At 46.8% G+C, this 144,179-nt stretch overlaps 1 protein-coding gene and 1 pseudogene across 1 annotated transcript; both read left to right on the top strand.

Annotated features, from left to right (window-relative positions):
* The first annotated feature begins 56,081 nt into the window (after positions 1 to 56,081).
* LOC123409513 (pyrophosphate-energized vacuolar membrane proton pump-like) lies at positions 56,082 to 58,736 on the top strand. Its single transcript, XM_045102388.1, has 6 exons — positions 56,082 to 56,322; positions 56,914 to 56,978; positions 57,280 to 57,567; positions 57,701 to 58,080; positions 58,159 to 58,245; positions 58,331 to 58,736. The coding sequence occupies exons 1-6, from the start codon at positions 56,082 to 56,084 to the stop codon at positions 58,734 to 58,736; spliced, it is 1,467 nt and encodes a 488-aa protein (XP_044958323.1).
* A 30,917-nt stretch (positions 58,737 to 89,653) lies between these two features.
* LOC123409512 lies at positions 89,654 to 135,063 on the top strand (annotated as a pseudogene).
* Positions 135,064 to 144,179: the final 9,116 nt, after the last annotated feature.

Below are 144,179 nucleotides of genomic sequence, written 5' to 3'. Positions count from 1 at the left end.
GGAAGATATTGAGAACTCTTGGTCATTGCGTTGACAATGAAAGCATGCCACCCAAAATTATTATCTTTGTTTTCAAAGCTTGAGCTCTGGCACCTCTGCAAATCAATGATTCCCTCTGTGAAGGGCCTGTCTATTTATTTTCCTGTTGAGTCATCCTCTTCTTTCACAAGCACCAATTAGAGAGCACCTCTGTCATTTTTATGCTTTGATTTTGATTGATATTGAGTATGACTATGACTGGATCTTCGTTGCTATGAATTACAATGTTTAGTCAGCCCTTGATCTTTGAAAGTGCTATGCATTTATGTTTTGCGGTCTCAGAAAGAGCTAGCGAGATACCACCTATTCATATTGCTTCATGCTTGTTTTGATTGAAGTGTTGGTATTTGAAACTCATTATTATTTGCTCGTTACCTGATTATGCCATTGTGTAGTGCCCCAAGTGTAAACCTTCCCTATTTTGAACCTGTTGCAAGTGGGTCCACCTTGTCAGGGATATGATGATATCATTTGTGCCATGACTTCATGTGATGTCCCTTATTACTTCCTTCCCTTGCATGCATGCATAACATATTATTTCATGCCCATGTCTTGTGTTGTTGCAATTAGGTCATAGCATTTCATGTGGTGGTTGTGATCTTGTGGATTATGTACCTTGTGATTCCATGTGATCTTTTGTGGTGATGTGAGATATGATCTTGTGTGAAGTATGCCTTGTGCTAGTGTAGGTTTTAAAACCTTTCCTTTCTCTTTTATTCATAGCTCCAGAAAACTCTTCTTCCTTTTCTGTTTTAAAAATGCCTATGTATTAGGTTGATTTGAGTTGGGTGCAGTGAAGTGAAGTCTCTGTTTTAACTTAGCTTTGACAGGTGCAAGATAATTACAAAACAGTCCACTTATTGCTGTTTTGTAAAATATTCGATTGCCCTAATATTCATTCTTACATTTTATTCAAATATGTTAGATTTTTCCAAGCTCAGGGTCATTTTTGTTCTATTTTTCTCCCCAGTAGATTTTCCTGAGCATTTATTTCTTCCAAGTATTTATTCTGTAAATAGAGAGTCCAGGGAGTGTTTTGTTTTCCCTTTTGAATGGCGCCACCTGTGGCTCCCTCCCACAGGCCGGCCCATCTCCACTCCCTCTCGTGAGTGCAGGAGCCCACGCGTGACACCTTTCTTCTTCTTCTAACGCCATTTCCTCCCCGCACATGCTGACCGTCAGGAAGCAGAGATAGTGCGCATTGCCGCCGTGAGGGCACCAACGTCGAGGGCCCCCCCTTATAACCTGGGCGTCCGTGCCTCCCCTCGCCTAGGGTTCCTCTTCCCCTCAGCCGTCGCCGCCACCTCTCCCCATCCCCATCTCCATCTCTTCTTTTCTTCCCTGGTAAGATCTATAGGCTAGCAGCAGAGAGAGAGGGAGGAGCTCGCCGCGTCTACCCCGCCTACTTCGCCGTCCGGCGAGTCCGCCATGTCCGGGAGCTCGGGGTGGTTTCCCGCGATCCATTCCCAGCGCTAGGAGCCCCGGGGATCGACCACACCGACGGCCCCGAGCTCGTCAAGGGCGCGCCCGCAGTGTTCCTGCTCCTTCCCCTGCTTCAGTTCTGCAGATCCCTCGTCGTCGTTCTTATTCCCCTCCGGCGCTTCTTCCTCCACAAATCGGCCTCCTACTTCCTTCTCTAGGTGAGGACGTCGTCCCCCTTCCTTCTTCCTCCCTGGTTCTCCCTAGATCCGAGGTAGAGCCATCGTGTTCCTCTCGGGTGCTGTTCGTCAGAGCCCAGCAAGTTTGTGTGCGTGCATCTTCTCGGTCAGGGTGGTGTGTAGTGATCTACCAGTAGCAGGGGAGCTCTCCCCTTCGTGTTGCAACATCGTGGTGCAGGGGTGTCACGCCCAAGATGCGACCCTATCCTCAATTTGGCACGAGGGCCTCGTCAGGGATAGAAGCGCATCTCGTCGTGTCGCAAGAATGGATATCGTTACAAGTACATGTACTGAAAAGAAGAGATATATATATAGAATTGGCTTACACTCGCCACAAGCTACATCAGAGTTACATCAGTACATTACATAATCATCAAGAGTAAGAGCAGGGTCCGACTACGGACGAAAAGAAACAAAAAAATAAGAACGACGCCCATCCTTGCTATCCCAGGCTGCCGGCGTGGAACCCATCCTAGATCTATGAAGAAGAAGAAGAAGCAACTCCAAATGAACAATCAACGCGCTCGCGTGAAGTAACCTTTACCTGCACCTGCAACTCGTGTTGTAGTAATCTGTGAGCCACAGGGGACTCAGTAATCTCATTTCCAAAGGTATCAAGACTAGCAAAGCTTAATGGGTGAGGCATGGTTAAGTGGTGAGGTTGCAGCAGCGGCTAAGCATATATTTGGTGGCTAAACTTACGAGTACAAGGAATAAGAGGGGGAAGATCTATGCATAGCGGACGTGAACTACTGATGATCAAATGAATGATCCTGAACACCTACCTACGTCAGACGTAACCCCACCGTGTCCTCGATCGGAGAAGGAACTCACGAAAGAGACAGTCACGGTTACGCACTCAGTTGGCATATTTTAATTAATTAACTTCAAGTTATCTAGAACCAGTGTTAAACAAAGCTTCCACGTTGCCACATAATCGCGGGCACGGCTTTCCGATAGATTTAACCCTACACGGGTGCTCCAACTAGTCCATCACAAATTACCACAAGCCGCATAGAAATCCTCAATCACGAAGCTCGCGATCTCGTCGGATTCCCTAGTGGAAAACCTCAACTCTGAGATTACCCAAAGCATAACCGGAATCCCGATGCACAAGATATTCCGTCAAAGGTAAAACTAATCCAGCAAGATCCCGAGAGGAGTCGCGTACCTCGTTCTCAGGACACGACGGATGAGCTAGACGTCGGGATCGCTAAACCTCCGGGTGACCAGAGGGGCGCCGGACATCGCTCGGGTGGGGCCAACACTCATGAGGAGCACTGGCCCGGGGGTTGATTAAATTTCCTCGTGTTAATTACTCCCTATGCAGTTCATTAGTTATTAGGCAAATGTAGTACCAAAGTTGGGCCTTGCCAGACCAGCTTTAAACTAAAACGAATTATCAAGGGGTTCCCCATAACAACCCCGATCGTGTTAGGAGCGCTCATTTATGGAACATAACACCGGTAGCCGAAACTAAGGGGGCAAAGGTGGAACAAAACACCAGGCTAGAAAGGCCGAGCCTTCCACCTTTTACCAAGTATATAGGTGCATTAAATTAAATAGCATTTAAATATGGTGATATGACAAGGAACCCATGTTATCACATGGAAGCATCTGCACGTGCAACTAGCAACGCTAACAACATGGATAAGCAAGCGGTAATATAGCCAATCAGTGGTTTGCTAGGTCGAACAGGTTCAAGGTTATCATGGCATTGTTGAGAGGCTAATATTTAACATGTGGTAGGAAACGAGACATAAACGATAGAAGCGATAAAACTAGCATGGCAATGATAGTAATAGTATTTGGGGAAATGGTCATCTTGCCTGAGATCCCGCTTGGAAGAAGAACGACTCCGTGAAGTCGGTGAACCAACGTAGTCGAACGTTCCTCACATCCGACACGCTTGCGGAACTCTATCGAGACGGAGGAAACCGGAAACAAGCATCAACACACGATATACACCACATGATGCAAGACACCCATGATGCATGAACGGTCTAATGCAAGGCATGACAACCACAACAATCAAACAGTACACATTAAGTGAAACTCGATATGCAACGGGTTGCATATCGACGAAACTCCACATTTAATTGTTTAGTTCACCCCCGTTAATTTACACGACAATATTTAAAATGCTGTTAACATGGCAAGGGGTGAAGCACAAATTAAACTACCTATCTAGGCATTTTAAATGAGACCGGAAACGACATATAACATCTCCGAAATGACCCCACGCGTTAAGTTCTAATTCTATCCAGATTTGTCCTAATCACATTTTTTATGTTTGTTAAACGGAAAAACAAAGTGGTTCACGTGTTTCTACTCATCGTTCTGGTCCATTTACATATATGGCTCATCTCCAACGGAGCTACGGTTAAAACATACGTGCGACACAAGATATTATGCCATGAATGGAAGATGCATGCAATCATGAAAACGCTGGCAAGAAGGATATGAAGCAGGTGTCGCCATGGCGAACGGAAGAGAACCATGGCGGCAAAGCGGAAACAATGCCACGGCGACGTTTCGGTCCCGATAACTCAATGATGTATCGATGCCAACGAATTGAGAGCGTGTGCGTGTCATGCCAAGAATGATGGGGTGATCTCGGTTACCGAGTTCCCATGTGTCAGGCACGGGAAAAAAGGGACAATGTGCAACTATCATGGCATCTAAGAAAAGAACAACTCACAAGACATACAACAAAGCATGCCTCGAAAAAAAATCACAACAGGGAAAAAATGACATGAAAATGCATGGGCTGAGTTGCAACATAGTGAAGCGCCTAGAATTAAATCAAACCCGAGGGGTTGAGTGTGTGTATGTGCCTAACAAAAGGAAAACAACAAAATGACACACAAATTGGGTATAGCCTAGGAATCAAACCCACAACCTCTAGGTGGTAAGCAAGCAAACAGACCAGTTGGGCTACCACATGTGTTACTGACAATATAAACCAGTCAGTTTACAAGAACTAGCTAAGAGACGTAGTGCAGATGTGAAAGCAAAATAAAAAGACAACAGTGAAACAAAATGTGTTGTGCACGTGTGATTCGAACCAGAGACCTAGCTCACTCGGTTAACCAACTGGGCTAGGTGGGGCGCTGGTGATACAACTAGGTTCCTTTGCTATACACACACGCTGAACCTGAAACTGGGCTAGACATGGCTGTGCAAAAATTAGTAAAGGGAATTCTGTGATTCGAACCCGAGAGTGTAGATGTGAAAGCAAAATAAAAAGACAACAGTGAAACAAAATGTGTTGTGCACGTGTGATTCGAACCAGAGACCTAGCTCACTCGGTTAACCAACTGGGCTAGGTGGGGCACTGATGATACAACTAGGTTCCTTCGCTATACACACACGCTGAACCTGAAACGGGGCTAGACATGGCTGTGCAAAAATTAGTAAAGGGAATTCTGTGATTCGAACCCGAGAGTGTAGATGTGAAAGAAAAATAAAAAGACAACAGTGAAACAAAATGTGTTGTGCACGTGTGATTAGAACTAGAGACCCAGCTCACTCGGTTAACCAACGGGGCTAGGTGGGGTGCTGGTGATACAACTAGGTTCCTTCGCTGTACACACACGCTGAACCTGAAACGGGGCTAGACACGGTTGTGCAAAAATTAGTAAAGGGAATTCTGTGATTCGAACCCGAGACCCCTTGGATGCAAAGCAGAGGCGCTAGCCACCATGGTACAGAGGTGTTTGTGTCCTACTTAGGACGCTGTACAGTTGAACTAATACAAGGTCGAGGCTTAGTGTCGCACAAAAGCACAGGGATCTTACCATGAGAGGCAGCAGACAGACATGGCGACGAGGATCACACCGAAGAGCCGAGCCGCGGGAACGATGGGGTACGACGCTAGGGTCCGAATCCGGTGAAGAACGACGGCGAGCTTCGGTCGGACCTCCCGATCCAAGGCACTGGAGGGCCGGCCATGGCAGGTCCTCTGCGGCTGCAAGCTCTGTTGTTCCTGACAGAGAATGGAAAAAAACAAAAGAGAGAGAGAAAGGTATTCAGACAGTTGTAAGGAGAGGGAAGGAGCAGAAGGAAGGTAATGGAAGATGGGGAGGGAGGACGACGTGCTAGGCACTGGTGAAACGGGGCTCCGGAGAAGACACGGCCTGGCCTGGCCATGCCCCGTTGCACTCCTGTAGCTACAAAAATCAGAGAGAGAGAGAGAGAGCTCTGAGAGGGGACAACAGGGGGAGAGGGAAACAAGGTGAAGGGGACCGGAGGTACCCGGGGTCCTGGCCAGCTGGTTCGGTTGCCGGCGGCGGCCGGTCCTATACTAGGAGAGCGAGAGGGCTCGAGCGTGAGGCCTCAGCTGCCGTTGCCACGGCATGGAGGAGCTCCGGCAAGGTTCGCCGTGCTGGCCGGACAGCGACGAGGAAGACCAGGGAGCCAAGCTTCGCGACAGATGGCTGCGTGCGCTTGGGCACAAGCGATGGGATGGATCAGGAGGTCTCTCTTCGTTGGGTTGTGGATCTGGTAGGGGATTGGGCAGGGGATCCGGGAGGATCCCGAGGGAGGTAGACAACGGGTGGCGGCGGCGAGGGGATGGATGGACAAGGTCCTCGATTTTAGGGTTGGGTGCTATATATATATATCACGTGGGAGAGGTTAGGGGTGGACCTCCGATCTCGATCGGACGATCGAGAATACTATGTTAGGGGGTCCAATGGACAAAGCGATGACAGTTTGCGGTAAAACGGGGTTGACCCGGATCCAACGGTCACGACCTCCCGCTCGGGTCCGGGGGGAGTTTCGGGCTAGGCTGCGTGTAGGGTCGGTGCACTGTGCAGAGGGGCTAGGCGGAGACGAGAGGGAAAATGGGCTACCCGGCATCATGTTATAAAATACCGAAAACGCTTGCGATTAGACCGGCTATATTGCCGCTATATATTTAATGGTACGGGTACCAAACGAACTCTGATTGCGACGAAATTTGACAGGCGGCCTAGCTATATTAAAATAAGACCGCACGTCAAATCTCAACCCGATCGGAGAAAGTTTTACGCACACTTTTGAAAACAAGGTTTGACGATGCCACGGGCGCGTGCGAGTACGGTCGGGCTCAGAACGGACAACGACGAGAACCGGCAACTAACAACGGATGCAAGTTTGAAAACTGGCGGCAACAGAGATGCCGATGCAATGCAGATGATGCGAATGATGCCATGATGATGCGACAAAAGAAAATAGACACACGACGAAAACGGAATAAAGGGGGAATCTTCTGGAACGTCTGTCTCGGGCTGTCACAAGGGGCTCTCCTCGGGTAGCGCAGCGCAACACCAACCCCGGCGGAACACCCCAGCGATCTCCCTGTCGCTGGTGTTTCTCTGTAGGTAGAGAGGGTTTCCTGCTAGCTTACTCGTTTCAGTCCCCTGATCTGTCAATTATTATATCGTAGAGCAGTGGTGCAACAGGTGTTTGTCTTCGAGAGGGTGTGGGTTCGTATCCCAGCTTGCCCCCCTTTTTTTTAATTCCTGTTTCTCGACATAGTAGCATGCAATAGGTGCAGTTGCTCTATAACCTGTTCTTTTCCCTTGTTGCTGTTGACCTAGAGGCTGCAGTAGAGTGGTGATGCTGTTGGGTGTGATTGCAGGGTGTTGGGGATATTACCTATTGATAACCCGCCCTGGTTGGGCTGGGTCACCAAATCAGACGATTCATCTAAGCGTGGTTCGGGCCTTGGCCTGGCAAGACCAAAGGTTGTATGGCGGTTTACAACTTCCGGAAGGTTTCCAAGCGTTGGAAGATGGACTTAGAGATCGTAAGGGTCACGGTTTGTAGAAAGGAAAGTACCCTTGTGAACCCTAGGGACTCGACCTGTATATAAAGGCGAGTCCCAGGGAAGAAGAGGGCAGGTTAGAAATCATCGATTGCTAGGTCTGGCGAGTTACCGCCTCCTTGTAATCGAAACTCCATCAATACAACTCAAAGCAGGACGTAGGCCTTTACCTCCTCACGAGGGGCCGAACCTGGGTAAATCGCCGTCTCTCTCCCGTTCAACCCCTTTGAGTCGCCACCAAAGTGCGATGGCTCTAGTACTAAGTCCTTTCACGAGGACATCTGCCGTGAGAAAACCACGACAGTTGGCGCCCACCGTGGGGCCTGCGCACGGTGGAGTTGAGTTCTCAAAGGGAGCCCTACCAGGGTTTGGGAGCTACGCGACGGGGCTCATGACCCAGAGCTGCCGTGGGAAGTTCTACATCAACAACCTGCAATGGGGGCCCAAGGCAGATTCGATCGAATCTGGTTACAGGGTCCCCTTCGGCAAGATCAACGTCTTCGTCGGCATGATTGGATCATCTGTGCCTGAGCTGGACATCTCCATCGACATCGTCGAGCCGGCCAGGTACGTCCGCCCGCTAACGACGTTAAATCTGACTCGCCCGATCTTTGTTGGATTCACGCAGGGATCTGAGGAGCCAGAACACTCAGCGACCGAGGAAACCACACCCGTCAACACTGATGACGAATCATCCATGGGCGATTCAGATTCAATCCGGTCTCTACATGGGGATTGTCTCGGGGGCTTGTCGTTGGCCATGGACCCCGAGGTACTTGACCGAACCCGCCGCCAGATCGCTATTTACATGGCTGGGGCGACTCAACCCTTGCCAAACCTGGCAGGCGGGGATGGGCCTGGTGAGACATCTAGAAGCCCGGCCACTGTCTTGGTGGAATTAGCAGCAGAAATTACAAGGCTTATGGCGACTCCCATCACACCGGAAAACCAGGAGGCAGTAAACACGGAATTGGTGAAGCTGAGAGAAGCAGTGGCAAAAGCTCATCGGGATGCCGAGGTGGAGTCTGCCAGAATCGAGACCCGACAGGCTCAAATTACCGCCGAGAGAATTCGCCTAAATACTGACAACCGGCGGCTCGAAAGACACCAACGCGCACCTGACGACTTCCATCAGCGGAGGCACCAGGGTCGCCTACCCCCTGATCTCAACACGACCCGCCTGTTCGATACTCCGCGAACTCCCGGGGCGGGAGCCGCCCCAGGGGGAGGACCGAGACAACCACCTAACCCGCCGGTTCAACCAATTGAGGATCACGTTCCCCGATTCCGGACACCTCAGGGTCACTTTTCCAACCCAGTGGACAACGTCCTTGCCGCAACTCGCCATTTGGAATCTCTTCCGATTCACGGCAATATTCCTGCCGAGATAGAAGCAAGGAACACCATTGAGATGTTGAAGACGGCGGTGGTTCAAAACGCCCAGTTCTCACATAGCCTAGATAGGCTGCATTCCACTCCTCAGGCGAGTCACACCAGGAGTCGGCCAGAGGACCAGCCCGCTGTACACAGTGGACGACGACTCATCCCCCAGGACAACCCGCGTGACCATCAAAACCCGCCGGGCCGGGATCTCCCGAACATCCAAGTCGCCCCAGTCCCTCTCGTCGGGAGCGGTGGACGAGTGGGAGTGCCGTGCTTGGCCCCCGCCCTCCATGACGAACGAATGCAAAAGGATTTTAAAGGACCAAGAAAGGTGCCTAATTACACCTCGGACCTTGAGCCGGCATCGTGGGTCGAGAGTAATGAAATCGCCATGGACATGCTCGACGTAAACGAAGCAGTTTGCGCTAGATACTTCACGATGATGCTCGAAGGATCAGCACGTACTTGGTTAAAAAACTTACCCCCCAACTCCATCCAGACCTGGGCTGAATTGAAAGAGCGCTTCATCAAAAACTTCCGAGGAACCTGCAAACGTCCAATGACGATTGTCGATCTGCAGCACTACGTTCATCGCCCCGATGAGTCGGCCCACCATTGGTCACGGCGGGTCGCAGAAATTATCCATTCATCAGACGGTATTACGGCGGCTCAGGCTGTGTTGATCCTCGAGCAGAATTGCCACTATGAACCCCTGTTGCAGAAGTTGGGGCGACTCAAGCGAAATGTCCAAGACATGGGGGAGCTAATGGATACTCTCACTAGATACGCTGAAGCGGACGACACCAAAGATCCTGGTGAGGACGGTAAAGCTAACTCGCCAAAGAAGGGCGAGTCATCCAAAAATCATACCCGGTTCCAGGGACGTAACCGCCACAATCAGGGAGCCAATGGCAAAAAAAGGCAGCAAGAGGAATCTTCGGATTTAGTCGCCAATACCAACACCAACAATGGCAACCAACGCCAGAAGAAAAACAGGGGTTACAGTGGTAAGTAGCCACGTAACTATGAAGAGTTACTCAAGGGCCCTTGCCCGCACCATTCCATGGCAGACGGACCGGCGAATCATTCCTGGGGGAACTGTTTCGTGATGCGGGAGTTTCGAGCGGAGGCGATCAAGAAAATCCAAAATGGTGAACCGGACCAACGGCAGGAGCAGTTTGCTGCACCCAACCAACGTCAGAACCCCTTTGGCGGTTTTCCCGAGCCGGGGGCTCAAGGGGCCCGCAGCCAAGCAGTGGCCCGTACCTAGTGCATCACCAGCGGCGGTATAACCCGCCCGGAGCTTTTCAGCAACCACCCCCATAGGGAGCTTCGCAGGGTCAGGATGACAACGGCGGCTTTCGCAACAACCCCAAACAGTTAAGCAATGGGCAATACCACGTTTTCACCACCATTGTTTGCAGGCGTGATAGGAAGGTGAGTCACCGGGCGTACAGTGTGTCTAAGCCGGCACTTCCTAGGTACCTCCACTGGTCCGAGCAGACCATATCATGGAGTAGGGAGGACCACCCGCCAAGAATTGACAATCCTGGCGACTTAGCGTTGGTCGTAGCTCCCCAAGTTGGGGGGGTACACCCTCTCAAAGGTACTAATGGACGGAGGTAACATCATTAATATCTTATATTTTGACACTTTCCAAAGGATGAATCTATTGGAGAAGGATTTGATGCCTTCGACCACGGTATTCCACGGAATCGTCCTGGGCAAGTCGGCGTACCCCATAGGCCGAGTCAGGCTCACAGTCGCATTTGGAACAGCATATAACTACAGGAGTGAATCGCTGATGTTTGAGGTGGTCAAATTGAAAAGCCCCTACCATGCGCTATTTGGGCGGCCGGCTTATGCCCGGTTCATGGCTCGCCCATGCTATGTTTACCTTAAACTCAAGATGCCTGGTCCTAAGGGACCCATCACGGTGGACGGTGATAGAAGAATTGCAAAGGAGTGTGAAGAGGGGGACGCAGCTTATGCAGAAGTCGCCTGCGCTGCAGAAGAGCTCAATTATCATCGGGCTAATGTTGATCCTTCTGACATGTCACCCTTAAAGAAGCCAATGACAGATGCTGAGCCGCCCCTCAAGTTCAAACCAACGGATGACACTAAAACGGTTGATTTCGTTCCTGGCGATTCATCCAAGCAGTTCACCATTGGGACGGGTCTGGATCCCAAATAGGAAAGCACGCTCATCGAATTCATCCGTGAGAATCGGGACATCTTCGCGTGGAAACCTTCTGACATGCCTGGTGTGCCAATTCGCCGAGCACCATCTCAATGTTGACCCAAAAGCAAAACCTATCCAGCAAAATCTTCGCAGGTTTAACGAGGAACGGCGCAAGGCAATCGGGGAAGAGGTTGCCCGTCTCTTAGCCGCCGGATTCATCGTGGATGTTTTCCACCCCAAGTGGTTGGCTAACCCGGTCTTGGTACTAAAAAAGAATGGTACTTTCCGTATGTGCATTGATTACACGAACCTTAACAGAGCTTGTCCCAAAGATCCTTTCGCTCTTCCCCGCATCGACCAGATTATTGACTCGGTGGCGGGATGCGAACGTTTGTGCTTTTTGGACGCCTACTCTGGATATCACCAAATCAAGATGGCCATGGAGGATCAAGAGAAAACAACTTTTATAACCCCCTTTGGGGCTTTTTGCTATGTATCCATGCCATTTGGGCTCAAGAGTGCAGGGGCGACTTATCAACGCTGCATCCAGAATTGCCTCCGCAGCAAAATCGGACGCAACGTCCACGCCTATGTCGATGACATTGTGATTAAGACCCGTCAGGGGAGATGCTACTGGAGGATCTCAAGGAAAATTTCGATAATCTGCGGGTGTATCAGATGAAGCTAAATCCCACCAAGTGTGTTTTTGGTGTTCCTGCAGGGAAATTGTTGGGCTTCCTGGTCTCTGAGCGTGGCATTGAATCTAACCCGGACAAAATCGAAGTAGTCACGTCCCTTGGGAGACTGGCAAATGTTAACCAAGTCCAACGGATGGTGGGTCGCATCGCGGCTTTAAGTCGCTTCGTAAGCCGCCTGGGAGAAAAGGCGATTCCCCTTTATCAATTACTAAAGAAATCTGACCATTTTGTTTGGACAAATGAGGCAGATGAGGCTTTCGAAGCCTTAAAATGGCAACTGGTCAACCCGCCAGTCTTGGCCGCCCCGACTGAGAAAGAACCCATGCTTTTGTATATTGCGGCAAACTCTAAAGCAGTAAGTGTGGCGGTGGTCGTTGAAAGGAAGGAGGAAGGGAAGGAATACCCGATGCAGCGCCCGGTGTATTTTGTCAGCGAAGTGCTAACTCTTTCCAAGCAATGGCACCCACATTGGCAGATGTTAGTGTATGGGGTGTTCATGGCGAGTTGGAAGCTTAAGCATTATTTTCAAGAGCACCCCATCACGGTGGTTAGTTCCGCCCCCCTCGGGGACATCATCCAGAATCGGGGAGCGACAGGGCGGATTGCCAAGTGGGTGATTGAACTTGGGCCGCATCACGTGCGATATACCCCTCGCACAGCCATTAAATCTCAAGCTTTAGTTGATTTCGTCAATGATTGGACGGAGTTGCAGGCCCCGAAAGACAGGCCTGATCTTACATACTAGACTATTTATTTTGATGGATCTAGACAGCTGGAAGGCTCGGGGGCTCGTGTGGTACTGGTGTCCCCTCAAGGGGATAAATTCTGTTATGTCCTCTGACTCATGTTTCCGTGCACTAACAATGCTGCGGAATACGAAGCTTTGCTTCACGACTTGCGACTCGCCAAGGAGATGGGATTCTCGAGACCCCGTGATGGCGGCTTACATGCGGGTCATTTCCATGGCTATCAGGTTGATCACATTGACCGGCGCCTTAACGAGGCAGCTGACGCCCTTTCACGTCTTGGTTCCCAGCGAAAGCCGGTTCCCCCAACGTTTTTCTGGATATTTTGCATAATCCCTCCGTAAGTGTGCCGTCAGAGGAGGAGTTGGCGATACCAGATCCTAAGTCTCAGTTCGTGGCGGCTCTCCATGTGACGCCGGATTGGGTTCTTCCTTATCTGGCCTATCTCACCCGGGGCGAGTTACCAACAGACGAAGTTTTGGCCCGCCAAATTGTTCGGCGAAGCAAATCCATGGTGATCATAAATGGCGAATTATATAAGCGGAGTGCCTCTGGGGTTTTTCAATGATGTGTTTCCTCCGAAGAAGGATGCATAATCCTAAATGACATTCATTCCGGTGATTGTGGTCATCACGCCAGGTCACGCTCTTTGGGTTCAATGGCATTCCGTCATGGTTTCTTTTGGTTGACGGCTCATGCAGATGCAGAAGAGATAGTTCGTAGATGCGAGGGATGCCAGCGCCATGGACGACAGGCTCATGTGCCGGCTCAAGAACTAAGAATGATTCCCATCACTTGGCCTTTTGCGGTCTCGGGGTTAGACATGGTTGGCCCCTTTAAGATGTCATCCAACAAGAAAACCCATTTGCTGGTGGCGGTTGATAAGTTCACCAAGTGGGTCGAGGTAGAGCCTGTTGGAGCTTGCGATGCGGAGACGACGGTCAAATTCTTGAAAAAGTTGATCTTCCGGTTCGGATATCCACACAGTATCATTACTGATAATGGCACTAATTTATCTCAAGGGGCGATGCAGGAGTTTTGCCGTCGAGAGCATATCTGGCTTGACGTGTCTGCGGTTGCTCACCCGCAGTCTAATGGGTGTTGGAAATATGCCCTAGAGGCAATAATAAAATGGTTATTATCATATTTCCTTGTTCATGATAATCGTCTATTGTTCATGCTATAATTGTATTAACAGGAAATAGTAATACATGTGTGAATAAATAGATCACAATGTGTCCTTAGCAAGCCTCTAGTTGGCTAGCTCGTTAGTCAATAGATGATCATGGTTTCCTGATCATGGGCATTAGATGTCATTGATAACGGGATCACATCATTGGGAGAATGATGTGATGGACAAGACCCAATCCTAAGCCTAGCACTAGATCGTATTGTTCGTATGCTAATGCTTTTCTAATGTCAAGTATCTTTTCCTTCGACCGTGAGATTGTGCAACTCCCGGATACCGTAGGAGTGCTTTGGGTGTATCAAACGTCACAACGTAACTGGGTGACTATAAAGGTGCACTACGGGTACCTCCGAAAGTGTCTGTTGGGTTGGTACAAATCGAGATCGGGATTTGTCACTCCGTGTGACGGAGAGGTATCTCTGGGCCCACTCGGTAGAACATCATCATGAGCTCAATGTGACTAAGGAGTTAGTCACACGATGACGTGCTACCGAACGAGTAAAGAGACTTACCGGTAACGAGATTTAACAAGGTATAGGTATACCGACGATCGAATCTCGGGCAAGTTCTATACCGACAGACAAAGGAATCGTATACGGGATTGATTGAATCCTTGACATCGTGGTTCATCCGATAAGATCATCATGGAGCAAGTGGGAGCCACCATGGGTATCCAGACCCCGCTGATGGTTATTGGCCAGAGAGGTGTCTCGGTCATGTCTGCCTGTCTCCCGAACCCGTAGGGTCTACACACTTAAGGTTCGATGACGCTAGGGTTATAGGGAATTGTTATACGAGGTTACCGAAAGTTGTTAGGAGGCCCGGATGAGATCCCGGACATCACGAGGAGCTCCGGAATGGTCCGGAGGTAAAGATTGATATATAGGACGGGTGGTTTCGGATACCGGAAGTGTTTCGGGCATCACCGGTAACGTACCAGGACCACCGGAGGTGGCCCCGGGGGACAACCGAAGGGGGGCAACGACCCCGGGAGGTAAGGTGGGCCAAGTGGGGGTGGGAACCAGCTCCTAGGTGGGCTGGTGCGCCTCCCCACTCAGCCCATTGCGCAAGGGAGAGAAAAGGGGGGGGGGCAAACCCTAAGCCAGGTGGGCCTAAGGCCCACCAGTTGGTGCGCCACCCCCTCCTCCCCCTCTGGCCGCCGCACCACCCATCTGGGAGGGCTGCCGCACCCCCTAGGGTGGGAACCCTAGGGGTGGCACCCCCTCTCCCCTTCCCCTATATATAGTGGGCACTTTTGGCCATTGGGAATCAGACTTTTCGATCTCCCTCGGCGCAGCCCTGCTCTTCTTCCTCGTCCTCTCTGCCGGTGCTTGGAGAAGCCCTGCCGGGAGACCTCGTCTCTCCATCGACACCACGCCGTCGTGCTGCTGGAGTTCTTCCCCAACCTCTCCCTCCTCCTTGCTGGATCAAGGCGCGGGAGACGTCACCGGGCTGCATGTGTGTTGAACGCGGAGGTGCCGTGGTTCGGCACTAGATCGGAATCGCTGCGAGTACGACTCCATCAACCGCGTTCTAGCAACGCTTCCGCTTAGCAATCTTCGAAGGTATGAAGATGCTCTCACCCCTCTCTCGTTGCTGGTCTCTTCATTGGAAGATCTGAATATGCGTAGGAAAATTTTGAATTTATGCTACGTTACCCAACAGTGGTATCAGAGCCAGGTTTTCTATGCGTAGATTCTATGCATGAGTAGAACACAAAAGTTGTGGGCGATGATTTGTCAATTTGCTTAACGCTACTAGTCTTATTATTTTCCGGCGGTATTGTGGGATGAAGCGGCCCGGACCGACTTTACACGTACGCTTACGTGAGACTGGTTCCACCGACAGACATGCACACCGTGCATAAAGGTGGCTAGCGGGTGTCTGTCTCTCCTACTCTAGTCGGATTGGATTTGATGAAAAGGGTCCTTATGAAGGGTAAATAGGTTTGGCATATCATCATTTTGGCTGTCATGTAGGTAAGAAGGCGTTCTTGCTAGAAACCCAAATCAGCCACGTAAAACTTGCAACAACAATTAGAGGACGTCTAACTTGTTTTTGCAAGGTTTGACATGTGATGTGATATGGCCAAAAGTTGTGATGTTGCATGTATGATGTATGAGATGGTCATGTTATTGTAATAGGTTTCACGACTTGCATGTCGATGAGTATGACAACCGGCAGGAGCCATAGGAGTTGTCTTAATTTATTGTATGAGATGCGACGCCATGTGCTTACTACTTTTACTTCATTGCTAACGGTTAGCTATAGTAGTAGTGATAGTAGTAGTTGGCGTGACGACTTCACGGAGACACGATGATGGAGATCATGATGATGGAGATCATGGTGTCACGCCAGTGACGATGATGATCATGCGATGCCTGAAGATGGAGATCGAAAGAGCAAAGATGATAATGGCCATATCATGTCACTATATGATTGCATTGTGATGTTTATCATGTTTTACATCTTATTGCTTAGAACGACGGTAGCATAATAATATGATCCCTCTTAAAATTTCGAGAATGTATTCCCCTAAGTGTGCACCGTTGCGAAGGTTCGTTGTCTCGAAGCACCACATGATGATCGGGTGTGATAGATTGTATCGTTCGCATACAACGGGTGTAAGCCAGATTTACACACACGAAACACCTAGGTTGACTCGACGAGCTTAGCATGTACAGACATGACCTCGAATACAAGAGACCGAAAGGTCGAACATGAGTCGTATGGTTGAATACGATCAGCATGAAGTTGCTCACCATGGTGACTAGTCCGTCTCACGTGATGATCGGACACGGATTAGTCAACATGGATCATGTATCACTTAGATGACTAGAGGGATGTCGATTTAAGTGGGAGTTCATACTTAATTTGATTAAATGAACTTAATTGTCATGAACTTAGTCTAAAAGTTGTCTTTATAAATATTGTAGATGTCCAACGTCAACCTCAATTTCAACGCATTCCTAGAGAAAAACAAGCTGAAAGATGATGGTAGCAACTATGCGGACTGGGTTCGCAACTTGAAGCTCATCCTTGAAGCAGCTAAAAAGGCTTATGTCCTTGATGCGCCGCTAGGTGACCCTCCCGCTCCTGCAGCAGCCCAGGACATTCTGAACGTCTGGCAAACGCGGAGTGATGACTACTCTCTGGTTAGGTGTGGCATGTTATACAGTTTAGAAACGGGGCTCCAAAGGCGTTTTGAGCAACACGGAGCATATGAGATGTTCCAGGAGCTGAAGCTAGTTTTTCAAGCTCATGCCAGTGTCGAGAGATATGAAGTCTCCGACAAGTTCTTTAGCTGTAAGATGGAGGAGAACAGTTCTGTCAGTGAGCACATACTCAAAATGTGTGGGTTACACGGTCGTCTGACTTCACTTGGAGTCAAACTTCCGAATGATGCTATAATTGACAGAATTCTCCAGTCTCTCCCACCAAGCGACAAAGGCTTTGTGCTTAACTACAACATGCAAGGGATGGAGAAGACCATTCCCGAGTTGTACTCGATGCTCAAGTCTGCAGAAGTAGAAATCAAGAAAGAGCATCAAGTGTTGATGGTCAACAAGACCACTAGTTTCAAGAAAGGCAAGGGTAACAAGAACTTCAAGAAAGACGGCAAAGCTGTTGCCGCGCCCGGTAAGCTAGATGCCGGGAAGAAGAAAAAGAACGGACCCAAGCCTGAGACTGAGTGCTTCTATTGCAAGGGAAAGGGTCACTGGATGCGGAACTGCCCCAAATACTTAGCGGACCAGAAGGCCGGCAACGTTAAAGGTATATGTGATATACATGTTATTGATGTGTACCTTACCAACGCTCATAGTAGCTCCTGGGTATTTGATACCGGTGTTGTTGCTCACATTTGCAACTCAAAGCAGGAACTGCGGAATAAGCGGAGACTAGCCAAGGACGAGGTGACGATGCGCGTCGGGAATGGTTCAAAGGTCGATGTGATCGCCGTCGGCACGCTACCTCTACATCTACCATCGGGATTAGTTTTAAACCTTAATAATTGTTATTTAGTACCAGCTTTAAGCATGAACATTGTATCAGGGTCTTGCTTAATGCGAGACGGCTACTCATTTAAGTCAGAGAATAATGGTTGTTCTATTTATATGAGTGATATGTTTTATGGTCATGCTCCGCTGGTGAATGGTTTATTCTTGATGAATCTCGATCGTGATGTTACACATATTCATAGTGTGAGTACCAAAAGATGCAAAGTTGATAATGATAGTCCAACATACTTGTGGCACTACCGCCTTGGTCATATCAGTGTTAAGCGCATGAAGAAGCTCAATACTGATGGACTATTAGAGTCTCTTGACTTTGAATCATTTGACACATGCGAACCGTGCCTCATGGGCAAGATGACTAAGACTCCATTCTCAGGAATAATGGAGAGAGCAACCGACTTATTGGAAATAATACATACTGATGTGTGTGGTCCAATGAACGTTGAAGCTCGTGGTGGTTATCGTTATGTTCTCACTCTCACCGATGATTTGAGTAGGTATGGGTATATCTACTTAATGAAGCACAAATCTGAGACGTTTGAAAAGTTCAAGGAATTTCAGAGTGAGGTTGAGAATCAACGTGACAGAAAAATTAAATGTCTACGATCTGATCGTGGAGGAGAATATTTGAGTCACGAGTTTGGCACACACCTAAGGAAGTGTGGAATCGTTTCACAACTGACGCCGCCTGGCACACCGCAGCGCAACGGAGTGTCTGAACGTCGTAATCGCACTTTATTAGATATGATACGATCTATGATGTCTCTCACCGACTTACCGCTGTCATTTTGGGGATACGCATTAGAAACTGCAGCATTCACTTTAAATAGGGCACCGTCTAAATCCGTTGAGACGACACCGTATGAACTATGGTTTGGCAAGAAACCTAAGTTGTCGTTTCTTAAAGTTTGGGGCTGCGATGCTTATGTGAAGAAACTTCAACCAGAAAAGCTCGAACCCAAAGCGGAGAAATGCGTATTCATAGGATACCCTAAGGAAACTATTGGGTATACCTTCTATCTTAGATCCGAAGGTAAAACCTTTGTTGCCAAGAACGGATCCTTTCTAGAGAAAGAGTTTCTCTCGAAAGAAGTAAGTGGGAGGAAGGTAGAACTTGATGAGGTAATTGCACCCCCTCTCGAACAGGATAGTAGCGCAGCGCGGGAAGTTGTTCCTGTGGCACCTACACCGACTGAAGAGGAAGTTAATGATGATGATCATGAAGCTTCGGATCAAGTTACTACTGAACCGCGAAGGTCCACAAGGGCACGCTCCGCACCAGAGTGGTACGGCAACCGTGTGATGGAAATCATGTTGTTAGCAACGGTGAACCTTCGAACTATGAAGAAGCAATGGCGGGCCCGGATTCCAACAAATGGCTTGAGGCTATGAAATCCGAGATAGGATCCATGTATGAGAACAAAGTATGAACTTCGGTGGACTTGCCCGATGACCGGCGAGCCATAAAAAATAAATGGATCTTCAAGAAGAAGACTGATGCAAACGGTAATGTAACCGTTTACAAAGCTCGACTTGTCGCAAAGGGTTTTCGGCAAATTCAAGGAGTTGACTACGAAGAGACTTTCTCTCTCGTAGCGAAGCTGAAATCAGTCCGAATCATGTTAGCAATTGCCGCCTTTTATGATTATGAAATTTGGCAAATGGACGTCAAAACAGTGTTCCTTAACGGGAACCTTAAGGAAGAGTTGTATATGATGCAACCAGAAGGTTTTTCGACCCTAAGGGTGCTAACAAAGTATGCAAGCTCCAGCGCTCCATCTATGGGCTGGTGCAAGCATCTCGGAGTTGGAACATTCGCTTTAATGAGGTGATTAAAGCGTTTGGGTTCAAACAAGTTTACGGAGAAGCCTGTCTGTACAAGAAAGTCAGTGGGAGCTCTGTAGCTTTCCTCATACTATATGTGGATGACATATTATTGATGGGGAATAATATAGAGATGTTAGAGAGCATAAAGGCCTATTTGAACAAGAGTTTTTCAATGAAGGACCTTGGAGAAGCTGCATACATATTAGGCATCAAGATCTATAGAGATAGATCAAGACGCCTCATAGGTCTTTCGCAAAGTACATACCTTGACAAGATATTGAAGAAGTTCAATATGGAAAACTCAAAGAAAGGGTTCTTGCCAGTTTTGCAAGGTATGAGATTAAGTTAAACTCAGTCGCCGACCACGGCAGCAGATAGAGAGAAGATGAGTTCTGTCCCCTACGCTTCAACTGTGGGCTCTCTAATGTATGCCATGCTGTGTACCAGACCTGATATAAACCTTGCCATAAGTTTGGTAGGGAGGTACCAAAGTGATCCCGGTATGGAACACTGGACAGCGGTCAAGAATATCCTTAAGTACCTGAAAAGGACTAAGGAAATGTTTCTCGTTTATGGAGGTGACGAAGAGCTCGTCGTAAAGGGTTACGTCGATGCTAGGTTCGACACAGATCCGGATGACTCTAAGTCACAGACCGGATACGTATATGTGTTGAATGGTGGGGCAGTGAGCTGGTGCAGCAGCAAGCATGAAGTCGTGGCAGCATCTACATGTGAAGCGGAGTACATAGCTGCTTCAGAAGCGGCTCATGAAGGAATTTGGATGAAGGAGCTCATCACCGATTTTGGGGTGGTTCCAAGCGCGTCGGGTCCAATGACACTCTTCTGTGATAACACTGGAGCCATTGCCATAGCCAAGGAGCCCAGGTTTCACCGGAAGACGAAGCACATTAAACGCCGCTACAACTCCATCCAGGACCATGTCCAGAGTGGAGTGATAGATATTTGTAAAGTACACAAGGATCTGAATATTGCAGACCCGTTGACTAAACCTCTTCCACGAGCAAAACATGATCAACACCATAATGCTATGGGTGTTCGATACATCACAATGTAACTAGATTATTGACTCTAGTGCAAGTGGGAGACTGTTGGAAATATGCCCTAGAGGCAATAATAAAATGGTTATTATCATATTTCCTTGTTCATGATAATCGTCTATTGTTCATGCTATAATTGTATTAACAGGAAACAGTAATACATGTGTGAATAACTAGATCACAATGTGTCCCTAGCAAGCCTCTAGTTGGCTAGCTCGTTAGTCAATAGATGATTATGGTTTCATGATCATGGGCATTAGATGTCATTGATAACGGGATCACATCATTGGGAGAATGATGTAATGGACAAGACCCAATCCTAAGCCTTGCACTAGATCGTATTGTTCGTATGCTAATGCTTTTCTAATGTCAAGTATCTTTTCCTTCGACCGTGAGATTGTGCAACTCCCGGATACTGTAGGAGTGCTTTGGGTGTATCAAACGTCACAACATAACTGGGTGACTATAAAGGTGCACTACGGGTACCTCCGAAAGTGTCTGTTGGGTTGGTACAAATCGAGATTGGGATTTGTCACTCTGTGTGACGGAGAGGTATCTCTGGGCCCACTCGGTAGAACATCATCATGAGCTCAATGTGACTAAGGAGTTAGTCACACGATGACGTGCTACGGAACGAGTAAAGAGACTTACCGGTAACGAGATTGAACAAGGTATAGGTATACCGACGATCGAATCTCGGGCAAGTTCTATACCGACAGACAAAGGGAATCGTATACGAGATTGATTGAATCCTTGACATCGTGGTTCATCCGATGAGATCATCGTGGAGCAAGTGGGAGCCACCATGGGTATCCAGATCCCGCTGATGGTTATTGGCCAGAGAGGTGTCTCGGTCATGTCTGCCTGTCTCCCGAACCCGTAGGGTCTACACACTTAAGGTTCGATGACACTAGGGTTATATGGAATTGTTATACGAGGTTACCGAAAGTTGTTCGGAGTCCCGGAGGAGATCCTGGACGTCACGAGGAGCTCCGGAATGGTCTGGAGGTAACGATTGATATATAGGACGGGTGGTTTCGGATACCGGAAGTGTTTCGGGCATCACCGGTAACGTATCGGGACCACCGGGACCACCGGAGGTGGCCCTGGGGGACCACCGAAGGGGGGCAACGACCCCGGGAGGTAATGTGGGCCAAGTGGGGGTGGGAACCAGCCCCTAGATGGGCTGGTGCGCCTCCCCACTCAGCCCATTGCGCAAGGGAGAGAAAAGGGGGGGCAAACCCTAAGCCAGGTGGGCCTAAGGCCCACCAGTTGGTGCGCCACCCCCTCCTCCCCCCTCTGGCCACCACACCACCCATCTGGGAGGGCTGCCGCACCCCCTAGGGTGGGAACCCTAGGGGTGGAACCCCCTCTCCCCTTACCCTATATATAGTGGGCATTTTGGCCATTGGGAATCAGACTTTTCCATCTCCCTCGGCGCAGCCCTGCTCTTCTTCCTCCTCCTCTCTGCCGGTGCTTGGCGAAGCCCTGCCGGGAGACCTCGTCTCTGCATCGACAGCACGCCGTCGTGCTGCTGGAGTTCTTCCCCAACCTCTTCCTCCTCCTTGCTGGATAAAGGCGCGGGAGACGTCACCGGGTTGCACGTGTGTTGAACACGGAGGTGCCGTGGTTCGGCACTAGATCGGTATCGCTGCGAGTACGACTCCATCAACCGCGTTCTAGCAACGCTTCGGCTTAGCGATCTTCAAAGGTATGAAGATGCTCTCACCCCTCTCTCGTTGCTGGTCTCTTCATAGGAAGATCTGAATATGCGTAGGAAAATTTTGAATTTATGCTACGTTACCCAACAATGGGCAGGCGGAACAGGCGAATCAAGAAGTTTTACGGGAAATCAAGCCCCGGCTCATGGTTCCTTTGGAAAAAACCCCGGGATGTTGGGTTGAGGAGTTGCCTTCAGTGTTATGGAGCATCCGGACCACCCCGAACTGGTCCACGGGTTTTACCCCTTTCTTTCTGGTCTATGGAGCAGAAGCTGTTCTTCCCATTGACATGAGGCATGACTCGCCCAGAGTCGCCGCTTACGTGGAACAGGACAACGAACTGGCGCGTCAAGACTCTTTGGACGCCTTAGAGGAGGCGCGTGACTTGGCTGCGGCCCGATCGGCCATTTATCAGCAGGATTTACGGCGTTATCACAACCGCCGGGTCAAGAGCCGAACCTTTCAGGAAGGCGACTTAGTGCTTCGGCTGATACATGATCGTGCTGGCATGCATAAGTTATCACCACCATGGGAAAGACCGTTCATCGTTAGGAAAAATCTTCACAACGGCTCTTACTATCTGGTGGCTCTCCGGCCTGACCGGCCAACCATGGAGGCTGAGTCGACTCGCCCCTGGAATATTGCCCACTTGCGGCCTTACTACACTTGAGCTTTTAAGCTCTGCATTTTGTAAGTTTTTTAGTCCTTATTATAAAGCAATAAAATTAAAACGCCTCCCGACTTGGGGGCTTCCTCTTATTGAGATCAGCTTTATTACCATTTTGGTCTATGAAATTATTATGTTGGGTGGCGCTTGAGCTTTCTGACTCGCCCTATCCTGTCGCGACCTTATGAGCCGACGAAATCATTCTTGGGTGGCGCTTGAGCTTTCTGACTCGCCCTATCCTGTCGCGACCTTATGAGCCGAGCAAATCATTCTTGGGTGGTGCTTGAGCTCTCTGACTTGCCCGATCCTGTCGTGACCTTATGAGCCGACGAAATCATTATCTTGGGCGGCGCTTGAGCTTTCTGACTCGCCCGATCCTGTCGCGACCTTATGAGCCGACGAAATCATTATCTTGGGCGGCGCTTGAGCTTTCTGACTCGCCCGATCCTGTCGCGACCTTATGAGCCGACGAAATCATTATCTTGGGTGGTGCTTGAGCTTTCTGACTCGCCCTATCCTGTCGCGACCTTATGAGCCGACGAAACTGCTATCTTGGGGGGTGATTGAGCTTTTTGACTCTCCCTATCCTGTCGCGACCTTATGAGCCGACGAAACTGCTACCTTGGGTGGCGCTTGAGTTTTTTTGACTCGCCCTATCCTGTCGCCGCCTTATGAGCCGACGAAAGTACTATTTCTTACCTTCCTAGCACTGCCACAAGGTTTTTCGGACTTTTTTTTTCTGATTCTCCTCAAAATATTTTGGGGCGACTGCTATTTGTTATCACTTATTATTCAGTGAGATGGTTTCACATATGTTTTTCAATGCTTAGAACAGGTTGATGATCGAGACCACTCTATCCATGGCGGATTAAGCATCATAAAAAAGCCTCAAACGGCGGATCAAGTATTTCAAATCGCCTTAAGGGCGACATAAGGATTTTTTAAAGGTATCACAAAGGCAATATCGATTCCTAAAGGAGAACTATTACATGGCTCTCATGACCAGTTCAATGAAAATTTATTCTGCTGACGCCCTTGGATCAGCCTGTTGCGAGCTTTGGCCAACCTCAATCTGCAAGTCGCCCAGTACCCAGTTACACTTGGACAGAGCGGCAAATTCATCTTCATCAGTCAGGATTGATGAAAGATCCGCGTCCAAGTCAAAAGGATTCTTGGGTCGCCGCGGAGTTAAGCTGGTCATCACAAAGGTTGGTGGGTTGACCTTCTTGTTGTTGCTATCATAGGCGGCCTGGTACTTTGATAAGTCCAGGCTTCCAGCAAGCTGAGTCGCCGCCAGACGGGAGTCCTTGACAACACGCTGGTGGTCCTCTTCGGCGAATTCTGACCCATCATCCTTGAGTTGAGGAAAGCCCGCGGCTACCTCTTCTGGGTTGATTTCTGGAGCATATGCTAAGGAGCAACTCAGTGTAGTCAGCACTCCCTTCCGGGCGGCTGACCGAGTTAACTCGCCAATCTTGGGAGGAAGTGTGGATAGGCAGCCAAGCATCTTCTTTATGGAGGTTATAGGCTCCTTGGCACCCATCACTGCTTTCGCAGTCAGTACACTGCCGGTAAATAGCTGCTCTGTCAGCGTGTAAATCGCCTTCAGCATCAGAACGCAATCATCCTGAAGGTTGGCGGCTCTCGGACCTGTACAGGGGGTAATGATAATCAGCGACTCAGATAAGAGTTATTTGTTTAAAAAGGTCAAGAGTTAGTATTTCACCAAAGACGGCTTGCGCCATGTTTGAGATATGACGGTTTGAACCGGACAACTCTTGTTGCACAGTAGCCAGCCTGGCTTCAGCCTTCTCTGCTCGCTTTGTTGAAGCATCTTGGTCAGCTTGAGCCCTTTTTAAATCGGCTTTTAGTTTTTCCATCTCAGCTAAGACTAGTTGATACTTCTCCTCCGATTTGGCTCGGGTATCCTGCTGATCAGATAAGCTTTTCTTCTAGTTGCCAAGTGTTGATTCAGTCTGGATAAGAGATTCCTGTTGAAGCATATGATTAAGGGGCAAGTCTCAGAACTATTGCAAGCAATATCCCTGACACTTGGGGGCTAATGTATAATTTTTCAGACAAAATTATACAGCATCAAGACCCGGCTCATCTTTTTTACTGATGACCCGGCCCTTGGGGGTTACTGGTCGAAAGTTTTTCTAGTCATCAAGACCCGGCTCATCTTTTTACTGATGACCCGGCCCTTGGGGGTTACTGGTCGAAAGGTTTTCTAGTCATCAAGACTCGGCTCATCTTTTTACTGATGACCCGACCCTTGGGGGTTACTGGTCGAAAGTTTTTCTAGTCATCAAGACCCGGCTCATCTTTTTACTTATGACCCGGCCCTTGGGGGTTAATGAAGATAATATGGTATACAACAAAACTTACCTCATGTTTGTTTTTCAGCATCCGAAGCAGGCTTTTCTCCATCTCATAACTCGCCTCTAGGCGACTTGCAAAACCAGAGCAAAGTTCTTTGAACTGCAAATGTTCATATTGGGAGAGCTTAGCCTTGGAGAGTTCATATTCAGGAACAGTTTGAGATGATGACGACACATGCTTCGATAAAACCGCTGTGGCCGGTTTACAGAAGCTGGTACCAGTGATAATTACAGCGTCCGGGTCTTCTGCTGTTGTCAATGGACTTGGCGGCTTGGGGGCATCCATTGTTTCCTTGGGAGAACTAGGGAGATCCACTTTATCCTCAGGTTTGTCTTGGTCCGGGTTATCTTGGATCGGTGTCGGCTCTTTGATAGGCTCTAAGATTATGATGGGAGTTGACCCGCCAGTTTTCCTTTTCTTCGCATGTGCCCTGAAAGAGGAAAGAGGCGCGTTTAAGGACTGAGAATTTATCACCATCAGATTCAAAGTAAAAATTATCAAAAGACTTACCCAGGGACACGGATCATTGGCGGAAGTGCCGACATTACTGAGTCGCCAGATGTAGGAGGAGAATTCTGCAAGAGTTGCACGTCGAAGATATAAGCAGGTTACAAATGCGATCCAAAGAGACATGAAGAAGTGTTGTTAAAGGATACCTCATTTGGCCTTTTCTTGCTCCCTGTGGGTAAACTGGAGACCAGATCACCGGAATGACTTTGGGTCTTCCGATTCGAAGTGTATTGTGCTTTCTTCACAAGAAAATTTGGGTCCAAACAAGCATTTGGATGTGAGAAGGGAACTTTCCCACAAATTCGCCTGACCGGCTTAGGTGGAGAAGGAGATGAATCGGAGGAAACAAAAATTACCTCTACAGAATCCTCCTGGCTTTCATTGTCTTCATTCTATTCCAGAGATGCAGAGGTATAAATACAAAGTTAACAGTAATGGATAGCGAGTTAAGAGAACATAGGTTTTTACCTCCGAAGGTGCGTCGCCGATTTGGGATTCATCGGCCTCGGATGGTTCAGTCACAGCAGCTTTGCCCTTGCCCTTGGTTTTCTTCTTTGGCGGCGGCCTAGCATGCTTCATGGCTGGCCTTTTGGGCTTCTTGGACCCAAATTTATCACCTTTCTAAAATGGCATATGTTATAAGAGGCCATAATTCGAATGAGACATAAGAAGTAAAAGACAAAAGGCGGGTTAAAGTTGCTTACCTTGGGTGCCGGGTTAATCTTGCAGAAGGGTTTGAGACCTACTTGGCTGCATTTTCCCGCAGGCTCGGCGGTCAGCTTCTTGATGATGGTGACAATATCGCTTTCCGTTAGAGCCGTGCGGAAGTAACATTGAGGATGGTCTAGACTGCCGTCAAATTCACAATTAACCCGTCCCGGCGACTTAGAGGGAGGATGCTCCATTCGACCCAGCAGCGGATCAAGTCAACCCCAGTAAGGCCGTTGTTTGTCAAAGATCTTAACTCGAACAAAACTAGGATAAAATCTGATTCTTCTTCTTCGGTGAGCTTTTCCGGGAGCTTGAAATTCGTTGGGAGGCGATCTTCCCTATAACCTAGAAGCTTGTTTTCACCTACAGGCGAGGTCTCTTGACAATAGAACCGAGATTCGCCCCAGCCTTTGGGGTGGCTTGGCATGGCGAGTGACGGAAATGGGCTATCCCTGCGGCGCTAAACATTTACACCGCCGAGCTCCAGGCTGGGACCGTTGTGAAATTCAGTTTGGCGATTTAAGTGTGGAAGAAATACCAGAATAAGGGAACTGAGGGTTCCATCCGCAGGTAAGCCTCACAAAACACGTGGAACTGGCATAGGTTGCTTATCGAATTGGGCCCTAGATCCTGGAGGCGGACATTCATGAAAGCCATGGCATCTCTAAGGAACTCCGATCCGGGCGGCTTAAAACCCCGCTCAAGGTGTTCAACGAAAACAACTATTTCCCCTTCTTTGGGATTGGGGATTTCCTCTCCGAACCCGGTACGCCAACCGATAACATCCCGAGGGTCCAAATTTCCCGTTTTCACATAATCCTCTAGTATGGCATCATTGACCTTGGTAGGGAGCCAGTCACTTTTGAAAACGGCGCCCATGCTACAAAGGAATAAAGTGCGGGTGAATTGACACGCCAAAACATCTACTGTAAGAGGTGAAACAATTTCATTAGACTCGCCAAGTAATTTGTCCGCGGGCTAAGGAAAAATCTTGATCCGCCGAACGAAGTCCCGAGTCAGGTTGCTATGGCGACTTACAAAGTTTGGATACTTAAAGGAGTTGTGTCTCAAGGTGTCAGAGGCATTTATCCAAAAATGGTGAAGTATGAAGACTACAAACAGTTTTCACATAACGAGCGGTAGATTATGGATCTACTGGTGTGACAGCCTGATGCCGACGTTCCAGAAGCTTCCCCTTTTCTTTCCGTTTTCGTAGTGTGTCTATTTTCTTCTGTCGCATCATCATCGCATCATGCGCATCATCAGCATTGCATCGACATCTCCGTTGCCGCTAGTTTTAAAAACTTGCATCCGTTGTTAGTTGCCGGTTCGCGTCGTCGTCCGTTCTAAGCCCGACCGCACTCGCACGCGCCCGCGGCATCGTCGAAACCCTGTTTTAAAAGTGCGTTTAAAACTTTCTCTGATCGACGTGAAACTTGGCATGCGGTCGTGATTCGCTATAGCTAGGCCGCCTGTCGATTTTCGTCGCGATCGGAGTTCATCTGGTACCCGAATGGTCGTCCGTAGCGGCACCGTCTTCGGTCTACCGTCGGACGTCTGTCGATGTTTTTAAATCATTTCTGCGCCGCCCGTTCTCCCTCTCGTCTCCGGATATCCCCTCTACACGGCCGCGTACCCATTACCTCGCGCGGAATCGTCCGAATCCAAACCCGCGGTTGGATCCGGATCGCGATTCCGGTTAAACGAGCCCCCCGTTTGTCCATATATAGCCCCCATGCCAATAATTAGACAACCTCTCCCTAATTCCTCCTTGTTTTCCGCGCCACCCCACCAAACCCTAGCCTCCCTGTCTCCCTCCTCCAGCCGCCGGGCCCGTCGAGCCCGCAACCGGCTCACCGAGCCCGTCGCGCCGCCGCCTCTCTCTCTCTGCCCGAGCAGCCGCCGCGCCCTCTCCCCGAGCTAACTCCCGAGAGCCCGCAGCTCGCGAGCTGCCCCGCGCGTGCCCCGCTCCTCCCCTCGGTCGTCGGAGCCTCCGACGCCGGGAACCGCCACCGGAACCCCGCCTCTGCCGGCCGGAGTCGTCGCCCTCGCGCCGTTCCCCGCAGGTCGCCGCGCCATGGCCTGAGTTCGTCGAAGCTTCCCCAAGGCCGGCCGCCGCAGGGGATGGGACCCCTACGACCAGATCCGGTCAGCTCTCGCCGCTCGCCGGCCTCCGCCGCCAGATCTCGCCCCCCCCCCCCCACGCCGGTGTGGCGCCCCAGGCCGCCTACAGAGCCAGCGCCGTCGCCCCCGTAGCGCTCGGGATCGAGCAGGCAACGGGAGGCCGTCCTGGGCCTTCCCCAGCGACGCGGCCCACCTCGGCCTCTACAGCTCCCCCGCAGCGGGCCCTGCAACAGCTCCCCCTTCGGCCCAGGCGCCTAGGCCGCCTCCTCCCCTTCAGCCGGCCTTTCGGCCCAAGGTGGGAATTCCCCCAGCCCCTCTAAATAACGCCTAGGCGTGTCTTAATTATTTAGCGCTGCCCCAGATTCAGCCCATTTAGATTCCGGGGTTCTTTTATAAGTTTCTGTGATTTTAGAATTTCAGGAATTTATTAGGTATTGTAACCTCCGTAGATTTCAAACCGTAAATCGGATGGAGGCGTATTATATATGGTTTTGGGGTAGTTTTGCGAGTAGAACACGTTTACGCAACTTGCATTTTTATTTGACATCGTTTAGCGTGCTGTTTGCCTAGATAAGCATGCTGTCCTAATAGGTTTCGACCCGTATTTATTTTTCGTGCAAGACCGGGTTGCCCGTGTGCCTTAGATAAAATGCCTATGTTTTAGGGACCATTTTGCCATGTATTTTAGAGCGGTCACTCGTATTTTTGCGTGTAGGGTTTGCCACTAGTTAATTTTCCCGTATATAGGTTATTTTCCCGCATTAATGTGTGGCATTATTTTGTGTTGCAAACCCCACGTATTTTATATCTTTCCGGGGTAGAAAAATCCCAAGGATTTTTCTGTGTAATTAGTTTTAGCTTTCGAGTAAGTTAGTTTGTGAGATTTTTTGCTAAGTTGCCCTTTTGTTTAATTCGTAGGATTTATTCCGTGCCTCGTTAGAATTAGTTGTCAACTAGAGAGTTGATCTTGGATGTTTTGTTTAGCCCCTGGTATTTTTGGTTGCAATAGAAATGCATGTTTAGGTGTTGTTTGCTTGCCCTCAAGTTGCTAGAAATAGTGCTGTTTTAGACGTGCTGAAATATTTCTAAGTCTGGAATCTGTTATATTTTGTTACTGTCTTTTCTTGCTTCTATCTTTGGATCTTTAGCTCTTTTGAGGTTGGTCCAATGGAGTTAGTTGTACCACTTGGGTTTCTTTAGCATGCTGTAAAGTTTCATGCCATTTGGAGTCCTGAAGCTATAGGTTTTGCTGCTGTCAATATTGCTTCAGATCGAAAACTGCACTTTCATGAGGTGTAATTTTCACTAAGTCTGAAATAGTGTGTGAGATGCCATTTTGTGTCTTGTTTTCCTAGTGCTCCTTGCGGCCATGCTAGTTGTTGTTAGCTGTTCGTAGTAGTGCTTCTTGCCCTCTTCCGTGCAATGCCTTGCTTGAGCTTATCGGAGTTGTGTAGCCGAAGTTGTGAGGCGTATAAACTGCCATGTGGCTGTTTTTGGCAGATTGTGAAGATTTCTTGTTTTGCTCGTAGTTGTTGAACCGTAGCTCCGATTTGATCGTGTCCTACATGAAACTTGCTTAGAATCTCGCGTAGTTACATTTTCTCTTGCTGGTTGAATATTTTGAAGTGCTCGTGACCGCCGGTGCACACATTTTGCTTTCATGCCATCATATCTTGCGGTGCTTGTATCTTTATATCCGTAGCTCCGTTGGAGATGTTCTCTATGTGTAGTTTGCTTGTCTTGACGCGTAGAATCACGTGAACCTATTTGTTTTTCTGTATAACAACCAATTAAATGTGTTAATTCAGATCTGGACAGAATTGTAAATTAACATGTGAGGTCGTTTAGGAGATGCTATATGTCATTTCCTTCCTCATTTAAAATGTCTAGATAGGTAGTTTAATTTCCTCTTCACCTCTTGCATGTTAACAACATTAATATTGCCGGGTAACTAACCGGGAGTGAACTAAATAATTAACGTGGAGTTTCGTCAATATGCAACTCGTTGCATATTGAACTTCACTTAATGTGTAGTGTTTGATTGTGTGATTTGTCATGCCGTGACTTGCATGTATTCAGCTGTTCATGCATCATTTGTGTTGTGCATCGTGTGGTGAATTCCGTGTGTTGATTTGTGTTTCCGGTTTGCTTCGTCTCGATAGAGTTCCGCAAGCGTGTCGGATGTGAGGACCCGTTCGACTACATCGGTTCGTGTGCTTCCCGGACTCGTTCTTCTTCCAAGCGGGATCTCAGGAAAGATGATCATTTCCCCAGATACCATTACTATCATTGCCATGCTAGTTTTACCGTTTCTATCATTATGTCTCATTGCCTACCACATGTTAAATATCAGCCTCTCAACAATGCCATGAAACCTTCAACCTGTTCGACCTAGCAAACCATTGATTGGCTATGTTACTGCTTGCTTAACCCTGTTGTTAGCATTGCTAGTTGCAGGTGCATTGCTTCCATGTGGAAACATGGGTTCCTTGTAATATCACCATATTTAACTGCTATTTAATTTAATGCACCTATATACTTGGTAAAAGGTGGAAGGCTCGGCCTTTCTAGCCTGGTGTTTTGTTCCACCTTTGCCCCCTTAGTTTCCGGCTACCGGTGTTATGTTCCATAAATGAGCGCTCCTAACACGATCGGGGTGGTTATGGGGACCACCTTGATAATTCGTTTTAGATAAAAGCTGGTCTGGCAAGGCCCAACTTTGGTACTACATTTGCCTAATCACCTAATAAAATTGCATAGGGACTTCCCGGGCCCCGAGGATAATTTAATCAACCCCCGGGCCAGTGCTCCTCATGAGTGTTCGTCCAAAACAGAGCACTGTGCGGGGCCACCGCGAGGAAACTCAAGGATTGGCACTTGTACGCGTCGCTTATCCGTCGTGTCCTGTTGATCAGATAAGCTTTTCTTCAAGTCGCCAAGTGTTGATTCAGTCTGGATAAGAGATTCCTGTTGAAGCATATGATTAAGGGGCAAGTCTCAGAACTATTGCAAGCAATATCCCTAACACTTGGGGGCTAATGTATAATTTTTCAAACAAAATTATACAGCATCAAGACCCGGCTCATCTTTTTTACTGATGACCCGGCCCTTGGGGGTTACTGGTCGAAAGTTTTTCTAGTCATCAAGACCCGGCTCATCTTTTTACTGATGACCCGGCCCTTGGGGGTTACTGGTCGAAAGTTTTTCTAGTCATCAAGACTCGGCTCATCTTTTTACTGATGACCCGGCCCTTGGGGGTTACTGGTCGAAAGTTTTTCTAGTCATCAAGACCCGGCTCATCTTTTTACTTATGACCCGGCCCTTGGGGGTTAATGAAGATAATATGGTATACAACAAAACTTACCTCATGTTTGTTTTTCAGCATCCGAAGCAGGCTTTTCTCCATCTCATAACTCGCCTCTAGGCGACTTGCAAAACCAGAGCAAAGTTCTTTGAACTGCAAATGTTCATATTGGGAGAGCTTAGCCTCGGAGAGTTCATATTCAGGAACAGTTTGAGATGATGATGACACATGCTTCGATTAAACCGCTGTGGCCGGTTTAGAGAAGCTGGTACCAGTGATAATTACAGCGTCCGGGTCTTCTGCTGTTGTCAATGGACTTGGCGGCTTGGGGGCATCCATTGTTTCCTTGGGAGAACTAGGGAGATCCACTTTATCCTCAGGTTTGTCTTGGTCCGGGTTATCTTAGATCGGCGCCGGCTCTTTGATAGGCTCTAAAATTATGATGGGAGTTGACCCGCCAGTTTTCCTTTTCTTCGCCTGTGCCCTGAAAGAGGAAAGAGGCGCGTTTAAGGACTGAGAATTTATCACCATCAGATTCAAAGTAAAAATTATCAAAAGACTTACCCAGGGAAACGGATCATTAGCGGAAGTGCCGACATTACTGAGTCGCCAGATGTAGGAGGAGAATTCTGCAAGAGTTGCACGTCGAAGATATAAGCGGGTTACAAATGCGATCCAAAGAGACATGAAGAAGTGTTGTTAAAGGATACCTCATTTGGCCTTTTCTTGCTCCCTGTGGGTAAACTGGACACCAGATCACCGGAATGACTTCGGGTCTTCCGATTCGAAGTGTATTGTGCTTTCTGCACAAGAAAATTTGGGTCCAAACAAGCATTTGGATGTGAGAAGGGAACTTTCCCACAAATTCGGCTGACCGGCTTAGGTGGAGAAGGAGATGAATCGGAGGAAACAGAAATTACCTCTACAGAATCCTCCTGGCTTTCGTTGTCTTCATTCTATTTCAGAGATGCAGAGGTATAAATACAAAGTTAACAGTAATGGATGGCGAGTTAAGAGAAGATAGGTTTTTACCTCCGAAGGTGCGTCGCCGATTTGGGATTCATCGGCCTCGGATGGTTCAGTCACATCAGCTTTGCCCTTGCCCTTGGTTTTCTTCTTTGGCGGCGGCCTAGCTTGCTTCATGGCTGGCTTTTTGGGCTTCTTGGACCAAAATTTATCACCTTTCTGAAATGGCATATGTTATAAGAGGCCATAATTCGAATGAGACATAAGAAGTAAAAGACAAAAGGCGGGTTAAAGTTGCTTACCTGGGGTGCCGGGTTAATCTTGCAGAAGGGTTTGAGACCTACTTGGCTGCATTTTCCCGCAGGCTCGGCGGTCAGCTTCTTGATGATGGTGACAATATCGCTTTCCGTTAGAGCCGTGCGGAAGTAACATTGAGGATGGTCTAGACTGCCGTCAAATTCACAATTAACCCGTCCCGGCGACTTAGAGGGAGGATGCGCCATTCGACCCAACAGCGGATCAAGTCAACCCCAGTAAGGCCGTTGTTTGTCAAAGATCTTAACTCGGACAAAACTGGGATAAAATCTGATTCTTCTTCTTCGGTGAGCTTTTCCGGGAGCTTGAAATTCGTTGGGAGGCGATCTTCCCTATAACCCAGAAGCTTGTTTTCACCTACACGCGAGGTCTCTTGACAATAGAACCAAGATTCGCCCCAGCCTTTGGGGTGGCTTGGCATGGCGAGTGACGGAAATGGGCTATCCCTGCGGCGCTGAACATTTACACCGCCGAGCTCCAGGCTGGGACCGTTGTGAAATTCTGTTTGGCGATTTAAGTGTGGAAGAAATACCAGAATAAGGGAACTGAGGGTTCCATCCGCAGGTAAGCCTCACAAAACACGTGGAACTGGCATAGGTTGCTTATCGAATTGGGCCCTAGATCCTGGAGGCGAACATTCATGAAAACCATGGCATCTCTAAGGAACTCTGATCCGGGCGGCTTAAAACCCCGCTCAAGGTGTTCAACGAAAACAACTATTTCCCCTTCTTTGGGATTGGGGATTTCCTCTCCGAACCCGGTACGCCAACCGATAACATCCCGAGGGTCCAAATTTCCCGTTTTCACATAATCCTCTAGTATGGCATCATTGACCTTGGTAGGGAGCCAGTCACTTTTGAAAACGGCGCCCATGCTACAAAGGAATAAAGTGCGGGTGAATTGACACGCCAAAACATCTACTGTAAGAGGTGAAACAATTTCATTTGACTCGCCAGGTAATTTGTCCGCGGGCTAAGGAAAAATCTTGATCCGCCGAACGAAGTCCCGAGTCAGGTTGCTATGGCGACTTACGAAGTTTGGCTACTTAAAGGAGTTGTGTCTCAAGGTGTCAGAGGCATTTATCCAAAAATGGTGAAGTATGAAGACTACAAACAGTTTTCACATAACGAGCGGTAGATTATGGATCTACTGATGTGACAGCCCGATGCCGACATTCCAGAAGCTTCCCCTTTTATTTCCGTTTTCGTCGTGTGTCTATTTTCTTCTGTCGCATCATCATCGCATCATGCGCATCATCAGCATTGCATCGCCATCTCCGTTGCCGCCAGTTTTAAAAACTTGCATCCGTTGTTAGTTGCCGGTTCGCGTCGTGCACGCGCCCGCGGCATCGTCGAAACCCTGTTTTAAAATTGCGTTTAAAACATTCTCTGATCGAGGTGAAACTTGGCACGCGGTCGTGATTAGTTATAGCTAGGTCGCATGTCGATTTTCGTCGCGATCGGAGTTCGTCTGGTACCCGAACGGTCGTCCGTAGCGGCACCGTCTTCGGTCTACCGTCGGACGTTTGTCGATGTTTTTAAATCATTGCCGCGCCGCCCGTTCTCCCTCTCGTCTCCGGATATCCCCTCTACACGGCCGCGTACCCATTCCCTCGTGCGGAATCGTCCAAATCCGACCGCGCGGTTGGATCCGGATCACGATTCCGGTTAACCGAGCCCCCCGTTTGTCTATATATAGCCCCCACGCCATTAATTAGACAACCTCTCCCTAATTCCTCCTCGTTTTCCGCGCCACCCCACCAAACCCTAGCGTCTCTGTCTCCCTCCTCCAGCCGCCGGGCCCGCCGAGCCCGTCGCGCCACCGCCTCTCTCTCTCTGCCCGAGCAGCCGCCGCGCCCTCTCCCCGAGCTAGCTCCCGGGAGCCCGCAGCTCGCGAGCTGCCCCGCCCCGCTCCTCCCCTCGATCGTCGTAGCCTCCGACGTCGGGAACCGCCACCGGAGCCCCGCCTTTGCCGGCCGGAGTCGTCGCCCTCGCGCCGTTCCCCGCAGGTCGCCGCGCCATGGCCTGAGTTCGTCGAAGCTTCCCCAAGGCCGGCCAGTGCCGGGGATGGGACCCCTACGACCAGATCCGGTCAGCTCTCGCCGCTCGCCGGCCTCCGTCGCCAGATCTCGCCCCCCCCCCCCCCCGCGCCAGTGTGGCGCCCTAGACCGCCTACAGAGCCAGCGTGGTCGCCCCGTAGCGCTCGGGATCGAGCAGGCAACGGGAGGACGACGAGGGCCTCGCTCCAGGCCGCAGTGCCGTCCTGGGCCTTCCCCAGCGACGCGGCCCACCTCAGCCTCCACAGCTCCCCCGCAGCGGGCCCAGCAGCAGCTCCCCCTTCGGCCCAGGCGCCCAGGCCGCCTCCTCCCCTTCAGCCGGCCTTTCGGCCCAAGGTGAGAATTCCCCCAGCCCCTCTAAATAACGCCTAGGCGGGTCTTAATTATTTAGCGCTGCCCCAGATTCAGCCCATTTAGATTCCAGGGTTCTTTTATTAGGTATTGTAACCTCCTTAGATTTCAAACCGTAAATCGGATGGAGGCGTATTATATATGGTTTTGGGGTAGTTTTGCGAGTAGAACACGTTTTCGCAACTTGCATTTTTATTGGACATCGTTTAGCATGCTGTTGGCCTAGATAAGCGTGCTGTCCTAATAGGTTTTGACCCGTATTTATTTTTCGTGCAAGACCGGGTTGCCCGTGTGCCTTAGATAAAATGCCTATGTTTTAGGGACCATTTTTCCATGTATTTTCGAGCGGTCACTCATATTTTTGCGTGTAGGGTTTGCCTCTAGTTTATTTTCCCGTATATAGGTTATTTTCCCGCATTAATGTGTGGCATTATTTTGTGTTGCAAACCCCACATATTTTATATGTTTCCGGGGTAGAAAAATCCCATGGATTTTTCTGTGCATTTAGTTTTAGCTTTCTAGTAATTTAGTTTGCGATATTTTTTGCTAAGTTGCCCTTTTGTTTAATTGTAGGATTTATTCCGTGCCTCGTTAGAATTAGTTGTCAACTAGAGAGTTGATGTTGGATGTTTTGTTTAGCACCTGGTATTTTTGGTTGCAATAGAAATGCATGTTTAGGTGTTGTTTGCTTGCCCTCAAGTTGCTAGAAATAGTGCTGTTTTAGACGTGCTGAAATATTTCTAAGTCTGGAATCTGTTATATTTTTGTTGCTGTCTTTTCTTGCTTCTATCTTTGGATCTTTAGCTCTTTTGAGGTTGGTCCAATGGAGTTAGTTGTACCCCTTGGGTTTCTTTAGCATGCTGTAAAGTTTCATGCCATTTGGAGTCCTGAAGCTATAGGTTTTGCTGCTGTCAATATTGCTTCAGATCGAAAACTGCACTTTCATGAGGTGTAATTTTCACTAAGTCTGAAATAGTGTGTGAGATGCCATTTTGTGTCTTGTTTTCCTAGTGCTCCTTGCGGCCATGCTAGTTGTTGTTAGCTGTTCGTAGTAGTGCTTCTTGCCCTATTCCGTGCAATGCCTTGCTTGAGCTTATCGGAGTTGTGTAGCCGAAGTTGTGAGGCGTATAAACTGACATGTGGCTGTTTTTGGCAGATTGTGAAGGTTTCTTGTTTTGCTCGTAGTTGTTGAACCGTAGCTCCGATTTGATCGTGTCCTACATGAAACTTGCTTAGAATCTCGCGTAGTTACATTTTCTCTTGCTGGTTGATTATTTTGAAGTGCTCGTGACCGCCGTTGCACACATTTTGCTTTCATGCCATCATATCTTGCGGTGCTTGTATCTTTTGATCCGTAGCTCCGTTGGAGATGTTCTCTATGTGTAGTTTGCTTGTCTTGACGCGTAGAATCACGTGAACCTATTTGTTTTCTGTATAACAACCAATTAAATGTGTTAATTCAGATCTGGACAGAATTGTAAATTAACATCTTAGGTCGTTTCGGAGATGCTATATGTCATTTCCGACCTCATTTAAAATGTCTAGATAGGTAGTTTAATTTCCGCTTCACCTCTTGCATGTTAACAACATTTATATTGCCGGGTAACTAACCGGGAGTGAACTAAATAATTAACGGGGAGTTTCGTCAATATGCAACTCGTTGCATATTGAACTTCACTTAATGTGTAGTGTTTGATTGTGTGATTTGTCATGCCGTGACTTGCATGTATTCAACTGTTCATGCATCATTTGTGTTGTGCATCGTGTGGTGAATTCCGTGTGTTGATTTGTGTTTCCGGTTTGCTTCGTCTCGATATAGTTCCACAAGCGTGTCAGATGTGAGGACCCGTTCGACTACATCGGTTCGTCTGCTTCCCGGACTCGTTCTTCTTCCAAGCGGGATCTCAGGCAAGATGATCATTTCCCCAGATACCATTACTATCATTGCCATGCTAGTTTTACCGTTTCTATCATTATGTCTCATTGCCTACCACATGTTAAATATCAGCCTCTCAACAATGCCATGAAACCTTCAACCTGTTCGACCTAGCAAACCATTGATTGGCTATGTTACTGCTTGCTTAACCCTGTTGCTAGCATTGCTAGTTGCAGGTGCATTGCTTCCATGTGGAAACATGGGTTCCTTGTAATATCACCATATTTAACTGCTATTTAATTTAATGCACCTATATACTTGGTAAAAGGTGGAAGGCTCGGCCTTTCTAGCCTGGTGTTTTCTTCCACCTTTGCCCCCTTAGTTTCCGGCTATCGGTGTTATGTTCCATAAATGAGCGCTCCTAACACGATCGGGGTTATTATGGGGACCCCCTTGATAATTCGTTTTAGATAAAAGCTGGTCTGGCAAGGCCCAACTTTGGTACTACATTTGCCTAATCACCTAATAAAATTGCATAGGGACTTCCGGGGCTCCGAGGATAATTTAATCAACCCCCGGGCTAGTGCTCCTCATGAGTGTTCGTCCAAAACAGAGCACTGTGCGGGCCACCGCAAGGAAACTCAAGGATTGGCACTTGTACGCGTCGCTTATCCGTCGTGTCCCGAGAACGAGGTACGCGACTCCTATCGGGATCGTCGACACGTCGGGCGGCCTTGCTAGATTAGTTTTACCTTTGACGAGATATCTTGTGCATCGGGATTCCGGTGATGCTTTGGGTAATCTCGGAGTTGAGGTTTTCCACTAGGGAATCCGACGAGATCGCGGGCTTCGTGATTGAGGATTTCCATGCGGCTTGTGGTAATTTGTGATGGACTAGTTGGAGCACCCCTGCAGGGTTAAATCTTTTTGGAAAGCCGTGCCCGCGGTTATGTGGCAACGTGGAAACTTTATTTAACACTGGTTCTAGATAACTTGAAGTTAACTTAATTAAAATATGCCAACTGTGTGCGTAACCGTGACTGTCTCTTTCGTGAGTTCCTTCTCCGATCGAGGACACGGTGGGGTTATGTCTGATGTAGGTAGGTGTTCAGGATCATTCTTTTGATCATCTGTAGTTCACGTCCGCTATGCATAGATCTTCCCCCTATTATTTCTGGTACTCGTAAGTTTAGCCACCAAATATATGCTTAGCCGCTGCTGCAACCTCACCACTTAACCATACCTCACCCATTAAGCTTTGCTAGTCTTGATACCTTTGGAAATGAGATTGCTGAGTCCCCTGTGGATCACGGATTACTACAACACTAGTTGCAGGTACAGGTAAAGGTTACGTGACGCGAGCGCGTTGATTGTTCATTTGGAGTTGCTTCTTCTTCTTCTTCTTCTTCATCGATCTAGGAGGGGTTCCAGGCCGGCAGCCTGGGATAGCAAGGATGGACGTCGTTCTTCTTTTGTTGTTTGTTTTCTTCTGTAGACGGACCCTGCTCTTACTCTTGATGATTATGTAATGTACTGATGTGACTCTGATGTAGCTTGTGGCGAATGTAAGCCAACTCTTCATATATCTCTTCTTTTCAGTACATGTACTTGTAACGATATCCATTCTTGCGACACGACGAGATGCGCTTCTATCCATGACGAAGCCCTCGTGCCAAATTGAGGATAGCGTCGCATCTTGGGCGTGACAAGTTGGTATCAGAGCAAGGACTGACCTAGGAGCCCCCTTGATTGATCGAACTTGGCCGAGTCGAGTCTAGTGAAAAAAATACTTTGAGTCTAGTTATATATCGGAGAGTAGGATTCTTTTTTCTCCTCTTCTATGCTCTGGTGAGGAATCTTGACGTAATAATTTAATTCTACTCCTCTTCTCACTCAAAAAATTTTTAGGATCACGCGGATATTTTTGAGATCTATATGATGCCGATGTGACGGAGTTCTGTCTTGGTGCCTCCTATCTGCTCTAAGTCTCCGGGGAGTTGAGCTCCAGGGGATTCTTGAGCACATCGTTATCATTCAGATTTCTTAGTATCTCAGAACGAAGAATGTTCGTAATTGCTTCAATACTAGTAGTTGCAAGATAACCCCGATGTCCCCAGTACTGGTGCACAATGTTCGGGAGTACTGCCATACTTTGTATCGTTGTGATCACGAGGGTCTGTTGTAGATGAAGGTCCGAGATTCTGGTCGTGTGTTGACGGATGTGATACAAGTGACGGGTTAGTATAGGAGTTGTGTGATAATTACTCCTTGTATCCGTGTACCAGATTGCATGACCAGATATTTCGGGGATTCATAGGTGGGAATTCAAGTAGTTGCTTATAGGACAATCTTCCAACAAATGCATGATGTTAGGTTGGGGTTCGACATCTAGTGGATTCGTTTGTTCACGGTCGACTTACAGCGGTACACGTTGTGTCTTAAAGAGTCCTTGTAGCTTGCTACAACTCAGAGACACTTCGTATGTCGGGTGCACTGCCTTGCACTTGATGGCTACTGTAAAATCGAGCCCGTGCGATCCTGTCCACGAAAATATCGGACGAAATCTTTCTCATGAGTTTGTTCTGGCTAATTGCAAGCCGCATCCTTGTTTTGTTGAATATGGTAATTCAAGTTGCTTCGATGTCAAGTGATGATTTCAGAACTTTCCTAATCTGTGTTCTCATATTTTTATGGGAATGCAAATTCTTTGCTCAATCAGATCGTCGTATCAATTCCATTCAACCGGTGTGTTTCTCTCCAAGTGGATTCAATCCTCCCCAATTCTTGCAGATCAGTCTCTCATTTCATCCGGAGTTCGTCTCTTCTGTCCCAAGTCGTCTTTGTTTTTCCCCGCCCTCCCGCCCTTTTTCTTCGGTGATTGGATTTCATCCAAGCGCATTCATTTCGTTGTGCTTCCTCTATCTCTTCTTCCTTTCGTAGCCGGTGATTCATTGTGAAGATTCTTAGGAGCTTCGTGTTCCTCTTTGTTCATTCTTGTCATCCTTACCGGTGAATTCAATTCAGTTGTCCGAGTTCATCATATCCTTTTCATCCTTGTAATTATTTCCTATGTTGGAAATTTTTATGAGTCTATTTTCTTGTTGTTATTTCTCTCTATTCTATCCGAAGCGTTGAAGTTATCTCAGAATTCTTGTTCTCAATTCTTTAATTATTTTGAGGTGCTAACCTCATCTAATTCTCTTCATACCGGTGCAATATCAATCTTTCTAGCAATCTTTTCTAACGGTGGTTTCTTTGAGTGGGCCCATAACCCACAGGTCCTTTCCTAGGATCTTTCCTGACTCTTTTAATCCTTGCCCGGAGATCATTAATTCTTTTCAACTATGACGTAAGTATGAATTTCATCAGTCATATTATTTCTTCAAGATCTATTTGAATTAATTCTCATATTGGTTCAACCTTTCGTTCTTCTTTATTCCGGAGTGTCTCATTAATTCTGGGTGGTGTTCTTCTCGTCATTTTCAGCTTAGAAGACCGAAGGAGTGTTTCTCTCAAATCTTGCTCCATTCTTGTGAAGATTGTCATCTCAGCTTCGTTTTTTCCCTCTCAATTGTTTCTGTCATGAGTATCCCTTTCTTCCTAGCTGGTGCATTTCTGAGTTGTTTTCATTCTCGATCCTCCGAAGGCCATCATTTCAGAAGATTCTTCGTTGTCAACTTTCAACTTTCATCCTCAAATCTTCTCAATTGTTGCCTCTTCGTTCGTCTCTTGATTATTCCGGTGCCTTATTCAAGTTTTCTCTCACGTGGTTTATGATCTCGTCATTCTCATGTATCTCCATTAACTCGTGGTGTTCCCATTCAATTGTGAATTCTTACCGGTGCTTTCTTCAATTATGCTTCAAGTCGTGCTTATCTCTCTCTCTTCAAGATTCTTTCAAGAGGAATAAGCTGTATGCTAAATCCGTTGCTTGTCATCAGTTTAACTTGATGAAGGATGAGCATAACATAATTCTTATTCTTGTTCTTCCTTCTTCAAATGATTTAAATTCTTCTTCCGGAGTGGCTCATGATGTGATTCATTCTCTAGTGTTCTTCATCATTCATGTTGGAGTACCTCAAGCATTCTTTCCCTTGCATTTCAGTGCAATTGTTCTTCCTTATCCTTTGAGGTGGTATTATAGCATTCTTGTTAGTGTAGGATCCTCGAAGAGTTTTCCTCTCAAGAATGAGATAATTAAACCCACCAATTCTATGGTCATGAGATATTTCAACCCATGATTTCTTCATTGAGCTATCTTGGTTTGGATTTCACCTAAAGCTTTTCCTATGGATTGTTCCTATCATGGTGCTTGTCATTAATCCAAGTTCTCAATGTATCCTCTTGGTGTAAGAGTGCTCATTTCTTGTTGCTCCCAAGCTATCCTTGTTTCTCTTAGTGGTTGGTTGTCACCTCATAGTTGTTGAGATGATTTTCATAAGCCCACTACTATCTTGTTCTTTTCGTGTTGGTTTTTCCAGTTGCTATGTCAATTCTCTGTCTGGAGGCTCTTCAATTCTATTGTGATGATAGTTGTCATTCTTTCTTCATTCTGTTCTTCCATATGAGCTAGTTCATATTCAATTGTTCTGGAGGCATTGTGATATTGCTCTTTTGGGTCAATCTTGTTGTTCTATCAAGATCATGGTGTTCCCTTGCTCTATTTACTTGTTTGTTGTGAATATTGTCTATTTCTTCCACCTTTCGGTTTTTTTGTGTCCCATTTTCCTACCGAAGTGCTGCCGAAATTTTCCGTGAATTCTTGATTGTTTCTCATATGATTCCTCATCTCCTTGCAACCTTCAAGGATCGTTGGTTTCACTCGTTTGTCAAAGAAGCGACTAAGTTTTACCTCTTGCTTTCTCATCCTCTCCCCCTTACATTCTTGGATCTCGGGGTGAGATCCTCTTGTAGTGTAGGAGAGTTGTGACAGCCCGATGCCGACGTTCCAGAAGCTTCCCCTTTTCTTTCCGTTTTCGTCGTGTGTCTATTTTCTTCTGTCGCATCATCATCGCATCATGCGCATCATCAGCATTGCATCAACATCTCCGTTGCCGCCAGTTTTAAAAACTGGCATCCATTGTTAGTTGCCGGTTCGCGTCGTCGTCCGTTCTGAGTCCGACCGCACTCGCACGCGCCCGCGGCACCGTCGAAACCCTGTTTTAAAAGTGCGTTTAAAACATTCTCTGATCGAGGTGAAACTTGGCACGCGGTCGTGATTAGTTATAGCTAGGTCGCATGTCGATTTTCGTCGCGATCGGAGTTCGTCTGGTACCCGAACGGTCGTCCGTAGCGGCACCGTCTTCGGTCTACCGTCGGACGTTTGTCGATGTTTTTAAATCATTGCCGCGCCGCCCGTTCTCCCTCTCGTCTCCGGATATCCCCTCTACACGGCCGCGTACCCATTCCCTCGTGCGGAATCGTCCAAATCCGACCGCGCGGTTGGATCCGGATCGCGATTCCGGTTAACCGAGCCCCCCGTTTGTCTATATATAGCCCCCACGCCATTAATTAGACAACCTCTCCCTAATTCCTCCTCGTTTTCCGCGCCACCCCACCAAACCCTAGCGTCCCTGTCTCCCTCCTCCAGCCGCCGGGCCCGCCGAGCCCGTCGCGCCACCGCCTCTCTCTCTCTGCCCGAGCAGCCGCCGCGCCCTCTCCCCGAGCTAGCTCCCGGGAGCCCGCAGCTCGCGAGCTGCCCCGCTCCGCTCCTCCCCTCGATCGTCGGAGCCTCCGACGTCGGGAACCGCCACCGGAGCCCCTCCTTTGCCGGCCGGAGTCGTCGCCCTCGCGCCGTTCCCCGCAGGTCGCCGCGCTATGGCCTGAGTTCGTCGAAGCTTCCCCAAGGCCGGCCAGTGCCGGGGATGGGACCCCTACGACCAGATCCGGTCAGCTCTCGCCGCTCGCCGGCCTCCGTCGCCAGATCTCGCCCCCCCCCCCCCCCCGCGCCAGTGTGGCGCCCTAGACCGCCTACAGAGCCAGCGTGGTCGCCCCGTAGCGCTCGGGATCGAGCAGGCAACGGGAGGACGACGAGGGCCTCGCTCCAGGCCGCAGTGCCGTCCTGGGCCTTCCCCAGCGACGCGGCCCACCTCAGCCTCCACAGCTCCCCCGCAGCGGGCCCAGCAGGAGCTCCCCCTTCGGTCCAGGCGCCCAGGCCGCCTCCTCCCCTTCAGCCGGCCTTTCGGCCCAAGGTGAGAATTCTCCCAGCCCCTCTAAATAACGCCTAGGCGGGTCTTAATTATTTAGCGCTGCCCCAGATTCAGCCCATTTAGATTCCAGGGTTCTTTTATTAGGTATTGTAACCTCCGTAGATTTCAAACCGTAAATCGGATGGAGGCGTATTATATATGGTTTTGGGGTAGTTTTGCGAGTACAACACGTTTTCACAACTTGCATTTTTATTGGACATCGTTTAGCATGCTGTTTGCCTAGATAAGCGTGCTGTCCTAATAGGTTTTGACCCGTATTTATTTTTCGTGCAAGACCGGGTTGCCCGTGTGCCTTAGATAAAATGCCTATGTTTTAGGGACCATTTTTCCATGTATTTTAGAGCGGTCACTCGTATTTTTGCGTGTAGGGTTTGCCTCTAGTTTATTTTCCCGTATATAGGTTATTTTCCCGCATTAATGTGTGGCATTATTTTGTGTTGCAAACCCCACATATTTTATATGTTTCCGGGGTAGAAAAATCCCATGGATTTTTCTGTGCATTTAGTTTTAGCTTTCTAGTAATTTAGTTCGCGATATTTTTTGCTAAGTTGCCCTTTTTTTTAATTCGTATGATTTATTCCGTGCCTCGTTAGAATTAGTTGTCAACTAGAGAGTTGATGTTGGATGTTTTGTTTAGCCCCTGGTATTTTTGGTTGTAATAGAAATGCATGTTTAGGTGTTGTTTGCTTGCCCTCAAGTTGCTAGAAATAGTGCTGTTTTAGACGTGCTGAAATATTTCTAAGTCTGGAATCTGTTATATTTTTGTTGCTGTCTTTTCTTGCTTCTATCTTTGGATCTTTAGCTCTTTTGAGGTTGGTCCAATGGAGTTAGTTGTACCCCTTGGGTTTCTTTAGCATGCTGTAAAGTTTCATGCCATTTGGAGTCCTGAAGCAATAAGTTTTGCTGCTGTCAATATTGCTTCAGATCGAAAACTGCACTTTCATGAGGTGTAATTTTCACTAAGTCTGAAATAGTGTGTGAGATGCCATTTTGTGTCTTGTTTTCCTAGTGCTCCTTGCGGCCATGCTAGTTGTTGTTAGCTGTTCGTAGTAGTGCTTCTTGCCCTATTCCGTGCAATGCCTTGCTTGAGCTTATCGGAGTTGTGTAGCCGAAGTTGTGAGGCGTATAAACTGCCATGTGGCTGTTTTTGGCAGATTGTGAAGATTTCTTGTTTTGCTCGTAGTTGTTGAACCGTAGCTCCGATTTGATCGTGTCCTACATGAAACTTGCTTAGAATCTCGCGTAGTTACATTTTCTCTTGCTGGTTGATTATTTTGAAGTGCTCGTGACCGCCGTTGCACACATTTTGCTTTCATGCCATCATATCTTGCGCTGCTTGTATCTTTTGATCCGTAGCTCCATTGGAGATGTTCTCTATGTGTAGTTTGCTTGTCTTGACGCGTAGAATCACGTGAACCTATTTGTTTTTCTGTATAACAACCAATTAAATTTGTTAATTCAGATCTGGACAGAATTGTAAATTAACATCTGAGGTCGTTTCGGAGATGCTATATGTCATTTCCGACCTCACTTAAAATGTCTAGATAGGTAGTTTAATTTCCGCTTCACCTCTTGCATGTTAACAACATTAATATTGCCGGGTAACTAACCGGGAGTGAACTAAATAATTAACGGGGAGTTTCGTCAATATGCAACTCGTTGCATATTGAACTTCACTTAATGTGTAGTGTTTGATTGTGTGATTTGTCATGCCGTGACTTGCATGTATTCAGCCGTTCATGCATCATTTGTGTTGTGCATCGTGTGGTGAATTCCGTGTGTTGATTTGTGTTTCCGGTTTGCTTCGTCTCGATAGAGTTCCGCAAGCGTGTCAGATGTGAGGACCCGTTCGACTACATCGGTTCGTCTGCTTCCCGGACTCGTTCTTCTTCCAAGCGGGATCTCAGGCAAGATGATCATTTCCCCAGATACCATTACTATCATTGCCATGCTAGTTTTACCGTTTCTATCATTATGTCTCATTGCCTACCACATGTTAAATATCAGCCTCTCAACAATGCCATGAAACCTTCAACCTGTTCGACCTAGCAAACCATTGATTGGCTATGTTACTGCTTGCTTAACCCTGTTGCTAGCATTGCTAGTTGCAGGTGCATTGCTTCCATGTGGAAACATGGGTTCCTTGTAATATCACCATATTTAACTGCTATTTAATTTAATGCACCTATATACTTGGTAAAAGGTGGAAGGCTCGGCCTTTCTAGCCTGGTGTTTTGTTCCACCTTTGCCCCCTTAGTTTCCGGCTACCGGTGTTATGTTCCATAAATGAGCGCTCCTAACACGATCGGGGTTATTATGGGGACCCCCTTGATAATTCGTTTTAGATAAAAGCTGGTCTGGCAAGGCCCAACTTTGGTACTACATTTGCCTAATCACCTAATAAAATTGCATAGGGACTTCCGGGGCTCCGAGGATAATTTAATCAACCCCCGGGCTAGTGCTCCTCATGAGTGTTCGTCCAAAACAGAGCACTGTGCGGGCCACCGCGAGGAAACTCAAGCATTGGCACTTGTACGCGTCGCTTATCCGTCGTGTCCTGAGAACGAGGTACGCGACTCCTATCGGGATCGTCGACACGTCGGGCGGCCTTGCTAGATTAGTTTTACCTTTGACGAGATATCTTGTGCATCGGGATTCCGGTGATGCTTTGGGTAATCTCGGAGTTGAGGTTTTCCACTAGGGAATCCGACGAGATCGCGGGCTTCGTGATTGAGGATTTCCATGCGGCTTGTGGTAATTTGTGATGGACTAGTTGGAGCACCCCTGCAGGGTTAAATCTTTTTGGAAAGCCGTGCCCGCGGTTATGTGGCAACGTGGAAACTTTATTTAACACTGGTTCTAGATAACTTGAAGTTAACTTAATTAAAATATGCCAACTGTGTGCGTAACCGTGACTGTCTCTTTCGTGAGTTCCTTCTCCGATCGAGGACACGGTGGGGTTATGTCTGATGTAGGTAGGTGTTCAGGATCATTCTTTTGATCATCTGTAGTTCACGTCCGCTATGCATAGATCTTCCCCCTATTATTTCTGGTACTCGTAAGTTTAGCCACCAAATATATGCTTAGCCGCTGCTGCAACCTCACCACTTAACCATACCTCACCCATTAAGCTTTGCTAGTCTTGATACCTTTGGAAATGAGATTGCTGAGTCCCCTGTGGATCACGGATTACTACAACACCAGTTGCAGGTACAGGTAAAGGTTACGTGACGCGAGCGCGTTGATTGTTCATTTGGAGTTGCTTCTTCTTCTTCTTCTTCTTCATCGATCTAGGAGGGGTTCCAAGCCGGCAGCCTGGGATAACAAGGATGGACGTCGTTCTTCTTTTGTCGTTTGTTTTCGTCTGTAGACGGACCCTGCTCTTACTCTTGATGATTATGTAATGTACTGATGTGACTCTGATGTAGCTTGTGGCGAATGTAAGCCAACTCTTTATATATCTCCTCTTTTCAGTACATGTACTTGTAACGATATCCATTCTTGCGACACGACGAGATGCGCTTCTATCCCTGACGAGGCCCTCGTGCCAAATTGAGGATAGGGTCGCATCTTGGGCGTGACAACTGGACAACTGGAAATAAATGCGGCAAATGACCGGATGCGGCAACCTACGACAAAGATGGGACACTCCTGTTGGTTTGTTGAAATGCTACTCTAAATGTGCAAATCAAGGGTGGACAAATAAAGGTATTATAGACATTGGTTTTCTCGTCTTCATCGATATAAACAAATCAAGAACAAGTAACAACTATTCGGGGAGGCATCAAGAACATGGCAGTGATGAACTTCGAAAAAGAATAGGGATCTGCTCTTGAGTAAACGGAGACCTAACCTGGTGGGTTCGGCCGGAGATGGTCGACAGCGACGAAGGCTTCTGGAGGGGCGTGGAAACGTCGGACAGGCGCGGAAACCTCGGGCGGCGTCGAAGTATTCGGCGGCGACGAAGTGTTCGGCGATGACGGGGTGTTCAACGACTGCGAGACGGACGGTGATGGCGACTTTTCGGCCGCGACGAAGTGCTTGACGGCGACAAGGTCCTTGGGCGGCACCAAAGCTTTCGGGCGACGGTAGGAACTACGGTTGGTGGCGGCGCTCGCGGAACACAATGAGGGTTTTCTTCGCTGCAGCAATGGGGAGAAAAGGCGATAAGACTGGTGGGTGGAATGCGCACAGTCTTGTCCCCCCACCTATTTAACAGGGCAGGCGCTGGAATCGAGGCACCACGAGCGGGAACCGCCAAAGGATAAAGATTCGCCATGATGGCGCTCCGAAAATCTTGGGATAACGATACCAAGGGATCCGTTGGGATTACGTCATTATCTTTTCCGGAATTCAAGGGATAAGAAGATACCAACGAGAAATGGTTTGGCGATTTAAGTTTTTCCACAACAGATGGCGGGTCAAGTTCATGGCGTATGGAGGAGGATGAAAAATGAATCGCCCTTAACTGAGCAAAAATATAGGCGTGAAGAGAATTCAAGTCAATCTGGGGCCTAATGTTGGGGATATTACCTATTGATAACCCGCCCTGGTTGGGCCGGATCACCAAATCAGGCGATTCATCTAAGCGTGGTTCGGGCCTTGGCCTGGCAAGACCATAGGTTGTATGGCGGTTTACAACTTCCGGAAGGTTTCCAAGCTTTGGAAGATGGCGACTTAGAGATCGTAAGGGTCACGGTTTGTAGAAAGGAAAGTACCCTTGTGAACCCTAGGGACTCGACCTGTATATAAAGGCAAGTCACAGGGAAGAAGAGGGCAGGTTAGAAATCATCGATTGCTAGGTCTGGCGAGTTATGCCGGCCCTCCTTGTAATCGAAACTCCGTCAATACAACTCAAAGCAGGACGTAGGCCTTTACCTCCTCACGAGGGACCGAACCTGGGTAAATTGTCGTCTCTCTCCCGTTCAACCCCTTTGAGTCGCCACCAAAGTGCGATGGCTCCACTACTAAGTCCTTTCACGAGGACATCTGCCGTGAGAAAACCACGACACAGGGGATCCAGGGTTCGAATCCCTCCCCTTTCCTTTTTATTTTTGTTGCAATTTAGATCTGTTTGCTATGTTTGGCTTGCAAAGTTGCTGCACATGCTTAGTCTCTTGTGGGTAGTTTTATTCACTCACTTCATCTTGTGTAGCCTAGTATATTTGGGTGATGGTCATATATGTAGTGTGTGTGTGGTGCTTCCCATGTAGAGAAGAATGTGTAGGTGGCTTGATATATACTTGCTTATGAGGCTAGATGTATGGCAGATTGTGTGTGTGTGTGTGGCACACCATGTGGTGGTGCTAGTGTATGTATGAATATGTGTGTAAGTGTCATTTGCATGTGTTAGCATTCTTTTGTGTTCCTAGCATGTGTAGGTGGTGTGGTTTCTACTAGATGACATGCATATGAGTACATGTGAGTGTGTGGCAAACAGCCCTATTTGCAACTTGTGCACCTCCTCATGTTTAATATGAGAGAGGGCATGATGTTTGTGTGCATGGGTGACATAGTGAGAGAAGTATTTGTGTTGATGTTGTGCTTGACACCAACATGGGGTCCAAACCCTCATGTCCATATTGTCTTTGTGCACATGAGCATAGATATGTGATATTTGGACTAGTGGGAGTTGCATGAAATGTTGCACTATTCACTATGTATGATTTCTTGTAGTTTCTTCCTTCCTAGTTTGTGGTCACTTGCTCCAAGCAAATGCATATGTTATATTTATATTTTAGGGGTAGAAAGATCCCAGGAATCCATTGGTGAAATCATTTTTACCATTGGAAAATTTTCTGGAAAAGTCATATTTGCATTTTCTTCTAAGTTTAGAGCTTGGTTCCATGAATTGTGATGTGCTCTTGTATTTGTTTCTTTGTAGTGGTAGTAGAGGGTGACCCCCTCTACCACATGTTTGTTTCAACTCATGATTTGGAATCCATGTGAGCAACTAGTGGTCACACCATTCCGATAAAGAGGCGACTTGGGAACGCGAGGATCACCTCCGTTCCGAATTTCCCGATTTCTTTCAGTCTTAGATCTCGAGGGCGAGATCTTCTTTGTAGTGTGGGAGAGTTTGTAGTGCCCCAAGTGTAAACCTTCCCTATTTGGAACCTATTGCAAGTGGGTCCACCTTGTCAGGGATATGATGATACCATTTGTGCCATGACTTCATGTGATATCCCTTATTAGTTCCTTCCCTTGCATGAATGCATAACATATTATTTCATGCCCATGTCTTGTGTTGTTGCAATTTGGTGATAGCATTTCATGTGGTGGTTGTGATCTTGTGGATTATGTACCTTGTGATTTCATGTGATCTTTTGTGGTGATGTGAGATATGATTTTGTGTGAAGTATGCCTTGTGCTAGTAGGAGCAACCTTGGGATGGCATAGGTTTTAAAACCTTTCCTTTGTCTTTTATTCATAGCTCCAGAAAACTCTTCTTCCTTTTCTGTTTTAAAAATGCCTATGTATTAGGTTGATTTGAGTTGGGTGTGGTGAAGTGAAGTCTTTGTTTTAACTTAGCTTTGACAGGTGCAAGATAATTACAAAACAGCCCACATATTGCTGTTTTGTAAAATATTCAATTTGCCCTAATATTCATTCTTACATTTTATTCAAATAGGTTAGATTTTTCCAAGCTCTGGGTCATTTTTGTTCTATTTTTCTCCCCAGTAGATTTTCCTGAGCATTTATTTCCTCCAAGTATTTATTCTATAAATAGAGAGTCCGTGGAGTGTTTTGTTTTCCCTTTTGAATGGCGCCACCTGTGGGCTCACTCCCACATGTCGGCCCATCTCCACTCCCTCTCGTGAGTGCAGGAGCCCATGCGCGGCACCTTTCTTCTTCTTCTAACACCGTTTCCTCCCCGTTCGTGCCGACCGTCAGGAAGCAGAGATAGTGCGTGTTGCCGCTGTGAGGGCACCAACGTCGAGGCCCCCCCTTATAACCTGGGCGTCCGTACCTCCCCTCGCCTAGGGTTCCTCTTCCCCTCAGCCGCCTCTACCACCTCTCCCCATCCCCATCTCCATCTCTTCTTTTCTTCCCTGGTAAGATCTGTAGGCTAGCAGCAGAGAGAGAGAGGGAGGAGCTCACCGCGTCTACCCCGCCTACTTCACCGTCCGGCGAGTCCGCCATGTCTGGGAGCTCGGGGTGGTTTCCCGTGATCCATTCCCGGCGCTAGGAGCCCCGGGGATCGACCACACCGACGGCCCCGAGCTCGTCAAGGGTGCGCCCGCGGTGTTCCTGCTCCTTCCCCTACTTCGGTTGTGTAGATCCCTCGTCGTCGTTCTTCTTCCATTCTGGCGCTTCTTCCTCCATAGACCGGCCTCCTACTTCCTTCTCTAGGTGAGGACGTTGTCCCCCTTCCTTCTTTCTCCCTGGTTCGCCCTAGATCCGAGGTAGAGTCATCGTGTTCCACTCGGGTGCTGTTCGTCAGAGCCCAGCAAGTTTGTGTGCGTGCATCTTGTCAGTCAGGGTGGTATGTAGTGATGTAGCAGTAGCAGGGGAGCTCTCCCCTTCGTGTTGCAACGTCGTAGTGCAGGGGCTCTCCTCCGGTAGTGCGGCGCATCAACAACCCCGGCGAAACACCCCAGCGATCTCCTTGTCGCTGGTGTTTCTTTGTAGGCAGAGAGGGTTTCCTGCTAGCTTCCCTGTTTCAGTCCCCTGATCTATCAATTATCATATCGTAGCGCAGTGGTACAGCAGGTGTTTGTCTTCTAGAGGGTGTGGGTTCGAATCCCAGCTTGCCCCTTTTTTTAATTCCTGTTTCTCGGCATAGTAGCATGCAATAGCTGCACTTGCTTTATAACTTGTTCTTTTCCCTTGTTGCTGTCGACCAAGAGGCTGCAGTAGAGTGGTGATGCTATTGGGTGTGATTGCAGGGGATCCAGGGTTCGAATCCCTCCATTGTCCTTTTTATTTTTGTTGGAATTCTGATCTGTTTGCTATGTTTGGCTTGCAAAGTTGCTGCACATGCTTGGTCTCTTGTGGGTATTTTTATTCACTCACTTCAGCTTGTATAGCCTAGTATGTTTTGGTGATGATCATATATGTAGTGTGTGCGTGGTGCTTCCCTTGTAGAGAAGTATGTGTCGGTGGCTCAATATATACTTGCTTATGAGGCTAGATGTATGGCAGATTGTGTGTGTGTGTGTGTGTGTTGCACACCATGTGGTGGTGCTAGTGTATGTATGCATGTGTGTATAAGTGTCATTTGCATGTGTTAGCATTCTTTCGTGTTGCTAGCATGTGTAGGTGGTGTGGTTTCTACTAGATGACATGCATATGAGTAGATGTGAGTGTGTGGGAAACAGCCCCATTTGCAACTTGTGCACCTCCTCATGTTTAATATGAGAGAGGGCATGATGTTTGTGTGCGTGGGTGACATAGTGAGACAAGTATTTGTGTTGATGATGTTCTTGACACCAACATGGGGTCCAAACCCTCATCTTCATATTGTCTTTGTGCACATGAGCATAGATATGTGATATTTGGACTAGTGGGAGTTGCATGAAATGTTGCACTATTCACTATGTATGATTTCTTGTAGTTTCTTCCTTCCTAGTTTGTGGTCACTTGCTCCAAGCAAATGCATATGTTTTATATATGTTTTTGGGGTAGAAAGATCCCAGGAATCCATTGGTGAAATCATTTTTGCCATTGGAACATTTTCTGGAAAAGTCATATTTGCATTTTCTTCTAAGTTTAGAGCTTGGTTCCATGAATTGTGATGTGCTCTTGTATTTGTTTCTTGGTAACGGTAGTAGAGGGTGACCCCCTCTACCACATGTTGGTTTCAATTCATGATTTGGAATCCATGTATGCAAGTTGTGCCCATCCATAGTTGGCTAGTGGCTGAAATTCCAGATTAGTAAAAATCTGAGATTTTCACTATGTCTGAGAATCTGGTTATATTTTCTTCTCCCGTAGATGAGGTTGTGCTGGTCATTGTGTTGTGATATAGCCCTAGCTTTCAACTAGAAAGTTAGACCTGATATGTTTGTATAGCTCCCTATAAAATTTCATGTCATTTGGAGCCCTGTAGGTATTGTTTTGGCTGCTGTCAAAAAGCTTCAGAGCAATGACAGAAAGTTAGGTGCAGGAATTTTCACTAAGTCCCTGTGATCTGTTGGTTTTGGGAAAGTTTGCAGCCTTGTATCTTCTTGTGTTTAATTCCTTTTTGTGTGATTCTTGCTTGTTCTGGTAGTATTCTTGGCTAGCTACAGCCACATATATTATTTGTCATAGTTGGGTGGCTGTAGGTGCTTTGCATGTAACTCACAAAGTGCTATGATGCAGTTTATGGCACATTATGTAGTTTTGTCATTTTTGAAGTTTGTGAGTGCTTAGTTGATGTTGTGGTGTTCTTCTTTGCTCCACCCCATACATGATGGGTTATTTTATGTCTTGGCAACCTGGGAATACCATATTTGTGCCATTTGAGCGTGTGGTGATGATTTTGACACGTAGGGCTTCATATCTTGTTTCGTTGATTCCCGTTGATCTGTAGCTCCGATTGTAATGTTCTTTATATGGTTTTGCATCGTTTTCACGAGACGCATCTGATCATGTCATTCTCATGCATGTAAAAATAGGTTAGCATGTAGTACTGTCCAGGAACTTGTTTTAGCTCCTTAAGCTTGTGTTAGTGATAGAAATAGTGATGCATGCTCATTCTTCATCTCATGCATCATGTGCTTGTTGCATCTTGAGGTGCTGTTGTTCATTGGATATTATTCTTATGTCGGGTAGCACCGGGATCGTAGAACGAGTACGTGGATTCGGGAGAGTACGTGCAGGACGATCAAGAACCATTCCAAGCTGAGGATATCACAGGCAAGATGAAATGACCTTGATTCCATCTCTAGACTTGTTCGCTGCCTACCACTGAATTAAATTGCCTCCTGACATGCCATGAAACCAAAGTCCATCCCTACCTAGCAAAACTTGAATGGCTAAGTAGGCTTTGCTCAGCTACTAATGTTAGCGTTGCTAGATGCAGGTGCTTTGTCTCATGTGACAACATGAGCTTGATATCATTATCTAAATTATGTTATTTAATTAATCCACCTATATACTTGGTAAATAACGGAAGGCCTAGCCTTTGGCCGGGTGCTTTGTTCCGTTATTGCCGCCATAGTTACCGGCTACCGGTGTTTGATTCCATAATGATCGCTCCTAACACGTTCGGGGTTGTTATGGGGACCCCCTTGATAAATCGCGTAGTGCTAAGGCTTGTCCGGCAGGACCCAACATTGGTGTTAATTTGCTAATCACTTAATAATAATCTACATAGGGAATAGCTACCCCAAGGAATTTAATCAACAACCCGGGCCAGTGCTCCTCATGAGTGTTGGCCCCACCTGAGCGATGTCCGGGGCCCCACTGGTCACCCAGAGGTTTAGCCATCCCGACGTCTAGCTCATCCGTCGTGTCCTGAGACTGAGATACGCGGCTCTTATTAGGGTCGTTGACACGACGGGGGGTCCTACTAGCCTTGCTTTACCTTAGCGATATATCTTGTGTATAGGAATCCCAGTGAAGCTTTGGTTTCCCCCAGAGTTGAGGTTTTCCTCTAAGGAATCCGACGAGATCACGAGATTCGTGATAGAGGATTACTTTGCGGCCTGTGTACGTTTGTGATGGACTAGTTGGAGCACCCCTGCAGGGTTTAATCTTTGGGAAAGCCGTGCCCGCGGTTATGTGGCAACTTAGAATATTTTGTTAACATCCGGTATTAGATAACTTAAACAAAAGCTAATAAAATTTCCAACTGTGTGCGTAACCGTGACTGTCCCCTCGAAGATCTCTCTTCGATCGGGAACACGGTGGGGTTATGAATGACGTAGGTAGGTGTTCAGGATCACTTAGTGATCAAGTATTCACGACCGCTAGTATAGACCACCTTCCTAAATGTTCTACGTAAGTTAGCCACCAAATCAAGCTTAGGATGCTGCAACCTTAACCACTTTACCTTATCCTTCCTAATAACTTGACTAGTTCTGGCACCAAGGTCTTAGATTGCTGAGTCCCCGTGGCTCACGGATTCCTCCACAATACCAACAGGTTCAGGTACCCCAGAGACAGGTGATCCCGACGGCACACAGCTGGCGTGGGAGTATGATGAGGAGACAGACCACCTGTACATGAACTATCCAGAAGATTGAGGCGTGGTTGTGATCGTGGGCCTGCAGGCAGGGTAGCATAGCCTTTCTATGTTTTGTAGTCCGTAGCGGAATTACTTTGGTTGTATGTGTGGTGTACTCTGATATATTTATGAGAAGGCAATTGAACCCCTGATTGTCTATCTTTATTATTATGTATGTGCTGTGTTACCTGTTTGCGAGACGCTTAGATGCGCTCCTTTCCAATTCGGGGCCTCTATCCCCAGATCGGAAAGGACCGCATCTTGGTCGTTACACATTTATATTAGTTTACCGTAAGACCTTTGTGTCACTTGCTTATGTGGTTAACTTGTGTTCTTTGCTGAAATTCTGGTTATAAGTTAGGCATAGTTGCAACAACAAGATCAAACAGAGTTTGTGAAAGTTTTTCTTTCTCTCTCAGTTTGTCAACTGAGTTGGTTGAGGACAAGCAAGGTTTTAAGCTTGGGAGTTGATACGTCACTACTAGGAAAAGGGCTATAGATGATATAGATACTAATGGCGCACCAGACAAGTAGTGCGCCACTACTATATAGCAGTGGCGCACCATGTGTAGGTGTGCCACTAGTGTGATGGACACTAATGGCGCACCACACACTCGGTGCGCCACTACTATATTTTTTTTTTTGCAAAAGTACTAATGGCGCACCGGAGCAGAGTGCGCCATTACTAGTTTAACTAGTTATGTCGCACCACTCACCCAGTGCGCCACTACTATATATTTGTTTTTTGCAAAACTACTAATGGCGCACCACCAGCTGATGCGCCATTAGTAACCAGGGTTACTAATGGCGCACCCCCTGGGGATGCGCCATTGCTATCACCCCCGCTAAAATCACATGCCAGTCCCCGCGCTCTGTGGAGGGGACCTGGCCACCACTCTCCTCTTCCTCTAGCCTCGTCTCCCTCCAAACCCTAGCCTTGCACGCCGCCGGCCGCGCTGCTCCGCCTCCTCCTGTCCTCCACTTCTCTCCTCCCTTCCTCCCACGATCTGTTTCCTCTCCTTGCCCGCACCGCCTCCTCCCGCACGGATAAGACCCGTCTGTCCCCCCCATCCCACCCCGCCCGCTGCGCCCGGTCCATCATTAGGGTTTCGTTGGCCAGCCAGCCATGGCGATCCTCGGGGAGCTCGGGACGGAGATCCTCATCCCTGTCTGCGGGGTCATCGGCATCGTCTTTGTCGTCGCGCAGTGGTTCATCGTCTCCAAGGTCAAGGTCACCCCCAGCACCGCCTCCGCCGCCGCCGGCGCCAAGAACGGCTACGGCGACTACCTCATCGAGGAGGAGGAGGGCCTCAATGACCACAACGTCGTCATCAAGTGCGCCGAGATCCAGACCGCCATCTGTGAAGGTGAGCTCACCCATCCCCTTCGCTGACAACGGTGGTGGTCCCCCCCTCTCCCTCTCACCCGCTCCCTCCCCCAGATCTGGTTCTCAGCCTCTCAGGCTCGGAAGCTTTGGTCCCCATGATAGCGGGCATCGTTTGGCTTGTGTGGAGAACCAGAGTGCTCTGGTCTTTCTTGCAGAGACCCTTCGCCCGGTTGTCATTGTCGGCATTCTGCTCAATGCAAAACAGATTCCTTGTAATATAATTTCGTCTCGTTTTGATAGAACTTCCAGAAAAACTACTACATTTTTGTATGTCTGGTTTACTGCTAATATAGGGCCTAGCTAGCTAGGGGAAAAATGATGTCACAAACCAGGCACTGAATACTTTTTCGTTGAACATGCCTAAAGTGGACACGAATTCTATTTGAAAGCTAACGATCTTTTGCTATTTTTTGGACAAAACACACTGAATTATTTTACATTTTGTTGTATCCACCAGGGAATTGAGCATACATGCGATGGATCATTTGATCAGACTATATAATGAGTGGGAAATGCAGCTACTCGTGCTCCTTAGCTTCACACTTCAGTTGTTCCTCTTTTTTGCTTGCAGGCTCCGGCGGTGTAGCGGCAACAGGCTCCTACGGCTCTCCCTTTGGGCTGCTTACTTGGGGGCAGGCCTGGCAGCAGTTTATGCACTCGGCTACCTGTCACGGCATCGGGATAACAACATTGAAAGGCTAAGAAGAACCGAACAGCTGGCTTTCTTCCGGGCAGCATTTCTCCTCATCCATCTTGGTGGGCAGGACACCATTACTGCTTTCGCCATGGAGGATAACGACTTGTGGTTGAGGCATCTCTTGAATCTGTTGACCCAAATTGCACTAGCTTTATATGTATTACGGAAGTCCATTGGAAGACACAGCCCTCAAATCTGCTTCGACGATGACATCTCTGTCGTGCCCTGCTACTGCTGCAGGAAGAGGTCAAGCTGTTGGGGACGTGGCTGCAGGGCGACCGTGCCCTCACCTTCTGCCACCTCCTCGCCCGCAACACCGTCAGGGCCAAGCCAGCCCAACTCGCCTTCGGTACACCGTCAGGGCCAAGCCAGCCCAACTCGCCTTCAGGTTATGGTCTTGGTGGGTCTTCCATGGCTCTATTCGGAAGAGTTGGTGGAGGTATCTACACTAAGGCTGCTGACGTGGGTGCTGACCTTGTTGGCAAAGTTGAGAGGAACATTCTTGAAGATGACCCAAGGAACCCAGCTGTAAGTTCTCTTCTCACTTCTCAGCTTTTGGCTAATAGTTTTCGGCAAATTAGCAGACATTGCTTACAATTTATATTGTGACTATTTTGCTTCATGACATATCCTTTGCTGAACTTGGAACTCTTGTTTGCAGGTGATTGCTGATAACGTTGGTGAAAATGTTGGTGATATTGCTGGAATGGGATCAGATCTCTTTGGTTCATATGCAAAGTCTTCCTGCGCTGCTCTTGTTGTTGCTTCCATCTCATCTTTTGGAATCAACCATGATTTCACTGCGATGTGCTACCCACTGCTCGTGAGCTCTGCAGGCATCATTGTTTGCTTGCTCACCACACTCTTTGCAACTGATTTCTTTGAGATTAAGGCTGCAAACGAAATTGAGCCTGCTCTGAAGAAGGAGCTCATCATCTCCACTGCTCTAATGACTGTTGGTGTTGCGGTCATCAGCTGGTTGGCTCTTCCAGCTAAGTTCACCATCTTCAACTTCGGTGCTCAGAAGGAAGTGTCCAATTGGTAATTTTGTGGGTCAATATTTGTTCAATTCTGCAATGTTGTACTTCCTTCTGATTATGCTTTCTTGATTTTTCAGAGGGGCCTTTTCTTCTGCGTGGCAGTTGGTCTATGGGCTGGTCTGATTATTGGATTTGTGACTGAATACTACACTAGCAACGCCTACAGGTAACTAAAACATTAGTTTCTAGTTATATTATTGTTCATATTTTATGTTATTGTGCCTTATCCCCCAGCTGTTTCCTTGTGGCAGCCCTATGCAAGATGTTGCCGATTCCTGCAGAACTGGTGCTGCCACCAACGTCATCTTCGGTCTTGCTCTGGGGTACAAGTGTGTTATCATCCCAATTTTCGCTATTGTTGTCAGCATCTACGTCAGCTTCTCCATTGCTGCAATGTACGACATTGCAATGGCTTCTCTTGGCATGCTAAGCATAATGGCAACTGGTCTTGCCATTGATGCTTATGGTCCCATTAGTGACAATGCTGGTGGAATTGCTGAGATGGCTGGCATGAGCCACATAATCCATGAGAGGACTGATGCTCTTGATGCTGCTGGCGCCACATCTGCCCGATGGATGGCTGTGGAAAGAAATTCTTCACGCACAAGCATCTGCTGCAGCACTGCGAGGTTCACACCTAAACGACGAAGCAGTTGAAGAAGGCTACAGGAGAGGAGAGGACTCCAAGAGATCATCCGATGCGCGTCGAAGGGTACACTTGTGGCATCGGGGGCTGCTGGATGAGCTTCGACACGAAAAGAGAACTGTCCCTGCATGAGCGTGACTTGTGTGTGTAAGTGCATCTCGTGCCCCTTAGTGATTTTGGTGGTTTGAAGACTTATAGGTTAAGTATCTAATGTGTTTATAAGTGTACATAGGATCTATAAGTCATTGAGGAGTTTGAGATATTTGAAGAATATCGACCCCTAAAAATATATGTCTTCAGTTGAAGAAATTGGTCTGAAGCTGAAGAAATGAATCACGAGGAATCTGTGATGAAATTGATATTCCTCATGAAGATATTGATATTGAGAAGATCGGTGGTTCCTGAAGAAAATCATTTTGAAGAAATTGAAGCGTGAAGATTTACGTTTTCTGTTTTACTTTCTTCGCAGTTGATGAATAGGAACACCGTACTGTTAAAGGGGGTCAAAGTAACACTATGGAATGGATTTCCTCATGATGCTCAACCCAAGCCAAATCCTACCAAAAGCCTCAAGTGAGGAATATGAGTAACATGACGACTCTCACAGTTGAGGGTCCCGACAGTTTCGATAGCCACGCCAAGTCACTGGTCTTATCCACTCCAACGGTCATATTATTTAAGTGCATTAATGTCAAATCATGTCGGGATGCTCCCAGGCTATAAATAGCCTCCCCCCACAACCACTAGCTGGTTGGCTGCTCCGTTAAAAACTGACACTTGTCATAAGAGCAACCCAAATTCCTCAGATCCTACGAGAGTAAATCATCAGTGAGGAAATACACCACCCACCGAAACCACAAACCAAACCTAGTGATTGAGCATCACTGAAGAAGTTGTTCCTGTGTGGGACTGAAGCCTTTTACCTTTGAGGACTGTGCATCCTCCAGACGGTTAGGCGTCATGGTCTAGAGCAATCCAGCAGTCAATTGTGGATCGCCGGGTGACCGAGTTTGTGAGGGTTTGGAAGTCTGGCCTGAAGACTTACCACGAGTGTTGGGCGAGGACTGTGTGTCCTTAGCTCAAGGAGAATACGGTAGGGACTGTGTGTCCCGGGACTGGGTGTCCTTTGGTTTCAATACCAAGCCGCTCCAAACCAGATGTACAACTGTCACAGCAGTTGGAACTGGGTCATCAACAACAGTCTTCACCAAGAATCGGGTTCTAATTCCTCAACTCTTTACTTTCTCTGTATTATGTGTTGATGACTTTCACTGTGACTGTTTGAAGAATTTGCTGAAGACTTTCTCTGAATTTCCTCAACCCCAAATTCTTCACAATAGTTAATCATCATCTGTATTCTGCGTGCCTGCTTACTGTGCAATCTGTTTTCATAATCTTCACTCAGTAATACTGCTGTTGTGAACGATTGCACGACTGATCCTTAACTGTTTCCGCTGTAAGTTAGTCATCAGTGAGGAATTTCCTCAAAAGGAATTTCCTCAGTGATGAAATTCTAAAAATCTCCTATTCACCCCCCCTCTAGTCGATATAACGCACTTTCAATTGGTATCAGAGCAAGGTACTCCCTTGTTCTGTGTGATTTTGGTTTAACCACCTAGAGTTTTAGTTATGTCGACTGCAGGCATGTTTAAGGTGACTGCAACATGTCCTACCTACGAGGGAAAGAATTTTCCCTTCTGGAAGAACAAAATGCAAATGCATCTACAAGCTATAGACAATGATCTCTGGTATATTGTGGAAAATGGTGTCCCCATCATTTCTGCTAGTGTCACTGCAGCTGATGTGAAGAAATTCAAGCAACTCGATTCTCAAGCGAAGAACATCATCTGTGGTCATCTGAGCCCTAGCCAGTTTGGAAGAGTAAGTGCCTTAGGCTCTGCAACACTAATCTAGGAGAGACTGTGCAAGGTAAATGAAGGAGTATCAACCCAACGCGACTCTCGTGTTGATATTCTTCGCAATCTCTTCAATCGCTTCAAGAGACATGACAATGAAAGCTGCCAAGACACCTTTGATCGCCTCACTGACATATCAAATGAACTGCAAGCACTGGGAGCTCGAGATATCACTGATCACGAAGTTGTGAAGAAACTGCTAAGATCTTTGGATTCTTCATTTGACACTTTAGTTCTGATGATTCAAGAAAGACCAGACTACAAGATGCTAGATCCTGCTGATATCCTCGAAAGGCTAAATACTCATGAATTCCAGCTAGAAGAAAAGAGAGATCTATATGGACAAAGCTATTCCAGACCACGTGCACTGAAGGCAAGAGCAATTTCCTCATCTGAAGAAGAAGACACAGATGACAGCAGTTGTGACCCTGAAGAATTTGGTCAGGAACTTGCAATGCTTGTGAGGAAATTCCAGAGATTTACACGACGAGGCCAGTTCGGTAAATCATCAAGAAGAGACATGAGGAAATCAGAATCTGCATCTGAGGAGTACAAGAAACGGACCTGTCACAAGTGCAAGAAATCAGGTCATTACATTGCTGATTGTCCTTGCTGGGGAAAGGAATCAAAGAAGAAGAAATACAAGGATGATAGTTCTGATGACTCAAAGAAGAAGAAGAAATCTTCAAAATCCTCATCTTCAAAGTCCTCCTCACACAAGAAGACTAGCTTCAGAAAGGCTCGGGCACTTATTGGCAAGGAAATGGATTCCGAGGAAGAATCAGAGGAATGTGATGAAGAAGAAGGCTCTGGAGAAGACTCAGAATCCGGATAGGCTAGTCTTGCACTAGCAACCACTTTCGTCAGCAAGTCAATCTTCAATCTTGAAGAAAATGATTGCACCATCCATACTGATGAATATGCTGATGACTTCCCTCCAACCTATTGCTTCATGGCGAAAGGTTCAAAGGTATCAAATAATGCCTCCTCCTCTGATTCAAGTGACTGTGAACATGATGATTACAAAAAACCAAGTTACAGTACACTTGCCATCATTGCCACTAAACAACAAACCGCTCTGGAAAAGCTTCAAAAACTGCTAGACAAAAGTGATGATCTGTTGAATGATGAAATGAATCTTAATCAAATCCTCGCTGATGACATGAAAAATCTTCAGTCTAGATTTGATATTCTTCAGGATCGTTATGATACACTCCTCACTGATCATGAGAAGCTTTCCTACGAATTTCTTCAAAGGAAGCTTGATCTTGAGAAGTTGTGGATGTCTTATGATGATCTTCGTATGGAAAATGATTCATTACTAGCTCAACAGATTAGCGCTACTCAAGTTGAATTTATTCCTCCATGTCTTAAATGCATTGAACGTGAAACTGCAAATTCCTCACCAGAATCATCAAATGCTACAAATTCTTCAACTGCACCTGATGTGTCTATTTCCTCACTTGAGGAAAACACAAACGTCACTGATGAAAATGCAGGGTTGAAGGAATTGTACGTGACAGGCATGTACAAAAGCCTCAAAGGACATCAAATCCTTTGTGATGTGCTCAAAAAGTAGATCTCGAACAGGAACCCGAGGAAAGAAGGAATTGCCTTTGAGAGGAAATTGAATGCTGATGGATCTTATTGGAAACCTAAGCAGTATCCCAAAACCTCATGGGTTGCTGCTATTGGGCCTCCTTTTGATCCATCTAAGCTAACTGGCTTCTCATTTGAATTATCCTATTCCTCGGATGAGTCCTTTGATTCCAACTATAAACTGTTCAAAAATCAATCTGGTGAAGTATTTGCTCGATATGTTGGAACTAACTGCAGGAATGGCCCTCCTCTGAGGAAAATCTGGGTTCCCAAAAGCTGTCTTGAAAATCTTCAAGTGAATGTCCTCATGACATCACCTCTGAAGAATCTGAACCCCAGATCAAATTCCTCAGGAGGACCAAAGTCTTCAAGAGGATCAAAATCATCAACTTGTCAAAACTATGCTCGTACCCGTGCTTATGCATCTAACATGCAGGGAAACTACAAGGAATATGATTATGAGCGCTACTCCTCAAATCATTTTGTTCATAAATCATCAAACCAGTTCTCTGCATACTCATATGAGTACTTTAACCCCCCTACTGTCAAGAGAAGTGCATTAGCTTCAATGCCACCTTTCTCATATGGTGCTCGCAGGATGATGAACGCTTTGCCACCCCTTCAGATGTGGGTGGTGAAGAAATCAAACTAATCCCTTCTGCAGGACAGGTCTCCAGATGAAAATCATCATTTGAAGAATTTGCTCGAGACCTGAGGAAATGCTTGATAGGACGCAAGCTAACGATTGATGAAATAGAAATATTTCACACGTCCTTATATTTCTGTTATGATGGAATCACTGAACTGATGAAATTAGTATCATATTCTTCAAATCTGAAGCATATGAGATGGTAAGCTGTACTAATTCATCTGCAGGATGAAAAACCCAAAAATACTGAGTGGGTTCTCGATAGTGGCTGCGCACATCACATGACTGGTGATAAAAGCCTACTGATGAATATGCCACTAACTCCGTCACCTCTGAAGCAAATCACATATGCTGATAAAGGTAAAAGCAAGGTATTGGGACTTGGCAAAGTAGCTATTTCCAAGGATAGGCATATGGACAAAGTGATGCTTGTTGAATCCCTTGGTTTTAACCTCATGTCAGTCTCGATGCTTTGTGATCTTGATATGATTGTTATCTTTGGTAGATATAGATGTGTAGTCATCTTGGAATCTGACAGATCCAAAGTCTTTGAAGGTGTAAGAAGAGGGGATTTGTACATTGTTGACTTCTCTACAGGTCCTCAACCAGCCACTTGCTTACTAGCAAAAACCTCAGAAGGATGGTTGTGGCACCGAAGACTAGGTCATGCAGGCATGAGGAATTTGCACACACTTGCAAAGAAGAAGCATGTCATTGGCATCGAATCATTCAAATTCCTCAAGGATCATCTCTGCGGTGCTTGTGAATCTGGGAAAATGACCAGATCCAAGCATCCCTCCAAAACCATCATGACCACTACACGTCCAGTTGAATTGCTTCATATGGATTTATTTGGACCTACTCACTATGCAACACTAACCAATGCAGCATCTCTATATGGCTTTGTCATAGTTGATGATTATTCCAGATACACTTGGGTGCATATTATTGTGTATAAAACTGAAGTGCAGGAAATCTTCAAACGATTTTCTTCAAGGGCCTCGACGAACTTCGGCATCAAGATCAAACATATCAGGAGTGATAATGGAACCGAGTTCAAAAACACTGGTCTTGATGATTATCTTGATGAACTTGGTATTACTCACGAATTGTCTGCTCCTTATACTCCTCAGCAGAATGGTGTCGTCGAAAGAAAGAATAGGACTCTGGTTGAAATGGCAAGAACTATGCTTGAAGAATATCAGACTCCTCGTTGCTTCTGGCCTGAAGCAATCAACATTGCATGCCATATCATCAACAGGGTATATCTTCACAAATTCCTCAAGAAAACCTCATATGAACTCCTCACTGACAAGAAACCCAATGTAAGTTATTTCAAAGTCTTCGGTGCAAAATGCTGGATTAGAGATCCTCATCATAGCACAAAATTTGCACCTAAGGCACATGAAGGTTTTATGCTCAGTTATGGAAAGGACTCGCACACCTACAGAGTCTTCAACAACTATCACAACAAAGTTGTTGAGACTGTAGATGTGCGGTTCGATGAAACTAATGGCACGCAAAGAGAGCAATTGCCTTCTGATCCAGATAAGCTGTCTCCTGAGGAAGCAATAAAGCTTAAGCCTACGGAAGACATTGTCCCCACTGAGGAAATTGGTGAAGAAACGATCCCCATCGCTGATGAAAGCCAAGAAGATGCTCCTGAGGAAATTGCAACAGCACCACTTCCTCAGCCCAGACAAAATCCTCAACCAGCTCATCCGAGGATTGCAAATGAAGTATAACTTGACAAAATCCTCAACGACATCAACGCGCCAGGTCCTCTCACTCGCTCAAAAGCTTCACACTTAGTTAACTTTTGTGGGCATTTTTCTATTGTATCCATCTCAGAACCCTCAAAGGTAGCTGAGGCTTCTCTGGAACCGGAGTGGATCCAAGCCATGCAAGACGAACTTCTTCAATTCAAGCTGAATGACGTATGGGAGCTCGTCAACGACCAGATCCTCGCAAGCATAACATCATCGGCACCAAGTGGATTTTCCGAAACAAGCAAGATGAGGACGGTCAAGTGGTGAGGAACAAGGCACGACTTGTAGCCCAAGGCTACACCCAGGTTGAAGGAATAGATTTCGATGAAACTTTTGCACCTGTTGCTGCTAGACTTGAAGCTATTCGAATTCTACTTGCTTATGCTAATCATCATAACATCATCTTATATCAAATGGATGTGAAAAGTGCATTCCTCAATGGTAAGCTTGAGGAAGAAGTATATGTTGCTCAGCCCCCAGGTTTTGAGGATCCAAAGAATCCAGACAAAGTCTTCAGACTCAAAAAGGCTCTGTATGGCCTCAAGCAAGCCCCTCGGGCATGGTATGATACATTGAAGGAATTCCTCATGAAGAAAGGCTTCAAACCTGGTTCACTCGATCCAACTCTTTTCACAAAATATTATGATAATGAGCTGTTTGTATGTCAAATATATGTTGATGACATCATATTTGGTTGTACTGACAAAAGATACAGTGATGAATTTGCCTATATGATGAGTGAAGAATATCAGATGTCCATGATGGGGGAGCTGAAATTCTTCTTAGGTCTTCAAATTCGTCAACAAAACAATGGAATCTTCATATCACAGGAGAAATACCTCAAGGATGTTCTGAGGAAATTTGACATGCATGAATGCAAAGGTGCCAAGACTCCAATGCCTACCAACGGTCACCTCGGCACTGATGAAAATGGTAAAGATTTCGATCAGCAGGAATACCGTTCTATGATTGGCTCTTTATTGTATCTATGTGCATCTAGGCCAGATATAATGCTTAGTGTTTGCATGTGTGCACGTTTTCAAGCAAAACCGAAGGAATCACACCATAAGGCTGTGAAACATATTCTTCCATACTTAGCTCACACACCAACTCTAGGATTGTGGTATCCCAAGGGCTACAATCTTCATCTGGTAGGGTATTCTGATTCAGACTATGCTGGTGACCGTGTGGATCGCAAGTCAACATCTGGCACATGCCATTTCCTCGGAAGATCACTAGTTTGCTGGTCCTCAAAGAAGCAGAACTGCGTATCAATCTCCACTGCCGAAGCTGAGTACATTGCTGCTGGTTCTTGTTGTGCTCAATTACTATGGATGAAGCAAACCCTCCAGGACTACGGCATCAACATGAAGAATGTGCCTCTCTACTGTGACAATGAGAGTGCTATCAAGATTGCATATAACCCAGTACAGCACTCGAAGACCAAGCACATCCAGATTCGTCATCATTTTCTTCGGGACCATGTCCTCAAGGGCAATATCCTCATCGACCATGTGAAGACTGATGATCAACTGGCTGATATCTTCACTAAGCCCTTGGATGAGAAAAGGTTTTGCAAGTTGCGGTGTGAGTTAAATATCTTAGAGTCTTCAAATGTTTTGTAAAAACATGCACACATCCTAACACTTATGCAAAGTTGATGACTTAGATGTGCAACACATGATGAAACGATTTTCTTCAACCAATGAAGAAAGTCACTCTGAATGTGAAGAAATTAACGAAGAAATTGATTCTCAGGGCCCTACGACAATTGTACGCGGCGTCTGTAATCAACATTCTTATATGGTGGGTAACGCCACCGCCCAATGTGAAATTCCTCAAGTTGATTTTCTTCAAATGATCAATTTCCTCACAATGCATTTTTCTTCAAAACAGCTGTTCTTCATTGTGACGATCTATTGCAAAATCTTCAAAAACACTTGATGACTTTCATTTGCCTAGGTAGACTGTGATTTCTAGTCCTCAACAACATTCACTTATTGCTATTTCTTCAAGTTGATGTTTCTGCTAAGTGAATGTGATTGGACCCTACTTTCCCTCTATGCTATACTTACCCAGTCTATTCAATTCTTCATATGCGTTCTACTTGAAACTTTGTTCAAAATCCTCACTGCATCCTTGTCAGCTGATGATTTGGTAACAAAAATCCTCAAATCCTCAAAAATTGTTTTCTTCAAAGGAACAGTAACTGAACCCCCACTTCCCACGATCGGATAACCACTATCTCCACCGCATCATACGGGAGCTACACGTGTCCTGCGGAGACGTAGAGGCAAGGGCTATTCGGTCCGAAACTTTCGCGCCAAACAGTAACTTTCGGGCTATAAATATGTCCTTAACCCCTTCAGTATCTTCTTCGCCTCATCGCTCTCCTGCCATCACACTCTCCATCGAACCCTAGCGCCACCGCTGGTTGTCTTGTCGCCGGCAAGGAAGAGCTTCACTGCCTCAACCTTTTCGCCGCCAGGATCACGCCGGAGTCGGAACATCTACGTCCGCCGCTGCCGTAGAAGTCCTCTGCTGCCAAGTTAGGGTGCATTGGACACTTGACCGAAGAGCCTCTCCAACACCACCTTTTGTGTTCTTCGTTCGCACATTCCAGGGTAAATATATCCCTTTTTACAGCAGATTAGATCTGAAATTTTACCTCTCCCATGTGAAATCTGTTTTTTCCTCAAGATACGATGCGCACATGATTCCTCAAACACTATTCATCACCACAATGATTGATGAACTAGCTAAGCATCTAAGATTTTCACGAGATTCCTCAATTGTGCGAATTTTCGGATCTATACAACTCTGGAACCCAAGAACAGTATGCTTAAGCAAATTCCTCAACCACTGGTTATATTCCTCAAACTATCAAACTTTTTCATTTTCTTCAACTCTGAGAACGCATATGACCTCTCCAAATTCCTCGCAACTATACTCTGTTCACAGGTACACACGTGTCAGCTGATGAATCTCTCGGTTCTCATCACATTAACTCATTTGCAGTTTTTTGGAAGAAACTCTTCAAGGCTCATCAGAATCCTCAAGAGTTCAAAATCATCAGCAAATTCCTCATCTGAAGAAAATGGAGGAAGAGAGGAAACAGAAGGGAGGAAAGAAACTGGAGCAGAACAAAGCTATTGATATTCCTGATGACATATACATGGACTATTGCACGCCTGATGAAGAACCTGAGACAATGGCTAAAAGAAAGATTAGGCTGCAGAAAATTGAACGCAGATGGGCACAGGAGTGGAAGGAGTACAGGTTTGTGACCCCAAAATATGCGAAGAAATTCGCTTTGAAGCCTCCTGGCAGAAGGGCTCCACTTGAGGATCATCAAGTAGCTCATCCCTCAAGTCTTATGACACTTGATGACTACCCAGATGAAAAAGAAAGGCATCTGGCCAAGCTCAAGAAGCAAGCCGAAACAGCAGTGAAGAAATTTAATGAATCCTCAGCTCCTGCCTCCGGTGCTGCTCATTCCTCAGCAGTAGAAACTTCAGGCTCAGAGATTCCTCAAAAGCAGTCTGCGCCATCAAAACCAAAGGCTCCAAAGCCTCAAGAGAAGTCTGGACAGGCTTCTGTCACAAAACCATCAGCGCCAAAACCCTCAGCTCCAAAACCCTCGGTTCCAAAACAGTCAACACCAAAACCATCAGCGCCAAAACCCTCAGCACCCATCTCATCTACACCAAAGTCCTCAGCTCCACCTCCAAAACCAGTACGGAAGAAAGTCGTGAAGCCTACGACTGCCAGCTCCATCTCCTCACTCCCAGCTGCAACTAGCTCGGAGACAAAGTCTTCAACACCCCTTGTGAAGACTTTGGCAACTACTGAACCTTCACCTCTGCCCAGCCCCAGCAAAATCATCGCAGTCCCGTCTGCATCAGAGGGAAGTGATGATTATGATGATGAATCCCTGGAAGCCATCATCACGAACAAGCAAGAAAGGGTAGCACAAGCATCAGGCAGTGCTATTCCTCTGGCCATGGACCCCAAGGTCCTCCTCGACTTCATCAATGTATGGTATGAAGACCCAAACACACCCATTGATGATTTGAAACTTCCTCCTGGCGTCAGCCACATGGTGGCCACCTTCATAAACGAAGCCAAGTGGAAGGAACAGAAGGCCAAGCAGGCAAAGATTGCAAAGGCCAGAAAGGAGAAATTCCTCAGGCAAAATCTCCTCAAGCTGACGCCTGAAGCATTGGTGTCAACCCAGGCAGAGCTGCAAGTCTTGACAGACAAGTGTGAGAAACTGTCAGACCGCAAAAGCATCAAACGCAATTTCATCAAGCTAGCCACTAGTGCTGTTGATGACTACAACAAACGTCACCCACCACCAGCACCAACTCCTCAGCCCCTGGTTGAACAGCCAGAAGATGCATCTCCTGATGAGGAGGAAATTCTTCAAGATGAGGAACAACACCAAGAGAGCCGTGCTCATGAGCCGGTCATTGAAGAAATCATCACCGTGACCGCTCCTGATGAAATTGCAACCCCTGATGCAACTGCTCCTGATCCAGCTGCTTCACCAAAGCAGGCTGATGACTCTGTTCCAGCTGGTTCCTCACTACCAGCTGAAGAATCTGTAGAGAAAATACTTTCACCAAAAGCTTCAAAGGTGAAGAAGTTAATCCCGTCTGCATCAGACGCGAAAAAGACAAGAGCTGCTGAGAAGGAAGCGAAGAAGAGAAAAGCTTCCTCAGCAAAAGAAAAGATTGAGGCAAAACGCCTCAAGGAAACTGAAGAATCTGCCCCTCTGGACCCGGTGTCTCTAAATGTTGCACCTTCATATGAAATGTGTTGGGGAATGTCGCATGGGAAACAAAAATATTCCTACGCGCACGAAGACCTATCATGGTGATGTCCATCTACGAGAGGGGATGAGTGATCTACGTACCCTCGTAGACCGTACAGCAGAAGCGTTAGTGAACGCGGTTGATGTAGTGGAACGTCCTCACGTCCCTCGATCCGCCCCGCGAACAATCCCGCAATCAGTCCCACGATCTAGTACCGAACGGACGGCACCTCCGCGTTCAGCACACGTACATCTCGACGATGATCTCGGCCTTCTTGATCCAGCAAGAGAGACGGAGAGGTAGAAGAGTTCTCCGGCAGCGTGACGGCGCTCCGGAGGTTGGTGATGACCTTGTCTCAGCAGGGCTCCGCCCGCGCTCCACAGAAACGCGATCTAGAGGAAAAACCGTGGAGATATGTGGTCGGGCTGCCGTGGAAAAGTCGTCTCAAATCAGCCCTAAAACCTCCGTATATATAGGTGGGAGGGAGGGGACCTTGCCTTGGGGCTCAAGGAGCCCCAAGGGGGTCGGCCGAGTCCAAGGGGGAGGACTCTCCCCCCCAAACCGAGTTGGGCTAGGTTTGGTGGGAGGGAGTCCCCCTTCCTTCCCACCTCCTCCCTTTTTTTTCTTTCTCTCTTGATTTTCTTCTCCTTGGCGCATAGAGCCTTTTGGGCTGTCCCACCAGCCCACTAAGGGCTGGTGTGCCACCCTCAAGGCCTATGAGCTTCCCCGGGGTGGGTTGCCCCCCCCCCCGGTGAACTCCCGGAACCCATTGGTCATTCCCGGTACATTCCCGGTAACTCCGAAAACCTTCCGGTAATCAAATGAGGTCATCCTATATATCAATCTTCGTTTCCGGACCATTCCGGAAACCCTCGTGACGTCCGTGATCTCATCCGGGACTCCGAACAACATTCGGTAACCAACCATATAACTCAAATCATAAAACAACGTCGAACCTTAAGTGTGCAGACCCTGCGGGTTCGAGAACAATGTAGACATGACCCGAGAGACTCCTCGGTCAATATCCAATAGCGGGACCTGGATGCCCATATTGGATCCTACATATTCTACGGAGATCTTATCGTTTGAACCTCAGTGTCAAGGATTCATATAATCCCGTATGTCATTCCCTTTGTCCTTCGGTATGTTACTTGCTCGAGATTCGATCGTCAGTATCCGTATACCTATTTCAATCTCGTTTACCGGCAAGTCTCTTTACTCGTTCCATAATACAAGATCCCGCAACTTACACTAAGTTACATTGCTTGCTAGGCTTGTGTGTGATGTTGTATTACCGAGTGGGCCCCGAGATACCTCTCCGTCACACGGAGTGACAAATCCCAGTCTCGATCCATACTAACTCAACGAACACCTTCGGAGATACCTGTAGAGCATCTTTATAGTCACCCAGTTACGTTGCGACGTTTGATACACACAAAGCATTCCTCCGGTGTCCGTGAGTTATATGATCTCATGGTCATAGGAACAAATACTTGACACGCAGAAAACAGTAGCAACAAAATGACACAATCAACATGCTACGTCTATTAGTTTGGGTCTAGTCCATCACATGATTCTCCTAATGATGTGATCCCGTTATCAAGTGACCACACTTGCCTATGGCCAGGAAACCTTGACCATCTTTGATCAACGAGCTAGTCAACTAGAGGCTTACTAGGGACAGTGTTTTGTCTATGTATCCACACAAGTATTGTGTTTCCAATCAATACAATTATAGCATGGATAATAAACGATTATCATGAACAAAGAAATATAATAATAACTAATTTATTATTGCCTCTAGGGCATATTTCCAAGAAAATGGTCGTCATTGGTGACCAAACTACAAGGGCAGATGAGGAAATGAAGGATGCTGCCTCTGAGGAGCATACTGATGAGGAAATCCAGATTGATGACAGTCCTCAACCTCATATTCCTCACACAGAGACTACTCAAGCTTCAGCTGCAGCAGCTGATGAACCTGCTTCTGCCACAAAGTTAGCTGATGAAAACCAAGCTGAAGAAAATGTCCAGTCTGAGAAGGCTCCTCCCACTGAACAGGCTGACCAAACTCCTCAAGCTGAGAAGGAAGAAGAAATTCCTCAGCCTGAAGCTCAGCCAGAGCAAGAAATACCAGCTGATGAAATTCCTCAACCTGAGGAAACTGCTGAAGAAAATGTTCCCGCCCCTGACAATGACTTCATTGTGCTCAACCCCGAGACTGCCATGGTTGTTTCCCCTCCCATTCCTCAGCACAATATCAAGCCAGTTCAGCGCCAGCCATTCTCGAAACGGCCAAAGTTTCAGAAAGAAAATTTCTTTGAGGAACACATGTATTTCATCGGCGAGAATCCCTATGACAAGCCTCAAACAAGGCATCTGAAGTTTTGGACAAGGACTCGGATGAACTACTATGCTTCTGTGCTCTGTCGACGCAACAAGATATTCCAGCACAGGCACATTCCTCATGATGAACTTGAAGAAATTCCCTGCATGGGACCAGTCCTGAGTGTACTCCATGATGCAGGTTTGCTCCCTATGTGCTCAGACATATCAGATTGGAATAGTGAGCTTATTCTTCAGTTCTATGCAACTCTGCACATCTTGGGCAATGCTGATGACATCAACACTTGGGTGTTCGACTGGATGACCCAAAACACTCACTACAAGGCTCCAGCGTCTGAACTCCTCAAAGAACTGCCCGTACCAATTCCTTCAGACGGGGCAGTGAAGCTTTATGGTGAGCGTGAGCTGCCAAATGGAATGATGGAAGTCCTCATGAAGCCTTTGGCTGCAGGAAAACCCTCAAGAACCACATTCCTTGTCCATGAGCTCAAGTACACACCCCGGTCTGTCTACCTCATTCTCGGCAGTGTGCTCGCGCCAATCAAAGGCCATGACGATGAAGAAGATGTTGTCGGCCTCATGAAGAATATCCTCTTCAACATCATTCACGGTATCCCCATGAATATCCATGATTTCTTCTTGAGGACTTTGGCTGACAATGCAATGTGCCCCTATGATCACAAAATTTATGCAGCGTGGATCATGAGATTCCTCGGGACTAGGACAGGCATCAACTTCCATGCAGATTTCCAGAACCATGTTGGTTATATGCCTCCTATCCGGGTCAACAAGAAGACTTTCGAGCCCATTGAGGGAAAAGGAAAGTCTGTGATTGATGAAGGCAACAGGCCCCTTGATGGCCAGTTCAAAGAGCCAGATGCATATTCCTCATGGGACGATACTGACACTCGTCCACCCAGCCCTGTTCCTCCTCGCGTGCTAAACACCAGAGAGCTTCTTCTCAATCTTCATCAGAAGGTAGATCACAACCACAAATGGGTCAAACGCCAGTTTGGTGCCATTGTGAAAAGCCTCACTGAGACCCAGAACTCTGTGAAACTTAATCATCACTATCTGCATGAGGTTTTCGATCGCACCAGGGCCACTCTTGCACATTTGAAGACCCAGATTGATCTTGAAGAAATGAACTTTGAGAAAGACTTTGAGTGGTCGTGGCCTCCCAAGAAGAAGTTCAGGCCCATTCCAGTGCCAGATCTTGAAGACATCTCCTTCTTGTTATTCCGCACCGCCGAATCTGATGAGGAACAACTCGACACCGCAACAGGCCCAAGGAAGAAGACTACACCCAAGAAGCGTCAAGGATCTTCATCAACCGCCAAGAAATGAAGTCTTCATGGGCGTTAGTCCTCAGTTTGTCCCTTTTTGTCACTTGATGACAAAGGGGGAGAAACTTGAGAGTTAGTCTTCAAACGGGATTTATTTTTGGGGCTTATGAACTATATCTAAGTTACAAACTCTTGGCTCTTCTGAAGCTTTTATGTAATGAGTTGTAACTTAAGCCCGATGGTACTCTGACGCCTTTTGAACGTTTTTCTTCGCATGCTTATTCCTCAATGCACGCATGCTGGAATTCGTCAGATACCATTTGCCATCATGCATCTTCATTTTCTTCATATAATATGTTATATGTATGCATGATTTACAAGATTCAGGGGGAGATCTCCATGATATAAATCATCAATGTGCATATGCTATAATAGCAAAATCCTCAAGGTATGCACATCTTCAGGGGGAGTCTCTGTGAATCTTGTCTTCAAATTCCTCAATTGAGTATTTACACTGCACATTTTTATTCCCTGCTGAAGACTTAACCTAATTGTCATCAACCACCAAAAAGGGGGAGATTGTAAGTGCATCTAGTGCCCCTTAGTGATTTTGGTGGTTTGAAGACTTATAGGTTAAGTATCTAATGTGTTTATAAGTGTACACAGGATCTATAAGTCATTGAGGAGTTTGAGATATTTGAAGAATATCGACCCCTAAAAATATAGGTCTTCAGTTGAAGAAATTGGTCTGAAGCTGAAGAAATGAATCACGAGGAATCTGCGATGAAATTGATATTCCTCATGAAGATATTGATATTGAGAAGATCGGTGGTTCCTGAAGAAAATCATTTTGAAGAAATTGAAGCGTGAAGATTTACGTTTTCTGTTTTACTTTCTTCGCAGTTGATGAATAGGAACACCGTACTGTTAAAGGGGGTCAAAGTAACAGTATGGAATGGATTTCCTCATGATGCTCAACCCAAGCCAAATCCTACCAAAAGCCTCAACTGAGGAATATGAGTGACATGAGGACTCTCACAGTTGAGGGTCCTGACCGTTTCGATAGCCACGCCAAGTCACTGGTCTTATCCACTCCAACGGTCATATTATTTAAGGGCATTAATGTCAAAATCATGTCGGGATGCTCCCAGGCTATAAATAGCCGCCCCCCACAACCACTAGCTGGTTGGCTGCTCCGTTAAAAACTGACACTTGTCATAAGAGCAACCCAAATTCCTCAGAGCCTACGAGAGTAAATCATCAGTGAGGAAATACACCACCCACCAAAACCACAAACCAAACCTAGTGATTGAGCATCACTGAAGAAGTTGTTCCTGTGTGGGACTAAAGCCTTTTACCTTTGAGGACTGTGCATCCTCCAGACGGTTAGGTGTCATGGTCTAGAGCAATCCAGCAGTCAATTGTGGATCGCCGGGTGACCGAGTTTGTGAGAGTTTGGAAGTCTGGCCTGAAGACTTACCACGAGTGTTGGGTGAGGACTGTGTGTCCTTAGCTCAAGGAGAATACGGTAGGGACTGTGTGTCCCGAGACTAGGTGTCCTTTGGTTTCAATACCAAGCCGCTCCACACCAGATGTACAACTGTCACAGCAGTTGGAACTGGGTCATCAACAACAGTCTTCACCAAGAATCGGGTTCTAATTGCTCAACTCTTTACTTTCTCTGTATTATGTGTTGATGACTTTCACTTTGACTGTTTGAAGAATTTGCTGAAGACTTTCTCCGAATTTCCTCAACCCCAAATTCTTCACAATAGTTAATCATCATCTGTATTCTGCATGCCTGCTTACTGTGCAATCTGTTTTCATAATCTTCACTCGGTAATACTGCTGTTGTGAACGATTGCACGACTGATCCTTAACTGTTTCCGCTGTAAGTTAGTCATCAGTGAGGAATTTCCTCAAAAGGAATTTCCTCAGTGATGAAATTCTTAAAATCTCCTATTCACCCCCCTCTAGTCGATATAACGCACTTTCAGTGTGTTCTAGATGATTGTTAAGATGGTCAAAACTATGCTTCCTCTAGGTTAATTTGTTTGTCAACTTGCGTTCAATGTATGTGAATGTTTATAAACATATTTTCATTGTGGTGTAATATGTGTTTATCTTGAACCTTCTTGTGGGTGTGAGGATAATAATTGAATATTTTTAGAGCTGGTAGTATAACCTGTGGCACACCTGGGAGGCATACTAATGGCACACCTGGGAGGCCTACTAATGGGGCACTTGGGAGGCATTCTAATGGCGCACCTGGGAATCATACTAATGGCGCACCTGGAAGGCATACTAATGGCGCACCTGAGAGGCATACTAATGGCGCACCTGGGAGGCATACTAATGGCGCACCATGAGCTATACTAATGGTGCACTACCTGATGCGCCATTAGTATATCAGATACTAATAGCGCACCTGTGGTGCGCCATTAGTAAAAAATTCTAATGGCGTGATGCTAGTGGCGCACCTATAGTGCGCCATTAGTAGCCAAAACAGGTGCGCCACTAGCAGGCCTTTTCCTAGTAGTGCGTCTCCATCGTATCTACTTTTCCAAACTCTTTTGCCCTTGTTTTGGACTCTAATTTGCATGATTTGAATGGAACTAACCTGAATTGACGCTGTTTTCAGCAGAATTGCCTTAGTGTTGTTTTTGTGCAGAAATCAAAGTTCTCCAAACGTCCTGAAAATTTACGGGGAGCATTTTTGGAAATATGAAAAAAAACTGCGCCAAGCTCCATCTGAGGGGGTGGGCCAGTGGGCCACAAGCGCTACCTCCGCCACCCCCTAGTGGCGGTGGGCAAGCTTGTGGGGCCCACACGGCTCTGCCGCCCCCAACCTTAGCTCTATAAGTTCACTTTCGTCCTAGAAAAAAAAAGATTTTGTCGCGTTTGCGATACGGAGGCGCCGCCACAACCTGTTCTTCATCTGGACGGCAGATCTAGAGTCCGTTTTGGGCTCCGGAGAGGGGAAATCGTCGCCATCGTCATCCTCAACCTTCTTCCCTCTCCAATTCCATGAAGCTCTTTGTCATTCATGAGTAATCTATTCGTAGGCTCGTTGGGCGGTGATGAGTAGGATGAGATCTATCATGTAATCAAGTTAGTTTTGACGAGGATTGAACCCTAGTATCCACTATGTTCTGAGATTGATGTTGCTACTACTTTGCCATGCTTAATGCTTGTCACTATGGACCGAGTGTCATGATTTAAGATCTGAAATTATTATGTTGTCACCAATATATGTATGTTTTAGATCCGATCTTGCAAGTTGTAGTGACCTACTATGTGTTATGATCCAGCAACCCCGGAGTGACAATAACCGGAACCACTCCCGGTGATGACCATAGTTTGAGGAGTTCATGTGTTCACCAAGTGCTAATGCATTGGTGCGGTTCTTTATTAAAAGGAGAACCTTAATATCCCGTAGTTTCCTTTTGGACCCCGCTGCCACGGGAGGGATGGACAATAGATGTCATGCAAGTTCTTTTCCCTAAGCACGTATGACGACACACGGAATGCATGCCTACATCACATTGACGAACGGGAGCTAGCCACATATCTCTCAGTGTTATAACTGTTGCATGATGAATATCATCCAAACAAATCACCGACCCATTGCCTACGAGTTTGTCCTACTGCTGCTGTTACTACTGTTGCTGCCGCTGTTACTTGTCTTGCTCTGCTGCTGTTACTTGTCTTGCTCTGTTACTACTGTTGCTACTACTGTCGCTTGCTACTGTTGCTACTTGCTACTACTGTCACTACTGCTGTTTCTTGCCACTGCTATTACTCGTTACACTGTGCTACCTGCTATAATCTTGATCGATGGTCGTTGACGGGAACTAACAATTTCCGTCAATGAGACAACTTGGCGCCATTGATACAATCGTTAGAAATAGTCTGCCGTGTCAACAGATCGTTTCTGACACCGTTGTTATCATACTACTTTGCTGTTACTACTTTGTTTGCAGATACTAATCTTTCAGGTGTGGTTGAATCTGACAAATTCAGTTGCTAATACTTGAGAGTATTCTCTCACCTCCCGTCGTGCGAACCAACAAATTTGGGTTGAATACTCTACTCTCGAAAACTGCTGCGAACCCACGCGCTGGTGGAGCGTCAACAACATTCTTCTAGTTTCATTGCTGGGGAGTGCTAGTAGCATTCTTCTGGTGCCGTTGCAAGGGAAGGTTTGTTGTCACAGAATCGGCATTCGTCTAGCTATTGCCAGAGAGTGCCAGTCAGCATTTTTCTGGCGCCGTTGCCGCGGAGGTATTGCTATATTCTCTGAGTCACTTGGGATTTATATCTGATGATCACTATGAAGAATCTGAAGGATCCAAAAACCAAAGTCTTGCCCTCAACTACGAGGGGAGGTAAGGAATTGCCATCTAGCTCTGCACTTGATGCACCTTCAATTATGATTAAGTTTACGACATCACCTCCTGCTAGAAATCTTGATATGTCGCATGTGCTTGATGATGCTTATGATGCTACTGCTAGAGATGCTATGCTTGATACTATGCCTGATACTGCTTTGCCTGATATGATATTGCTAGAGATGCTATTTTGCCTGATGTTCCACTAGGGGTATTACTTGATGCTCATATTGCTAGAGTTACTGCCAATGCTCGTGATGCTTCTGAAACTGCCGATACTATTGAGATAGAACCTGCTTTTGCTCCTGTTAGATCTAGCTCTCCTAGATATGAATTGCCTGATATACCTGAGGGTTACGTTATGGAGGGAGAGATAGCTGAGGATTTTCATGCGTGTAAGGATGCCTATGACGCTGAGAAATTACTTCTCAAGTGGAAGGAAAAAATCTCTGAAAGCTAGGATGAAATACGACCCGAAGTTTGCCACTTCACCTATCTTTATCACCGATAAGGATTATGAATTCTCTGTCGACCCTGAGATAATCTCTCTAGTCGAATCTGATCCTTTCCACGGTTATGAGTCTGAGACGGTCATAGCCCATCTTGCCAAACTACACGATATAGACACCCTTTTCACTAATGAGGAGAAGATCCGCCACTACTATATCCTTAAGCTGTTTCCTTTCTCTCTAAAGGATGACGCTAAAGCCTGGTTCACCGCTCTTGCTCCTGGATGTGTGAGTAGTCTCCAGGATATGGTCTATTACTTCTGTGAGAAATATTTCCCTGTCCGTAAGAAGCAAGCTGCCTTGCAGGAAATATACAACTTTGCTCAACTCCAAGAAGAGAGTCTCCCACAAGCTTGGGGGAGGCTCGTCCAGCTACAAAATGCTTTGCCTGATCACCCTCTTAAGAAGAATGAGATACTTGATATCCTCTATAACGGACTTACCGATGCCTCTAGAGACCACCTAGATAGTTGTGCCGGTTGTGTTTTTAGGGAACGAACTGTAGAACAAGCTGAGACCCTACTGAATAACATCTTGATCAACGATAATGCTTGGACTATTCCCGAACCACCTCCTAATCCAACTTCTAAGAAAAGAGGTATTCTATTCCTCAGTCCCGAAGATATGCAAGAAGCCAAGAAATCTATGCAAGAGAAAGGCATTAGATCTCAAGATGTCAAAAATCTACCACCTATCGAAGAGATCCATGGTCTCGATAACCCGATACAAGTAGTAGAAGTGAATTTTCTGCGTAGGTTTGATGAGAGTGATATTCCTTTTGACGAACCTGCTAGCCTATGCTTTGATGAATTTGACAACTTTGTTGCCAAACAACAGAGTTTCAATGATTATGTTAGCAGACATTTGGAACAAAGTACTTGTATGCTTAGCCATTTAAGTGCTTGTGTAGACAGAAATGTCAATTACCTGAAGCTTCTGAGTAAACATGCCTCTATCAGGTAGAACAAGTACTTAAAACTCAGAATGACTTGCTCAATGAATTAAATGACAACTCTGTCAGAGTCATTACTAGAGGAGGCAAAATGACTTAGGAACCTTTGTATCCTGAAGGTCATCCTAAGAGAATTGATCAAGATTCTCAAGTAATCAATGCTGATACACCCAGTCATCCTAAGGAGAAGAAGAAGGATGATAGAAACCTACATGCCAGTTCACCAAATACTGTCACACCTGAAGAACCTAATGATATTTCTGCGTCTGATGCAGAAACACAATCTGGTGATGAACATGAACCTGGTGACAATATGGACAGTGATGTTCATAATAATGCTCAACCTAGCAATGATGAGGATGTGGAGATTGAACCTTCGTTTAATCCTAATAACCCACAACCTAAGAGATACGATAAGAATGACTTTACTGCTAGGAAGCATGGTAAAGAAAGGGAGCCATGGGTTCAGAGATCTATGCCCTTTCCTCCTAAGCCATCCAAGAAGAAGGATGATGAGGATTTTGAGCGCTTCGTTGAGATGATAAGACCCATCTTTCTGCAGATGCGGTTAACTGATATGCTCAAGATGTCTTCGTATGCCAAGTACATGAAAGATATCGTGACTAATAAACGAAAGATACTAGATCTTGAGATCTCCAGCATGCTTGCCAACTACACTTTCAAAGGTGGAACTCCTAAGAAACTTGGTGATCCCGGAGTGCCCACTATACCTTGCTCCATTAAAGGAAACTACGTAAGAACTGCCTTATGTGACCTTGGAACCGGTGTTAGTGTTATGTCGCTCTCTCTTTATCGTAGACTTTAGTTGGATAAGTTGACACCCACTGAAATTTCTCTGCAAATGGCCGATAAATCAACTGCTTTCCCTATCGGCATTTGCGAGGATGTGTCTGCCGTGGTTGCTAACACCACTATCTTAACACACTTTGTTATCTTGGACATTCCCGAGGACGATGCCATGGCTGTCATCCTCGGAAGACCCTTTTTAAACACTGCAGGGGCTATTATAGATTGCAACAAAGGCAATGTCACTTTCCATGTCAACGGTAATGAGCACAGAGTGCACTTTCCGAAGAAACGATATCAAGTACATTGCATCAATGCTATCGAAAAGACTTCATCGATTCTTATTGGGAGATTTGAATGCCCTATTCCTCGTGTCAAGATGAAGTATGATTTGCTTGTTGGGGAGATACATATCCCCATTGAGGTGACTTAGTCGCTATTCGAAAATTCTCCGTTCTCTCTTGCGATTCGAGAAGGTTTTGTCATGAGGACTTGATCAACCCCATTGACGGATTTCTTTCGATGACCATGAAATGGATGAATCAAAGAGTCACATACCTCTGTTTTGAGCTTTCATTTTCTGTTGCTTAGAAGAAAAATGATGGAATTAGTTTAGTTTTTCCTATTTTCTGTTTTAGCATCCTAGAGAAAAATACCTCGAAAATAAAAGTTCTCCGATGGTCCTGAAAATTTAGTATGATTTTTCCTGAGAGCTGGCCTGGGGGCCAGACCAGTGGGCCACAAGCCCTGCCACCGCCACCCCCTGGTGGCGGAGAGCAAGCTTGTGGGTCCCATAGGGACCCCCTCCACTCATTCCAGCTCCCAGCCTCTTCTTCCACCTCCAGAAAAAATTGTTTCACAGCTCAAACCCGTGTTCTTGCTCATTTGGCTGTGATTTTCGATCTCCTTGCTCAAAGCACCATTCTCCGAACCGTTTTGGGGAAATTACTCCTTGGTAAGTGACTCCTCCATTGGTCCAATTAGTTTTTTCTCTAGTGCTTTATCCTTCGCGTATTCTTGCTACCTTGGTGACCCTGTTCTTGAGCTAGAAAGGTTGATTTTAGCTGGTCCCAAGTAGTTTTAGCGCGTGATACGGTCTCTAGGCACTAGTAGGAGTAGTTGCTACAAGTTGGGTTAATCTTTATTCACTTTTATTTCGAATTCTCTAAAAATTTCAGAATTTTTCAGAGCTAGAAAAAGGAAAAGATGAGGAGGTTCTTGAGAGGCTCTTCAAGCCGTAACCCCAAGGAGGATGAGAAGAACCACCCCAAGTATGTAGTCCCTTGAGTCACAGAAGTTCGAGCGTGCGAGTGGCCAAGTGATGAATTTCTGCGCGCCGCCGGACTTTATGAAGACTTTTGTTACTTGGTGGAGAACGCAGGTCTTACTGCGTTCGTTGAAGATAAGTGCTCACAATACCTCCTCCTCACCAATATTTTTGTTCAAAGTTTCAACTTTTATCCGAGGAAGAATCCTCCCATGGTTGAGTTCATGATATACGACATCCCCAAGTGCATGACACTACAGGATTTTTGCAATGTATGCAAATTACCTTATGTTGGGGATATCCGTGACCCTCGTCCACGGGACTTGGAGGATTTCATTGGTTCTATTGCTGTTGGAGAGGAGAGAGGAGTGTCTCGCGCTAGAATTGCTAGCATACATTTTCCTGTGCTTCAATACTTCTCATTATTTGTGGGAGAATGTTTGATTGGCCGTGGGGAGGCTGGATCACTTAGTTCTCCAGACCTTGCGGTTTTGCGTGAAGACCTTTATAACGATAAGACTTACAGCCTAGGTGCTATAGTGGCCCAGCGGTTGAACATCAACCGTTCCAAGGGTGTCGTCTATGGAGGTATCTATGCTACCCGTCTTGCCAGACACTTTGAGATACCCATTAGACTGGGAGAGGAAGGAGAAATGCTTCTCCCCGAAAAATATCTGGATTATGACAGCATGGTTCGCCATGATTTTCTGGATAGAGATGCTTGTAGACGGATGATTTATAACCTAGTATTTAGTCAGGGTACTCGAGAGACTATTACTTTGCCTGCTCCTTCTTTGTTCGATCTTCATGCAGGCAGGTACACTATTATGCCCTCGCACATCTACGAATATTGGGGCTTGGTACAACCACATGCGCCCGTGCCCGAGCCGCCAGTCGAGTACCAGACGCCAATTTATCAGTGGGAGCCAGAGGAGCTCACACAACAGTGTCATCCACAGTCTGCTCCGGAGTATCCTGGAGCTGGTAATTTCCCACCGTGGGAGTACACCAAGCTAGGCCAAAATCCTAAGCTTGGGGGAGTACGTGTTCTCACCAACTTTACATTCATGCTTATGCTTTCACTTTGTTAGCCGGTGTTCACACTTTGCCACTGTATTATCCATGCTAGTTTATTTTCGTTTTCTTGTTTTCTTGTTTTGTGTCCTTCTGAGAAAACCCAAAAATATTTTTCTTTCTTCTTTTGCTTGTTGGGAGCTTTCCCGTGTAAATAGTTTCCTTTTTCTTTGGGTCAAGGTAGAAGATATTGGTTACAATGTTTAGTGGCTCTTGCATGCATACCTGTTTAGCTTTCAAAGAGCCATATTACTTTGTCTTCTCCTTTGTGTTTGCCTGCAGATTCAGCTTCGTCCAATGCACGAGCACTCTTATTATTGTTCACAATGTTCGATCGTGCAAATGAAAGGCAATAATGATGATATATGATGAAGTAACTCACACTGAAAAGCTGGTATGAACTCTATCTATTTTGTTTTTGTAAATATGACTAGCTCGTCGACCTAGATTCAACTTTGTTGTGAGAGAACCATGTTTGAAATGACAACTTAGAGATCATAGTTTCTGATGCCATGTTTATTTAGCTGAGAGTTTATAATGGTTTGTCTTGAATGCCAACATAGATATTGAGATGCCTATGATGTAGTATGATAGGATGGTATTCTCCTTTGAATGTCTTAAGTGGCTTGACTTGGCGCATGTTCATGCATGTAGTCGAAACAAAATCAACATAGCCTCTATGATGTTGATGTTCATGGTGATTTATGTCCTGTTCATGCTTGCATTCAATGTTAGTCAAACTCATTGCATCTTGATGACTGTTGTCGCTCTCTAGTTGGTCGCTTCCCAGTCTTTTCCTAGCCTTCACTTGTACTAAGAGGAATACTGCTTGTGCATCCACTTCCATAAACCCAAAAGTTTTTCCATGAGAGTCCACCATACCTACCTATTTGCGGTATCTACCTGCCGTTCCAAGTAAATTTGCATGTGCCATTCTCTAAATCTTCAAGAAATAATCTCTTTTGCATGCCCGAACCGCTCATGTGGTGACAGAGGGATATTGGAATCTTCCATGCTAGGAGGGTTATCCTCGACATGTGTTTATTCACTATCATTCACGAGAAAGGGGCCGGTAATTGGAATGCCCAGTTCCACGCTTAAATCGAAAACATAACTGTAAAACAAGACTCCCCCCGGATTGATGTTAGTATGGACGGTACCCGAGGATTCGGCTAGCCGTGGAGTGTGATTGATTGGTGGTGGGGGAGTTAAAACTTTACTTTTCTGTTCGGGAACCGCACATAGCATGAGTAGCATGGAAGATATTGAGAACTCTTGGTCATTGCGTTGACAATGAAAGCATGCCACCCAAAATTATTATCTTTGTTTTCAAAGCTTGAGCTCTGGCACCTCTGCAAATCAATGATTCCCTCTGCGAAGGGCCTGTCTATTTATTTTCCTGTTGAGTCATCCTCTTCTTTCACAAGCACCAATTAGAGAGCACCTCTGTCATTTTTATGCTTTGATTTTGATTGATATTGAGTATGACTATGACTGGATCTTCGTTGCTATGAATTACAATGTTTAGTCAGCCCTTGATCTTTGAAAGTGCTATGCATTTATGTTTTGCGGTCTCAGAAAGAGCTAGCGAGATACCACCTATTCATATTGCTTCATGCTCGTTTTGATTGAAGTGTTGGTATTTGAAACTCATTATTATTTGCTCGTTAGCTGATTATGCCATTGTGTAGTGCCCCAAGTGTAAACCTTCCCTATTTTGAACCTATTGCAAGTGGGTCCACCTTGTCAGGGATATGATGATATCATTTGTGCCATGACTTCATGTGATGTCCCTTATTACTTCCTTCCCTTGCATGGATGCATAACATATTATTTCATGCCCATGTCTTGTGTTGTTGCAATTTGGTCATAGCATTTCATGTGGTGGTTGTGATATTGTGGATTATGTACCTTGTGATTCCATGTGATCTTTTGTGGTGATGTGAGATATGATCTTGTGTGAAGTATGCCTTGTGCTAGTGTAGGTTTTAAAACCTTTCCTTTCTCTTTTATTCATAGCTCCAGAAAACTCTTCTTCCTTTTCTGTTTTAAAAATGCCTATGTATTAGGTTGATTTGAGTTGGGTGTAGTGAAGTGAAGTCTCTGTTTTAACTTAGCTTTGACAGGTGCAAGATAATTACAAAACAGCCCACTTATTGCTGTTTTGTAAAATATTCGATTGCCCTAATATTCATTCTTACATTTTATTCAAATAGGTTAGATTTTTCCAAGCTCAGGGTCATTTTTGTTCTATTTTTCTCCCCAGTAGATTTTCCTGAGCATTTATTTCTTCCAAGTATTTATTCTGTAAATAGAGAGTCCAGGGAGTGTTTTGTTTTCCCTTTTGAATGGCGCCACCTGTGGCTCCCTCCCACAGGCCGGCCCATCTCCACTCCCTCTCGTGAGTGCAGGAGCCCACGCGTGACACCTTTCTTCTTCTTCTAACGCCATTTCCTCCCCGCACGTGCTGACCGTCAGGAAGCAGAGATAGTGCGCATTGTCGCCGTGAGGGCACCAACGTCAAGGGCCCCCCCTTATAACCTGGGCGTCCGTGCCTCCCCTCGCCTAGGGTTCCTCTTCCCCTCAGCCGTCGCCGCCACCTCTCCCCATCCCCATCTCCATCTCTTCTTTTCTTCCCTGGTAAGATCTATAGGCTAGCAGCAGAGAGAGAGAGGGAGGAGCTCGCCGCGTCTACCCCGCCTACTTCGCCGTCCGGCGAGTCCGCCATGTCCGGGAGCTCGGGGTGGTTTCCCGCGATCCATTCCCGGCGCTAGGACCCCGGGGATCGACCACACCGACGGCCCCGAGCTCGTCAAGGGCGCACCCGTAGTGTTCCTGCTCCTTCCCCTGCTTCAGTTCTGCAGATCCCTCGTCATCGTTCTTATTCCCCTCCGGCGCTTCTTCCTCCACAAATCGGCCTCCTACTTCCTTCTCTAGGTGAGGACGTCGTCCCCCTTCCTTCTTCCTCCCTGGTTCTCCCTAGATCCGAGGTAGAGCCATCGTGTTCCTCTCGGGTGCTATTCGTCAGAGGCCAGCAAGTTTGTGTGCATGCATCTTCTCGGTCAGGGTGGTGTGTAGTGATCTAGCAGTAGCAGGGGAGCTCTCCCCTTCGTGTTGCAACATCGTGGTGCAGGGGTGTCACGCCCAAGATGCGACCCTATCCTCAATTTGGCACGAGGGCCTCGTCAGGGATAGGAGCGCATCTCGTCGTGTCGCAAGAATGGATATCGTTACAAGTACATGTACTGAAAAGAAGAGAGATATATATAGAATTAGCTTACACTCGCCACAAGCTACATCAGAGTTACATCAGTACATTACATAATCATCAAGAGTAAGAGCAGGGTCCGACTACGGACGAAAACAAACAAAAAAATAAGAACGACGTCCATCCTTGCTATCCCAGGCTGCCGGCCTGGAACCCATCCTAGATCTATGATGAAGAAGAAGAAGAAGAAGCAACTCCAAATGAACAATCAACGCGCTCGCGTCAAGTAACCTTTACCTGCACCTGCAACTCGTGTTGTAGTAATCTGTGAGCCACAGGGGACTCATCAATCTTATTTCCAAAGGTATCAAGACTAACAAAGCTTAATGGGTGAGGCATGGTTAAGTGGTGAGGTTGCAGCAGCGGCTAAGCATATATTTGGTGGCTAAACTTACGAGTACAAGGAATAAGAGGGGGAAGATCTACGCATAGCGGACGTTAACTACTGATGATCAAATGAATGATCCCAAACACCTACCTACGTCAGACATAACCCCACCGTGTCCTCAATCGGAGAAGGAACTCACGAAAGAGACAGTCACGGTTACGCACTCAGTTGGCATATTTTAATTAATTAACTTTAAGTTATCTAGAACCAGTGTTAAACAAAGCTTCCACGTTGCCACATAACCGCGGGCACGGCTTTCCGAAAGATTTAACCCTGCACGGGTGCTCCAACTAGTCCATCACAAATTACCACAAGCCGCATAGAAATCCTCAATCACGAAGCTCGCGATCTCGTCGGATTCCCTAGTGGAAAACCTCAACTCTGAGATTACCCAAAGCATCACCCGAATCCCGATGCACAAGATATTCCGTCAAAGGTAAAACTAATCCAGCAAGATCCCGAGAGGAGTCGCGTACCTTGTTCTCAGGACACGACGGATGAGCTAGACGTCGGGATCGCTAAACCTCTAGGTGACCAGAGGGGCGCCGGACATCGCTCAGGTGGGGCCAACACTCATGAGGAGCACTGGCCCGGGGGTTGATTAAATTTCCTCGTGTTAATTACTCCCTATGAAGTTCATTAGTTATTAGGCAAATGTAGTACCAAAGTTGGGCCTTGCCAGACCAGCTTTAAACTAAAACGAATTATCAAGGGGGTCCCCATAACAACCCAGATCGTGTTAGGGGCGCTCATTTATGGAACATAACACCGGTAGCCGAAACTAAGGGGGAAAAGGTGGAACAAAACACCAGGCTAGAAAGGCCAAGCCTCCCACCTTTTACCAAGTATATAGGTGCATTAAATTAAATAGCATTTAAATATGGTGATATGACAAGGAACCCATGTTATCACATGGAAGCATCTGCACCTGCAACTAGCAACGCTAACAACATGGATAAGCAAGCGGTAATATAGCCAATCAGTGGTTTGCTAGGTCGAACAGGTTGAAGGTTATCATGGCATTGTTGAGAGGCTGATATTTAACATGTGGTAGGCAACGAGACATAAACGATAGAAGCGATAAAACTAGCATGGCAATGATAGTAATGGTATCTGGGGAAATGGTCATCTTGCCTGAGATCCCGCTTGGAAGAAGAACGACTCCGTGAAGTCGGCGAACCAACGTAGTCGAACGGTCCTCACATCCGACACGCTTGCGGAACTCTATCGAGACGGAGGAAACCGGAAACAAGCATCAACACACGATATACACCACATGATGCAAGACACCCATGATGCATGAACGGTCTAATGCAAGGCATGACAATCACAACAATCAAACACTACACATTAAGTGAAGCTCGATATGCAACGGGTTGCATATTGACGAAAGTCCACATTTAATTGTTTAGTTCACTCCCGTTAATTGACACAACAATATTTAAAATGTTGTTAACATGGCAAGGGGTGAAGCACAAATTAAACTACCTATCTAGGCATTTTAAATGAGACCGGAAACGACATATAACATCTCCGAAATGACCCCATGCGTCAAGTTCTAATTCTATCCAGATTTGTCCTAATCACATTTTTATGTTTGTTAAACGGCAAAACAAAGTGGTTCACGTGTTTCTACTCATCGTTCTGGTCCATTTACATATATGGCTCATCTCCAACGGAGCTACGGTTAAAACATACGTGCGACACAAGATATTATGCCATGAATGGAACATGCATGCAATCATGAAAACGCTGGCAAGAAGGATATGAAGCAGGTGTCGCCATGGCGAACGGAAGAGAACCATGGCAGCAAAGCGGAAACAATGCCACGGCAACGTTTTCGTCCCGATAACTCAATGAGGTATCGATGCCAACGAATTGAGAGCGTGTGCGTGTCATGCCAAGAATGATGGGGTGATCCCGGTTACCGAGTTCCCATGTGTCTGGCACGGGAAAAAAGGGACAATGTGCAACTATCATGGCATCTAAGAAAAGAACAACTCACAAGACATACAACAAAGCATGCCTCAAAAAAAATCACAACAGGGAAAAAATGACATGAAAATGCATGGGCTGAGTTGCAACATAGTGAAGCGCCTAGAATTAAATCAAACCCGAGGGGTTGAGTGTGTGTATGTGCCTAACAAAAGGAAAACAACAAAATGACACACAAATTGGGTATAGCCTAGGAATCAAACCCACAACCTCTAGGTGGTAAGCAAGCAAACAGACCAGTTGGGCTACCACATGTGTTACTGACAATATAAATCAGTCAGTTTACAAGAACTAGCTAAGAGACATAGTGCAGATGTGAAAGCAAAATAAAAAGACAACAGTGAAACAAAATGTGTTGTGCGCATGTGATTCGAACCAGAGACCTAGCTCACTCGGTTAACCAACTGGGCTAGGTGGGGCGCTGGTGATACAACTAGGTACCTTTGCTATACACACACGCTGAACCTGAAACGGGGCTAGACATGGCTGTGCAAAAATTAGTAAAGGGAATTCTGTGATTCGAACCCGAGAGTGTAGATGTGAAAGCAAAATAAAAAGACAACAGTGAAACAAAATGTGTTGTGCACGTGTGATTCGAACCAGAGACCTAGCTCACTCGGTTAACCAACTGGGCTAGGTGGGGCGCTGGTGATACAACTAGGTACCTTTGCTATACACACACGCTGAACCTGAAACGGGGCTAGACATGGCTGTGCAAAAATTTGTAAAGGGAATTCTGTGATTCGAACCCGAGAGTGTAGATGTGAAAGCAAAATAAAAAGACAACAGTGAAACAAAATGTGTTGTGCACGTGTGATTCGAACCAGAGACCTAGCTCACTCGGTTAACCAACTGGGCTAGGTGGGGCGCTGGTGATACAACTAGGTTCCTTCGCTATACACACACGCTGAACCTGAAACGGGGCTAGACATGGCTGTGCAAAAATTAGTAAAGGGAATTCTGTGATTCGAACCCGAGAATGTAGATGTGAAAGCAAAATAAAAAGACAACAGTGAAACAAAATGTGTTGTGCACGTGTGATTAGAACCAGAGACCTAGCTCACTCGGTTAACCAACGGGGCTAGGTGGGGTGCTGGTGATACAACTAGGTTCCTTCGCTATACACACACGCTGAACCTGAAACGGGGCTAGACATGGCTGTGCAAAAATTAGTAAAGGTTATTCTGTGATTCGAACCCGAGACCCCTTGGATGCAAACCAGAGGCGCTAGCCACCATGCTACAGAGGTGTTTGTGTCCTACTTAGGACGCTATACAGTTGAACTAATACAAGGTCGACGCTTAGTCTCGCACAATAGCACAGGGATCTTACCATGAGAGGCAGCAGACAGACATGGCGACGAGGATCACACCGAAGATCCGAGCCGCGGGAACGATGGGGAACGACGCTAGGGTCCGATACCGGTGAAGAACGACGGCGAGCTGCGGTCGGACCTCCCGATCCAAGGCACTGGAGGGCCGGCCATGGCAGGTCCTCTGCGGCTGCAAGCTCTGTTGTTCCTGACGGAGAATGGAAAAAAACAAAAGAGAGAGAGAAAGGTATTCAGATAGTTGTAAGGAGAGGGAAGGAGCAGAAGGAAGGTAATGGAAGATGGGGAGTGAGGACGACGTGCTAGGCACTGGTGACACGGGGCTCCGGCGAAGACACGGCCTGGCCTGGCCATGCCCCGTTGCACTCCTGTAGCTACAAAAAATCAGAGAGAGAGAGAGAGAGAGAGCTCTGAGAGGGGACAACAGGGGGAGAGGGAAACAAGGTGAAGGGGACCGGAGGTACCCGGGGTCCTGGCCAGCTGGTTCGGTTGCCGGCGGCTGCCGGTCCTATACTAGGAGAGCGAGAGGGCTCGAGTGTGAGGCGTCGGCTGCCGTTGCCACGGCATGGAGGAGCTCCGGCAAGGTTCGCCGTGCTGGCCGGACAGCGACGAGGAAGACCAGGGAGCCAAGCTTCGCGGCAGATGGCTGCTTGCGCTCAGGCACAAGCGATGGGATGGATCAGGAGGTCTCTCTTCGTTGGGTTGTGGATCTGGTAGGGGATTGGGCAGGGGATCCGGGAGGATCCCGAGGGAGGTAGACAACGGGTGGCGGCGGCGAGGGGATGGATGGACAAGGTCCTCGATTTTAGGGTTGGGTGCTATATATATATATATCACGTGGGAGAGGTTAGGGGTGGACCCTCCGATCTCGATCGGACGATCGAGAATACTATGTTAGGGGGTCCAATGGACAAAGCGATGACAATTTGCGGTAAAACGGGGTTGACCCGGATCCAACGGTCACGACCTCCCGCTCGGGTCCGGGGGGAGTTTCGGGCTAGGCTGCGTGTAGGGTCGGTGCACTGTGCAGAGGGGCTAGGCGGAGACGAGAGGGAAAACGGGCTACCCGGCATCATGTTATAAAACACGGAAAACGCTTGCGATTAGACCGGCTATATTGCCGCTATATATTTAATGGTATGGGTACCAAACGAACTCTGATTGCGACGAAATTTGACAGGCGGCCTAGCTATATTAAAATAAGACCGCACGTCAAATCTCAACCCGATCAGAGAAAGTTTTACGCACACTTTTGAAAACAAGGTTTGACGATGCCACGGGCGCGTGCGAGTACGGTCGGGCTCAGAACGGACAACGACGAGAACCGGCAACTAACAACGGATGCAAGTTTGAAAACTGGCGGCAACAGAGATGCCGATGCAATGCAGATGATGCGAATGATGCCATGATGATGCGACAAAAGAAAATAGACACACGACGAAAACGGAATAAAGGGGGAATCTTCTGGAACGTCTGTCTCGGGCTGTCACAAGGGGCTCTCCTCCGGTAGCGCAGCGCAGCAGCAACCCCGGCGAAACACCCCAGCGATCTCCCTGTCGCTGGTGTTTCTCTGTAGGCAGAGAGGGTTTCCTGCTAGCTTACCCGTTTCAGTCCCCTGATCTGTCAATTATTATATCGTAGAGCAGTGGCACAACAGGTGTTTGTCTTCGAGAGGGTGTGGGTTCGTATCCCAGCTTGCCCCCCCTTTTTTTAATTCCTGTTTCTCGACATAGTAGCATGCAATAGCTGCAGTTGCTCTATAACCTGTTCTTTTCCCTTGTTGTTGTCGACCTAGAGGCTGCAGTAGAGTGGTGATGCTGTTGGGTGTGATTGCAGGGTGTTGGGGATATTACCTATTGATAACCCGCCCTGGTTGGGCCGGGTCACCAAATCAGACGATTCATCTAAGCGTGGTTCGGGCCTTGGCCTGGCAAGACCAAAGGTTGTATGGCGGTTTACAACTTCCGGAAGGTTTCCAAGCTTTGGAAGATGGCGACTTAGAGATCGTAAGGGTCACGGTTTGTAGAAAGGAAAGTACCCTTGTGAACCCTAGGGATTTGACCTGTATATAAAGGCGAGTCCTAGGGAAGAAGAGGGCAGGTTAGAAATCATCGATTGCTAGGTCTGGCGAGTTACACCCTCCTTGTAATCGAAACTCCATCAATACAACTCAAAGCAGGACGTAGGCCTTTACCTCCTCACGAGGGGCCGAACCTGGGTAAATCGCCGTCTCTCTTCCGTTCAACCCCTTTGAGTCGCCAACAAAGTGCGATGGCTCTAGTACTAAGTCCTTTCACGAGGACATCTGCCATGAGAAAACCACGACAGTTGGCGCCCACCGTGGGGCCTGCGCACGGTGGAGTTGAGTTCTCAAAGGGAGCCCTACCAGGGTTTGGGAGCTACGCGACGGGGCTCATGACCCAGAGCCGCCGTGGGAAGTTCTATATCAACAACCCGCAATGGGGGCCCGAGGCGGATTCGATCGAATCTGGTTACAGGGTCCCCTTCGGCAAGATCAACGTCTTCGTCGGCATGATTGGATCATCCGTGCCTGAGCTGGACATCTCCACCGACATCGTCGAGCCGGCCAGGTACGTCCGCCCGCTAACGACGTTAAATCTGACTCGCCCGATCTTTGTTGGATTCACGCAGGGATCTGAGGAGCCAGAACACTCAGCGACCCAGGAAACCACACCCGTCAACACTGATGACGAATCATCCATGGGCGATTCAGATTCAATCCGGTCTCTACATGGCGATTGTCTCGGGGGCTTGTCGTTGGCCATGGACCCCGAGGTACTTGACCGAACCCGCCGCCAGATCGCTATTTACATGGCTGGGGCGACTCAACCCTTGCCAAACCTGGCAGGCGGGGATGGGCCTGGCGAGACATCTAGAAGCCCGGCCGCTGTCTTGGTGGAATTAGCAGCAGAAATTACAAGGCTTATGGCGACTCCCATCACACCGGAAAACTAGGAGGCAGTAAACACGGAATTGGTGAAGCTGAGAGAAGCAGTGGCAAAAGCTCATTGGGATGCCGAGGTGGAGTCTGCCAGAATCGAGACCCAACAGGCTCAAATTACCGTCGAGAGAATTCCCCTAAATACTGACAACCGGCGGCTCGAAAGACACCAGCGCGCACCTCAGGGTCACTTTTCCAACCCAGTGGACAACATCCTTGCCGCAACTCGCCATTTGGAATCTCTTCCGATTCACGGCAATATTCCTGCCGAGATAGAAGCAAGGAACGCCATTGAGATGTTGAAGACGGCGGTGGTTCAAAACGCCCAGTTCTCACATAGCATAGATAGGCTGCATTCCACTCCTCAGGCGAGTCACACCAGGAGTCGGCCAGAGGACCGGCCCGCTGTACACAGTGGACGACGACTCATCCCCCAGGACAACCCGCGTGACCATCAAAACCCGCCGGGCCGGGATCTCCCGAACATCCAAGTCGCCGAGTCCCTCTCGTCGGGAGCGGTGGACGAGTGGGAGTGCCGTGCTTGGCCCCCGCCCTCCATGACGAACGAATGCAAAAGGATTTTAAAGGACCAAGAAAGGTGCCTAATTACACCTCGGACCTTGAGCCAGCATCGTGGGTCGAGAGTTATGTAATCGCCATGGACATGCTCGACGTAAACGAAGCAGTTTGCGCTAGATACTTCACGATGATGCTCGAAGGATCAGCACGTACTTGGTTAAAAAACTTACCCCCCAACTCCATCCAGACCTGGGCTGAATTGAAAGAGCGCTTCATCAAAAACTTCCGAGGAACCTCCAAACGTCCAATGACGATTGTGGATCTGCAGCACTGCGTTCATCGCCCCGATGAGTCGGCCCACCATTGGTCACGGCGGGTCGCGGAAATTATCCATTCATCAGACGGTATTATGGCGGCTCAGGCTGTGTTGATCCTCGAGCAGAATTGCCACTATGAACCCCTGGTGCAGAAGTTGGGGCGACTCAAGCGAAATGTCCAACACATGGGGGAGCTAATGGATACTCTCACTAGATACGCTGAAGCGGACGACACCAAAGATCCCGGTGAGGACGGTAAAGCTAACTCGCCAAAGAAGGGCGAGTCATCCAAAAATCATACCCGGTTCCAGGGACGTAACCGCCACAATCAGGGACCCAATGGCAAAAAAAGGCAGCAAGAGGAATCTTTGGATTTAGTCGCCAATACCAACACCAACAATGGCAACCAACGCCAGAAGAAAAACAGGGGTTACAGTGGTAAGAAGCCACGTAACTATGAAGAGTTAATCAAGGGCCCTTGCCCGCACCATTCCATGGCAGACGGACCGGCGAATCATCCCTGGGAGAACTGTTTCGTGATGCGGGAGTTTCGAGCGAAGGCGATCAAGAAAAGCCAAAATGGTGAACCGGACCAACGGCAGGAGCAGTTTGCTGCACCCAACCAACGTCAGAACCCCTTTGGTGGTTTTCCCGAGCCGGGGGCTCAAGGGGCCCGCAGCCAAGCAGTGGCCCGTACCTAGTGCATCACCAGCGGCGGTATAACCCGCCCGGAGCTTTTCAGCAACCACCCCCATAGGGAGCTTCGCAGGGTCAGGATGACAACCGCGGCTTTCGCAACAACCCCAAACAGTTAAGCAATGGGCAATACCACGTTTTCACCACCAATGTTTGCAGGCGTGATAAGAAGGTGAGTCACCGGGCGTACAGTGTGTCTAAGTCGGCACTTCCCAGGTACCTCCACTGGTCCGAGCAGATCATATCATGGAGTAGGGAGGACCACCCGCCAATAATTGACAATCATGGCGACTTAGCGTTGGTCGTAGCTCCCCAAGTTGGGGGGTACACCCTCTCGAAGGTACTAATGGACGGAGGTAACATCATTAATATCTTATATTTTGACACTTTCCAAAGGATGAATCTATTGGAGAAGGATTTGATGCCTTCAACCACGGTATTCCACGGAATCGTCCTGGGCAAGTCGGCGTACCCCATAGGCCGAGTCAGGCTCACAGTCGCATTTGGAACAGCATATAACTACAGGAGTGAATTGCTGATGTTTGAGGTGGTCAAATTGAAAAGCCCCTACCATGCGCTATTTGGGCGGCCGGCTTATGCCCGGTTCATGGCTCGCCCATGCTATGTTTACCTTAAACTCAAGATGCCTGGTCCTTAGGGACCCATCACGATGGACGGTGATAGAAGAATTGCAAAGGAGTGTGAAGAGGGGGACGCAGCTTATGCAGAAGTCGCCTGCGCTGCAGAAGAGCTCAATTATCATCGGGCTAATGTTGATCCTTCTGACATGTCACCCTTAAAGAAGCCAATGACAGATGCTGAGCCGCCCCTCAAGTTCAAACCAACGGATGACACTAAAACGGTTGATTTCGTTCCTGGCGATTCATCCAAGCAGTTCACCATTGGGACGGGGTCTGGATCCCAAATAGGAAAGCGCGCTCATCGAATTCATCCGTGAGAATCGGGACATCTTCGCATGGAAACCTTCTAACATGCCTGGTGTGCCGAGAGAATTCACCGAGCACCATCTCAATGTTGACCCAAAAGCAAAACCTATCCAGCAGAATCTTCGCAGGTTTAACGAGGAACGCCGCAAGGCAATCGGGGAAGAGGTTGCCCGTCTCTTCGCTGCCGGATTCATCGTGGATGTTTTCCACCACAAGTGGTTGGCTAACCCGGTCTTGGTACTAAAAAAGAATGGTACTTTCTGTATGTGCATTGATTACACGAACCTTAACAGAGCTTGTCCCAAAGATCCTTTCGCTCTTCCCCGCATCGACCAGATTATTGACTCGGTGGCGGGATGCGAACGTTTGTGCTTTTTGGACGCCTACTCTGGATATCACCAAATCAAGATGGCCGTGGAGGATCAAGAGAAAACAGCTTTTATAACCCCCTTTGGGGCTTTTTGCTATGTATCCATGCCGTTTGGGCTCAAGAGTGCAGGGGCGACTTATCAACGCTGCATCTAGAATTGCCTCCGCAGCCAAATCGGACACAACGTCCACGCCTATGTCGATGACATTGTGATTAAGACCCGTCAGGGGAGATGCTACTGGAGGATCTCAAGGAAAATTTCGATAATCTGCGGGTGTATCAGATGAAGCTAAATCCCACCAAGTGTGTTTTTGGTGTTCCTGCAGGGAAATTGTTGGGCTTCCTGGTGTCTGAGCGTGGCATTGAATCTAACCCGGACAAAATCGAAGCAGTCACGTCCCTTGGGAGTCTGCCAAATGTTAACCAAGTCCAACGGATGGCGGGTCGCATCGCGGCTTTAAGTCGCTTCGTAAGCCCCCTGGGAGAAAAGGCGATTCCCCTTTATCAATTACTAAAGAAATCTGACCATTTTGTTTGGAGAAATGAGGCAGATGAGGCTTTCGGAGCCTTAAAATGGCAACTGGTCAACCCGCCAGTCTTGGCCGCCCCGACTGAGAAAGAACCCATGCTTTTGTATATTGCGGCAAACTCTAAAGCAGTAAGTGTGGCGGTGGTCGTTGAAAGGAAGGAGGAAGGGAAGGAATACCCGGTGCAGCGCCCGGTGTATTTTGTCAGCGAAGTGCTAACTCTTTCCAAGCAATGGTACCCACATTGGCAGAAGTTAGTGTATGGGGTGTTTATGGCGAGTTGGAAGCTTAAGCATTATTTTCAAGAGCACCCCATCACGGTGGTTAGTTCCGCCCCCCTCGGGGACATCATCCAGAATCGGGGAGCGACAGGGCGGATTGCCAAGTGGGTGATTGAACTTGGGCCGCATCACGTGCGATATACCCCTCGCACAGCCATTAAATCTCAAGCTTTAGTTGATTTCGTCAATGATTGGACGGAGTTGCAGGCCCCGAAATACAGGCCTGATCTTACATACTGGACTATTTATTTTGATGGATCCAGGCAGCTGGAAGGCTCAAGGAGATAAATTCTGTTCTGTCCTCCGACTCATGTTCCCGTGCACTAACAATGCTGCGGAATACGAAGCTTTGCTTCACGGCTTGCGACTCGCCAAGGAGATGGGATTCTCGAGACCCCGTGATGGCGGCTTACATGCGGGTCATTTCCATGGCTATCAGGTTGATCACATTGACCGGTGCCTTAACGAGGCAGCTGACGCCCTTTCACGTCTTGGTTCCCAGCGAAAGCCGGTTCCCCCCAACGTTTTTCTGGATATTTTGCATAATCCCTCCGTAAGTGTGCCGTCAGAGGAGGAGTTGGCGATACCAGATCCTAAGTCTCAGTTCGTGGCGGCTCTCCATGTCACGCCGGATTGGGTTCTTCCTTATCTGGCCTATCTCACCCGGGGTGAGTTACCAACAGACGAAGTTTTGGCCCGCCAAATTGTTCGGCGAAGCAAATCCATGGTGATCATAAATGGCGAATTATATAAGCGGAGTGGCTCTGGGGTTTTTCAACAATGTGTTTCCTCCGAAGAAGGATGCATAATCCTAAATGACATTCATTCCGGTGATTGTGGTCATCACGCCGGGTCACGCTCTTTGGTTTCAAAGGCATTCCGTCATGGTGTCTTTTGGTTGACGGCTCATGCAGATGCAGAAGAGATAGTTCGTAGATGCGAGGGATGCCAGCGCTATGGACGACAGGCTCATGTGCCGGCTCAAGAACTAAGAATGATTCCCATCACTTGGCCTTTTGCGGTCTCGGGGTTAGACATGGTTGGCCCCTTTAAGATGTCATCCAACAAGAAAACCCATTTGCTGGTGGCGGTTGATAAGTTCACCAAGTGGGTCGAGGCAGAGCCTGTTGGAGCTTGCGATGCGGAGACGACGGTCAAATTCTTGAAAAAGTTGATCTTCCGGTTCGGATATCCTCACAGTATCATTACTGATAATGGCACTAATTTATCTCAAGGGGCGATGCAGGAGTTTTGCCGTCGAGAGCATATCCGGCTTGACGTGTCTGCGGTCGCTCACCCGCAGTCTAATGGGTGTTGGAAATATGCCCTAGAGGCAATAATAAAATGGTTATTATCATATTTCCTTGTTCATGATAATCGTCTATTGTTCATGCTATAATTGTATTAACAGGAAACAATAATACATGTGTGAATAAATAGATCACAATGTGTCCCTAGCAAGCCTCTAGTTGGCTAGCTCGTTAGTCAATAGATGATCATGGTTTCCTGATCATGGGCATTAGATGTCATTGATAACGGGATCACATCATTGGGAGAATGATGTGATGGACAAGACCCAATCCTAAGCCTAGCACTAGATCGTATTGTTCGTATGCTAATGCTTTTCTAATGTCAAGTATCTTTTCCTTCGACCGTGAGATTGTGCAACTCCCGGATACCGTAGGAGTGCTTTGGGTGTATCAAACGTCACAACGTAACTGGGTGACTATAAAGGTGCACTACGGGTACCTCCGAAAGTGTCTGTTGGGTTGGTACGAATCGAGATCGGGATTTGTCACTCCGTGTGACGGAGAGGTATCTCTGGGCCCACTCGGTAGAACATCATCATGAGCTCAATGTGACTAAGGAGTTAGTCACACAATGACGTGCTACGGAACGAGTAAAGAGACTTACCGGTAACGAGATTGAACAAGGTATAGGTATACCGACGATCGAATCTCGGGCAAGTTCTATACCGACAGACAAAGGGAATCGTATACGGGATTGATTGAATCCTTGACATCGTGGTTCATCCGATAAGATCATCGTGGAGCAAGTGGGAGCCACCATGGGTATCCAGACCCCGTTGATGGTTATTGGCCAGAGAGGTGTCTCGGTCATGTCTGCCTGTCTCCCGAACACGTAGGGTCTAGACACTTAAGGTTCGATGATGCTAGGGTTATAGGGAATTGTTATACGAGGTTACCGAAAGTTGTTCGGAGTCCCGGATGAGATCCCGGACATCACGAGGAGCTCCGGAATGGTCCGGAGGTAAAGATTGATATATAGGATGGGTGGTTTCGGATACGGGAAGTGTTTCGGGCATCACCGGTAACGTACCGGGACCACCGGGACCACCGGAGGTGGCCCAGGGGGACCACCGAAGGGGGGCAACGACCCCGGGAGGAAAGGTGGGCCAAGTGGGGGTGGGAACCAGCCCCTAGGTGGGCTGGTGCGCCTCCCCACTCAGCCCATTGCGCAAGGGAGAGAAAAGGGGGGGCAAACCCTAAGCCAGGTGGGCCTAAGGCCCACCAGTTGGTGCGCCACCCCCTCCTCCCCCTCTGGCCGCCGCACCACCCATCTGGGAGGGCTGCCGCACCCCCTAGGGTAGGAACCCTAGGGGTGGCACCCCCTCTCCCCTTCCCCTATATATAGTGGGCACTTTTGGCCATTGGGAATCAGACTTTTCCATCTCCCTCGGCGCAGCCCTGCTCTTCTTCCTCCTCCTCTCTGCCGGTGCTTGGAGAAGCCCTGCCGGGAGACCTCGTCTCTCCATCGACACCACGCCGTCGTGCTGCTGGAGTTCTTCCCCAACCTCTCCCTCCTCCTTGCTGGATCAAGGCGCGGGAGACGTCACCGGGCTGCACGTGTGTTGAACGCGGAGGTGCCGTGGTTCGGCACTAGATCGGAATCGCTGCGAGTACGACTCCATCAACCGCGTTCTAGCAACGCTTCCGCTTAGCAATCTTCAAAGGTATGAAGATGCTCTCACCCCTCTCTCGTTGCTGGTCTCTTCATTGGAAGATCTGAATATGCGTAGGAAAATTTTGAATTTATGCTACGTTACCCAACAGTGGTATCAGAGCCAGGTTTTCTATGCGTAGATTCTATGCATGAGTAGAACACAAAAGTTGTGGGTGATGATTTGTAAATTTTATTGCCGCTACTAGTCTTATTCTTTTCCGGCGGTATTGTGGGATGAAGCGGCCCGGACCGACTTTACACGTACGCTTACGTGAGACTGGTTCCACCGACAGACATGCACACCGTGCATAAAGGTGGCTAGCGGGTGTATGTCTCTCCTACTCTAGTCGGATTAGATTTGATGAAAAGGGTCCTTATGAAGGGTAAATAGCTTTGGCATATCATCGTTGTGGCTGTCATGTAGGTAAGAAGGCGTTCTTGCTAGAAACCCAAATCAGCCACGTAAAACTTCCAACAACAATTAGAGGACGTCTAACTTGTTTTTGCAGGGTTTGACATGTGATGTGATATGGCCAAAAGTTGTGATGTTGCATGTATGATGTATGAGATGGTCATGTTATTGTAATAGGTTTCACGACTTGCATGTCGATGAGTATGACAACCGGCAGGAGCCATAGGAGTTGTCTTAATTTATTGTATGAGATGCGACGCCATGTGCTTACTACTTTTACTTCATTGCTAACGGTTAGCTATAGTAGTAGTGATAGTAGTAGTTGGCGTGACGACTTGACGGAGACACGATGATGGAGATCATGATGATGGAGATCATGGTGTCACGCTAGTGACGATGATGATCATGCGATGCCTGAAGATGGAGATCGAAAGAGCAAAGATGATAATGGCCATATCATGTCACTATATGATTGCATTGTGATGTTTATCATGTTTTACATCTTATTGCTTAGAACGAAGGTAGCATAATAAGAAGATCCCTCTTAAAATTTCGAGAACGTATTCCCCTAAGTGTGCACCGTTGCGAAGGTTCGTTGTCTCGAAGCACCACATGATGATCGGGTGTGATAGATTCTAACGTTCGCATACAACGGGTGTAAGCCAGATTTACACACGCGAAACACCTAGGTTGACTCGACGAGCTTAGCATGTACAGACATGACCTCGAATACAAGAGACCGAAAGGTCGAACATGAGTCGTATGGTTGAATACGATCAGCATGAAGTTGCTCACCATGGTGACTAGTCCGTCTCACGTGATGATCGGACACGGATTAGTCAACATGGATCATGTATCACTTAGATGACTAGAGGGATGTCGATTTATGTGGGAGTTCATACTTAATTTGATTAAATGAACTTAATTGTCATGAACTTAGTCTAAAAGTTGTCTTTATAAATATTGTAGATGTCCAACGTCAACCTCAATTTCAACGTATTCCTAGAGAAAAACAAGTTGAAAGATGATGGTAGCAACTATGCGGACTGGGTTCGCAACTTGAAGCTCATCCTTGAAGCAGCTAAAAAGGCTTATGTCCTTGATGCGCCGCTAGGTGACCCTCCCGCTCCCGCAGCAGCCCAGGACATTCTGAACGTGTGGCAAACGCGGAGTGATGACTACTCTATGGTTAGGTGTGGCATGTTATACAGTTCAAAAACAGGGCTCCAAAGGCGTTTTGAGCAACACGGAGCATATGAGATGTTCCAGGAGCTGAAGCTAGTTTTTCAAGCTAATGCCCGTGTCGAGAGATATGAAGTCTCCGACAAGTTCTTTAGCTGTAAGATGGAGGAGAACAGTTCTGTCAGTGAGCACATACTCAAAATGTCTGGGTTACACGGTCGGCTGATTTCACTTGGAGTCGAACTTCCGAATGATGCTATAATTGACAGAATCCTACAGTCTCTCCCACCAAGCGACAAAGGCTTTGTGCTTAACTACAACATGCAAGGGATGGAGAAGACCATTCTCGAGTTGTACTCGATGCTCAAGTCTGCAGAAGTAGAAATCAAGAAAGAGCATCAAGTGTTGATGGTCAACAAGACCACTAGTTTCAAGAAAGGCAAGGGTAACAAGAACTTCAAGAAAGACGGCAAAGTTGTTGCCGCGCCCGGTAAGCCAGATGCCGGGAAGAAGAAAAAGAACGGACCCAAGCCTGAGACTGAGTGCTTCTATTGCAAGGGAAAGGGTCACTGGAAGCGAAACTGCCCCAAATACTTAGCGGACCAGAAGGCCGGCAACGTTAAAGGTATATGTGATATACATGTTATTGATGTGTACCTTACCAGCGCTCGTAGTAGCTCCTGGGTATTTGATACCGGTGCTGTTGCTCACATTTGCAACTCAAAGCAGGAACAGCGGAATAAGCGGAGACTGGCCAAGGACGAGGTGACGATGCGCGTCGGGAATGGTTCAAAGGTCGATGCGATCGCCGTCGGCACGCTACCTCTACATCTACCATCGGGATTAGTTTTAAACCTTAATAATTGTTATTTAGTACCAGCTTTAAGCATGAACATTGTATCAGGGTCTTGCTTAATGCGAGACGGCTACTCATTTAAGTCAGAGAATAATGGTTGTTCTATTTATATGAGTGATATGTTTTATGGTCATGCTCCGCTGGTGAATGGTTTATTCTTGATGAATCTCGATCGTGATGTTACACATATTCATAGTGTGAGTACCAAAAGATGCAAAGTTGATAATGATAGTCCAACATACTTGTGGCACTGCCGCCTTGGTCATATCGGCGTTAAGCGCATGAAGAAGCTCCATACTGATGGACTATTAGAGTCTCTTGACTTTGAATCGGACACATGCGAACCGTGCCTCATGGGCAAGATGACTAAGACTCCATTCTCAGGAATAATGGAGAGAGCAACCGACTTATTGGAAATAATACATACTGATGTGTGTGGTCCAATGAAAGTTGAAGCTCGCGGTGGTTATCGTTATGTTCTCACTCTCACCGATGATTTGAGTAGGTATGGGTATATCTACTTGATGAAGCACAAATCTGAGACGTTTGAAAAGTTCAAGGAATTTCAGAGTGAGGTTGAGAATCAACTGACAGAAAAATTAAATGTCTATGATCTGATCGTGGAGGAGAATATTTGAGTCACGAGTTTGGCACACACCTAAGGAAGTGTGGAATCGTTTCACAACTGACGCCGCCTGGCACACCGCAGCGCAACGGAGTTTCTGAACGTCGTAATCGCACTTTATTAGATATGATACGATCTATGATGTCTCTCACCGACTTACCGCTGTCATTTTGGGGATACGCATTAGAAACTGTAGCATTCACTTTAAATAGGGCACCGTCTAAATCCGTTGAGACGACACCGTATGAACTATGGTTTGGCAAGAAACCTAAGTTGTCGTTTCTTAAAGTTTGGGGCTGCGATGCTTATGTGAAGAAACTTCAACCAGAAAAGCTCAAACCCAAAGCGGAGAAATGCGTATTCATAGGATACCCTAAGGAAACTATTGGGTATACCTTCTATCTTAGATCCGAAGGTAAAACCTTTGTTGCCAAGAACAAATCCTTTCTAGAGAAAGAGTTTCTCTCGAAAGAAGTAAGTGGGAGGAAGGTAGAACTTGATGAGGTAATTGCACCCCCTCTCGAACAGGATAGTAGCGCAGCGCGGGAAGTTGTTCCTGTGGCACCTACACCGACTGAAGAGGAAGTTAATGATGATGATCATGAAGCTTCGGATCAAGTTACTACTGAACCGCGAAGGTCCACAAGGGCACGCTCCGCACCAGAGTGGTACGGCAACCCTGTGATGGAAATCATGTTGTTAGCAACGGTGAACCTTCGAACTATGAAGAAGCAATGGCGGGCCCGGATTCCAACAAATGGCTTGAGGCTATGAAATCCGAGATAGGATCCATGTATGAGAACAAAGTATGAACTTCGGTGGACATGCCCGATGACCGGCGATCCATAGAAAATAAATGGATCTTCAAGAAGAAGACTGATGCAAACGGTAATGTAACCGTTTACAAAGCTCGACTTGTCGCAAAGGGTTTTCGACAAATTCAAGGAGTTGACTACGAAGAGACTTTCTCTCTCGTAGCGAAGCTGAAATCAGTCCGAATCATGTTAGCAATTGCCGCCTTTTATGATTATGAAATTTGGCAAATGGACGTCAAAACAGCGTTCCTTAACGGGAACCTTAAGGAAGAGTTGTATATGATGCAACCAGAAGGTTTTGTCGACCCTAAGGGTGCTAACATAGTATGCAAGCTCCAGCGCTCCATCTATGGGCTGGTGCAAGCATCTCGGAGTTGGAACATTCGCTTTAATGAGGTGATTAAAGCGTTTGGGTTCATACAGGTTTACGGAGAAGCTTGTCTGTACAAGAAAGTGAGTGGGAGCTCTTTAGCTTTCCTCATACTATATGTGGATGACATATTATTGATGGGGAATAATATAGAGATGTTGGAGAGCATAAAGGCCTATTTGAACAAGAGTTTTTCAATGAAGGACCTTGGAGAAGCTGCATACATATTAGTCATCAAGATCTATAGAGATAGATCAAGACGCCTCATAGGTCTTTCCCAAAGTACATACCTTGACAAGATATTGAAGAAGTTCAATATGGAAAACTCAAAGAAAGGGTTCTTGCCAGTTCTGCAAGGTATGAGATTAAGTAAGACTCAGTCGCCGACCACGGTAGCAGATAGAGAGAAGATGAGTTCTGTCCCCTACGCTTCAGCCGTGGGCTCTCTAATGTATGCCATGCTGTGTACCAGACCTGATATAAACCTTGCCATAAGTTTGGTAGGGAGGTACCAAAGTGATCCCGGTATGGAACACTGGACAGCGGTCAAGAATATCCTTAAGTACCTGAAAAGGACTAAGGAAATGTTTCTTGTTTATGGAGGTGACGAAGAGCTCGTCGTAAAGGGTTACGTCGACGCTAGGTTCGACACAGATCCGTATGACTCTAAGTCACAGACCGGATACGTATATGTGTTGAATGGTGGGGCAGTGAGCTGGTGTAGCAGCAAGCAAGAAGTCGTGGCAGCATCTACATGTGAAGCGGAGTACATAGCTGCTTCAAAAGGGGCTCATGAAGGAATTTGGATGAAGGAGCTCATCACCGATCTTGGAGTGGTTCCAAGCGCATCGGGTCCAATGACACTCTTCTGTGATAACACTAGAGCCATTGCCATAGCCAAGGAGCCCAGGTTTCACCGGAAGACGAAGCACATCAAACGCCACTACAACTCCATCCAGGACCATGTCCAGAGTGGAGTGATAGATATTTTTAAAGTACACACGGATCTGAACATTGCAGACCCGTTGACTAAACCTCTTCCACGAGCAAAACATGATCAACACCATATAATGCTATGGGTGTTCGATACATCACAATGTAACTAGATTATTGACTCTAGTGCAAGTGGGAGAATGTTGGAAATATGCCCTAGAGGCAATAATAAAATGGTTATTATCATATTTCCTTGTTCATGATAATCGTCTATTTTTCATGCTATAATTGTATTAACAGGAAACAATAATACATGTGTGAATAAATAGATCACAATGTGTCCCTAGCAAGCCTCTAGTTGGCTAGCTCGTTAGTCAATAGATGATCATGGTTTCCTGATCATGGGCATTAGATGTCATTGATAATGGGATCACATCATTGGGAGAATGATGTGATGGACAAGACCCAATCCTAAGCCTAGCACTAGATCGTATTGTTCGTATGCTAATGCTTTTCTAATGTCAAGTATCTTTTCCTTCGACCGTGAGATTGTGCAACTCCCGGATACCGTAGGAGTGCTTTGGGTGTATCAAACGTCACAACGTAACTGGGTGACTATAAAGGTGCACTACGGGTACCTCCGAAAGTGTCTGTTGGGTTGGTACGAATCGAGATCGGGATTTGTCACTCCATGTGACGGAGAGGTATCTCTGGGCCCGCTCGGTAGAACATCATCATGAGCTCAATGTGACTAAGGAGTTAGTCACACGATGACGTGCTACGGAACGAGTAAAGAGACTTACCGGTAACGAGATTGAACAAGGTATAGGTATACCAATGATCGAATCTCGGGCAAGTTCTATACCGACAGACAAAGGGAATCGTATACGGGATTGATTGAATCCTTGACATCGTGGTTCATCCGATGAGATCATCGTGGAGCAAGTGGGAGCCACCATGGGTATCCAGATCCCGCTGATGGTTATTGGCCAGAGAGGTGTCTCGGTCATGTCTGCCTGTCTCCCGAACCCGTAGGGTCTACACACTTAAGGTTCGATGATGCTAGGGTTATACGGAATTGTTATACGAGGTTACCGAAAGTTGTTCGGAGTCCCGGATGAGATCCCGGATGTCACGAGGTGCTCCGGAATGGTCCGGAGGTAAAGATTGATATATAGGACGGGTGGTTTCGGATACCGGAAGTGTTTCGGGCATCACCGGTAACGTATCGGGACCACCGGAGGTGGCCCCGGGGGACCACCGAAGGGGGGCAACGACCCCGGGACGTAAGGTGGGCCAAGTGGGGGTGGGAACCAGCCCCTAGGTGGGCTGGTGCGCCTCCCCACTCAGCCCATTGCGCAAGGGAGAGAAAAGGGGGGGCAAACCCTAAGCCAGGTGGGCCTAAGGCCCACCAGTTGGTGCGCCACCCCCTCCTCCCCCCTCTGGCCGCCGCACCACCCATCTGGGAGGGCTGCCGCACCCCCTAGGGTGGGAACCCTAGGGGTGGCACCCCCTCTCCCCTTCCCCTATATATAGTGGGCATTTTGGCCATTGGGAATCAGACTTTTCCATCTCCCTCGGCGCAGCCCTGCTCTTCTTCCTCCTCCTCTCTGTCGGTGCTTGGCGAAGCCCTGCCGGGAGACCTCGTCTCTGCATCGACAGCACGCCGTCGTGCTGCTGGAGTTCTTCCCCAACCTCTGCCTCCTCCTTGTTGGATCAAGGCGCGGGAGACGTCACCGGGTTGCACGTGTGTTGAACGCGGAGGTGCCGTGGTTCGGCACTAGATCGGAATCGCTGCGAGTACGACTCCATCAACCGCGTTCTAGCAACGCTTCCGCTTAGCGATCTTCAAAGGTATGAAGATGCTCTCACCCCTCTCTCGTTGCTGGTCTCTTCATAGGAAGATCTGAATATGCGTAGGAAAATTTTGAATTTATGCTACGTTACCCAACAATGGGCAGGCGGAACGGGCGAATCAGGAAGTTTTACGGGGAATCAAGCCCCGGCTCATGGTTCCTTTGGAAAAAACTCCGGGATGTTGGGTTGAGGAGTTGCCTTCAGTGTTATGGAGCATCCGGACCACCCCGAACCTGTCCACGGGTTTTACCCCTTTCTTTCTGGTCTATGGAGCAGAAGCTGTTCTTCCCATTGACATGAGGCATGACTCGCCCAGAGTCGCCGCTTACGTGGAACAGGACAACGAACTGGCGCGTCAAGACTCTTTGGACGCCTTAGAGGAGGCGCGTGACTTGGCTGCGGCCCGATCGGCCATTTATCACCAGGATTTACGGCGTTATCACAACCGCCGGGTCAATAGCCGAACCTTTCAGGAAGGCGACTTAGTGCTTCGGCTGATACAGGATCGTGCTGGCATGCATAAGTTATCACCACCATGGGAAGGACCGTTCGTCGTTAGCAAAAATCTTCACAACGGCTCTTACTATCTGGTGGATCTCCGGCCTGACCGGCCAACCATGGAGGCTGAGTCGACTCGCCCCTGGAATATTGCCCACTTGCGGCCTTACTACACTTGAGCTTTTAAGCTCTGCATTTTGTAAGTTTTTTAGTCCTTATTATAAAGCAATAAAATTAAAACGCCTCCCGACTTCGGGGCTTCCTCTTATTGAGATCATCTTTATTACCATTTTGGTCTATGAAATTATTATGTTGGATGGCGCTTGAGCTTTCTGACTCGCCCTATCCTGTCGCGACCTTATGAGCCGACGAAATCATTCTTGGGTGGCCCTTGAGCTTTCTGACTCGCCCTATCCTGTCGCGACCTTATGAGCCGAGCAAATCATTCTTGGGTGGCGCTTGAGCTCTCTGACTCGCCCGATCCTGTCGCGACCTTATGAGCCGACGAAATCATTATCTTGGGCGGCGCTTGAGCTTTCTGACTCGCCCTATCCCGTCGCGACCTTATGAGCTGACGAAATCATTATCTTGGGCGGCGCTTGAGCTTTCTGACTCGCCCGATCCTGTCGCGACCTTATGAGCCGACGAAATCATTATCTTGGGTGGTGCTTGAGCTTTCTGACTCGCCCTATCCTGTCGCGACCTTATGAGCCGACGAAACTGCTATCTTGGGGGGTGATTGAGCTTTCTGACTCTCCCTATCCTGTCGCGACCTTATGAGCCGACGAAACTGCTACCTTGGGTGGTGCTTGAGTTTTTTTGACTCGCCCTATCCTGTCGCGGCCTTATGAGCCGACGAAAGTACTATTTTTTACCTTCCTGGCACTGCCACAAGGTTTTTCGGACTTTTTTTTTCTGATTCACCTCAAAATATTTTGGGGCGACTGCTATTTGTTATCACTTATTATTCAGTGAGATGGTTTCACATATGTTTTTCAATGCTTAGAACAGGTTGATGATCGAGATCACTCTATCCATGGCGGATTAAGCATCATAAAAAAGCCTCAAACGGCGGATCAAGTATTTCAAATCGCCTTAAGGGCGACATAAGGATTTTTTAAAGGTATCACAAAGGCAATATCGATTCCTAAAGGAGGACTATTACATGGCTCTCATGACCAGTTCAATGAAAATTTATTCTGCTGACGCCCTTGGATCAGCCTGTTGCGAGCTTTGGCCAACCTCAATCTGCAAGTCGCCCAGTACCCAGTTACACTTGGATAGAGCGGCAAATTCATCTTCATCAGTCAGGATTGATGAAAGATCCGCGTCCAAGTCAAAAGGATTCTTGGATCACCGCGGAGTTAAGCTGGTCGTCACAAAGGTTGGCGGGTTGACCTTCTTGTTCTTGCTATCATAGGCGGCCTGGTACTTTGATAAGTCCAGGCTTCCAGCAAGCTGAGTCGCCGCCAGACGGGAGTCCTTGACAACACGCTGGTGGTCCTCTTCGGCGAATTCTGACCCATCATCCTTGAGTTGAGGAAAGCCCGCCGCTACCTCTTCTGGGTTGATTTCTGGAGCATATGCTAAGCAGCAACTCAGTGTAGTCAGCACTCCCTTCCGGGCGGCTGACCGAGTTAACTCGCCAATCTGGGGAGGAAGCGTGGATAGGCAGCCAAGCATCTTCTTTATGGAGGTTATAGGCTCCTTGGCGCCCATCACTGCTTTCACAGTCAGTACACTGCCGGTATATAGCTGCTCTGTCAGCGTGTAAATCGCCTTCAGCGTCAGAACGCAATCATCCTGAAGGTTGGTGGCTCTCGGACCTGTACAGGGGGTAATGATAATCAGTGACTCAGATAAGAGTTATTTGTTTAAAAATGTCAAGAGTTAGTATTTCACCAAAGACGGCTTGCGCCATGTTTGAGATATGACGGTTTGAACCGGACAACTCTTGTTGCACAGTAGCCAGCCTGGCTTCAGCCTTCTCTGCTTGCTTTGTTGAAGCATCTTGGTCAGCTTGAGCCCTTTTTAAATCGGCTTTTAGTTTTTCCATCTCAGCTAGGACTAGTTGATACTTCTCCTCCGATTTGGCTCGGGTATCCTGCTGATCAGATAAGCTTTTCTTCAAGTCGCCAAGTGTTGATTCAGTCTGGATAAGAGATTCCTGTTGAAGCATATGATTAAGGGGCAAGTCTCAGAACTATTGCAAGCAATATCCTTGACACTTGGGGGCTAATGTATAATTTTTCAGACAAAATTATAAGGCATCAAGACCCGGCTCATCTTTTTTACTGATGACTCGGCCCTTGGGGGTTGCTGGTCGAAAGTTTTTCTAGTCATCAAGACCCGGCTCATCTTTTTACTGATGACCCGGCCCTTGGGGGTTACTGGTCGAAAGTTTTTCTAGTCATCAAGACTCGTCTCATCTTTTTACTGATGACCCGACCCTTGGGGGTTACTGGTCGAAAGTTTTTCTAGTCATCAAGACCCGGCTCATCTTTTTACTTATGACCCGGCCCTTGGGGGTTAATGAAGATAATATGGTATACAAGAAAACTTACCTCATGTTTGTTTTTCAGCATCCGAAGCAGGCTTTTCTCCATCTCATAACTCGCCTCTAGGCGACTTGCAAAACCGAAGCAAAGTTCTTTGAACTGCAAATGTTCATATTGGGAGAGCTTAGCCTTGGAGAGTTCATATTCAGGAACAGTTTGAGATGATGATGACACATGCTTCGATAAAACCGCTGTGGCCGGTTTAGAGAAGCTGGTACCAGTGATAATTACAGCGTCCGGGTCTTCTGCTGTTGTCAATGGACTTGGCGGCTTGGGGGCATCCATTGTTTCCTTGGGAGAACTAGGGAGATCCACTTTATCCTCAGGTTTGTCTTGGTCCGGGTTATCTTGGATCGGCGCCGGCTCTTTGATATGCTCTAAGATTATGATGGGAGTTGACCCGGCAGTTTTTCCTTTTCTTCGCGTGTGCCCTGAAAGAGGAAAGAGGCGCGTTTAAGGACTGAGAATTTATCACCATCAGATTCAAAGTAAAAATTATCAAAAGACTTACCCAGGGACACGGATCATTGGCGGAAGTGCCGACATTACTGAGTCGCCAGATGTAGGAGGAGAATTCTGCAAGAGTTGCACGTCGAAGATATAAGCGGGTTACAAATGCGATCCAAAGAGACATGAAGAAGTGTTGTTAAAGGATACCTCATTTGGCCTTTTCTTGCTCCCTGTGGGTAAACTGGACACCAGATCACCGGAATGACTTTGGGTCTTCCGATTCAAAGTGTATTGTGCTTTCTTCACAAGAAAATTTGGGTCCAAACAAGCATTTGGATGTGAGAAGGGAACTTTCCCACAAATTCGCGTGACCGGCTTAGGTGGAGAAGGAGATGAATCGGAGGAAACAGAAATTACCTCTACCGAATCCTCCTGGCTATCGTTGTCTTCATTCTATTCCAGAGATGCAGAGGTATAAATACAAAGTTAACAGTAATGGATGGCGAGTTAAGAGAAGATAGGTTTTTACCTCCGAAGGTGCGTCGCCGATTTGGGATTCATCGGCCTCGGATGGTTCAGTCACAGCAGCTTTGCCCTTGCCCTTGGTTTTCTTCTTTGGCGGCGGCCTAGCTTGCTTCATGGCTGGCTTTTTGGGCTTCTTGGACCAAAATTTATCACCTTTCTGAAATGGCATATGTTATAAGAGGCCATAATTCGAATGAGACATAAGAAGTAAAAGACAAAAGGCGGGTTAAAGTTGCTTACCTTGGGTGCCGGGTTAATCTTGCAGAAGGGTTTGAGACCTATTTGGCTGCATTTTCCCGCAGGCTCGGCGGTCAGCTTCTTGATGATGGTGACAATATCGCTTTCCGTTAGAGCCGTGCGGAAGTAACATTGGGGATGGTCTAGACTGCCGTCAAATTCACAATTAACCCGTCCCGACGACTTAGAGGGAGGATGCGCCATTCGACCCAGCAGCGGATCAAGTCAACCCCAGTAAGGCCGTTGTTTGTCAAAGATCTTAACTCGGACAAAACTGGGATAAAATCTGATTCTTCTTCTTCGGTGAGCTTTTTCGGGAGTTTGAAATTCGTTGGGAGGCGATCTTCCCTATAACCCAGAAGCTTGTTTTCACCTACAGGCGAGGTCTCTTGACAATAGAACCAAGATTCGTCCCAGCCTTTGGGGTGGCTTGGCATGGCGAGTGACGGAAATGGGCTATCCCTGCGGCGCTGAACATTTACACCGCCGAGCTCCAGGCTGGGACCGTTGTGAAATTCTGTTTGGCGATTTGAGTGTGGAAGAAATACCAGAATAAGGGAACTGAGGGTTCCATCCGCAGGTAAGCCTCACAAAACACCTGGAACTGGCATAGGTTGCTTATCGAATTGGGCCCTAGATCCTGGAGGCGGATATTCATGAAAGCCATGGTGTCTCTAATGAACTCCGATCCGGGCGCCTTAAAACCCCGCTCAAGGTGTTCAACGAAAACAACTATTTCCCCTTCTTTGGGATTGGGGATTTCCTCTCCGAACCCGGTACGCCAACCGATAACATCCCGAGGGTCCAAATTTCCCGTTTTCACATAATCCTCTAGTATGGCATCATTGACCTTGGTAGGGAGCCAGTCACTTTTGAAAACGGCGCCCATGCTACAAAGGAATAAAGTGCGGGTGAATTGACACGCCAAAACATCTACTGTAAGAGGTGAAAATTTTCATTTGACTCGCCAAGTAATTTGTCCGCGGGCTAAGGAAAAATCTTGATCCGCCGAACGAAGTCCCGAGTCAGGTTGCTATGGCGACTTACGAAGTTTGGCTACTTAAAGGAGTTGTGTCTCAAGGTGTCAGAGGCATTTATCCAAAAATGGTGAAGTATGAAGACTACAAACAGTTTTCACATAACGAGCGGTAGATTATGGATCTACTAGTGTGACAGCCGATGCCGACGTTCCAGAAGCTTCCCCTTTTCTTTCCGTTTTCGTCGTGTGTCTATTTTCTTCTGTCGCATCATCATCGCATCATGCGCATCATCAACATTGCATCGGCATCTTCGTTGCCGCCAGTTTGAAAAACTTGCATCCATTGTTAGTTGCCGGTTCGCGTCGTCGTCCGTTCTGAGCCCGACCGCGCTCGCGCGCGCCCGCGGCATCGTCGAAACCCTGTTTTAAAAGTGCGTTTAAAACTTTTTCTGATCGAGGTGAAACTTGGCACGTGGTCGTGATTCGTTATAGCTAGGCCGCCTGTCGATTTTCTTCGCGATCGGAGTTCGTCCGGTTCCCGAACGGTCGTCCGTAGCGGCATCGTCTTCGGTCTACCGTCGGACGTCTGTCGATGTTTTTAAATCATTGCCGCGCCGCCCGTTCTCCCTCTCGTCTCCGGATATCCCCTCCACACGGCCGCGTACCCATTCCCTCATGCGGAATCGTCCGAATCCGACCCCGCGGTTGGATCCGGATCGCGATTCCGGTTAACCGGGCCCCATTTTGTCTATATATAGCCCCCATGCCAATAATTACACAACCTCTCCCTAATTCCTCCTCGTTTTCCGCGCCACCCCACCAAACCATAGCCTCCCTGTCTCCCTCCTCCAGCCGCCGGGCCCGTCGAGCCCGCAACCGGCTCAGCGAGCCCGTCGCGCCGCCGCCTCTCTCTCTCTGCCCGAGCAGCCGCCGCGCCCTCTCCCCGAGCTAACTCCCGAGAGCCCGCAGCTCGTGAGCTGCCCCGCGCATGCCCCGCTCCTGCCCTCGGTCGTCGGAACCTCCGACGCCGGGAACCGCCACCGGAGCCCCGCCTCTGCCGGCCGGAGTCGTCGCCCTCGCGCCGTTCCCCACAGGTCGCCGCGCCATGGCCTGAGTTCGTCGAAGCTTCCCCAAGGCCGGCCGCCGCCGGGGATGGGACCCCTACGACCAGATCCGGTCAGCTCTCGCTGCTCGCCGGCCTCCGCCGCCAGATCTCCCCCCCCCCCCCCCCCGCGCCGGTGTGGCGCCCCAGGCCGCCTACAGAGCCAGCGTCGTCGCCCCCGTAGCGCTCGGGATCCAGCAGGCAACGGGAGGCCGTCCTGGGCCTTCCCCAGCGACGCGGCCCACCTCGGCCTCCACAGCTCCCTTGTAGCGGGCCCAGCAGCAGCTCCCCCTTCGCCCAGGCGCCTAGGCCGCCTCCTCCCCTTCAGCCGGCCTTTCGGCCCAAGGTGAGAATTCCCCCAGCCCCTCTAAATAACGCCTAGGCGTGTCTTAATTATTTAGCGCTGCCCCAGATTCAGCCCATTTAGATTCCAGGGTTCTTTTATAAGTTTCTATGATTTTAGAATTTCAGGAATTTATTAGGTATTGTAACCTCCGTAGATTTCAAACCGTAAATCGGATGGAGGCGTATTATATATGGTTTTGGGGTAGTTTTGTGAGTAGAACACGTTTTCGCAACTTGCATTTTTATTTGACGTCGTTTAGCATGCTATTTGCCTAGATAAGCATGCTGTCCTAACAGGTTTCGACCCGTATTTATTTTTCGTGCAAGACCGGGTTGCCCGTGTGCCTTAGATAAAATGCCTATGTTTTAGGGACCATTTTTCCATGTATTTTAGAGCGGTCACTCATGTTTTTGCGTGTAGGGTTTGCCTCTAGTTTATTTTCCCGTATATAGGTTCTTTTCCCGCATTAATGTGTGGCATTATTTTGTGTTGCAAACCCCACGTATTTTATATGGTTCCGGGGTAGAAAAATCCCAAGGATTTTTCTGTGCAATTAGTTTTAGCTTTCGAGTAAGTTAGTTTGCGAGATTTTTTGCTAAGTTGCCCTTTTGTTTAATTCGTAGGATTTATTCCGTGCCTCGTTAGAATTAGTTGTCAACTAGAGAGTTGATCTTGGATGTTTTGTTTAGCCCCTGGTATTTTTGGTTGCAATAGAAATGCATGTTTAGGTGTTGTTTGCTTGCCCTCAAGTTGCTAGAAATAGTGCTGTTTTAGACGTGCTGAAATATTTCTAAGTCTGGAATCTGTTATATTTTTTTGCTGTCTTGTCTTGCTTCTATCTTTGGATCTGTAGCTCTTTTGAGGTTGGTCCAATGGAGTTAGTTTTACCCCTTGGGTTTCTTTAGCATGATGTAAAGTTTCATGCCATTTGGAGTCCTGAAGCTATAGGTTTTGCTGCTGTCAATATTGCTTCAGATCGAAAACTGCACTTTCATGAGGTGTAATTTTCACTAAGTCTGAAATAGTGTGTGAGATGCCATTTTGTGTCTTGTTTTCCTAGTGCTCCTTGCGGCCATGCTAGTTGTTGTTAACTGTTCGTAGTAGTGCTTCTTGCCCTCTTCCGTGCCATGCCTTGCTTGAGCTTATCGGAGTTGTGTAGCCGAAGTTGTGAGGCGTATAAACTGCCATGTGGCTGTTTTTGGCAGATTGTGAAGATTTCTTGTTTTGCTCGTAGTTGTTGAACCGTAGCTCCGATTTGATCGTGTCCTGCATGAAACTTGCTTAGAATCTCGCGTAGTTACATTTTCTCTTGCTGGTTGAATATTTTGAAGTGCTCGTGACCGCCGTTGCACACATTTTGCTTTCATGCCATCATATCTTGCGGTGCTTGTATCTTTTGATCCGTAGCTCCGTTCGAGATGTTCTCTATGTGTTTATTGCTTGTCTTGACGCGTAGAATCACGTGAACCTATTTGTGTTTCTGTATAACAACCAATTAAATGTGTTAATTCAGATCTGGACAGAATTGTAAATTAACATGTGAGGTCGTTTCGGAGATGCTATATCTCATTTCCGACCTCATTTAAAATGTCTAGATAGGTAGTTTAATTTCTGCTTCACCTCTTGCATGTTAACAACATTAATATTGCCGGGTAACTAACCGGGAGTGAACTAAATAATTAACGTGGAGTTTCGTCAATATGCAACTCGTTGCATATTGAACTTCACTTAATGCGTAGTGTTTGATTGTGTAATTTGTCATGCCGTGACTTGCATGTATTCAGCTGTTCATGCATCATTTGTGTTGTGCATCGTGTGGTGAATTCCATGTGTTGATTTGTGTTTCCGGTTTGCTTCGTCTCGATAGAATTCCGCAAGCGTGTCGGATGTGAGGACCCGTTCGACTACATCGGTTCGTCTGCTTCCCGGACTCGTTCTTCTTCCAAGCGAGATCTCAGGCAAGATGATCATTTTCCCAGATACCATTACTATCATTGCCATGCTAGTTTTACCGTTTCTATCATTATGTCTCATTGCCTACCACATGTTAAATATCAGCCTCTCAACAATGCCATGAAACCTTCAACCTGTTCGACCTAGCAAACCATTGATTGGCTATGTTACTGCTTGCTTAACCCTGTTGTTAGCGTTGCTAGTTGCAGGTGCATTGCTTCCATGTGGAAACATGGGTTCCTTGTAATATCACCATATTTAACTGCTATTTAATTTAATGCGCCTATATACTTGGTAAAAGGTGGAAGGCTCGGCCTTTCTAGCCTGGTGTTTTCTTCCACCTTTGCCCCCTTAGTTTCCGGCTACCGGTGTTATGTTCCATAAATGAGCGCTCCTAACACGATCGGGGTTGTTATGGGGACCCCCTTGATAATTCGTTTTAGATAAAAGCTGGTCTGGCAAGGCCAAACTTTGGTACTACATTTGCCTAATCACCTAATAAAATTGCATAGGGACTTCCCGGGCCCCGAGGATAATTTAATCAACCCCCGGGCTAGTGCTCCTCATGAGTGTTCGTCCAAAACAGAGCACTATGCGGGGCCACCGCGAGGAAACTCAAGGATTGGCACTTGTACGCGTCACTTATCCGTCGTGTCCTGAGAACGAGGTACGCGACTCCTATCGGGATCGTCGACACGTCGGGCGGCCTTGCTAGATTAGTTTTACCTTTGACGAGATATCTTGTGCATCGGGATTCCGGTGATGCTTTGGGTAATCTCGGAGTTGAGGTTTTCCACTAGGGAATCCGACGAGATCGCGGGCTTCGTGATTGAGGATTTCTATGCGGCTTGTGGTAATTTGTGATGGACTAGTTAGAGAACCCCTGCAGGATTAAATCTTTTCGGAAAGCCGTGCCCGCGGTTATGTGGCAACGTGGAAACTTTATTTAACACTGGTTCTAGATAACTTGAAGTTAACTTAATTAAAATATGCCAACTGTGTGCATAACCGTGACTGTCTCTTTCGTGAGTTCCTTCTCCGATCGAGGACACGGTGGGGATATGTCTGATGTAGGTAGGTGTTCAGGATCATTCTTTTGATCATCTGTAGTTCACGTCCGCTATGCATAGATCTTCCCCCTATTATTTCTGGTACTCGTAAGTTTAGCCACCAAATATATGCTTAGCCGCTGCTGCAACCTCACCACTTAACCATACCTCACCCATTAAGCTTTGCTAGTCTTGATACCTTTGGAAATGAGATTGCTGAGTCCCCTGTGGCTCACAGATTACTACAACACCAGTTGCAGGTACAGGTAAAGGTTACGTGACGCGAGCGCGTTGATTGTTCATATGGAGTTGCTTCTTCTTCTTCTTCTTCTTCATCGATCTAGGAGGGGTTCCAGGCCGGCAGCCTGGGATAGCAAGGATGGACGTCATTCTTCTTTTGTCGTTTGTTTTCGTCCATAGACGGACCCTGCTCTTACTCTTGATGATTATGTAATGTACTGATGTGACTCTGATGTAGCTCGTGGCGAATGTAAGCCAACTCTTCATATATCTCTTCTTTTCAGTACATGTACTTGTAACGATATCCATTCTTGCGACACGACGAGATGCGCTTCTATCCATGACGAGGCCCTCGTGCCAAATTGAGGATAGGGTCGCATCTTGGGCGTGACAAGTTGGTATCAGAGCAAGGACCGACCTAGGAGCCCCCTTGATTGATCGAACTTGGCCGAGTCGAGTCTAGTGAAAAAAATACTTTGAGTCTAGTTATATATCGGAGAGTAGGATTCTTTTTTCTCCTCTTCTATGCTCTGGTGAGGAATCTTGACGTAATAATTTAATTCTACTCCTCTTCTCACTCAAAATTTTTTTAGGATCATGCGGATATTTTTGAGATCTATATGATGCCGATGTGACGGAGTTCTGTCTTGGTGCCTCCTATCTGCTCTAAGTCTCAGGGGAGTTGAGCTCCAGGGGATTCTTGAGCACATCGTTATCATTCAGATTTCTTAGTATCTCAGAACGAAGGATGTTCGTAATTGCTTCAATACTAGTAGTTGCAAGATAACCCCGATGTCCCCAGTACTGGTGCAGATTGTTCGGGAGTACTGCCATACTTTGTATCGTTGTGATCACGAGGGTCTCTTGTAGATGAAGGTCCGAGATTCTGGTCGTGTGTTGACGGATGTGATACAAGTGACGGGTTAGTATAGGAGTTGTGTGATAATTACTCCTTGTATCCGTGTACCAGATTGCATGACCAGATATTTCGGGGATTCATAGGTGGGAATTCAAGTAGTTGCTTATAGGGCAATCTTCCAACAAATGCATGATGTTAGGTTGGGGTTCGACATCTAGTGGATTCGTTTGTTCACGGTCGACTTACAGCGGTACACGTTGTGTCTTAAAGAGTCCTTGTAGCTTGCTACAACTCAGGGACACTTCGTATGTCGGGTGCACTGCCTTGCACTTGATGGCTACTGTAAAATCGAGCCCGTGCGATCCTGTCGACGAAAATATCGGATGAAATCTTTCTCATGAGTTTGTTCTGGCTAATTGCAAGCCGCATCCTTGTTTTGTTGAATATGGTAATTCAAGTTGCTTCGATGTCAAGTGATGATTTCAGATCTTTCCTAATCTGTGTTCTCATATTTTTATGGGAATGCAAATTCTTTGCTCAATCAGATCGTCGTATCAATTCCATTCAACCGGTGTGTTTCTCTCCAAGTGGATTCAATCCTCCCCAATTCTTGCAGATCAGTCTCTCATTTCATCCGGAGTTCATCTCTTCTGTCCCAAGTCGTCTTTGTTTTTCCCCGCCCTCCCGCCCTTTTTCTTCGGTGATTGGATTTCATCCAAGCGCATTCATTTCGTTGTGCTTCCGCTATCTCTTCTTCCTTTCGTAGCCGGTGATTCATTGTGAAGATTATCAGGAGCTTCGTGTTCCTCTTTGTTCATTCTTGTCATCCTTACCGGTGAATTCAATTCAGTTGTCCGTGTTCATCATATCCTTTTCATCCTTGTAATTATTTCCTATGTTGGAAATTTTTATGAGTCTATTTTCTTGTTGTTATTTCTCTCTATTCTATCCGAAGCGTTGAAGTTATCTCCGAATTCTTGTTCTCAATTCTTTAATTATTTCGAGGTGCTAACCTCATCTAGTTCTCTTCATACCGGTGCAATATCAATCTTTCTAGCAATCTTTTCTAACGGTGGTTTCTTTGAGTGGGCCCATAACCCACACGTCCTTTCCGAGGATCTTTCCTGACTCTTTTAATCCTTGCCCGGAGATCATTAATTCTTTTCAACTATGACGTAAGTATGAATTTCATCAGTCATATTCTTTCTTCAAGATCGATTTGAATTAATTCTCATATTGGTTCAACCTTTCATTCTTCTTTGTTCCGGAGTGTCTCATTAATTCTGGGTGGTGTTCTTCTCGTCATTTTCAGCTTAGAAGACCGAAGGAGTGTTTCTCTCAAATCTTGCTCCATCCTTGTGAAGATTGTGATCTCAGCTTCGTTTTTTTCCCTCTCAATTGTTTCTATCATGAGTATCCCTTTCTTCCTATCCGGTGCATTTCTGAGTTGTTTTCATTCTCGATCCTCCGAAGGCCATCATTTCAGAAGATTCTTCGTTGCCAGCTTTCAACTTTCAACCTCAAATCTTCTCAATTGTTGCCTCTTCGTTCGTCTCTTGATTATTCCGGTGCCTTATTCAAGTTTTCTCTCAGGTGGTTTATGATCTCGTCATTCTCATGTATCTCCATTAATTCGTGGTGTTCCCATTCAATTGTGAATTCTTACCGGTGCTTTCTTCAATTATGCTTCAAGTCGTGCTTATCTCTCTCTCTTCAAGATTCTTTCAAGAGGAATAAGCTGTATGCTAAATCCGTTGCTTGTCATGAGTTTAACTTGATGAAGGATGAGCATAACATAATTCTTATTCTTGTTCTTCCTTCTTCAAATGATTTAAATTCTTCTTCCGGAGTGGCTCATGATGTGATTCATTCTCTAGTGTTCTTCATCATTCATGTTGGAGTACCTCAAGCATTCTTTCCCTTGCATTTCAGTGCAATTGTTCTTCCTTATCCTTTGAGGTGGTATTATAGCATTCTTGTTAGTGTAGGAGCCTCGAAGAGTTTTCCTCTCAAGAATGAGATAATTAAACCCACCAATTCTATGGTCATGAGATATTTCAACCCATGATTTCTTCATTGAGCTATCTTGGTTTGGATTTCACCTATAGCTTTTCCTATGGATTGTTCCTATCATGGTGCTTGTCATTAATCCAAGTTCTCAATGTATCCTCTTGGTGTAAGAGTACTCATTTCTTGTTGCTCCCAAGCTATCCTTGTTTCTCTTAGTGGTTGGTTGTCACCTCATAGTTGTTGAGATGATTTTCATAAGCCCACTACTATCTTGTTCCTTTCGTGTTGGTTTTTCCAGTTGCTATGTCAATTCTCTGTCCGGAGGCTCTTCAATTCTATTGTGATGATAGTTGTCATTCTTTCTTCATTCTCTTCTTCCATATGAGCTAGTTCATATTCTATTGTTCTGGAGGCATTGTGATATTGCTCTTTTGGGTCAATCTTGTTGTTCTATCAAGATCATGGTGTTCCCTTGCTCTATTTACTTGTTTGTTGTGAATATTGTCTATTTCTTCCACCTTTCGATTTTTTTGTGTCCCATTTTCCTACCGAAGTGCTGCCGAAATTTTCCGTGAATTCTTGATTGTTTCTCATATCATTCCTCATCGCCTTGCAACCTTCAAGGATCGTTGGTTTCACTCGTTTGTCAAAGAAGCGACTAAGTTTTACCTCTTGCTTTCTCATCCTCTCCCCCTTACATTCATGGATCTCGGGGCGAGATCCTCTTGTAGTGTAGGAGAGTTGTGACAGCCCGATGCCGACGTTCCAGAAGCTTCCCCTTTTCTTTCCGTTTTCGTCGTGTGTCTATTTTCTTCTGTCGCATCATCATTGCATCATGCGCATCATCAGCATTGCATCGGCATCTTCGTTGCCGCCAGTTTTAAAAACTGGCATCCGTTGTTAGTTGCCGGTTCGCGTCGTCATCCGTTCTGAGTCCGACCGCACTCGCACGCGCCCGCGGCACCGTCGAAACCCTGTTTCAAAAGTGCGTTTAAAACTTTCTCTGATCGAGGTGAAACTTGGCAGGCGGTCGTGATTAGTTATAGCTAGGTCGCATGTCGATTTTCGTCGCGATCGGAGTTCGTCTGGTACCCGAACGGTCATCCGTAGCGGCACCGTCTTCGGTCTACCGTCGGACGTTTGTCCATGTTTTTAAATCATTGCCGCGCCGCCCGTTCTCCCTCTCGTCTCCGGATATCCCCTCTACACGGCCGCGTACCCATTCCCTCGTGCGGAATCGTCCGAATCCGACCGCGTGGTTGGATCCGGATCGCGATTCCGGTTAACCGAGCCCCCCGTTTGTCTATATATAGCCCCATGCCATTAATTAGACAACCTCTCCCTAATTCCTCCTCGTTTTCCACGCCACCCCACCAAACCCTAGCCTCCCTGTCTCCCTCCTCCAGCCGCCGGGCCCGCCGAGCCCGTCGCGCCGCCGCCTCTCTCTCTCTGCCCGAGCAGCCGCCGCGCCCTCTCCCCGAGCTAGCTCCCGGGAGCCCGCAGCTCGCGAGCTGCCCCGCGCGTGCCCCGCTCCTCCCCTCGGTCGTCGGAGCCTCCGACGCCGGGAACCGCCACCGGAGCCCCGCCTTTGCCGGCCGGAGTCGTCGCCCTCGCTCCGTTCCCCGCAGGTCGCCGCTCCATGGCCTGAGTTCGTCGAAGCTTCCCCAAGGCCGGCCGCTGCCGGGGATGGGACCCCTACGACCTGATCCGGTCAGCTCTCGCCGCTCGCCGGCCTCCGTCGCCAGATCTCGCCCCCCCCCCCCCCCCCCCGCGCCAGTGTGGCGCCCCAGACCGCCTACAGAGCCAGCGTGGTCGCCCCCGTAGCGCTCGGGATCGAGCAGGCAAAGGGAGGACGACGAGGGCCTCGCTCCAGGCCGCAGTGCCGTCCTGGGCCTTCCCCAGCGACGCGGCCCACCTCGGCCTCCACAGCTCCCCCGCAGCGGGCCCAGCAGCTGCTCCCCCTTCGGCCCAGGCGCCCAGGCCGCCTCCTCCCCTTCAGCCGGCCTTTCGGCCCAAGTTGAGAATTCCCCCAGCCCCTCTAAATAACGCCTAGGCGGGTCTTAATTATTTAGCGCTGCCCCAGATTCAGCCCATTTAGATTCCAGGGTTCTTTTATTAGGTATTGTAACCTCCGTAGATTTCAAACCGTAAATCGGATGGAGGCGTATTATATATGGTTTTGGGGTAGTTTTGCGAGTAGAACACGTTTTCGCAACTTGCATTTTTATTTGATGTCGTTTAGCGTGCTGTTTGCCTAGATAGGCGTGCTGCCCTAATAGGTTTCGACCCGTATTTATTTTTCGTGCAAGATCGGGTTGCCCGTGTGCCTTAGATAAAATGCCTATGTTTTAGGGACCATTTTTCCATGTATTTTAGAGCGGTCACTCGTATTTTTTCGTGTAGGGTTTGCCTCTAGTTTATTTTCCCGTATATAGGTTATTTTCCCGCATTAATGTGTGGCATTATTTTGTGTTGCAAACCCCACATATTTTATATGTTTCCGGGGTAGAAAAATCCCATGGATTTTTCTGTGCAATTAGTTTTAGCTTTCGAGTAAGTTAGTTCGCGAGATTTTTTGCTAAGTTGCCCTTTTGTTTAATTCGTAGTATTTATTCCGTGCCTCGTTAGAATTAGTTGTCAACTAGAGAGTTGATGTTGGATGTTTTGTTTAGCCCCTGGTATTTTTGGTTGCAATAGAAATGCATGTTTAGGTGTTGTTTGCTTGCCCTCAAGTTGCTAGAAATAGTGCTGTTTTAGACGTGCTGAAATATTTCTAAGTCTGGAATCTGTTATATTTTGTTGCTGTCTTGTCTTGCTTCTATCTTTGGATATGTAGCTCTTTTGAGATTGGTCCAATGGAGTTAGTTGTACCCCTTGGGTTTCTTTAGCATGCTGTAAAGTTTCATGCCATTTGGAGTCCTGTAGCTATAGGTTTTTCTGCTGTCAATATTGCTTCAGATCGAAAACTGCAGTTTCATGAGGTGTAATTTTCACTAAGTCTGAAATAGTGTGTGAGATGCCATTTTGTGTCTTGTTTTCCTAGTGCTCCTTGCGGCCATGCTAGTTGTTGTTAGCTGTTAGTAGTAGTGCTTCTTGCCCTCTTCCGTGTCATGCCTTTCTTGAGCTTATCGGAGTTGTGTAGCCGAAGTTGTGAGGCGTATAAAATGCCATGTGGCTGTTATTGGCAGATTGTGAAGATTTCTTGTTTTGCTCGTAGTTGTTGAACCGTAGCTCCGATTTGATCGTGTCCTACATGAAACTTGCTTAGAATCTCGCTTAGTTACATTTTCTCTTGCTGGTTGAATATTTTTAAGTGCTCGTGACCGCCGTTGCACACATTTTGCATTTATGCCATCATATCTTGCGGTGCTTGTATCTTTTGATCCGTAGCTCCGTTGGAGATGTTCTCTATGTGTAGATTGCTTGTCTTGACGCTTAGAATCACGTGAACCTATTTGTTTTTCTGTATAACAACCAATTAAATGTGTTAATTCAGATCTGGACAGAATTGTAAATTAACATGTGAGGTCGTTTCGGAGATGCTACATGTCATTTCCGACCTCATTTAAAATGTCTAGATAGGTAGTTTAATTTCCGCTTCACCTCTTGCATGTTAACAACATTAATATTGCCGGGTAACTAACCGGGAGTGAACTAAATAATTAACGGGGAGTTTCGTCAATATGCAACTCGTTGCATATTGAACTTCACTTAATGTGTAGTGTTTGATTGTGTGATTTGTCATGCCGTGACTTGCATGTATTCAGCTGTTCATGCATCATTTGTGTTGTGCATCGTGTGGTGAATTCCGTGTGTTGATTTGTGTTTCCGGTTTGCTTCGTCTCGATAGAGTTCCGCAAGCGTGTCGGATGTGAGGACCCGTTCGACTACATCGGTTCGTCTGCTTCCCGGAGTCGTTCTTCTTCCAAGCGGGATCTCAGGCAAGATGATCATTGCTCCAGATACCATTACTATCTTTGCCAAGCTAGTTTTACCGTTTCTATCGTTATGTCTCCATGTGGAAACCTGGGTTCCTTGTAATATCACCATATTTAATTGCTATTTAATTTAATGCTCCTATATACTTGGTAAAATGTGGAAGGCTCGGCCTTTCTAGCCTGGTGTTTCGTTCCACCTTTGCCCCTTAGTTTCCGGCTACCGGTGTTATGTTCCATAAATGAGCGCTCCTAACACGATGTTAGTTTTACCTTTGACGAGATATCTTGTGCATCAGGATTCCGGTGATGCTTTGGGTAATCTCGGAGTTGAGGTTTTCCACTAGGGAATCCGACGAGATCGCGAGCTTCGTGATTGAGGATCTCTATACGGCTTGTGGTAATTTGTGATGGAGTAGTTGGAGCACTACTGCATGGTTAAGTCTTTTCGGAAAGTCGTGCCCGCGGTTATGTGGAAACGTGGAAACTTTGTTTAACACTGGTTCTAGATAACTTGAAGTTAACTTAATTAAAATATGCCAACTGTGTGCGTAACCGTGACTTTCTCTTTCGTGAGTTCCTTCTCCGATCGAGGACACGGTGGGGTTATGTCTGATGTAGGTAGGTGTTCAAGATCATTCTTTTGATCATCTGTAGTTCACGTCCGCTATGCGTAGATCTTCCCCCTATTATTTCTGGTACTCTTAAGTTTAGCCACCAAATATATGCTTAGCCGCTGCTGCAACCTCACCACTTAACCATACCTCACCCATTAAGCTTTGCTAGTCTTGATACCTTTGGAAATGAGATTGCTGAGTCCCCTGTGGCTCATAGATTACTACAACACCAGTTGCAGGTACAGGTAAAGGTTACGTGACGCGAGCGCGTTGATTGTTCATTTGGAGTTGCTTCTTCTTCTTCTTCTTCATCGATCTAGGAGGGGTTCCAGGCCGGCAGCCTGGGATAGCAAGGATGGACGTCGTTCTTCTTTTGTCGTTTGTTTTCGTCCGTAGACGGACCCTGCTCTTACTCTTGATGATTACGTAATGTACTGATGTGACTCTGATGTAGCTTGTGGCGAATGTAAGCCAACTCTTTATATATCTCTTCTTTTCAGTACATGTACTTGTAACGATATCCCTTCTTGCGACACGACGAGATGCACTTCTATCCCTGACGAGGCCCTCGTGCCAAATTGAGGATAGGGTCGCATCTTGGGCGTGACAACTGGACAACTAGAAATAAATGCGGCAAATGACATGATGCGGCAACCTACGACCAAGATGGGACAATGCTGTTGGTTTGGTGAAATCCTACTCTAAATGTGCAAATCAAGGGTGGACAAATAAAGGTATTAGAGACATTGGTTTTCTCGTCTTCATCGATATAAACAAATCAAGAACAAGTAACAACTATTCGGGGAGGCATCAAGAACATGGCAGTGATGAACTTCGAAAAAGAATAGGGATCTGCTCTTGAGTAAACGGAGACCTAACCTGGTGGGTTCGGCCGGAGATGCTCGACGGCGACGAAGGCTTCTGGAGGGGCGCGGAAACGCCGGACGGGCGCGGAAACCTCGGGCGGCGTCGAAGTATTCGGCGGTGACGAAGTGTTCGGCGACGACGGGGTGTTCAACGACGACGAGACGGACGGTGATGGCGAACTGTTCGGCTGCGGCGAAGTACTTGACGGCGACAAGGTCCTTGGGCGGCACCAAAGCTTTCGGGTGACGGTAGGAACTACGGTTGGTGGCGGAGCTCGCGGAAGACAATGAGGGTTTTCTTCGCTCCAGCAATGGGGAGAAAAGGCGATAAGACTGGTGGGTGGAATGCGCCCAGTCCTGTCCCCCCACCTATTTAACAGGGCAGGCGCTGGAATCGAGGCACCACGAGCGGGAACCGCCAAAGGATAAAGATTCGCCATGATGGCGCTCCGAAAATCTTGGGATAACGATACCAAGGGATCCGTTGGGATTACGTCATTATCTTTTCCGGAATTCAAGGGATAAGAAGATACCAACGAGAAATGGTTTGGCGATTTAAGTTTTTCCACAACAGATGGCGGGTCAAGTTCATGGCGTATGGAGGAGGATGAAAAATGAATCGCCCTTAACTGAGCAAAAATATTGCATGAAGAGAATTCAAGTCAATCTGGGGCCTAATGTTGGGGATATTACCTATTGATAACCCGCCCTGGTTGGGCCGGGTCACCAAATCAGGCGATTCATATAAGCGTGGTTCGGGCCTTGGCCTGGCAAGACCATAGGTTGTATGGCGGTTTACAACTTCCGGAAGGTTTCCAAGCTTTGGAAGATGGCGACTTAGAGATCGTAAGGGTCACGGTTTGTAGAAAGGAAAGTACCCTTGTGAACCCTAGGGACTCGACCTGTATATAAAGGCGAGTCCCAAAGAAGAAGAGGGCAGGTTAGAAATCATCGATTGCTAGGTCTGGCGAGTTACACCGGCCCTCCTTGTAATCGAAACTCCATCAATACAACTCAAAGCAGGACGTAGGCCTTTACCTCCTCACGAGGGACCGAACCTGGGTAAATCGCCGTCTCTCTCCCGTTCAACCCCTTTGAGTCGCCACCAAAGTGCGATGGCTCCAGTACTAAGTCCGTTCACGAGGACATCTCCCGTGAGAAAACCACGACACAGGGGATCCAGGGTTCGAATCCCTCCCCTTTCCTTTTTATTTTTGTTGCAATTCAGATCTGTTTGCTATGTTTGGCTTGCAAAGTTGCTGCACATGCTTAGTCTCTTGTGGGTATTTTTATTCACTCACTTCAGCCTGTGTAGCCTAGTATATTTGGGTGATGGTCATATATGTAGTGTGTGTGTGGTGCTTCCCTTGTAGAGAAGTATGTGTAGGTGGCTTGATATATACTTGCTTATGAGGCTAGATGTATGGCAGATTGTGTGTGTGTGTGTGGCACACCATGTGGTGGTGCTAGTGTATGTATGAATATGTGTGTAAGTGTCATTTGCATGTGTTAGCATTCTTTTGTGTTCCTAGCATGTGTAGGTGGTGTGGTTTCTACTATATGACATGCATATGAGTACATGTGAGTGTGTGGCAAACAGCCCTATTTGCAACTTGTGCACCTCCTCATGTTTAGTATGAGAGAGGGCATGATGTTTGTGTGCGTGGGTGACATAGTGAGAGAAGTATTTGTGTTGATGTTGTGCTTGACACCAACATGGGGTCCAAACCCTCATGTCCATATTGTCTTTGTGCACATGAGCATAGATATGTGATATTTGGACTAGTGGGAGTTGCATGAAATGTTGCACTATTCACTATGTATGATTCTTGTAGTTTCTTCCTTCCTAGTTTGTGGTCACTTGCTCCAAGAAAATGCATATGTTATATTTATATTTTTGGGGTAGAAAGATCCCAGGAATCCATTGGTGAAATCATTTTTACCATTGGAAAATTTTCTGGAAAAGTCATATTTGCATTTTCTTCTAAGTATAGAGCTTGGTTCCATGAATTGTGATGTGCTCTTGTATTTGTTTCTTGGTAGTGGTAGTAGAGGGTGACCCCCTCTACCACATGTTTGTTTCAACTCATGATTTGGAATCCATGTGAGCAACCAGTGGTCACACCATTCCGATAAAGAGGCGACTTGGGAACGCGAGGATCACCTCCGTTCCGAATTTCCCGATTTCTTTCAGTCTTAGATCTCGAGGGCGAGATCTTCTTTGTAGTGTGGGAGAGTTTTTAGTGCCCCAAGTTTAAACCTTCCCTATTTGGAACCTATTGCAAGTGGGTCCCCCTTGTCAGGGATATGATGATACCATTTGTGCCATGACTTCATGTGATATCCCTTATTACTTCCTTCCCTTGCATGCATGCATAACATATTATTTCATGCCCATGTCTTGTGTTGTTGCAATTTGGTGATAGCATTTCATGTGGTGGTTGTGATCTTGTGGATTATGTACCTTGTGATTTCATGTGATCTTTTGTGGTGATGTGAGATATGATCTTGTGTGAAGTATGCCTTGTGCTAGTAGGAGCAACCTTGGGATGGCATAGGTTTTAAAACCTTTCCTTTCTCTTTTATTCATAGCTCCAGAAAACTCTTCTTCCTTTTCTGTTTTAAAAGTGCCTATGTATTAGGTTGATTTGAGTTGGGTGTGGTGAAGTGAAGTCTTTGTTTTAACTTAGCTTTGACAGGTGCAAGATAATTACAAAACAGCCCACTTATTGCTGTTTTGTAAAATATTCAATTGCCCTAATATTCATTCTTACATTTTATTCAAATAGGTTAGATTTTTCCAAGCTCTGGGTCATTTTTGTTCTATTTTTCTCCCCAGTAGATTTTCCTGAGCATTTATTTCTTCCAAGTATTTATTCTGTAAATAGAGAGTCCGTGGAGTGTTTTGTTTTCCCTTTTGAATGGCGCCACCTATGGGCTCACTCCCACATGTCGGCCCATCTCCACTCCCTCTTGTGAGTGCAGGAGCCCACGCGCGGCACCTTTCTTCTTCTTCTAACACCGTTTCCTCCCCGTTCGTGCCGACCGTCAGGAAGCAGAGATAGTGCGCATTGCCGCTGTGAGGGCACCTACGTCGAGGCCCCCCCCTTATAACCTGGGCGTCCGTACCTCCCCTCGCCTAGGGTTCCTCTTCCCCTCAGCCGCCTCCGCCACCTCTCCACATCCCCATCTCCATCTCTTCTTTTCTTCCCTGGTAAGATCTGTAGGCTAGCAGCAGAGAGAGAGAGGGAGGAGCTCGCCGCGTCTACCCCGCCTACTTCACCGTCCGCCGAGTCCGCCATGTCCGGGAGCTCGGGGTGGTTTCCCGCGATCCATTCCCGGTGCTAGGAGCCCCGGGGATCGACCACACCGACGGCCCCGAGCTCATCAAGGGTGCGCCCGCGGTGTTCCTGCTCCTTCCCCTGCTTCGGTTCTGTAGACCCCTCGTCGTCGTTCTTCTTCCATTCTGGCGCTTCTTCCTCCATAGACTGGCCTCCTACTTCCTTCTCTAGGTGAGGACGTTGTCCCCCTTCCTTCTTCCTCCCTGGTTCGCCCTAGATCCGAGGTAGAGTCATCGTGTTCCACTCGGGTGCTGTTCGTCAGAGCCCAGCAAGTTTGTGTGCGTGCATCTTGCCAGTCAGGGTGGTATGTAGTGATGTAGCAGTAGCAGGGGAGCTCTCCCCTTCGTGTTGCAACGTCGTAGTGCAGGGGCTCTCCTCCGGTAGTGCAGCGCATCAACAACCCCGGCGAAACACCCCAGCGATCTCCCTGTCGCTGGTGTTTCTTCGTAGGCAGAGAGGGTTTCCTGCTAGCTTCCCTGTTTCAGTCCCCTAATCTATCAATTATCATATCGTAGCGCAGTGGTACAACAGGTGTTTGTCTTTGAGAGGGTGTGGGTTCGAATCCCAGCTTGCCCCTTTTTTAATTCCTATTTCTCGGTATAGTAGCATGCAATAGCTGCACTTGCTTTATAACCTCTTCTTTTCCCTTGTTGCTGTCGACCAAGAGGCTGCAGTAGAGTGGTGATGCTATTGGGTGTGATTGCAGGGGATCCAGGGTTCGAATCCCTCCATTGTCCTTTTTATTTTTGTTGCAATTCAGATGTGTTTGCTATGTTCGGCTTGCAAAGTTGTTGCACATGCTTGGTCTCTTGTGGGTATTTTTATTCACTCACTTCAGCTTGTATAGCCTAGTATATTTTGGTGATGATCATATATGTAGTGTGTCTGTGGTGCTTCCCTTGTAGAGAAGTATGTGTAGGTGGCTCGATATATACTTGCTTATGAGGCTAGATGTATGGCAGATTGTGTGTGTGTGTGTGTGTGTGTGTTGCACACCATGTGGTGGTGCTAGTGTATGTATGCATGTGTGTGTAAGTGTCATTTGCATGTGTTAGCATTCTTTTGTGTTGCTAGCATGTGTAGGTGGTGTGGTTTCTACTAGATGACATGCATATGAGTAGATGTGAGTGTGTGGGAAACAGCCCCATTTGCAACTTGTGCACCTCCTCATGTTTAATATGAGAGAGGGCATGATGTTTGTGTGCGTGGGTGACATAGTGAGACAAGTATTTGTGTTGATGATGTGCTTGACACCAACATGGGGTCCAAACCCTCATGTTCATATTGTCTTTGTGCACATGAGCATAGATATGTGATATTTGGACTAGTGGGAGTTGCATGAAATGTTGCACTATTCACTATGTATGATTTCTTGTAGTTTCTTCCTTCCTAGTTTGTGGTCACTTGCTCCAAGCAAATGCATATGTTTTTTATATGTTTTTGGGGTAGAAAGATCCTAGGAATCCATTGGTGAAATCATTTTTGCCATTGGAACATTTTCTGGAAAAGTCATATTTGGATTTTCTTCTAAGTTTAGAGCTTGGTTCCATGAATTGTGATGTGCTCTTGTATTTGTTTCTTGGTAATGGTAGTAGAGGGTGACCCCCTCTACCACATGTTGGTTTCAATTCATGATTTGGAATCCATGTATGCAAGTTGTGCCCATCCATAGTTGGCTAGTGGCTGATATTCCAGATTAGTAAAAATCTGAGATTTTCACTAAGTCTGAGAATCTGGTTATATTTTCTTCTCCCATAGATGAGGTTGTGCTGGTCATTGTGTTGTGATCTAGCCCTAGCTTTCAACTAGAAAGTTACACCTGATATGTTTGTATAGCTCCCTATAAAATTTCATGTCATTTGGAGCCCTATAGGTATTGTTTTGGCTGCTGTCAAAAAGCTTCAGAGCAATGACAGAAAGTTAGGTGCAGGAATTTTCACTAAGTCCCTATGATCTGTTGGTTTTGGGAAAGTTTGCAGCCTTGTATCTTCTTGTGTTTAATTCCTTTTTGTGTGATTCTTGCTTGTTCTGGTAGTATTCTTGGCTAGCTACAGCCACATATATTATGTGTCATAGTTGGGTGGCTGTAGGTGCTTTGCATGTAGCTCACAAAGTGCTATGATGCAGTTTATGGCAGATTATGTAGTTTTGTCATTTTTGAAGTTTGTGAGTGCTTAGTTGATGTTGTGGTGTTCTTCTTTGCTCCACCCATACATGATGGGTTATTTTATGTCTTGGAAACCTGGGAATACCATATTTGTGCCATTTGAGGGTGTGGTGATGATTTTGACACGTAGGGCTTCATATCTTGTTTCGTTGATTCCTGTTGATCTGTAGCTCCGATTGTAATGTTCTTTATATGGTTTTGCATCGTTTTCACGAGACGCATCTGATCATATCATTCTCATGCATGTAAAAATAGGTTAGCATGTAGTACTGTCCAGGAACTTGTTTTAGCTCCTTAAGCTTGTGTTAGTGATAGAAATAGTGATGCATGCTCATTCTTCATCTCATGCATCATGTGCTTGTTGCATCTTGAGGTGCTGTTGTTCATTGGATGTTATTCTTATGTCGGGTAGCACCGGGATCATAGAACGAGTACGTGGATTCGGGAGAGTACGTGCAGGACGATCAAGAACCATTCCAAGCTGAGGATATTACAGGCAAGATGAAATGACCTTGATTCCATCTCTAGACTTGTTATGCTAGCTTGCGTTTCCATGTCATATTGCTCGCTACCTACCATTGAATTAAATTGCCTCCTGACATGCCATGAAACCAAACACCATCCCTACCTAGCAAAACTTGAATGGCTAAGTAGGCTTTGCTCAGCTACTAATATTAGCGTTGCTAGATGCGGGTGCTTTGTCTCATGTGACAACATGAGCTTGATATCATTATCTAAATTCTGTTATTTAATTAATCCACCTATATACTTGGTAAATAACGGAAGGCCTAGCCTTTGGCCGGGTGCTTTGTTCCGTTATTGCCGCCATAGTTACCGGCTACCGGTGTTTGATTCCATAATGATCGCTCCTAACACGTTCGGGGTTGTTACGGGGACCCCCTTGATAAATCGCGTAGTGCTAAGGCTTGTCCGGCAGGACCCCACTTTGGTGTTAATTTGCTAATCACTTAATAATAATCTACATACGGAATAGCTACCCCAAGGAATTTAATCAACAACCCGGGCCAGTGCTCCTCATGAGTGTTGGCCCCACCTGAGCGATGTCCGGGGCCCCACTGGTCACCCAGAGGTTTAGCCATCCCGACGTCTAGCTCATCCGTCGTGTCCTGAGACTCAGATACACGGCTCTTATTAGGGTCGTTGACACGACGGGGGGTCCTGCTAGCCTTGCCTTACCTTAGCGATATATCTTGTGTATAGGAATCCCAGTGAAGCTTTGGTTTCCCCAGAGTTGAGGTTTTCCTCTAAGGAATCCGACGAGATCACGAGATTCGTGATAGAGGATTAATTTGCGGCCTGTGTACGTTTGTGATTGACTAGTTGGAGCACCCCTGCAGGGTTTAATCTTTCGGAAAGCCGTGCCCGCGGTTATGTGGCAACTTGGAATATTTTGTTAACATCCGGTATTAGATAACTTCAACAAAAGCTAATAAAATTTCCAACTGTGTGCGTAACCGTGACTGTCCCCTCAAAGATCTCTCTTCGATCGGGAACACGGTGGGGTTATGAATGACGTAGGTAGGTGTTCAGGATCACTTAGTGATCAAGTATTCACGACCGCTAGTATAGACCACCTTCCTAAATGTTCTACGTAAGTTAGCCACCAAATCAAGCTTAGGATGCTGCAACCTTAACCACTTTACCTTATCCTACCTAATAACTTGACTAGTTCTGGCACCAAGGTCTTAGATTGCTGAGTCCACATGGCTCACGGATTCCTCCACAATACCAACAGGTTCAGGTACCCCAGAGACAGGTGATCCCGACGGCACGCAGCTGGCGTGGGAGTATGATGAGGAGACAGACCACCTGTACGTGAACTATCCAGAAGATTGAGGCGTGGTTGTGATCGTGGGCCTGCAGGCAGGGTAGCATAGCCTTTCTATGTTTTGTAGTCCGTAGCGGAACTACTTTGGTTGTATGTGTGGTGTACTCTGATATATTTATGAGAAGGCAATTGAACCCCTGATTGTCTATCTTTATTATTATGTATGTGTTGTGTTACCTGTTTGCGAGACGCTTAGATGCGCTCCTTTCCAATTCGGGGCCTCTATCCCCAGATCGGAAAGGACCGCATCTTGGTCGTTACACATTGATATTAGTTTACCGTAAGACCTTTGTGTCACTTGCTTATGTGGTTAACTTGTGTTCTTTGCTGAAATTCTGGTTATAAGTTAGGCATAGTTGCAACAACAAGATCAAACAGAGTTTGTCAAAGTTTTTCTTTCTCTCTCAGTTTGTCAACTGAGTTGCTTGAGGACAAGCAAGGTTTTAAGCTTGGGAGTTGATAAGTCACTACTAGGAAAAGGGCTATAGATGATATAGATACTAATGGCGCACCAGACAAGTAGTGCGCCACTACTATATAGCAGTGGCGCACCATGTGTAGGTGTGCCATTAGTGTGATGGACACTAATGGCGCACCACACACTCGGTGCGCCACTACTATATTATTTTTTTGCAAAAGTACTAATGGCGCACCGGAGCAGAGTGCGCCATTACTAGTTTAACTAGTAATGTCGCACCACTCACCCAGTGCGCCACTACTATATATTTGTTTTTTGCAAAACTACTAATGGCGCACCACCAGCTGATGCGCCATTAGTAACCAGGGTTACTAATGGCGCACCCCCTGGGGATGCGCCATTGCTATCAACCCCGCTAAAATCACATGCCAGTCCCCGCGCTCTGTGGAGAGGACCTGGCCACCACTCTCCTCTTCCTGCAACCTCGTCTCCCTCCAAACCCTAGCCTTGCACGCCGCCGGCCGCGCTGCTCCGCCTCCTCCTGTCCTCCACTTCTCTCCTCCCTTCCTCCCACGATCTGTTTCCTCTCCTTGCCCGCGCCGCCTCCTCCCGCACGGATAAGACCCATCTGTCCCCCCCCATCCCACCCCGCCCGCTACCGTCCGGTCCGTCATTAGATTTTCGTTGGCCAGCCAGCCATAGCGATCCTCGGGGAGCTCGGGACGGAGATCCTCATCCCTGTCTGCGGGGTCATCGGCATCGTCTTCGCCGTCGCGCAGTGGTTCATCTTCTCCAAGGTCAAGGTCACCCCCAGCACCGCCTCCGCCGCCGCCGGCGCCATGAACGGCTACGGCGACTACCTCATCGAGGAGGAGGAGGGCCTCAATGACCACAACGTCGTCATCAAGTGCGCCGAGATCCAGACCGCCATCTGTGAAGGTGAGCTCACCCGTCCCCTTCGCCGACAACGGTGGTGGTCCCCCCCTCTCCCTCTCACCCGCTCCCTCCCCCAAATCTGGTTCTCAGCCTCTCAGGCTCGGAAGCTTTGGTCCCCATGATAGCGGGCATCGTTTGGCTTGTGTGGAGAACCAGACTGCTCTGGTCTTTCTTGCAGAGACCCTTCGCCCGGTTGTCACTGTCGGCATTCTGCTCAATGCAAAACAGATTCCTTGTAATATAATTTCGTCTCGTTTTGATAGAACTTCCAGAAAAACTACTACATTTTTGTATGTCTGGTTTACTGCTAATATAGGGCCTAGCTAGCTAGGGGAAAAATGATGTCACAAACCAGGCACTGAATACTTTTTTGTTGAACATGCCTAAAGTGGACACGAATTCTATTTGAAAGCTAACGATCTTTTGCTATTTTTTGGACAAAACACACCGAATTATTTTACATTTTGTTGTATCCACCAGGGAATCGAGAATACATGCGATGGATCATTTGATCAGACTATATAATGAGTGGGAAATGCAGCTACTCGTGCTCCTAGCTTCACACTGCAGTTGTTCCTCTTCTTTGCTTGCAGGCTCCGGCGGTGTAGCGGCAACAGGCTCCTACGGCTCTCCCTTTGGGATGCTTACTTGGGGGCAGGCCTGGCAGCAGTTTATGCACTCGGCTACCTGTCACGGCATCGGGATAACAACATTGAAAGGCTAAGAAGAACCGAACAGCCAACTTTCTTCTGGGCAGCATTTCTCCTCATCCATCTTGGTGGGCAGGACACCATTACTGCTTTCGCCATGGAGGATAACGACTTGTGGTTGAGGCATCTCTTGAATCTGTTGACCCAAATTGCACTAGCTTTATATGTATTCCGGAAGTCCATTGGCAGACACAACCCTCAAATCTGCTTCGACGATGACATCTCTGTCGTGCCCTGCTACTGCTGCAGGAAGAGGTCAAGCTGTTGGGGACGTGGCTGCAGGGCGACCGTGCCCTCACCTTCTGCCACCTCCTCGCCCGCAACACCGTCAGGGCCAAGCCAGCCCAACTCGCCTTCGGTACACCGTCAGGGCCAAGCCAGCCCAACTCGCCTTCAGGTTATGGTCTTGGTGGGTCTTCCATGGCTCTATTCGGAAGAGTTGGTGGAGGTATCTACACTAAGGCTGCTGACGTGGGTGCTGACCTTGTTGGCAAAGTTGAGAGGAACATTCCTGAAGATGACCCAAGGAACCCAGCTGTAAGTTCTCTTCTCACTTCTCAGCTTTTGGCTAATAGTTTTAGGCAAATTAGCAGACATTGCTTACAATTTATATTGTGACTATTTTGCTTCATGACATATCCTTTGCTGAACTTGGAACTCTTGTTTGCAGGTGATTGCTGATAACGTCGGTGACAATGTTGGTGATATTGCTGGAATGGGATCAGATCTCTTTGGTTCATATGCAAAGTCTTCCTGCGCTGCTCTTGTTGCTGCTTCCATCTCATCTTTTGGAATCAACCATGATTTCACTGCGATGTGCTACCCACTGCTCGTGAGCTCTGCAGGCATCATTGTTTGCTTGCTCACCACACTCTTTGCAACTGATTTCTTTGAGATTAAGGCTGCAAACGAAATTGAGCCTGCTCTGAAGAAGCAGCTCATCATCTCCACTGCTCTAATGACTGTTGGTGTTGCGGTCATCAGCTGGTTGGCTCTTCCAGCTAAGTTCACCATCTTCAACTTCAGTGCTCAGAAGGAAGTGTCCAATTGGTAATTTTGTGGGTCAATATTTGTTCAATTCTGCAATGTTGTACTTCCTTCTGATTATGCTTTCTTGATTTTTCACAGGGGCCTTTTCTTCTGCGTGGCACTTGGTCTATGGGATGGTCTGATTATTGGATTTGTGACTGAATACTACACTAGCAACGCCTACAGCTAACTAAAACATTAGTTTCTAGTTATATTATTGTTCATATTTTATGTTATTGTGCCTTATCCCCCAGCTGTTTCCTTGTGGCAGCCCTATGCAAGATGTTGCCGATTCCTGCAGAACTGGTGCTGCCACCAACGTCATCTTCGGTCTTGCTCTGGGGTACAAGTGTGTTATCATCCCAATTTTCGCTATTGCTGTCAGCATCTACGTCAGCTTCTCCATTGCTGCAATGTACGACATTGCAATGGCTTCTCTTGGCATGCTAAGCACAATGGCAACTGGTCTTGCCATTGATGCTTATGGTCCCATTAGTGACAATGCTGGTGGAATTGCTGAGATGGCTGGCATGAGCCACAAAATCCATGAGAGGACTGATGCTCTTGATGCTGCTGGCGCCACATCTGCCCAGTGGATGGCTGTGGAAAGAAATTCTTCACGCACAAGCATCTGCTGCAGCACTGCGAGGTTCACACCTAAACGATGAAGCAGTTGAAGAAGGCTACAGGAGAGGAGAGGACTCCAAGAGATCATCCGATGCGCGTCGAAGGGTACACTTGTGGCATCGAGGGCTGCTGGATGAGCTTCGACACGAAAAGGGAACTGTCCCTGCATGAGCGTGACTTGTGTGTGTAAGTGCATCTAGTGCCCCTTAGTGATTTTGGTGGTTTGAAGACTTATAGGTTAAGTATCTAATGTGTTTATAAGTGTACACAGGATCTATAAGTCATTGAGGAGTTTGCGATATTTGAAGAATATCGACCCCTAAAAATATATGTCTTCAGTTGAAGAAATTGGTTTGAAGCTGAAGAAATGAATCACGAGGAATCTGCGATGAAATTGATATTCCTCATGAAGATATTGATATTGAGAAGATCGGTGGTTCCTGAAGAAAATCATTTTGAAGAAATTGAAGCGTGAAGATTTACGTTTTCTATTTTACTTTCTTCGCAGTTGATGAATAGGAACACCGTACTGTTAAAGGGGTTCAAAGTAACACTATGGAATGGATTTCCTCATGATGCTCAACCCAAGCCAAATCCTACCAAAAGCCTCAAGTGAGGAATATGAGTGACATGAGGACTCTCACAGTTGAGGGTCCCGACAGTTTCGATAGCCACGCCAAGTCACTGGTCTTATCCACTCCAACGGTCATATTATTTAAGGGCATTAATGTCAAATCATGTCGGGATGCTCCCAGGCTATAAATAGCCTCCCCCCACAACCACTAGCTAGTTGGCTGCTCCGTTAAAAACTGACACTTGTCATAAGAGCAACCCAAATTCCTCAGAGCCTACGAGAGTAAATCATCAGTGAGGAAATACACCACCCACCAAACCACAAACCAAACCTAGTGATTGAGCATCACTGAAGAAGTTGTTCCTGTGTGGGACTGAAGCCTTTTACCTTTGAGGACTGTGCATCCTCCAGACGGTTAGGTGTCATGGTCTAGAGCAATCCAGCAGTCAATTGTGGATCGCCGGGTGACCGAGTTTGTGAGGGTTTGGAAGTCTGGCCTGAAGACTTACCACGAGTGTTGGGCGAGGACTGTGTGTCCTTAGCTCAAGGAGAATACGGTAGGGACTGTGTGTCCCGGGACTGGGTGTCCTTTGGTTTCAATACCAAGCCGCTCCAAACCAGATGTACAACTGTCACAGCAGTTGGAACTGGGTCATCAACAACAGTCTTCACCAAGAATCGGGTTCTAATTCCTCAACTCTTTACTTTCTCTGTATTATGTGTTGATGACTTTCACTGTGACTATTTGAAGAATTTGCTGAAGACTTTCTCTGAATTTCCTCAACCCCAAATTCTTCACAATAGTTAATCATCATCTGTATTCTGCATGCCTGCTTACTGTGCAATCTGTTTTCATAATCTTCACTCGGTAATACTGCTGTTGTGAACGATTGCACGACTGATCCTTAACTGTTTCCGCTGTAAGTTTGTCATCAGTGAGGAATTTCCTCAAAAGGAATTTCCTTAGTGATGAAATTCTAAAAATCTCCTATTCAACCCCCCTCTAGTCGATATAACGCACTTTCAATTGGTATCAGAGCAAGGTACTCCCTTGTTCTGTGTGATTTTGGTTTAACCACCTAGTGTTTTAGTTATGTCGACTGCAGGCATGTTTAAGGTGACTGCAGCATGTCCTACCTACGAGGGAAAGAATTTTCCCTTCTGGAAGAACAAAATGCAAATGCATCTACAAGCTATAGACAATGATCTCTGGTATATTGTGGAAAATGGTGTCCCCATCATTTCTGCTAGTGTCACTGCAGCTGATGTGAAGAAATTCAAGCAACTCGATTCTCAAGCGAAGAACATCATCTGTGGTCATCTGAGCCCTTGCCAGTTTGGAAGAGTAAGTGCCTGAGGCTCTGCAACACTGATCTGGGAGAGACTGTGCAAGGTAAATGAAGGAGTATCAACCCAACGCGACTCTCGTGTTGATATTCTTCGCAATCTCTTCAATCGCTTCAAGAGACATGACAATGAAAGCTGCCAAGACACCTTTGATCGCCTCACTGACATATCAAATGAACTGCAAGCACTGGGAGCTCGAGATATCACTGATCACGAAGTTGTGAAGAAACTGCTGAGATCTTTGGATTCTTCATTTGACACTTTAGTTCTGATGATTCAAGAAAGACCAGACTACAAGATGCTAGATCCTGCTGATATCCTCGAAAGGCTAAATACTCATGAATTCCAGCTAGAAGAAAAGAGAGATCTATATGGACAAAGCTATTCCAGACCACGTGCACTGAAGGCAAGAGCAATTTCCTCATCTGAAGAAGAAGACACAGATGACAGCAGTTGTGACCCTGAAGAATTTGGTCAGGAACTTGCAATGCTTGTGAGGAAATTCCAGAGATTTACACGACGAGGCCAGTTCGGTAAATCATCAAGAAGAGACATGAGGAAATCAGAATCTGCATCTGAGGAGTACAAGAAACGGACCTGTCACAAGTGCAAGAAATCAGGTCATTACATTGCTGATTGTCCTCGCTGGGGAAAGGAATCAAAGAAGAAGAAATACGAGGATGACAGTTCTGATGACTCAAAGAAGAAGAAGAAATCTTCAAAATCCTCATCTTCAAAGTCCTCCTCACACAAGAAGACTAGCTTCAGAAAGGCTCGGGCAGTTATTGGCAAGGAAATGGATTCCGAGGCAGAATCAGAGGAATGTGATGAAGAAGAAGGCTCTGGAGAAGACTCAGAATCCGGACAGGCTAGTCTTGCACTAGCAACCACTTTCGTCAGCAAGTCAATCTTCAATCTTGAAGAAAATGATTGCACCATCCATACTGATGAATATGCTGATGACTTCACTCCAACCTATTGCTTCATGGCGAAAGGTTCAAAGGTATGAAATAATGCCTCCTCCTCTGATTCAAGTGACTGTGAACATGATGATTACAAAAAACCCAGTTACAGTACACTTGCCATCATTGCCACTAAACAACAAACCGCTCTGGAAAAGCTTCAAAAACTGCTAGACAAAAGTGATGATCTGTTGAATGATGAAATGAATCTTAATCAAATCCTCGCTGATGACATAAAAAATCTTCAGTCTAGATTTGATATTCTTCAGGATCGTTATGATAGACTCCTCACTGATCATGAGAAGCTTTCCTACGAATTTCTTCAAAGGAAGCTTGATCTTGAGAAGCTGAGGATGTCTTATGATGATCTTCGTATGGAAAATGATTCATTACTAGCTCAACAGATTAGCGCTAGTCAAGTTGAATTTATTCCTCCATGTCTTAAATGCATTGAACGTGAAACTGCAAATTCCTCACCAGAATCATCAAATGCTACAAATTCTTCAACTGCACCTGATGTGTCTATTTCCTCACTTGAGGAAAACACAAATGTCACTGATGAAAATGCAGGGTTGAAGGAATTGTACGTGACAGGCATGTACAAAAGCCTCAAAGGACATCAAATCCTTTGTGATGTGCTCAAAAAGCAGATCTTGAACAGGAACCCGAGGAAAGAAGGAATTTCCTTTGAGAGGAAATTGAATGCTGATGGATCTTATTGGAAACCTAAGCAGTATCCCAAAACCTCATGGGTTGCTGCTAATGGGCCTCCTTTTGATCCATCTAATCTAACTGGCTTCTCATGTGAATTATCCTATTCCTCGGATGAGTCATTTGATTCCAACTATAAACTGTTCAAAAATCAATCTCGTGAAGTATTTGCTCGATATGTTGGAACTAACTGCAGGAATGGCCCTCCTCTGAGGAAAATCTGGGTTCCCAAAAGCTGTCTTGAAAATCTTCAAGTGAATGTCCTCATGACATCACCTCTGAAGAATCTGAACCCCAGATCAAATTCCTCAGGAGGACCAAAGTCTTCAACAGGATCAAAATCCTCAACTGGTCAAAACTATGCTCGTACCCGTGCTTATGCATCTAACATGCAGGGAAACTACAAGGAATATGATTATGAGCGCTACTCCTCAAATCATTTTGTTCATAAATCATCAAACCAGTTCTCTGCATACTCATATGAGTACTTTAACCCCGCTATTGTCAACAGAAGTGCATTAGCTTCAATGCCACCTTTCTCATATGGTGCTCGCAGGATGATGAACGCTTTGCCACCCCTTCAGATGTGGGTGGTGAAGAAATCAAACTAATCACTTCTGCAGGACAGGTCTCCAGATGAAAATCATCATTTGAAGAATTTGCTGGAGACCTGAGGAAATGCTTGATAGGACGCAAGCTAACGATTGATGAAATAGAAATATTTCACACGTCCTTATATTTCTGTTATGATGAAATCACTGAACTGATGAAATTAGTATCATATTCTTCAAATCTGAAGCATATGAGATGGTAAGCTGTACTAATTCATCTGCAGGATGACAAACCCAAAAATACTGAGTGGGTTCTCGATAGTGGCTGCACACATCACATGACTCGTGATAAAAGCCTACTGATGAATATGCCACTAACTCCGTCACCTCTGAAGCAAATCACATATGCTGATGAAGGTAAAAGCAAGGTATTGGGACTTGGCAAAGTAGCTATTTCCAAGGATAGGCATATGGACAAAGTGATGCTTGTTGAATCCCTTGGTTTTAAGCTCATGTCAGTCTGGATGCTTTGTGATCTTGATATGATTGTTATCTTTGGTAGATATAGATGTGTAGTCATCTTGGAATCTGACAGATCCAAAGTCTTTGAAGGTGTAAGAAGAGGGGATTTGTACATTGTTGACTTCTCTAAAGGTCCTCAACCAGCCACTTGCTTACTAGCAAAAACCTCAGAAGGATGGCTGTGGCACCGAAGACTAGGTCATGCAGGCATGAGGAATTTGCACACACTTGCAAAGAAGAAGCATGTCATTGGCATCGAATCAGTCAAATTCCTCAAGGATCATCTCTGCGGTGCTTGTGAATCTGGGAAAATGACCAGATCCAAGCATCCCTCCAAAACCATCATGACCACTACACGTCCATTTGAATTGCTTCATATGGATTTATTTGGACCTACTCACTATGCAACACTAACCAATGCAGCATCTCTATATGGCTTTGTCATAGTTGATGATTATTCCAGATACACTTGGGTGCATATTATAGTGTATAAAACTGAAGTGCAGGAAATCTTCAAACGATTTTCTTCAAGGGCCTCGACGAACTTCGGCATCAAGATCAAACATATCAGGAGTGATAATGGAACCGAGTTCAAAAACACTGGTCTTGATGATTATCTTGATGAACTTGGTATTACTCACGAATTGTCTGCTCCTTATACTCCTCAGCAGAATGGTGTCGTCAAAAGAAAGAATAGGACTCTGGTTGAAATGGCAAGAACTATGCTTGAAGAATATCAGACTCCTCGTCGCTTCTGGCCTGAAGCAATCAACATTGCATGCCATATCATCAACAGGGTATATCTTCACAAATTCCTCAAGAAAACCTCATGTGAACTCCTCACTGACAAGAAACCCAATGTAAGTTATTTCAAAGTCTTCGGTGCAAAATGCTGGATTAGAGATCCTCATCATAGCTCAAAATTTGCACCTAAGGCACATGAAGGTTTTATGCTCGGTTATGGAAAGAACTCGCACACCTACAGAGTCTTCAACAACTATCACAACAAAGTTGTTGAGACTGTAGATGTGCGGCTCGATGAAACTAATGGCTCGCAAAGAGAGCAATTGCCTTCTGATCCAGATAAGCTGTCTCCTGAGGAAGCAATAAAGCTTAAGCCTACGGAAGACATTGTCCCCACTGAGGAAATTGGTGAAGAAACGATCCCCATCGCTGATGAAAGCCAAGAAGATGCTCCTGAGGAAATTGCAACAGCACCACTTCCTCAGCCCAGACAAAATCCTCAACCAGCTCATCCGAGGATTGCAAATGAAGTAGAACTTGACAAAATCCTCAACGACATCAACGCGCCAGGTCCTCTCACTCGCTCAAAAGCTTCACACTTAGTTAACTTTTGTGGGCATTTTTCTTTTGTATCCATCTCAGAACCCTCAAAGGTAGCTGAGGCTTTTCTGGAACCGGAGTGGATCCAAGCCATGCAAGACGAACTTCTTCAATTCAAGCTGAATGATGTATGGGAGGTCGTCAACGACCAGATCCTCGCAGGCATAACATCATCGGCACCAACTGGATTTTCCGAAACAAGCAAGATGAGGACGGTCAAGTGGTGAGGAACAAGGCACGACTTGTAGCCCAAGGCTACACCCAGGTTGAAGGAATAGATTTCAATGAAACTTTTGCACCTGTTGCTAGACTTGAAGCTATTCGAATTCTACTTGCTTATGCTAATCATCATAACATCATCTTATATCAAATGGATGTGAAAAGTGCATTCCTCAATGGTAAGCTTGAGGAAGAAGTATATGTTGCTCAGCCCCCAGGTTTTGAGGATCCAAAGAATCCAGACAAAGTCTTCAGACTCAAAAAGGCTCTGTATGGCCTCAAGCAAGCCCCTCGGGCATGGTATGATACATTGAAGGAATTCCTCATGAAGAAAGGCTTCAAACCTGGTTCACTCGATCCAACTCTTTTGACAAAATCTTATGATAATGAGCTATTTGTATGTCAAATATATGTTGATGACATCATATTTGGTTGTACTGACAAAAGATAGAGTGATGAATTTGCCTATATGATGAGTGAAGAATATCAGATGTCCATGATGGGGGAGCTGAAATTCTTCTTAGGTCTTCAAATTCGTTAACAAAACAATGGAATCTTCATATCACAGGAGAAATACCTCAAGGATGTTCTGAGGAAATTTGACATGCATGAATGCAAAGGTGCCAAGACTCCAATGCCTACCAACGGTCACCTCGGCACTGATGAAAATGGTAAAGATTTCGATCAGTAGGTATACCGTTCTATGATTGGCTCTTTATTGTATCTATGTGCATCTAGGCCAGATATAATGCTTAGTGTTTGCATGTGTGCACGTTTTCAAGCAAAACCGAAGGAATCACACCATAAGGCTGTGAAACATATTCTTCGATACTTAGCTCACACACCAACACTAGGATTGTGGTATCCCAAGGGCTCCAATCTTCATCTGGTAGGGTATCCTGATTCAGACTATGCTGGTGACCGTGTGGATCGCAAGTCAACATCTGGCACATGCCATTTCCTCGGAAGATCACTAGTTTGCTGGTCCTCAAAGAAGCAGAACTGCGTATCACTCTCCACTGCCGAAGCTGAGTACATTGTTGCTGGTTCTTGTTGTGCTCAATTACTATGGATGAAGCAAACCCTCAAGGACTACGGCATCAACATGAAGAATGTGCCTCTCTACTGTGACAATGAGAGTGCTATCAAGATTGCATATAACCCAGTACAGCACTCGAAGACCAAGCACATCCAGATTCGTCATCATTTTCTTTGGGACCATGTCCTCAAGGGCAATATCCTCATCGACCATGTGAAGACTGATGATCAACTGGCTGATATCTTCACTAAGCCCTTGGATGAGAAAAGGTTTTGCAAGTTGCGGTGTGAGCTAAATATCTTAGAGTCTTCAAATGTTTTGTAAAAACATGCACACATCCTAACACTTATGCAAAGTTGATGACTTAGATGTGCAACACATGATGAAACGATTTTCTTCAACCAATGAAGAAAGTCACTCTGAATGTGAAGAAATTAACGAAGAAATTGATTCTCAGGGCCCTACGACAATTGTACGCGGCGTCTGTAATCAACATTGTTATATGGTGGGTAACGCCACCGCCCAATGTGAAATTCCTCAAGTTGATTTTCTTCAAATGATCAATTTCCTCACAGTGCATTTTTCTTCAAAACAGTTGTTCTTCATTGTGACGATCTATTGCAAAATCTTCAAAAACACTTGATGACTTTCATTTGCCTAGGTAGACTGTGATTTCTAGTCCTCAACAGCATTCACTTATTGCTATTTCTTCAAGTTGATGTTTCTGCTAAGTGAATGTGATCGGACCCTACTTTCCCTCTATGCTATACTTACCCAGTCTATTCAATTCTTCATATGCGTTCTACTTGAAACTTTGTTCAAAATCCTCACTGCATCCTTGTCAGCTGATGATTTGGTAACAAAAATCCTCAAATCCTCAAAAATTGTTTTCTTCAAAGGAACAGTAACTGAACCCCCACTTCCCACGATCGGATAACCACGATCTCCACTATCTCCACCGCATCGTACCGGAGCTACACGTGTCCTGCGGAGACGTAGAGGCAAGGGCTATTCGGTCTGAAACTTTCGCGCCAAACAGTAACTTTCGGGCTATAAATATGTCCTTAACCCCTTCAGTATCTTCTTCGCCTCATCGCTCTCCTACCATCACACTCTCCATCGAACCCTAGCGCCACCGCTGGTTGTCTTGTCGCCGGCAAGGAAGAGCTTCACTGCCTCAACCTTTTCGCCGCCAGGATCACGCCGGAGTCAGAACATCTACGTCCGCCGCCGCCGTAGACGTCCTCTGCTGCCAAGTTAGGGTGCATTGGACACTTGACCGAAGAGCCTCTCCAACACCACCTTTTGTGTTCTTCGTTCGCACCTTCCAGGGTAAATATATCCCATTTTTACAACAGATTAGATCTGAAATTTTACCTCTCCCATGTGAAATCTGTTTTTCCTCAAGATACGATGCGCACATGATTCCTCAAACACTATTCATCACCACAATCATTGATGAACTAGCTAAGCATCTAAGATTTTCACGAGATTCCTCAATTGTGCGAATTTTCGGATCTGTACAACTCTGGAACCCAAGAACAGTATGCTTAAGCAAATTCCTCAACCACTGGTTATATTCCTCAAAATGTCAAACTTTTTCATTTTCTTCAAATCTGAGAACGCATATGACCTCTCCAAATTCCTCGCAACTATACTCTGTTCACAGGTACACACATGTCAGCTGATGAATCTCTCGGTTCTCATCACATTAACTCATTTGCAGCGTTTTTGGAAGAAACTCTTCAAGGCTCATCAGAATCCTCAAGAGTTCAAAATCATCAGCAAATTCCTCATCTGAAGAAAATGGAGGAAGAGAGGAAACAGAAGGGAGGAAAGAAACTGGAGCAGAACACAGCTGTTGATATTCCTGATGACATATACATGG

This window comes from Hordeum vulgare, chromosome 7H, assembly GCF_904849725.1.
Source record: "Hordeum vulgare subsp. vulgare chromosome 7H, MorexV3_pseudomolecules_assembly, whole genome shotgun sequence".
Taxonomy (NCBI): domain Eukaryota; kingdom Viridiplantae; phylum Streptophyta; class Magnoliopsida; order Poales; family Poaceae; genus Hordeum; species Hordeum vulgare.
Note: the sequence above shows the minus strand (reverse complement) of the source record. Positions and strands in the feature narration are given on the sequence as shown.

Bases quoted from the DNA above. Each gene is read 5' to 3' on its own strand.
- LOC123409513 (XM_045102388.1), top strand. From the start codon at position 56,082: ATGGCGATCCTCGGGGAGCTCGGGACGGAGATCCTCATCCCTGTCTGC. The intron at 56,979-57,279 runs GCCTGGCAGCAG...CTACTGCTGCAG, and splicing joins GGCTGCTTACTTGGGGGCAG to GAAGAGGTCAAGCTGTTGGG. The intron at 58,246-58,330 runs GTAACTAAAACA...TCCTTGTGGCAG, and splicing joins TACACTAGCAACGCCTACAG to CCCTATGCAAGATGTTGCCG.